The sequence below is a fragment of the Sinocyclocheilus grahami genome, unplaced genomic scaffold (assembly GCF_001515645.1).
Source record: "Sinocyclocheilus grahami isolate Dianchi unplaced genomic scaffold, SAMN03320097.WGS_v1.1 scaffold579.1, whole genome shotgun sequence".
Classification (NCBI taxonomy): Eukaryota; Metazoa; Chordata; class Actinopteri; order Cypriniformes; family Cyprinidae; genus Sinocyclocheilus; species Sinocyclocheilus grahami.
This window is the reverse complement of record NW_015505758.1, coordinates 870,044-983,978: the sequence shown is the minus strand read 5'-3', so window position 1 is coordinate 983,978 and position 113,935 is coordinate 870,044. Positions and strand designations below refer to the sequence as shown.

Genomic DNA, 113,935 nt, shown 5'->3' with positions numbered 1-113,935 from the left:
AATAAAGATAACTATACATGCTATTCTTGTCATGAGCATCAAGGTGTGGGGGCGCTGCGGTGCAAATTCCACTCATGTTTAGTACATGTTGTTAACTCAAAGATTCGTAGAAAAAAATATATAAGCTGGACTCTGTGGTCGATTCTGTGTTAAGGTAAGGCATGTTATTCGCAATTATGTGTTGTGGCTGTGTTGTTATAGGTCTGCGTGACTCTCGATGTCTTGGGCCTAATTGAACAGAGGAATTATGGTATTCTTCTGTAGCCTGACGACGAGTAACTTTAACAGTTGTTCATGTGAACTCAAAGACAGCCTGATGCTTTGTTTATAGACTATTTGTGGGTGGCAGTTTGTTGTTTCACCTATCGATTCGTGTCGATAAAGTATAATAGGGTAAATCCTGTATAGTGACTCATCCTATATAGTGCTTGCATAAAGCAAGTAGTGCATACTCTTGTAGCTGTTATGTATCTTTGTAACCCCCCCCCCCCCCCCCTTTATAAAAAAAAAAAGTGGGCTCCCCCAAAGTCCACGATATAGTTCGAACACTGGATTGGAGGAATAAAAAACTCCTGCTTTAAATCACCCATGCGCAACTACTGGAAAATATTTTTTTTCTACCATGATTTGAGCTAAAGAAGCTAATTTTAGGTGCAGTTATTAGCTAAATATGTTATTGCAACATAAGCTTAGCCTTTGGCTTTGAGGATTTTCTGACTATTAAATATCGGAGATGTCCAGGGGTGTCAACAAAATAGGCACCAATTGACTTGGCATAAAGGGACTTTTATAACATTTTGTTAAACCACATTGTTTGTAACCTATCACTGTCATGTGGTTTTGCCTGAAGAAAGGAGCAGGTTTTTTAAAAGTCATAATTTCTCTGTTTTTGTTTCTTGCTCCAAGTGAGACATGGTAAACCCGTGCAACGACATACAAACCTTGAGGCTTTGGCTTATTTTGGAACTATTTGTGTTGGTGGAGAAAAAATATGCAAATGTTTTCACTAAATTTGATCTGAAACAAAAGGTACTTGATATTAACTTCTTATTTATTGGACTGTTGTATAAAGCTGTGTCAAAAAGTTAGAAGGAAGGCAGCAAGGCACATCCAAATCCAATGATTATTTCACATCCTGTACCCTAAAATACTTTCGGTAACACTTTAGCTTACGGAACACATATTCACAACTAAGAGTTTTCCCTCAATAAACTCCTAATTAGCTGCTCATTAATAGTTAGTAAGGTAGTTGTTAAGTTTCGGTATGGGGTAGGTTTAAGGGATCTAAAATATGGTTAATATGTGCTATATAATAAACAGCCAATATGCTGAAAATATGTAGGCTAATAAGCAACTATAGTGTATAGGGAGAATATGTCCTTAAAGTGTTACCATACTTTCTTCTGATTATTTTTTAAGGCATAGATTGTATCCTATGATATCCACTGTCCTGTGCATGCAATTCAATGACATTTGAGCATAACTCAAACAATGGCATCTGAAAGTTGCCGCTGCCATTCAGTTTGTGTATAAATGTAGGGATTGCCAGTTGTTGCTGTTTTTCTCAACTTCTGTTGTACTACTTACTGCCTGAGAAGTCACTGGCTAAAGGATGTGACACACCAAGCCTACGGTCGGCTATCGGCCAATTCCGGGCTGTTGTTGAGCGTCTGTCAGCTTTGCTTTTGTGGTGAAATGGTTTCAGGCAGTTTGTTGATTGCCTGTTTAGCTTAGCTGATGATTGCATGTGAAGAAAAGTAAAGAAAGCAAGCAAAAAGCAAAGTCAAGAGGTCACATATTGCTCTTCTAATTTTACATCTTCATCTTACCTGAGCATTCTAATATGGAAAAATGTTCTCAACATGGCTGCCTAGAGTGAAGAAAGTGAAGACCAACTGATCAACAAGATCCATATGCAAAATGGTATGCAAGCTTTGCTTACAGTTTGTTTATATGCATTTGGTTTCCCTTTTTGAATGATGAATATTAGACTGCTGCCACCTCCTGATATAGACACTTATTTCATCTCACACAGGTGCAGAGTGTACGTGCTATTTGTAGTCTTCGCAGTGTTCAAGCACAAATGGCTGCTAGTTCTTTGATGTCGGTTTGATCCTATGATATCCACTGTCCTGTGCATGCAATTCAATGACATTTGAGCATAACTCAAACAATGGCATCTGAAAGTTGCCGCTGCCATTCATTTTGTGTATAAATGTAGGGATTGCCAGTTGTTGCTGTTTTTCTCAACTTCTGTTGTACTACTTACTGCCTGAGAAGTCACTGGCTAAAGGATGGGACACACCAAGCCTACGGTCGGCTATCGGCCAATTCCGGGCTGTTGTTGAGCGTCTGTCAGCTTTGCTTTTGTGGTGAAATGGTTTCAGGCAGTTTGTTGATTGCCTGTTTAGCTTAGCTGATGATTGCATGTGAAGTCAAGAGGTCACATATTGCTCTTCTAATTTTACATCTTCATCTTACCTGAGCATTCTAATATGGAAAAATGTTCTCAACATGGCTGCCTAGAATGAAGAAAGTGAAGACCAACTGATCAACAAGATCCATATGCAAAATGGTATGCAAGCTTTGCTTACAGTTTGTTTATATGCATTTGGTTTCCCTTTTTGAATGATGAATATTAGACTGCTGCCACCTCCTGATATAGACACTTATTTCATCTCACACAGGTGCAGAGTGTACGTGCTATTTGTAGTCTTCGCAGTGTTCAAGCACAAATGGCTGCTAGTTCTTTGATGTCGGTTTGGTGTGTCACAGCCTTTAGCTAGTGTCTTCTCCGCAGCAACAAGTAAGCTTTCAGATGCAGCCTAAACCCCTGAAAACACATTTTTCAGCAGCATACAAAAAACCAACGTGCCTTTTTGCACACACTTCTACACTACCACTGGTTCTTGCAGGAATTTTGACATTGTAAAATGACTTTTATTTTGTTACCTCCTTGGTTTATTTCTTTTGCATGCATTTCTGATTTGTTGCTTGCTGTGGATAAAAGCATTTTCTAAATGAATAAATGTAAAACCACATTTGCAAACATATGTGATAATGTGGTTATTATCATTCACTAAAACTAAAACGATAAAACATGCTTGTAACACTCCAAAGAGAAAGGAAAACTTGAAATCGCATCATATGACCCCCTTTAAATGATTCATTATTAAAATATATTAAAATAAACGTTAACTGAAATAAAATTAAAAACCTTTATTTTGTTTCAGCTATTAGTTTAACTTAAGTACTAAAATAACTAAAACTAAAAATACTAAAAGTAATAAAATTATATATTGAAATAAAAGACAAAAACACAACAAAATTACTAAAACTTTAACTAAAATTAAAGTGAAAACTAAAAATAAAATATACTTAAATATTAACAAAAACTACAATAGTATATTAATAATACTAAAATAACACTTAAGTAAAAGGATAACCTTGCTCATATTCAACACGTTTACACATCTTCCAGTTATCCTCTTTCCACGTTCTCTGATGTTTTCATTTCCAACAGATTAAAACTTCATATAAATATTTTTCCCAATAGAGATGTTGAATATCATATAGCTTCCTCTTTCCACTTTTACACCTATTTAACACTAACTCATGTTTTCCTGCTAAAAATACCCTGTATTCACATATGTCTCTTCCCCCAGATTCCTCAGACTTGCCCCAGCATCCCAACGCAGTTTCTGGCCTCTCAGCTTCATGCACACTCACTCACACACACACACACACACACACACACACACTCACCCCTCTCTGCTCTTTATTTTTAACCCAGTCAATCAGACACCACTCACCGATGACGCAGATCCACATGCAGCACTGACACCATCAGCCAGAATGAGAGAAAGAGAGAGGGAGGCTGGCAAAACAGGGACAAGCTGTGGCAAAGAGAGGAGACAGAGGGAGAACAAAGTGCTTGATAATAATGGAAGATGAAAATCCATGAAATTTACAACTGAATGCATCAGATATGTGACAGACAAGTGCATTCTTAAAACGTTTGTCAGGTAACATCTAAATTAATTGGTTTTATTAAAGTATACAATCTAATATCACTGAATCAACCATTCGGTAGACACCAAAAAAGTCCTTTTTAAGAGTCAGATCAGGTAGAAACGGCTCCTCAAGGTAACACCTGCACTTTTTTTTTTTTTTTTTTACAGTGAACAGTATAAGATAAATATACAGCTTTGTATGTGTCTTCACCCTTTGCCTGTTCTCCACTATCTCTCTGTTACTTTCTCTCTAACTCTCTCTATCTTACTGAGTACACCCACTCGTTTGTTAAACACTTAGACAAATAGCTTACATCACTCTCGGCGGAAAGACTTTTTAGGAAGTTCCAGAAAAAGAACAGCTTCTCCCCCGGCTAACTCACAACGGGAAAAACGGCCCCCAAAAGTAACCCCTGCACTTTTTTTTTTTTTTTTTTACAGTGAACAGTATAAGATAAATATACAGCTTTGTATGTGTCTTCACCCTTTGCCTGTTCTCCACTATCTCTCTGTTACTTTCTCTCTAACTCTCTCTATCTTACTGAGTACACCCACTCGTTTGTTAAACACTTAGACAAATAGCTTACATCACTCTCGGCGGAAAGACTTTTTAGGAAGTTCCAGAAAAAGAACAGCTTCTCCCCCGGCTAACTCACAACACAGCCGTGACGCAAGAAAGGGATCTGCTACACACACACACACACACACACACACACACACACAAAGCTCTTGCAGGCTCTGTGTAAGCTTGTGGTCAGAAGCAGAGAGATGAAACGGCAAAGGACATCTCTGTAGATTTTCTGTGTGTCTCTGTGTGTGTGTTTAAATGGAATACAGAAATCCATTAGTGAAAGAGGATATTGTGCTGTAAAAAGGTTTTCTCAGGTAAACTAATGCGCTAATCTAATTGAACTGATCATTAATATGATTCTAAATAACTGAACTATATTAGGTTACACTAATAAAGTATTTTTAAAAGTTAGATCAGGTAGAAAGAGATCCTTAAGGACACAACTGCACTGTATGTGTGTGTAGATGTGAAACCATGGTGTTGTTGACGTCATCATGACGTATTTCTTGAATGTTGTGAATATGAAGCAACTACATTTATTTTCCATAGAAAAGTGCAGAAAATGTGTGAAACAAGCATAAGAATAAGAAAAATAAGTGAGCCGACAAAACACAATTGTTAGTACCTTCTTGTGGAGGTAGTGTGGTACTACAAGAACAAAATTCAATTACTGTAGCTCAGAATCCCGCTGAGCATATCTTCCCTCTAAATCATTCCTGCCTGTGTCCCAAATCATGCTCTGTCTTCTCTTCACTACCTCTCCGAGTGTGAGGATGAAAAGCATGTGAGAGATGGGATGATCACACACTTAGGATGTGGAGTTACTAGATTCCCCAAGGTCTTTGGAGTGTGTGTGTGTAGATGTTTACGTGAATGAGGCCTCGGGGTGACTGACGTCAATGAAAAGGCCGGATTTTGTATGCAGCTGGGTTGAATCTTAAATGCATTTGTGTGAGTTTTGGCCTTATGTGGGACGCATGACATCAATTTCAAATAAATTATTAATTAATTCAGGAAGGTTTAGAAACAGGATAATATAAGGAATATATATATTCATGGATATTAATAGGATAATATATATTCATGTATGTGTATGAAGAAATTGGTCAGGTGTTATATGAACCCACAATCATTCTGTTTATGATGACAGAAGCCTATCTGTCCTATTTAGCATACATTTTTAATGCAATGAAATTCCATAGAACTGACAGACAAAACAAACACTGATTTATATTCAGCACACGGACAGCACATAATCAGCTTGTGTAATTTATGCTATAATTTAGTCTTTTAGTAATTTAGTTAATTTTCTTCATCAAAACAGACACAATTTCCACATTGACCACATTTCCACATTGACCACAATGACCACATTCTCACTGACCCTTTGGCTTAAACAGGCTATTTTCTTTTTATTTTATATATATATTTTTTTTTTCTTTGATGGCTATACCTTTAATACTTACAGCATATGTAACATTTCTCTAAAAATATAAATTATTTTATTTTAAATAATTTAGCTGCACTCTCAGAAATAAAAGTACAAAACATTTATTCTTTAGGTATTAATATGTACTTTTAAAGCATATAATTCTATATTGCAACGTACGACTAAAGATACTCAGTGTGCATTATGTGCCTATTTTTTAATTATTAGTTATTTAAACATTACCACATTTTGTTTGTTTAGTATTGTTTATTATTAAGGTCAGTTATGGGATTGCTTTTATGCCGCATCTAAAAATAATGTAAAAAAAACCCCCCGTCATACAACCCATTTTTCTTCCCCACTGCTAGGAACTACACTAAAATTTGCACAAAAAACTGCGGCTGTGTTTTTTTTTTTTTTTGAGAATGAATTCGCCCAAACTTAATGTTTTAGTCATTTTATTTCAGTTTTTATTTTTAGTTATTTTAGTTCATCAAGTTGCATTAAATGAAAATGAGAAATGTAGCTGAAATGATCTTTTAAAGTTATTTATTTATTTATTTAATTTCAGTTAAAGTTTATTTTTATTTTTATTTTTAAGTAACAATTTTTTGTAATGGTTTTGGTTTTAGTTTTAGTTAATTATAATATTCCTGTAACTTTCATGCTATTATCAGTATATACCAACTTTTGCCGTTTAGTTTCGATAAAGTTTCAGATTTCATAGTATGAAAGCTTTAATTCCAAAAGATTGAGGACTTTTTATTATACTACCCCTTTAGTGATATAATGTGTAATTAATGTTAGCATTTGGTCCATGTCTTTCTCTTAAAGGTATTAGATAGTGGATTGAATTTTTGGAAATGTGGTGATATGTCATACTGATGGTAAAAATAAAAAGCCTGCATGGACACAGATAATCAGCAGTGATAACAAGCAACAATGGTCACAGGTGTCGCTTTTATTACCATTCCAAAAGGATGTGGAGGTTTTACATGGCCTTTAGCCCAAAACACCCCTCCCTCTGCCACCCATTGCCCCCCCCAACCCACCCTTATCGATCATTATCCCTGACCCCCACGAGTCAGGCATCAGTTAAGGCTCTTCGTGATGGACTGATGTCCTCAGGGGAAAAATGAATGGAGGATGAGGAAGAGGATCAAGTGGGAAGAAAGAAGATGGGAGAAGAGGTGAAGAGTAAGAGAGAATAAAGAGGGGTGGGGAAGAAAAAGCCATGCTTTCATCTGATATCAACAGCCACATTTTCTATTGTGACGTTTTGTCTGACTGACCTCCATCCCTCTCTCCTTCTTTCCCTTCCCAGGATGACTCATATGGGTGGTGGTCTCTTCCTCTCCTTCTTGGCCCTCCCCCCACCCCCTCCTTCATCTTCTCCTCCTCCTCTCCTTCTCTCTCCCCTGTTTCCTCTCTTTCTCGTCCTCCCTAGCCCTCACTTGGTGGCCATAGTGTAGCAGCCATCTGGGTGCCACTGCATGTCACGGATGCGCCTGACGGACTGAAACTGGGGATGACGAGCACCATACTCATTAAAGTGACGGTAGTCGCTCTTCTCCAGCAGGTACTGGCTGCCACGGTAACCAGGATACTGGTAGCCTACCCAACTAAAACAAGAAATGAGAGGAAAGACAAACAAACATAGAGAATGAATAAAACTGAAGTACAGAATTGAGAATGAAGAAGAGCCTCTTTTCAGTTCTATTTTATGGAAATTATTTTATTGAAATCTTAGTAGCATTAATGCTGTTAGTTTATCTAGGTTGAGTAATAATGAAAATTAAAACTGAAGTGTGCAATGTAAGACAAAAGTAATGACTGCTTTCAAACAGGTTTCCAGAAAGTCTGCCATTAGTCGGCCAAACACCATCTCATGGTAATTCGTAAGTATTCTACGTTTTGGTAAATTGGTGGCTAATTTGTATGAATTCATTCAATTTCATTTGTATGATCTGTTTACACCACAATGACGGTTATGTTTAGGGGACCCCTTCATTTGCTTTTTTTTTATTTTTTTTTTAAATCATACGTTTGATTCCTATTGTATGAATTCATACGAAATCACCTCCTCATAGAATAGTCAGTGTGGTATAAAATCTGAATTATTCGTATTTTAATGTTTGATATTAGGAGTTTTAATATAATATTGAGGTTAAGTGTGTAATGCAAGATAAAAATAATTATTGTTTTCAAACTGGTTTGCAGAAAGTCTGCCATTAGTCCATCAACACAGTCTCATGTTAATTCATAACTATTTTAAGTTTTGGAGAATTAGTGGCTCATTTGAGGCCCCCCCACCACCACCACCCTTCACCCTCCCAGCCCCACATTTTATAAGCTTTTCAGAACCTACAAGAAACTGTTTTAACACAAAAAACTACAAATATCAGTTTTAAACTCTGAAACAGACTTCAAATTTCTCTCTATCAGATCTATTTTTTATGCTGAGTTATCACTTTTATGTTCAGATATCACAATCTACTCCGATTTCTTTGATGAGAGACCACTTACGTGCCACAGCTGACCATGATGCTTCCGACACGGTCGGTAAAGCCGAAGGTGTACATACTGGGAACATCGTCATCGATAATCTCCATCTTACGACCCTTGAAATCACCAACTTCATACAGACAGATCTTATGCTTTTCTGGGTCCTGTGGGGAGCACAAACAAGAGAAGATCAAGGTATAATTTCATTAATAAATGCATATGATTTCATCTTTAGCCAAGGTAGGGACTGGCTGGGAACAGGAATTAAACTCGCATTCCTGAATCAGCACCATGACTCAATGAATAAGGTTTTAATGATAATGCTGTATGTGTGTAATGAATAGAAGGGATTAATACCATTCTGACAGGTCTGAAGGACAGAAGGTAGTCATTCCTGTGGCAGTTGCTCCAGCAGTCCCAGCGGGGGTACTCACCCTTCTCCAAGATGTACATCTCTCCACAGAAGTTCATCTGCTCCCAACCCACCCAACTAAATAAAAGAAAAAGGATAGAGAAAATGGAGGAAGTATTGAAATACAGAACATTTGGTAAGTCACTCATATGTATCACAGGAAAACTCACGGGCCACACTCCACACGGAGGGAACGCACTCTATCCATGCCCATTTCACACACGTTCATGCACTCATTGGAGATCTCGATCATGCGGCCCTGAAAGTTCTCCTGATCATACACATACATCTGAGAGAGAAAAAAGGAGAAGAAAATCAGGTCAGTTTTGCTTGTTATGCAACTATAAATTAAAGTTGTCCGTTTTTAGTTTAGCTTAGCTTAAAAATAAAGCATATGTACAACTCCCACATCTATTTCTATGGTAACTGAATTGATACTCAGTTTCACACAGCTGTTTGCCATCATGTACCTTTCATCAGTCATCATATGCAACTTTTCTGCATCTGTAAATATGGTACTAGTAAGTACCTTGTAGTTTCCCATGCCCATCTTGGTTTTCTTCTGAATTTGAGCAGCCTTCCCATCAGGCTGGGAGGCAGGCTTGGACTTCTCTCCACCAGTGGACATGATGACTACAACAAGAGAGCATATGTATGAGTGGAGAAACGTGAATAATTAGCAGCCTTCTTGATGGAAATATCTATTGACATGTAGTGATGATGTGAAGTGCTAAATATTGCTCGAAGCAAGTAATGAATCCCATTCCAACAAATCGAGTACATTTATAGCCCTTGAATGAATTCTTCACCCACTTACTTTGAAACACTTACACAATAGTGTTACAGACGTGCAATGCTCATACGTAACAATTTGCCCAGGATGACTAATTTACAAATATATCAAGGGTACATTATAATGTAGTTTAAGCCAAATAATACAATTCTTGCTACTTCTTCCAAATATTTGTGTAAGATATTAAATTAGCCTGGCCCCAGATTCTCACAAGGCTTCAAACGTAACCCTTTTTAATTAAAATAACACTCACCCCAATAAGGAATTAACAGTAATTTAAATTGGATACTGTGTGTTCAATAATAAATAAAAAAAACACATCATTTTGTACTGCATTTTTATATTTTATTTAACACACCTCCTTTAATTCGCCCTATCTCTCTCTGTCTTCATATCCACAGCTTTTTTTTCTTTTCTGTATTCATTTTTCTGTTGTGACAAAAAGGTTACAGTTCACCCAGACAATGAATAAAGTGCTGTGCTCACAAAAGGATTACATTTTAATTGCCTTCTACCGGTGACTAATGTGTCGAAGCTGTTAGAGATATTCTTACACAAGCCCATGCTGGGGTTTCCTTGCTGTAAACTATGCAACCAGATAAAATGTGGGATCAACACTCTCCCAGTTTGTTTTTGCTCACAGACCCCAGTCTCTTACCTGTGTGTTAGTCAGTAGCCGCTCTCTTGTCTCAATCAGCGCGTTAGCGTGTGTATTGAAAGCAAATGTGTGTCCCTTTTATAGGCTGGCGCCCAGCATGGGGGGATTAGGCCCACAGAAACAAACTCGCTGAGCTCACCAACCCACACACAGAAAAGAAATCACCCCATCATCAAACAGAGAGAGAGAGAGAGAGAGAGAGAGAGAGAGAGAGAAGTATACTTATTTCTCAAACCCAAGAAGTCTTTTCATAATTGTGGAAGCTTACCTTTTGTCTGTGTGCTTCTAGTTATGAAGCTGACGACAAAATACAAGCTGTTGAACACCATCACAGCAATACTTCCAGTTCATTTCACTGTAAAATACCATTTGTCAGAGAAGAACAACAAAGATACCAAAGTGAAGGCTTAGACTGGAATATTTTCCACTCTTACATTAGATCTATGATTTTTTACATAAGAGGCTAATTCATCTGGTGGCAGCATTATGGTTTTATCTCATTTAAAAACTACATTAGCCTGCTTCCGCAGCACACTAAAATTGACTAAACAAAATCACATTTGTCAGTGTAATGGAACACCATCAGGCGCCAAATTGAAGACTTGGGGAATTTCCAAACATACACTGAACTTATGATATTTTTCATAAAATGCATGCTAATTTGGTGCCAATAAAAGTTTGTTATCGTCTCATTTACAAAGTACATTAACCTGCTTATGCAGCCAAGATGTTGTGTTAAAACTCTGGCAACCGTGCTGCCAACTGTGAATGTTTTTTTTTTCTTCTTCTTTTTGGAGTAATATATAATTAAAACATAAAAATTCATGATTGAGTGATACTGTTTGCCTAATAATTGTAACTTAAAATCAAGTTACAAAAACATGTTTTCTATGTGAAATACATACTTTTAAACACAGCCAAAAGGCACTCTTTTTTATGCAGCTAGAAGGTGATGTTACTACACTGGCTATGTTCAAAACAGCAATAAATCCCACAATGCAATGAGTTTGACTCTTCCATCTCTAGTGTGATAGATGAACCGAAAGTAATATCAGCCCTAGTTTGCAAACGCTTTCTTTAAAGGGGTCATATGATGTTGCTAAAAATAACATAAAACTTGCGTTTGAATCGTCAGTGGCAAATTCTTTAAATATAAAAAACGTACTTACAGTCTCTGAGTCAGAGAACAGCCGGCATTGTAGTCTACTCTCCCAGGATCAGGAAATGGTCCTCCATAAAATGTGCTGCACACATCTGAATATTTGGGTTGAAGTGTTCTGGAACAGTGTTGTAAATACAGCTTAACCACTGATTTTCTAGTCGTGTCCTCTTTTGGAAGGCCAAACAAAGTTTCGCTTTCACAATGAAACGGCGTCACACGCCTTGAGTGAGCGGAGGCCAGAGGCCTAGAGTGAGCCGCAACCTAGAGTGAGCGGAGGCCGGCTTGAGTGAGCAGAGGCAGGCGGGCTTGAGAATGGCGGCGGCCGGCAGATTTGACGAAGGAGCGCCCGGCGGGCTTGCGGCAACCACATATGACGACCCCGGGCTGGACTCCGCTTCGTCCACGGTGAAAGCCGATCCGGTGATCCACAGCGCGAAGTTGATGTATTTCCTCAGTGACCGGCACGGATCAGCTCTAGGCATGACGAAGCGGATATCGTCCTCTTTTGGAAGACCAAACAAAGTAGTTTCGATTTCACAACGAAACACAGTGTCTCCACGGCATGGCTGCGGCGGCAACAATATACTACAGCGAGAATAAAAGTTAAGCCTTCTTTCTTTGCGTGAATATATGGGCGGCGTTATGCAAATCTTCCCACATCGTGATGTAGACATGTGGGGGCGTGTTAGAACGAGTCGTTTTAGGTAGGCGTGGCTGACTCTTAACTTTTATAAAGAATATCTCTTTGGATTTGAGACTTTAGTCTTTGCAACTTTACAGATCTTCTTTATGCACCAAGAGCTTGTAACACTCCAAAGAGAAAGGAAAAATTGTGAAAATTTGTATGATCATATGACCCCTTTAAAATTTGTCAGTCTGATGACACAATAAGATATTTTAGACAAAATTGTGTGTGTATGAGTGTGTGTGTTGGGGGTGCATGGTGAGATCTTTAATTCCTACCATTTCATTTATTTTTCATGCATTTTAAACGGCATTATTATTCAGTGAACAGTGAGCAAAAGTAATCTATTACAAAACCACATTCCCATCACCTTAACACTTCTAGGTCATGGGTTATGGGCCATGGGTCAATGAGGAGCAGCCAGTATGTAACACATGGTCCTATGGCAACACTACATCCTAAAGTGTGGTTTACTGATTTATGATGAATTTAGTCTAGTATGCTTGATTATAAAGGAAAAAGATCTGGTTGTATTACAGAATCTTCCTCAGTTCTTCATTTAAGATTTGAAAAAGTTCTATTTCCTAAGTGAAATTACCATGGTTATTACACAGCTATAATTCTAAGTTACGATGTTTCTGTAAAACAGAAAAAGAAAGGAGGAAAAAACCCTTGAACTTACAAAAGGACCTACAACAAATTATTTTAAACCTCAAAGTGAATTAAAAAAAAAAAATTAAAATCTCAAAAAAAAAAAAAACTTAATAAATCAATGTTTATATGGCTATTCCCAAATATGAATTTGTGAATTCGCCATGGTTGAGCTTTCTAAAAATTACTAAACTGCTGTGGCTGTCTTCCAAACCTTAAGACAGCAGACAAACTACAGACATGTTCCTGGGAGCTTTGAAAGAGAGGACGTTCACTGTATGCAGTGGGTCAAATCCCTGTATTCTCCACATATAGGCCGCTCATTGTGTAGCATACGATGCACTGTGCTGACCGATAGGAATATAGCCGCTTGCGCTCCATTGTGCGAATCAATGTGTCTGCATTCACACGAACCATGGGAGCGCGCGCACTCACGGCTCCATCAAATCCAATGCGCTGACGGCGCAAAATGCTCCACTACTCTGGACTCCCATTAAAGACAATGATAACACACCCAAACACACACACACACACTCCCTCACAGATTCTTCCATCAATTTCAGCGTCGCGACGTCCACCCAGCTTTGATGGTCGCTATAAAATAGAAGCGTCAAATAATCATAAAAACTCCTCCTCACTGACGAGCATCCCTGTACAACAGGACAGGTGGAGATTTAAGGTAAGATACATTTAGAGTAATAGATTGAATGAGGGTTTTATGGAAATGTACATATGAAGAAAAAAGCTCCAATTAATTTCTAACAGCTAAGGATTACGTTAAATTGCACTTTGTTACCTTGACTGTAGCTTATTAACAAAATATGACCAGCATCAAATGAGCTGTCATGAAAACTTCTTTGCCAGATTTGTGCACAACCTTAATGTTTACATTTTAAATCTCCGCTAGGAAACATAGGCCTAGTAGGCTACACAACAATCAGCCTGACGAACGCCGAGACAATATTACAATATTTGATTTATGTTTTTATTTGCCATATATTATTTAAAAATATTAATCTGCAAATCCAAGTTACATTTTCTGTGGACGAGCTAAACCCAAATTTGTGTCTCTCACTGGTTTCTAAACATTGTCTTTTTCTTATGGGGACCACAAAGAACATTTTTACCACAGCTGTTTTGAGGTACAATGTGTCAGCTATTCTAACTTTTAGCATTATGAAAAAGAGAGCTCGCGGAGTGATATAAAGGACATGAAAGTAGCACCGGTTGAAAGCAATATTTATTATTGGTTACTTTTATGATAGCAATTCCATTAGAAGTAGGATTTCCCAAAACGCCCAAATGTACGTCAAACAATATGTTTGTATGAAACATAACTGTACATCTCCCAAGTTTGTCAAATATGTTTGAAGAAGTTTTCAGCCTTCGCTCTTGTGCAGGAAAGAAGATGAACAGAGTTACTAAGATCCAAACAAACCCATCAACTACTGGGATAGACATGGCTCCTTGCTTTAAGGTAAAAACCTTACCACTCTTTCTCTCAAGTGAGAAGAACAATGAAATAGTGAGAAACAAGGTATTGATTCTCTGTCTGAGAGTGAGAAACAGGCTTTGATGTTAAACTATCAATAATTTAACAAAGGATTCCTCTGCTTAGGTATTGATTTTGAGACTTTATAGACGAATGTTCTGTGGATGGTTGCTGCTGCTGTTTCTTGTCATTATGTGCAAGAGCATGAGAAGAATTCAGTATTATTTAAAGGGATAGTTCAGCCAGAAATGAACAACTTCAAGTTGCTCCATCCTATATGAATTTCTTCCTTCTCTGGAACACAAAAGAAGATGTTTTGAAGAATGTGGGTAACCAAACAGTTTCTGGTCCCCGTTTGCTTCCATAGTATTTTTTTCATACTATGGAAGTCAGTGGGGACTAGCAACTGCTTGGATACCCACATTCTTCAAAACATCTTCCCTTGTGTTCAGGAGAAAAAAAAAGACATTCATACAGGATTGGAACAACTTGAGGGTGTATATGATGACAGAATTTTTGGGAAAACTATCCCTTTAAAATATAGAGGACATAATGAAATGAGAGGAGGCCAGTGGTTGAGTGTGTAGGAGAGAGACATTTCTCCAAATTAGAAAATGAAGCTGTGACATGTGCATGTGTGTGTTTGTTTGTCAGGTGACCGTGTTCGAGCAGGAGCATTTCCAAGGTAAATGTCAAGAGCTCACCTCAGAGTGCCGCAACGTCCAGGAGCGTGGGTTTGACAACATCCGCTCTGTCCGTGTGGAGAGCGGCGCGTGAGTCGCCCACTCTGTGTTAATGATTGCAAAATCTTGCCAGTTAGTAAGGAAATTACAGTTTTTGAAAGCTTTTGAGTGTTTCATCCTGAGATTATTTAAAATGTGTGTTGAGAAGTGTCCTTTCCAATAAATTATGAAAATGACTGAGATGCCTCAAGATTACTTGAGAATTGCTTCCTGCAGGTGACTCAGGCAACAACAAAGGCAAAAAAAATCCCACAATATGGGCACATTGCTTATTATAATCCTTAACACATGCATTTTTTAATGAAAACAAAACATCATATATAACTCAACCCTCTTGTAAATATTTTATAAATGTTAAATTCTCCTTAATTCTGTGCAGCTGGGTGGGATACGAGCACCATGACTTCCAGGGGCAGCAGTTTGTCCTGGAAAAAGGAGAATATCCTCATTGGGACGCCTATAGCGGCAGTCTGGGCTATCATGTGGAGAGGATGATGTCACTGCGCCCCATCTGCAGCGCTGTGAGTGTGTGAGCACATTCTGATGCTTTGAAAGTCTTTTATTCTCTAATTTTTCTAAGGAATTGGACTGATTTTTTCCTGATAGTAAAACAAAGTGAGGACATCTACAATGAAGGAAAGAGCTGAGCCATATCTCAGAAAATCATAGACTATTTTGGTTAAGCCTGTACACACTTAAAAATAAAGGTTCTTTATTGGCATTGATGGTTCCATGAAGAACCTTTAACATCCATGGAACCTTTCCATTGCACAAAAGGTTAATTCAAGTGGAAAAGGGTTCTTCAGATTATTAAAATGTTCTCACACTAAGAAAAATGTGTTCTTTTAAGAACTTGTCAGGCTCTTTGGGGAACCCAGAATATTTCTTCTGTGGCTCCCTGTGAAAACCCCATTTGGAAGCTTTATTTTTGAGTGCAGCAACAGGAAAAACACCTTAGCAACTGCATGTAAATGCACCATAACCTGTTAGAAACCTTATAAAAAAAACTATAAAACACCCTCGCTTAATAACTTCACAGCACTGCAGTTGTAAGAAAAAATACCATGGAGACTGATGGTGAATGTGATGTTTTTGGTGGTTTTGAAGTGCTAAACTTCATTCAAGCAAACAGTATCTCTCATTAAAACCAGGCTGTTTTTTTTCTTCATTCCTCCACTGTTCCTTCCATTTGTAGGACCACAAGAGCAGTCGCATGGTCATCTATGAGAAGGAGAACTTCCTGGGCCGCAATGTAGAGCTGTGTGACGATTACCCATCTCTTCAGGCCATGGGCTGGTGTGACAAGCAAGTGGGCTCCATGCATGTGCAGTGTGGCGCGTGAGTAACGGTCGACAAAACACCATTAGTGCCAAACTACTGTTCTCCTGAACTGCACATTTTTCATGCTCAACAGCTGCGCTGACGATACACTTACCACAGAGTCATCTGCGTCATTGGCTCATAGTATCTAGCCCTTGTGTTTTTGAAGTGTTAATGTTTTTGCTTTCACAATACAGTCCAGTGTAACATACTGTCAGATGAAAGATATTTCTTTGACTGCACATTCCTCACTTGGTGCATCAGACGCACTCACATAACAGCAATACTGTACCTGTGACTACCACATCGGTTATGTAATGACGTTATATCAACATTTCAGTGCATGTCACAGAAACTGATCATTTAACCCAGTGATAATTTACCATACCGTACATGGAAGAAGGGTTTGCAGTTTTCATCTGTTAGGTGATAAAACAGGAGAAAAACATCCCATACTCCCATGGGGCATAGGCAAGCAAAAGTCTAATTATGATTATTTGAAGTATTCCATTTCAGTCACACTTTATTTGATGGTCCAATTCTCACTATTAACTAAGACTTTTGCCTCAGATCTTCTTTAATAATCGCTTATTAATAGTTAGTAAGGTAGTTATTAAGTTTAGGTATTGGGTAGGATTAAGGGATGTAGAATATGGTCATGCAGAATATGTACTTTATAAATACTTATAAACAGTCAATATGCTAGTAAAATGCATGCTATTAAGCAACTAGTTAAAGGCACAAGATGTCATTTTCGCCGCTGGAGGGCACGTATTCAAAATAAACAAAGAGACAAAGGCATAATTTGATGGCGCTGTGACTGAGTGTGGAATCATGGGAGTTGTGGTCTTCATCCCCACAGCCGATGCAATCCGACGGGACTCGGGCAGAAATCATGTTCATGGATGAGCTAATGATTTATTAACGTAGTAGAATGAAGCAGGGTGAGGCTGAAAGCCGTCGAAGCAAAAAGAGGCAGCTGAACGAGCTTGACACACGGCTCGAAAACAGCGGAGCTTTTATTATGCCACAGTTGACACAGTTGCTTCCGCTCCTTCCGGTCGTGTGTATGTGGGGTAAAGCAGCGCTGTTTTATCATACTAGATACATTTGAAAGTTCTGTTATTATGCTACTTTGTGCGGTCGTCACCGGTCTATTAAAACGCACAACATATTAAAGCATCTTTGGTGTTTCCATGTTTTCTACAAAACAAAACCGAGGGGGAAATCGAGGGGTTATGACGTCATTGGCAGGCGACACAATGACACTATGGACATGGTCCGTGTCACTAGTTAAAATAGCTGATTTCTCTGGATTTAAACATTCTTCGAAACATTTGGGATAATGTAAGTACACAAGTCAGCAAAATATAACACTGTTCTAGTGGTTTTTGGATATTTTAATAGATAAATCTTACATATTGTGCCTTTAATAGTGAGAATTGGTCCCTAAACTAAGGTGTTACCTACATTTCTAATGTACATTAGAATCCAGCTGAATTTATGAATTCAAGATTCTTGCCTTCTATTGAAAAACTGATTTTATTCCCTTCCACACAGCTTGTCATATTGTATTCAGTCGCTTTACCTCCTCCTCATTTCCTGTCATGATCTCTTTCCCTGCAGCTTTGCGTGTTACGAGTACCCTGGCTATCGAGGACAGCAGTACGTTATGGAGTGTGACAGGCACAGCGGAGACTACCAGCACTGGAGGGACTGGGGCTCCCACTGCCAGACCCCTCAGATCCAGTCCATCCGCAGAATCCGGCAGTAATGCCTGAGGCGAATGGAAGGAAATGGAAAGCGTGCATAGTTTGGAAGCAGAATAGTCACACCAGTCATTCTAGCAGCAGTCACTTTATGAGGTGCAGTGTGGCAAATTGTAAGACCTTCACTGATTGCACATAGTTTCCACTTATGGCACTCCAGTACTAGACGAATAAAAAAAAATCCACGCATGTACAGATACACATCAATGCTCGTTCAAGAAAATGCACCAGCTCACATTCATAAACGCACATACATCCCCACATGTGATCCAAGGTAAAGTAGTAGCTTGTATGAACAATATTCATAAGATACTAATATTCTATACAACATAAGCACAGTGGGGGACACTGAAGAGTAAAAATCTTTCAATCAAGGCAAGATGTGTATCTGTATATGCAGACATGTCACATCTCTGTGACGTTTGAGTGCCACATGGGGACAGATTAGAGTGTGTGTTAGAGCATTCTGAGGAGAGGAGGACAACGGTTGACTAATAAATACATACTCACCTCAAACTAGCATCTTTGTCCTTTTGCCTGTTCTCAAAAAGATTGTAACAGTACTCATCATTCTTTAATGATTTCAGACTACATATATATAACACATGCTAAAAACCACTATTATAACAGATGTGAAAGACCTGCAAATCACTACAGGTGATTTACATATTCAATATATTATATCTAGTAAATGTTTTATGACAGAAATAAGGCACTAATACACAAAAAGGTGTGTTCTGCTGCGGACAAGGGAAAGCATTTAAAAAATATATTATTAATATTATTGATTTTCCCATTCTGACCACCTTTCCAATGCAGATTAAAGAGAAACACTACAAACTGTACACTAATGTACACTAAATAAATGAACTGCAGTATTCTTGGATCAATCGCATTCACATTCTAGCACATCAAACACTGGTTAAAAACATTCTAAAAGTGGCAAAAGCAGCATTTTTAATCATACATCTTCTATTTTATGTTTATTGCAAATATATGTTTTATAACATCATAAATGTAAACGTAATGTAACACTTTTTTTTAAATGGCGAGAACTTTGGTTCTTCAGTTACAATGAGGAAAAGCGATATGTATTGGATAAATAATTACAGCGCACAGAAAGGAATTAGAATGAAACACACAACTCGAGCACATCACCTTGACCACGTTCGAAATGGAGAATATCCATTTCTATGGCAACAAAACCACCTAACCTTACAAGGTATCTGCGGTTTCCTCTTTTCACTTCCCATTTCGATTAAATGCTTGGGTCACTTCTTTTTTTTCTATTGTGAACTACTTTCTGACCTTCATTTTATCATTGGTGGCCCACACTTTTACTTTCCAAAGGAAAAAAAAGTCTTATTTAATATAAAAGTGAGTAAATGTTTCCTATACCATCGCTTCTCTTTCAAGCTGGCTTTTCAGTATTTTACAACAACATCTCATCTCGTTCCAATCTCCTCACCTTTTCACCTCTCCTTTTCTAGTCCCTTATGTGTTGGACATAGTCCTCTCTCTCTCCTGCCTGTTCGTAGGCAGCGTTGTCGTGTTTCCTCCTGCGGTCCCTAACCCTGCTCCTCTCCGGTCCTGGTGAACCCTGGGAATCGACGTCTGTATTTCTGTCCTCCTCAATTAACCCTCTCTCATCCTCATCTTTCTCATCATCATCAGCATCACTCAGATCTGTGTCGGATTCATCAGAATTTTCTTCCTCAAGGTATCGGTAACCTTTGACCTTTGAGGAAAAGGATAGTAATGTAAGACATTAGCAATGAGAGTGATATGGAAGTATAATAATGACAAATGCAGAAGTCTATCCACCTAGAACAGTAGTCTCAACAATGAAAGGATAGTGTAGAAATTTATAATTTCACTCAACATTTAGACATAGACAATAGACATAGTAAATGCATTTTTGTTTTGGTTTTACAAATTGAGGATGACTCAAAATTATTGTCTGTGGTAATCGACAGGTTCTGCCAATACAGTTGTTTTGAACCTGGAAACTTTCTTTTTTTTATTTTACAGAATACATTAATTCTACTTTTAACACTAACGGGCTGTTTCTTTTAGAAAATCACTTTAAAGCCCCCACAGACTCACACAGACACATTCATAGCTGAATTACCTTGTGTCGTGGACGGGGAATCCGTGGCAACCTGAACGGAATTTTCTTCGCCAGGCGACGCTCCATTTGCACATAGCAGAAACATGCCACTATGAGAGTCAACAACAGGAGTCCAAGCTTAGCCTTAAAAAGAGACCAGAGAGAATGTGCAGCTGACTTAATCACTATTTTTAAACACCGATTAATGTAAACAAAAAAATTTGAATACATCTCCACATATTGAGGTGCGGTCCCGTATACTGTTGATTAGCTGAATTTCGTGAACAAAATCCAGTCGTTTCAATAGGAATCTGTGCTGTCGGTAGTTTTGTGCAAGAGTGAAAAAGCCCCCAACACAGATTTCGCAATGTTTGTTGGTCATGCAAATAGACAACAGAAAGCTGCTTAGTTTGAAGTAACTTCTGCGTGAGCAGTGCTTCATACATTACTTTGTTACTATTTTTTGCTGCAATATCGCGAATGTGACCACCTTTAGACAGAACTCAAGACTAAGACTAAACTGCCCATCAAAATGCCACAAAAAGCATTTGACAATAGTTTAATGTGTTTTCATCAGATATCAGTGTTTTCTGTACTCAATAACAGTGTGATGTCCAATCCACAAACTAAAAACCCTTATGCATCGATTCTTTGTAACAAGTTAAAGTGTGGTCACATTAGTGACATTTTGTGGAAAAAAATGGTAAATTGGCAACTGTCAATAGTATAGTGATATAAAAAGCACAACTCACATAGAGGTCAATTTCGAACCAAACAACTGGCCAATATCGCAAATTCGCATGACCAACTGAACCCGATGTGAAATCTGTAGAGGGGAAATCGTTCGTCCCTATTCAAAATTCCCCGATCGTGTGGGTTCCTATTGAAATGACTGGAAAGCTTTAAACAGGAATCAATCAGTCAAAAAGGTTCACGAAACAGCTTCAAAATCGCTTGTTTGAATCAGTGAATCGTTGCCACCGAGTTGACAACTGACTCCCTTACTAAACTGCTAGTTACTTCATCTGAAATTAACCTTAACATTAAACATTAAATTACTGTATTTACTCAATCATTCTTGTGTGACAACGTCTTATAAAAGGTACATATTCAAAACATAGTTTTATAATATTAATATAAAAAAATACATTGAATTTTGTTACATAAATATTAAAGCTTATGGTTTCTGAGATTTAACTGAAGCAACTGTAAGGAAAAATCAGTTTGGGTGAACCATGATTGACATAACTGAACATTTTGTCAATTAAAAGCAAATTATTTTTTTCTAGTGTCCTGTTACAGTAAATGCAAGGTATGCAATCAAAACCTGCAAAAAATAAAGGCTTTACCCGCATAGGCATTGCAGACCAAAGATAGACGATGAAGATTGCAATGGCCTGCCACCAATGATAGATAGTAAAAACAAAGTCTAGTCGCTCCTTGTCTTCATACAGCATCCCCAGCAGAGCTACACACAACAACGTTATGTCATATCATTGATGTTAGAGTGTGTCTTTCTGAAATGGGTGTAAGCTTAATGTGTAAATGGCATTTGTACTCACTGCTCAGTCCAGTCTTGTTGAGCGCAGTTCCCAGACCCCACAGGGCAGAGAGCACCAACAGATATGGAAGATAGCTAGGCGTTTGTGGTTGGGGCGACCAGCACATAAGGGTTATGATTAGCACAAAGTGCACGAAGGCGCCCACCAGAAGAATAATCGGCCTGGGCAATCGCAGCAGCATCAGGGACAGGCCCGAACAGATGGAGGATGACAAACCATACACCATAACTAACAACCACAGCTTCTCCATCCCTACTGCACACACTCCATATGACTGAGAGAGACAGGCACAGAAAGGGAGAAAATCTGTTTAGGTAATGAGTGATTGTGCGCTGTTCCTTTAATAGCTTAATTAACCTAAATACCAGGCAAATTGGTTTACTTGCAGAATCCTGTTTCTTCCTAGGTGCTTAATATTGTAGAATTGCAACCAAAAATGGTCTTGTTAAGCTAAAACATACTCAGTGCTGAGAGCTGACACTGTGTGACTTTTGGTATTCAAATTTTACCTGTGTATTTCAGCTACACTGTCTATTTTGTCTCACCAGTATGAGTCCCTGGACGGCAAAGAGCATTTCAAAACCAGAGTAGACGAAGAACGGACAGAGCAGACGGAGACGGTAGTCTCGTAAGTGCTTGAAGGGCAGCTGGAAGATGTTCCCCCAGCCAATGCTGCGAAGGTCAATTTCTTCTGTGGGCCGATATGCAGCTCCACACAACACCAGGAACTGTTAGGGAACATTGGCAGCACACTGTTAAAAGCGATAGTTCACTCCAAAATGAAAATTCTTGTTTAACATGGAACACGAAAGGTGAAGTTTGATGAATTACAAGTAGTTCATACCACTCGTGCACTATATTTAAAGCACATGAGTCAACTTTGTGTGAGGAACAGTCCAAAATATATGTTGCTGATATCAAACCAGAGAGCAAGATTTTCAGTCAACTTTTTTTATTATGTAAGTGATGTCAAACGTTATTAATTCAAAACATAATTGACTTTTTATGTATTATTGAGATCTTTTATAATAATTATTTAAATAGTCAGCAATTATTGAACCCTGAGCCACATTTTTTCTTTCCACACACTTATTTGTGTTATGTACTAATATTGTAGACTTTTTGGTTGAAATATTATTGTACATATCTAAAAACTGTACTTTGATAAAACTTTAATGCCAACTTGAAAACTCACAGAGAATGAATAAACAATTGACGTCAAACCTGAAAAATTATCAAATTTCAGTTCGTTTGTCCCATAAATACTTGGAAAATAGTGCATGCGTTGTATGGACCACTTTATGATAATTGTATGGTACTTTGTTTTGTCATTCTGTAGCTTGATAATCATTTATAGTCACTCACTTTCATTATAAGGAAAAACTTTTTTTTTTTTAAGAAAAAGTCGGTCACTCATTATTTTAATGTGTCTGTTACCATGTGATTACACAAATATGAACTGAGCAATATCAATTAACAACATGTACTTACTATACTAATTCTTTGAATAGTAATTACTTGTAATTATGCATAATTTAGTGTTATTTCCATAGTAAATACATGCAATGTATAACAAAGACACATTAAAATAAAGTGTTATCAGAAAATGTAATGGATTCACGGCAAAGGAGAAGTGCTCACTAACACAGATTTAGACAGATTTGTGAACAATATTTGAGAGAAATAGGCCTCTTGTGTACATCTTAGACCTTTGAGTTCAATTCATGAAAAATGGGGGCAAAAACAAAAGTGTTGCGTTTATAATTTTGTTCAGTGTGTGTATGTATATATATATATATATATATATAAAAGATGCTAGAGACATCATAGTGATGATGATGATGACAGTCTTACGATGAGCATGGCGAGGAAGGCTGCTCCCATGAGCACACTCTCGACCTCGATGAGCAACAGAGAGCGAGGCAAGCTGTGCAAAACTGTCTTATTTAAATTCTCTATCACCCCTTTCCCTGAGGCTCCTGAGAGAGAGAGGATGAGAAGAGACAAGAGAAAATAATGCATCAAACAAGACTGTTTTATATTACATTTTAGGTCTGGATGCATACATTTTTTAAAGACTTCAGACTTCAAACTGTTTCTTTCTCTATTCAGTGTTTTTCACTCTACAATATGGCAAGTGGGTGACTTTCCATGTCAAGCAGTGCTGCTGGTGATTTGGTGTTATTGGCTATTTTGCAATTCCAAATACTGGTTTAAAAAAACTCTTATCGTCATCTCTGCTGACAGCTAGGAAGAGCCAGACATAGCAGAGCCCTGGAGAGCAGATGTGCTGCTGCCCCGGTTTACAGGAAGTCAGAAGTGTGAACTTTCTAATTGCCAAATGACTAAATTTTTTCCAACTGTAAATATTCACGACACATTTGATTTAATTTTGCAAGATATCTTCTCATCACATGAAACTAATTTCAAGATGATTTTGATCAAATGTTGTACTTTTTTCTTTGATTGATTAAGGTGCATTTATTTTCGGTGTAATTGAGTAAATGTAGTGTAAGTAATGGGCATTTCACTCACTTAAGTATTTGGACACTTGGGCCATTCTAAGGCATACATATATATACCTATACATTGTATACATCTACATGTACATCTACATAATATATTTAAATTAATTAGATAAAAATAAATAAACAAACCAAGTAGCATCTGGAAATGTATTATTCTAGAGAGCTAAGTGAATTTTGCAATTACTTTTAACCCCTTGGTCCCAAGGTGAATTTTAGTGGACGTATGAAGTCACCACTGGTTTACTGCATTACTTATGAAATAGCATTAAATATGTCTTGTCTTAATTTTGAACCGTACATATATTGTTTTATAAAACCGAAAAACTATCTAAACTTAATTTGTTCAAAAGTTTGGGGTCAGTACTTTTTTTTTTTAAAGAAATGAATACATTTTTTCAGCAAGGATGCATTAAAATCAAAAGTGACAGTAAAGTATTTTACATTGTTACACACACAAAACCGAATTCAAATAAATGCTGTTCTTTTGAACAATCCTGGAAAACATGGCTTCCATAAAAATATTAAGCAGCACCAAATCAGCATAACATAATGATTTCTGAAGGATCATTTGACACTGAAAACTGGAGTAATGACTGCTAAAAACTCAGCTTTGCCATCATTTTAAAATATATTGAAATAGAAAAAATGTTATACTGGTTTTACTGTGTTTTGATCAAATAAATGCAGCCTCGGTGAGAATAAGAAAAATAAACAACAAGGTTTTTCACAAAAATCGTAACGACAAACATATCAATGAATCTCATACTGAGATAGTTCTTTTTCTGCCTTTGGGTTACTAATTTTTCTAGCAAGTCTGGTTGGTATTCAAGCAACAGCTGCTGAGGTGTTATATTGTTTTTCCACAGAGTCAGTTTTTATTTTTATGTCCTGTTGCTCCCTTATAAATATATATACCTATCTATACCTTGTGTTTGATGTGGTAGTTTTATAGATATTTTTTTATAGGTGTTATAACTTCGAGAAATATCCCCCCAAAAAAGTGAATAGCTTTCTCTTTTTAAAAGGCTCTCCAGTGAATGCAGCAGCACTTCAGTTTTTAAAGTTTTAAGTACTTCATGGAGTCATTTTTGACTATTCGTAGTTCAACATTATGCATCAAGCACATGAAAAAAGGATATGAGAACTAATGCAAATGTCATACTGAGCAGCTGCTCGAACTGTGACCGATGCATGAGCCTTTAAAATGTAAGTGTGTAAAGCTAAAAGGGGACAGGATCGAGAGAGAGGACTTTACCACACTGTGTGACTTTGAAGAGAGTGTGTTTGTAATCATTCAGATAGTTATTGAGGAACAGCACCATGGGGAACTCGGCAAACACGAAACTCAGCTGCAGGAGAGAAGAGAGACACAGAGTGAACGCTATAAATAGCTGCATATTAATGCACAAACCCACATATGCAGCCGGCATCGACACACACACACGCAGCTGTGAATACATATAAATGCTTCCGTTATGATGGCTAAGGGGAAAACACAACTAATCACAGGTTAACTAATAGGGAATTATTGCAACTTACAGCGTTTCACACATTTTAAGAGTGCCCGAAAAGGCTCATCTTTACTCACATGGAAAACAATGTAGAAGACGGACTGGAAAATTATGATGTAAGAATGGAAGGCTCCTTTGGGGGGCTTCTTCTGCTCCTGGACATGTTCATCCTTGTAGTTCACATACTCATAATACTGCTGGGCCATTCTGATGACCACACACAAACAAAGAGGTGGGAGTGGGTAGTTAGTTAGCTGCATCTGTATCTGAGAAAGACTCAATAACTGAGTACATCATGCAGTAGTGAGCTTTTGTTTATGTTTGTTTATGCATGAGGAGGTATAACTGAGAACTGCTAGCTGCATAATCTGAAAAATAATGACCAAGCATTTCTAGTGCTGATTGAGTCGATGTTGCAATATTGGAAATCAACCTACAAATGGCTTAGTTATAGTCTCTCAAACAGAACTGGGATAATTTTTTTATGTTTTGAATATATTACACAACAGAGGATTCATTCACGACTTTTGCATCAATTAACTCCTAATTTACTGCATCTGTATCTGAGAAAGACTCAATAACTGAGTGTATAATGCAGTAGTGAGCTTTTGTTTATGTTTGTTTATGCATGAGGAGGTATAACTGAGAACTGCTAGCTGCATAATCTGAAAAATAATGACCAAGCATTTCTAGTGCTGATTGAGTCGATGTTGCAATATTGGAAATCAACCTACAAATGGCTTAGTTATAGTCTCTCAAACAGAACTGGGATAATTTTTTTATGTTTTGAATATATTACACAACAGAGGATTCATTCACGACTTTTGCATCAATTAACTCCTAATTTACTGCTTATTAATAGTTAGTAGTTGTTAAGTTTAGGTATTGGGTAGGATTAAGGATTTAGAATATGGTCATGCTTTATATGTGCTAATACACAGCCAATATGTTAATAATAGGCATGCTAATAAGCAACTAGTTAATAGTGAGAATTGGTCCCTATACTAAAGCGTTACTGGATTCACCACCATTACAATTCTGCTTGAAACCAATTAACCAATACCAGTAATAGTTTTGAGGTTATGGCCAGTAACTGCAAAATATATATCCAATAGTGACTGATACAGATACATTTTAAAAATCTCTAATATCGACCAATAATAAACAGCATCTTCAGTTTGGCTTTATTTTGCAATATTATGCTAAATACATTTTTGGAAAATAAAGAAGTAGAATAAAATATTGTAAACTCCTAACAAAATAGCAATATGCTTAAAATGATTGACACATACACTATTATTCAAAAGTTATGTAAGATTTTTAAATGTTTCTGAAAGAAGTCTCTTATTTAAAACAGCAATATTGTGAAATATGACTACAATTTAAAGTCACTGTTTTGTATTTTAATATATTTTACATGATCCTTCAGAAATCATTATAATATGCTGATTTGGTCCTCACATTTCTTCTTCTTATTATATTATCAATGATGAAACTGATGTGATGCTTATTATACTTTTTTTCAGCCTCCTCCTCCTCATCGTAGTCAGGATGTGGGCCGAGAAACTCCTCCACCTGTCAATGGAAGAAAGATCCAAAAGTCTGAGACCACTCTGAAGATTCAAGATTGTTGTTTTTTATGTTCATTTATACAAAGACATAAAGTTGCAGGGTTTTAAAAAATTAAACAATGAATAGCTATGAGGTAAAATGGAATGTTTAAGATTCTGCCGGTTTTTAGCACATTCGTGACATTGACCATGTGAACTTCAATTTTTTTTTCTAATCAGATTTTACTCAAGTTTTTATGCTGTTAATATAAAATACTTTTAAAAAGTCTGGAGTCAATACAATTTTCTGAGAGAAATTTTAAATCTTTTATGCAGCAAGCATGCACTAAATTGATCAAAGCGACATTTAAAATGTTACAAAAATATGTATTTCAAATAAATGACATTTCTATTCATCAAAGAATCCTGAAAAAACTAAATGTGTCGCAGTTTCCCAAAAAATATAAACTGTTTTCAACATTGATAATAAGACATGTTATTTGAGCAGAAAATCATCATATTAGAATGATTTCTGAAGGATCATGTGACACTGATGACTGCAGTAATGACTGCTGGAAAAATGAAAAGCCATCACAGGAATAAATTACATTTTAAAATATAGAGAAATAGAAAACAGTTATTTTAAAATGTAATACTATTTCACAATATTACTGTTTATACTGTGTTTTTGACCAAATAAATGCAACCTCGGTGAAGCTAAAATACTTCTTTCAAAAACATTAAAAACAGTTATGTAATGTGCAAGGAAAATATTGTAATTAATATAAAATAGTATACAAGTTTCATTTTTATTTATTTTTATTGTACCTCAGTATATCTAATTCACAAATATAAATCCTGAGTATTTAAAGAAAAAAAGTCTGCAAGAAAACTTAAAAGAATTAAACTCAGGACTCAATGAAAAGATGTAAAATTACATCATAAGTACTGTCCCATAAACCACTGTTGTTTTATTGAAGAACAAACTTCTGGAATCACGAAATTAACAGTGGTTAATTATTTAATCTGTAGATTTTTTTTTTTTTAACAAGACGTTTCAAGCTGTTTTGTCGCCATTACAGCAGAAGAAATAGAAGAACCAGAAGAAACATCCTAGCCTACATGATTTAAGACTACGGCTACCTGTCCCTGAATGTTTCCCTCAGGTCCGCGCAGCTGCACTTGATCATCTCCATCAGCAGGGGGCGCGCCGTTCACTTCAGCCTCGCTGTACACGTTATCTTCAGTGATCACTGCTGCCATCTGGCGGCCGCACTGCTCTCTGACCACAACAGTAATGCAGGTAGATCACTGCCAGAGGTAAAAACGACGATATTTTAAAGATTAAATAAAAGGAATAAACATGAGTGACAGCAAAGAAGAGGGAGAATAAGAGAAAACTGTGGTGACTGTAATGTGGAATAAATATTACATAAACTTGTTCCTGGAGTTAATAAAAAACAAGGATTGTGGGCGGAAGCTCTACGACAGGTGTACAAAACGAATTCATTCGATGTCAACACGACATTTGAACACATTTATAGGTAATGTTGCATATGCAATGAAGCCTGACGATCACACAGGGCGAAGTAAACATTAAGCATTAACTAAGAGCAAATATAACTCACCAATGTGGAAACGCTGAACGCTATAACGTTAGTGGCAAATGCTGCAAAGTCTTGAAAGATTAAAACCTCACGTTAAGATTCTAATCGAGCCTCTAATGAAACTTTCGCCTCATGAACAGTTGCGTGTAGGTTTTATTAAGAAAACAAAGAAGGAAATGAAAGTTTTCACCCTAGTTCCCCATTTTCTTAAAGGGATAGTGTCTCGAAATGTGGGCTATGCACATATAACCAATTGACCTATCGGTAAGTATACTTGTCAACCCTCCCGTTTTTCCCGGGATTCTCCCGTATTTTACCATTCAATCCCGCTATCATCCCGTTTAAATATTTTCCCGTATTCCTCCCGTATTTTTAATCTCTCTATTTAAAAAAAATCCCACTCGGCGTATTTTATGTTTGCTACATTCGCTTCCGGTAAAACTCCCGTAATTTTTATGCCCCAAACCTCGATATATGAATAATCACGACAACAAATTCCAAGGCTGTCCAGTTGCGAGATCTTGTATGAAACGCATCTTTCTCACACAATCGACGCATACAAATTTCAACCCATTTGTGCCCTCAACTTTGTCAGCCCAGTGATGCTATTGATATCTGTGCAGGGAGTACCGCGGGAAAGAAACAATGATCACTGGTAGAAATGGGAGGAGAAGACCCAGGTGGTGCTCCAGTGAAAAAAAAATATATATACATGTAAATTGAGATATAGCTTACACTTCAAAAGGCTATTTAATTGATTAAATATGAGCGCTTCAAAGTCAGGTGCTGCGCTGCTTTGTTTACTGTGGTTACGGGGGAAACCAGTTCCTGGAGAAAAGCGCCACCTGCTGGCGGAGAATGAATTTGCATTTTTCAATAAGCCCTTCTGCTCTGTTTAGACCAAAGCCAAAAACGACCCTTATTTTTACGCAGAAAACACGCAGTTGTAAATGTGAACTGGTGGATCGACAAGAAGACAATGAATTATAAAACTCTAAAGATATAGCCTACACTAAGATATATTTATGTTACTAAATGAATATAATTTTTTTATAATAATTGTTTAAATTAACATAAAAATAATATAATATAATGTAATATAAGATACAAATTGTTACTTTTGACTATAACAATTAAATATTCCATAGAGGGAAATATAAAATATTTTAAAGGGGTCATATGACGTTGCTAAAAAGAAATTTATGTTGTGTATTTGGTGTAATGCAATGTGTTTATGCGGTTTAAGGTTAAAAAAACACATTATTTTCCACATACTGTACATTATTGTTTCTCCTCTATGCCCCGCCATTCTGAAACGTGTTGATTTTTACAAAGCTCATCGGTCTGAAAAGAGAGGTGTGCTCTGATTGGCCAGCTATCCAGTGCATTGTGATTGGCCGAATACCTCAAGCGTGTGACAGAAATGTTACGCCCCTACCATACTGTGAATCTGATGCTGTGTACCGGTGCGATGAGACAACACCAATAAAACCCATTATAAACGAGGCATTTGTTGCATCCAGTGGGGACATAATTACTGATTATAATGACTTATACCAGTGGTCGCTAACCCGTCATCGCGATCGACTGGTAGATCTTTATCACTGTCCCAGTAGATCCCGAAAAAAACTGTAAAATAAGTACAAAAATGCATTACATTTATGGGGTTATATTAATGTATCACTGAAGGGAACTATCTTGAGAAAAGTTTAGATGGCAATGACATTTTCTTCTCCGTATAAAGCGCAACTCTGTTTGTTTACAACAGTAACCAAGGAAACGCTATAGTGCGGTCGGTTCAGAAGCAGTGTTGCCAAGTCCGCGGTTTTAACTCTGTTTGTTTACAACAGTAACCAAGGAAACGCTATAGTGCGGTCGTTCAGAAGCAGTGTTGCCAAGTCCGCGGTTTTACCGCGGAATTGGGCTACTTTAACACTGTTGCTGCGGGTTGTTGTTCAGGTCCGCGGGTTGACGCGACCACCAAAAACGTGATATTTAGTCCCTGGAATGTGAATTTTACTGGAAGATCCCCGCCGAAAAACGTGTATTTTACCCCCGGAATGCGATTTTTAAAGGTGACCCCCCTCGAAACGCGATTGGACTAGTTTTATTGCGAAAACCTGGCAACCCTGTTCATAGGCGCCACCTGCTGTCAGAGAGTGCGTCTCAAATCTGTTTTTGTTTCGTGCAGATGTCTTATGTAGCAAATAAATAAATAACACCTAAAATCAGACCATTCTGTTTTTGTTTTAAATCCTGAAATTAATCTAAATGAAATCAAAAACAACGGCCTGTGCAGATCGTGATTAAAATGCAGTGGCTGCCTCTAATTTCTGGCTAGATATTTTTTGTTTAAAGCCAGTTTGTTTGTTATAAAGCAAATAGCCAATAAATAAATTTGCTTAAAAATCAGTATCAGTATCAGAATTCATTTTGCTAGTTAAAAAAAAAAAAGAAAGAAAGAAAATTAAATCTGAGTCAGCTATGATCGGCGCATCACTAATTAAAATACTAAGTAAAAGGCCTCAAATTTGAAGTACAATCTGGGATGTCTTTTTCTATCAATTCTTCAATAGGTAGATCTTGTCTTTCATAAAGGCCGAGGTCAGGGATCTTGGGCCTAAAAAGGTTGGTGACCACTGACTTATATTGTCTTTTTATGCGTTGCGTATCGCGCCGCGTAAACATAAAACCATGTCTGCATTTGTGATCAGAGACACGACAAACAACAAGCGCTACTCTACACTGCTCAAAACTCACGTTTGAATCGTCAGTGGCAAATTCTTGAGTGAGGAACAGCCGGCGGGCTTGAGAACGGCGCGGACGGCGGATTCGACGAAGGAGCGGCAACCACATGTGACGACCCCGGGCTGGACTCCGCTTCGTCCACGGTGAAAACCGATCCGGCGATCCACAGCACTAAGTTTATGTATTTCCTCAGCGACCAGCACGGATCAGCTCTAGGCATGACGAAGCGGATATCGTCCTCTTTTGGAAGTCCAAAGTAGTTTCGCTTTCACAACGAAACACACAGCGTCTTGCACGACATGTTTCTTTGCGTGAACATTTGGGCGGTGTTATGCAAATCTTCCCACACAGTGACGTAGACATGTGGGGGCGTGTTTAAACAAGGCGTTTAGGAGGGCGTGGACAAGTCTTCACTTTTATAAAGAATATCTCTTTGGGTTTGAGACTTTAGTCTTTGCAACTTTAGGGATCTTATCTATGCACGAACAGCTTGTAACACTCCAAAGAGAAAGGAAAATTTGAAATTGCATCATATGACCCCTTTCAAATAAATATGGTGGGTAACTCCAAAGTCCCTTTAAGGTAGGGTATTTTAAAGTTTTTTGGTAACTCGAAGCGAGGGTTTACAGATCACAATGCAAGCGGGAGAAGTCTCATATTACGGTCGATCGCGGATGACAACATCCCAGATCAACACTGTTCATGTACCGCAGGGTACGATTAAATTAATGTACATTTAACCAGTTTAATATGAAGAGGCACTCAAATGTACACCTTCGTTTATGTGTTTTTGACCTACACTGTAACTTACATGACGCGAAAACAGTCCGCTATTTAGCTTTGTACGTTAGCATGGACTAATGAACTTTAACGTTAGCTAGTTTTAGCCAGAGATACCTTGCTGAAACGCAAGATGACATTAACGTTCTGCTTGAGCAGAAGAAATTTGTAACTTAATGAGAGTATGACAACCAGAAAAATGAAAGTTTTTGTCTTCATTGGGATTAGGGTTGAATGCTTAGGAACATTTTGCTCTGTTTTGTTTGGGTTTAGGAAATGTAATAAAATAAATTATATTGCCTATCCTCTCAGGATAACTGGAATCAGTGTTTCAAGTACACCAGGTAAATAGTTTTTCCATTTTTGTAGCATAAACACCAGCAAACCGATGCGCGCTTCGGATCCTCCAATGTTTCTCTATGGCGCTGCCGCTGAAACCTAAAGATGTCCGAGTTCCGCGCCCCGTGCAACTGATACTCGACTGCCATTGGCTCATCTGCGTTCGAGGGGAGGGGCTTACCGATAGGACAATTGAAAGACGGCCTGCTTGGCTTCTCTTGTTTGTGAAAGAACTTGAGGAAAAAAAACTAACATTGCTATCAACACACCAGTTACCAGGCACTGCCTTTTACATGAGTCACAGTCTTAATTTAACATACTTTGAGAAAGCTTGAAATAAATGTCTTAGAAAATACAGAACATTTACCATTACCCAAACCATATGTATATTTAAAAGAACTGTTTGCCAAAAATTAAAACTCTGTCAGCACTTAGCCTCATGCTGCAAACCTGTATGCTCTTGTTTTTCCATAAAGAATCGCCAAGCAACTGCTTTCCATACAGTGTCAGTTTATAGTGGCCTCCAAAACCGATCAGGAAAGTCTCACTGAGAACGGAGGATCTGTTACATAAGTGGTTCTTAAAGATGATGAATTTAGAGACACTTCTCCCTGGAAAGAATTTTAGCATACTGACAGTCCATCAGTTGCTGTTAACATGCTGCCAGCACATTAAAATAGTATTTAAGTAACTGAGACTTTAAATGAATCCTCTTTAAACATAATAAATAAATAAAAACATTCTCAACTGTCAGGTAACCATCCTGCTGACACAATTTTATTTCATAATTTCTAGAGCATGCTGTTTTTGGCTAATTTTAAAGAAAGAGTCGTAAGTGAAACGGAATGGTAAACATTTTAATTCTAGTGAGCAATAAAGGTACATTTTGTAAAATGACTCGGAGAATATCAGAAATTACAATGATCAGTGTCAACATTAAAAAAAAAAAAACTATTTCACAAGGACATCATTTCACAATGCTTCACAAATTTACCTACACAGACAACACTTTATTTCTGTGATGTTAATAATGTTCATGCCAACAAACTATCAACAGCTCGTAGGGTAAAATGTACCCCACCTCCTTCCAAAAGTCTGGATTATTTAGTGGCATGTCTAACAGTGAATCAATATTTGTCGCAATATTGTTCTTATTCATGTTATATTATTTATATCCTTAGCCACGCTGCCTGATTTCCCCGTTTGGATGTCCAAAGTGCCCATTCCTTCCACAAACCCCATTCAAAGGCCTTCAGCCCCCCCTTAGAGTCTGTCTCAGGTCTATCCAGAGCCCACGGCGGCCTTCCTCATCACCTCCTCATCCTGAACAGAGAGCTCAGTGAGTTTCCGACCAAGTCTCTCATGCAAGTCCAAGTATTTGGAAACACAGCGGTCTAGACACACAGCTTCCCCCTTTGAAAGTTCTGCCTCCTTGTAATGAGGCGGAACACATTTCCTGTGACATGCATTGGTCATGCTGCATGAGGGGAAAAAACACAGGACAGATGAGATGGTACACATTTGGTTATGTAATGTATAATCTCAATGAAACAATGTTCACCTGTATGACTGAGTGAAGTACCTATACTTTTCATTAACTCGTCCCATTATTTTGTAGAGACTACAAGGTTTGTAACAATGAATTGATCAAATCGATAATAATCGAGAATGAATATGATTATTGACTAATTGCATTCACGGAAACAGCCAGGCACGTCATTTTACTGTAGCGAATAATAACACATTTGTATGGACAAAACTCAACTGAAATATAGCAGAGGACATAGAATGAGCTCCTATACGTCTGTAATAAATCATATATTTTGCTATATTAAATGTATGTTTAAAATTCTACATATAACACAAGTAATTGTATTTGTTAGAGCAGTAACTGTAAAGGGAATATTGTAATGGGGTATAAATATAATTACAATCAGATGAGTGATTGTACCTCTTACCAGTTAACATGTTTTTTTTTCATTTAGTGCATATAACTTTAAAATAGTACACAAACATTTTTTTCAAAGAATGTAATGTTTCCCTTTTTATATACAAATAATGAATAGTATAAACTACATTTATTCACTACATTTGTTGTCACAGCCTTCAATTTGTAGGATGTGGGATAGCATTTACAGCGAATACGCACAAAATAATCGCAAAATCTGCTAATTACAAAAACTCTCACTCACTATGAAAATGTATGCTTGCTTATCTCAAGGGCACAGGCTAACACTCTGGAGATTTTTATATACTCGTAGGTCTGACATCCTGCCATTTATGTAGGCAAAAATATTGGTCTGTCTGCTCTGACGGGCCAGAAAAAGTAACGACGATTCGAGCTGGTCGATTATTTGTAAACTGTACGAGTGCATACACCTTGAAGTTCATACTAGTAACGTAACCTTACTGATATGCCAGATGATACAAAAATAGTTCATATGAACGGAAGAAGACTGTGAACCTGCTTAATAACTGAATGCATTTAACTGTCGATAGCAGTACTAATGACACTGCTACAGGTTACATAGTATAGGCTAACAGCAAAAAGCAAGTTTTATCGTGTTCTACATTATCTAAGTATGCGATACTGAGCAAGGCCTGGTGTCTAGATCTAATAATACAATTACAGAACGTATAGCCACATTGCATCTACAATATACTATTCAATAGTTGCGTAACCTACTACACAAGTCCATATATTTCGCATGTCATATACCGAGAACGTAACTAATCTGAAATCATGCTGTACACATATAAAAAGACCACCGTAGGCTTCATACCGGTTATACATGTCAGCCATCATTTCAACCTCCAGCTCCGCGGCGAGCTGCTGCGCTTTCATGGGGTCCATTCCTGCAAATAACCTTTCGGGTTACCCTCACTAAAAACCCACCGGGCAGAGCGTGGGTCCCGTTCAACAAAGAGCTCTGACAGCCTGCTTAACCTTCAGAGCGCGCGCTTGACCGGCGTTAATACCCACGTGGATCCTCCTATCCATCCATCCAGCGTTGAAATTGGTACTTCCGCTGACAATAAAGTTTTCTATTCAAAAACACTGCCGTTTGCATCTGATTGTGTTTTGTTTTTATTGATAGTTTTTTCTTTATTTTAATTATATTTTATTTAGCTATTAGCATGATTCTCGCATTCCTATTGTGATTACTGGGGGGAAATTATAAATGTGTATTGAAACCACGCTCTCAAAAAGCAATTTCTAACTGAACGTGTAGTAGCTGTGCTACTAGAAATAAAAAACTATATTTGGTACCACCTTTTTATTTATTTTAAAATGTCTTAATAGTTCTAGGGAATTTAATATTTTGGGAATATAGGTATCCTTGGGAAACATTATTTTATGTTGTACGTTTTATTTTACACATACACTATATAAGATACACAAAGTAAGACCAAAATAATTATACCAAATAGGTATCGTAATGTACACTAAATAAAGCACACATAGAAAAGTGTAATATGAACTTATATCAATGTATTTTAATTTACATAATTTTAATATAGAACTAAGCATGTATGAGACGATCAAAAATAAATTGAATGAATTGACAGGCTAATTCACATAAGTAAGATCAAATTGACAAAAAAAAGAGAGAATTCTTCCCACCATTTGATATATTAAACCTTTGGTTAAGAACTTGGCTCAAACATCTGCTATTGGCTTCAAAATGCTAAACATGTATTCTTAACATAAACATAAAAAATCATTCTGTCTCTTCTCCAGTGACATCTACCTCCTCCTCTTCAGTGGCATCCAACTCATCCTCTTGGTCCATTAGACCCTCAGCAGGCAGTGTGACAACCTGTCTGGCCACCAAAAGCCCTAATGGATCTTCTACGGACTCCTCTACAACATCTACTTCAATATCTTCTTCATCTAAGTGGCAGTCATCTCCTGATTCTGAATTGGACATCACCGTTAAGATATCTTCACTGCACACTTTGGGGCTGTGAAGGGATACTTCAGTCTGGACAGAAGGAGCATCTCTGCCTATTATTTCCTGTGTGTTTCTAAGTTTCAGAGCTATGAGGTCAAAAGAGAAATCAGGAATATGGATTATTAATAACAGAATGTACAAAAATGTTGAATTATAATTCTAAATTTAGCCATTTTACCTCTGTTTGATGCATCATCTGCAGTCTTAGCACTTGCGATGTGTCCTTTACTCAATTCATCTTCTTCCAGAAGGGTCTGTCCATCAATCATCTCAACACTGTATTGGTCCCCCTCCACATCAATTTCATCATCATCCAACCCATTAGTGGTTTCCCCACACCCATCATCTGAAGCAAGCAAAGCATTTTCCTCTACAAATTCATTTGCCCTCCGAAATTCAGTTTCTTCTCCTTCCATAGTTTCTTCAATCATCTGAACCGCTTTGCTCCCACCTGAATCCTCCTCTTTCTCTAAACAGTCGGCCACCCAGCTATCCTCCTGGGTGTTAACACTATTTGCTGCCTGAACGTCTTTGTCCATGTCTGATGTCAACTCAAATGAACACTCATTAGAAACTGTAGCTTCAGAGTTTTGTTCATCTGGTGTACTATCAGGATTCATACGGAAATTCCTTTCTATTCCCTCGATCACTGTCAATTCGTTGGAAGAAACAATGCAGTCTTTCTTTGTAGGTGACATTGCATGATCAGCACCATCAATATCATCAGCCGGCATCATAATTTCCTTCATTATATCCTCCTCAGCTGTGAACGGGACAGAAATCTCAGTCGTTTGGTCCTGAGTGTCTTTTCCCATCTCATTTTGGGAATCACTATTCTGTAACACAGTGGCTGTAACCTCAGTTGCCGTTTCTCCATCTTTAACCGAATATTTTACGTTTTCTGGCATGTCTCCACATGACAACGGTGACCCTACTTGGTTGTCAGATACCTCCATATCTTCCTTCTCGTTTCTCAGCATAGAAGTCTCTGCTTTTTTCTTACCACAAATGCCCTTTTCGATCAGTTCACTGCTATTCACCACTAATTTACTATTCTCATCTTCACTTTTCCCTCCTCGGAATTTTTGAAGGCGAAAAGACGTGTCTCGCAAACTTGATGTTAGCTGCTGATCAATATTCGGAGAACTCCTACAAGCGAGGCTTTCAACAGTTGGAAGAGTCTGATGTAAAATTTGATCAAGGATACTTGGTCCCTTCGCCTGAACAGCATATTTTAAGTGAGAATTTGGGGTTGTCTGTGCCAAATTGCTGTTAACATCTGTTTCTTCCATTTCTGTTGAGTCTTTCTCCTGCTGTGTATTTGGTTCTTGCTTATTAACCTGTTCAATCTCACTGTCCGTCGTAGTTTTTTTCACTTCACAATCATCTTGTCCTGACGTAGGCAATTTCTTTGCATTGTTGCACAAGTATTTTTGGGGATCTACGGAAGTATTTTTGGATCCTGGGGGTCTGCCACGACCACGTTTCACAATACCAGTGTCTTTTGATTTAGGTAAAACATCTTCATATTTTTTATTGGTGGTACGAGGCATTTTCTTACTGAGAGGTGAAGAAATGTCTCTTCTTCTCTTCACACCTGCAGCTACTTTTCTGTTTGCATTGATAATTCGGGTACTCACTCGGCGTGCATTAGAAGTTGATGGCTTAACGTTTTCACTGTGGGGTTGAACTTGATTCTGATTCTCTAGGTTTTGACACTCTGTATCCCCATTCACTTTTGACTTGTGAGTTGCAATCCTCTGTCTTCTCGTCCTTCTCTGCTTTGGGTGCTCACTAGCATCCTTCACATCATACTGAATGGTGTTTGAACTACTCCCACTCATTAAATCATCTTGTGAAAAGGAAGTCTTCAATTCTTGATTTTCTGAAAGGTCAGAGCACGATCGATTTTGGCAGGCGATGAGGTCAGGCTGTGGATGTGGGTAGGAGGAATCAATCATCGAGCTTAGAGGGAAGTCCAATTTCAGTGGTGACTCAGAAAGCCACAAGGGAAGGTTTTGCGTTTCTACGTCCTGCCTGTGTGATATTTCTTGTGTAGGAACATCACTGTCTCCCTTATCTGATTCAAGGGGGGAAAGGCATCGTAGTAGTTTGAAATCTGGCCCGTCATCCAGTATGCTGGTCATACCAAGCCTTGGCATTTGACCTGCTGCAGGAGAAAGGTAAGCTAGGGCGGTTGTGGCTTTTGGGGTTAAAAACAAATCTTCTACCAGTGAAGGAGTGGAGTTTCTTGCCACAGTTGCCAGATTCTTATCATTGTTCAAGTCGTCCTGTCCAGGTGACTGAGTCAGGAGCTCAAATGTATTGGATCTTGACTGATTTTGAAAGCCTGAGTGATCTAAAAGAAAAACAAGGAGTAAAGTGCTCAATGACAAACTATTATTATTATTAAGGAGTAAAGTGCTAATTTCTCTACTAAATCAACCCAGAAACATGCAAATCAAACAAAATAAACAAAAACAATCACTGTAAAACAGTAAATAATATCATAGAGAATATAATATCATATTTATGAATTATAAACCATGATGACAGGTTTTTATAACCTTTTAAAGTATTAAATGTTTATATTTGATAGTTACACCACATGACATTTAATTCAATTTAAACTTTTAACTATAAACCTGACCCAAAGACTAAGACAAGCATATCACATGCTGTTTGGGTTAAGCAAGCATGTGAAGAATAAATTAAATTAAACAATGACAAAGAGCAAAGTAAGAAGAGATGCAATTTGTGGGTCAAAGAGGGAGCTGAGAATGTTGGATGTTTGGTAAATGTACTAAGTGCTATACTAAAAGCATGACAAAGACAGCTGGGAGCACTGCAACATAAAGAATGTACACTTGCATAGTGTAAAGCAGCACCACAAACCCAAAACATGTCAAGATGATGCTTTACCTTCATCTCTTTGTCCTGGTGACCCAACTGGTACTGCAGTTTTGCTAACATCAGATTCCTTCATCTCTGGCTCGCAGCTTTGTACATAAAGACAAGCACCTTGAGCCGATGCCTCAGCAGCCCTCTGCTGACCTTTTGGATCTTGAAGAAGACCTAGCTGGTCTTGCTCATCCAGATTTCTGTCTATTGGCATCAATGGCAGGATGTTTAAACCCATCAACATATCGTCCAACATCTTTGCAATATGTTCATCAGATTCATCTGCTTGGGGAGGGCTTGAAGATAATTTTGGTATATCCAAAGGGGAAGAGACAGAAATGTGGTGTGGGGTATGAAGACATTTATCTGAAGAGGCATGCGTGGAAGAATTAGACGGTGAAATAGTCAGGTCTGTCGGTGGTGTGAGAGTTCCAAGACTTTGACCAGGAAGTACACTAGGTGGGCAGCTCTTTAGTCAGATAAAAAGTAAAAATAAAATTATGAAATGAACACAAATTAAATTTTTCTATAGAAATATATATACCATAACATATTTAGCCAAATTTGTTTGCTCATATAAATGCAGTTACATGTAGTTTGTATTATACATACAGTATAATTACAATCAAAAATATAACTCAGAGACTGTAATTTACAAATGTAAGTTTTTTTTAAATGGCATCTATGACAGTTTAGTGGCATACTAAAAGTGATAATGTCAATATATAATGTAATATTTCTGAGTTATATGATTTTTTTTGTACTAAAGATGTGTCATCTGTGCGAATCGGCATCTCTGTAATTTGGCGGGGTCGTATATAATTTTTTCAAGGTTTTTGTTTCCTGTGTGCCTTTTTATCCATCTTTAGTGAAGAATGGAGGCTGCATTGGAGTGTTTTGATAGTATTTTGGGTGCTGGGTCATATTGCTATACAGGGGTGGTTCTAGGACTTCATCCACAGGAGGGCTGAGCCCTCAGACAGACCACTAGATACAAAGATACAAATTACCTAAATTAATTGAAGTAAATATACACAAATATCCATTAAAGCTACAGAAGTTACTTAATTAAGAGCAGCGAGTGATTCTCTCTTTTTCTTTTATTGTTTGATTAACATTATTAACATAAGAAATGCACGGGTCCGTTATATTAATGCACATCCGATATTTTCTTAACTATTTACGTTCACGTAAGACGTAACCAACTGTTTTTACGTCGATACTCGTCAAGACAGCCATTCAGACATAATTTTGTACGAATTTGCTCAAGACGTGAAAAATAACTCTCTACACCTGAATAACTTTCAGGTGTGTGCGCACACAGAGACGATCTATGACAGTGCGCGAGTACCACATTGAGATCTCTTTCATGCTGTCTTGTGCTTGAATAGCTTAAAATCACTTAAATGTTTAAACTGACAAGCCTTAAAACACTTGAGAATGATAAACTTTCTTGAGAAAGCAGCAGGCCTGATCGTTCAGATAGTTTTAGGGGGGCTGAAGCCCACCTAAAAAAGGTCTAGAACCGCCCCTGTCGCTATACATCATACAACTATACAATTTGCAGAAAGAGAAATCTGAAAACCATCAGAAGAGCGAAAACAAAAAGAATGATTAGATGGAGATAGATGACATAGCAGCATGCAGTGAGAAACATTCATATCTGGGAGTTTAAATTCGAGTGAAATCACAGGCTTCGCTTATCCCATGCGAATGCGCCACACGAAACTCAGATGTGGGGGGTCATTTCTAAATCACGCGAGGTCCCCAGATACTAATCCCGTGCGAATAGAGCTTATGGCTACAAGATTTCCAAGTCACTAAAAGTTCCAAGAGACAGAGCTGGCAACCGTATTCATAAGTTTAAAATGTGTTATATCAGAAAACCTTTGAGGGCGTTGAAGAAAAAGCATTATACCATCAAAGGGAATAAAATACTTGATCAGAGCAACTAAGAAAAACACTTGATTTACTGCCAAAGAATTGCAAGATGATCTGATGAAAGGAGGGAAAAACATTTCAATGCAGAGTATAAGACAGACACCAAACATGCATGACCTTCATGTTGGGACATCTTTCTGAACACCACTCTTGATCAAGAAGAAGAAAAAAGGCTGACTTGAATATGCTAAAAAAATTATTTGGATAAACCTGTGAAGTTTTGGAAGAACTGTAATGAAGTGATGTGACCAAACAGAAAGATTTATGTCTAGTGCAAAAAAGACAAAGCTTATGAGCAGAAGAACACCATCTCCATGATCAAAATTGGAGGTGGACCGGACTTGTTATGGGGGTGATTTGCTGTTAAAGGAAGTGGAAATCTTGACTGTATGAAGGACATCATGGATTCTTTGAAGTATCAGGACATTTTGGCAAAGATTGTGATACCTTCGGGTGCAGAGACTGAAGCTGATGATCATTGGACTTTCCAGCAGGACAATCATTACGAAGTATACATGGCTCAGGGATCAGTGGTAGAATGTTGAGTGGCCTGTTCAGTCTTCAGATTTAAATCTCATTTTGTGGAATTTGAAGAAAGATTATCAGTGATCTGGAAGTTTTTTCAAGCAAGGAATGGGGCACTTAGGGGTAAAAAGTAAAAAGACTTTCTACAAAATTAACTGTTGGGGATTGACTAATTTTGTACATGAATGTTTAGAGCCAATCAATGTGATTTTTTTCATTAAATTTACGTTCTCAATCACTCAAATGTGTATTAATAAATGTTCTTGGACGCCTTGGTTGAACTGTTTTCACAAATATTTGTTCACGGCAGCAGAATGTTTTACAGGTCGTGGTGGTTGAATCATTTTGATTGCAACTGTGTGCGTTTTGTGTGTGTATAAAAATATATATGAAAACATTAGTGCAGCCTAACATTTTTGTGGAAACCATGATGTTTTTTTTTCCAGGATGTGTATATATTTCAAATATATAAACTATGCTTTGTCTAAATTGTGTTATAAAGGTAAAGATAAATCCGTACCTGAGATCGAAGTCCACGCTCTTTCACTTCTTCTAGCTGCTTCTCGCTCTCACCTTGAACGGAAACGAGGAGGTTGCTTTCCCAGCAAGCTCCGCTCCTCCTCAGTTTTATCTTTAATTTAAGCTGGTCCAATTTGGCCTCCTTTTGTTCAGCAGTAGCACATTTTTGCCTGTTGTCTGCCTCTAAAAGTTTCCGGAAGTTTTTGCCTGAAATTTTTATTTGTTGCCGAGTTAATTTTTTTAATTGGCTTTCTCTCTTTGCCATTTCCCACCTCTTCTTATGCTTTGTTTTATGATGATTTGATAGGGATACTTCTGTCACGACAGCGTGGGAAGGAACAGTGGCATTACTGGTGCAATTAAAACCTCTAGTTGGACTAGCTTCATCAAATAACGACAATGATGGCAAATCAGACTCCAACAAGCCACAAGGTTGCACTGAACGTACTGGATGAGCACTGCTCTGTATCTTTAATGGCTCAGACACGGTTTCACCTTCCTGGCTATTCACATCTTCCGTCTGTACACCGATCTCTCTCCAACATCTCCCAACATCCGCAACTCCTCTTTCCACACACACTCTCTTTTTTTCAAAAAGGTTTTTAAGACCAAGTCTGAAGGCAGCAGCCATTACTTCCTCATATTCGCTCTGACTCTTGATCTCCATTTCCCCCGTATACAGGAACTTAACTAGCTTTAGTAAGACACAAGATCCTACAGCCTCAAGGCTCAGAAGCCTGTTCTGCCCTGCATGTGGAGCAGGGGAAGTGGAAAGGACTCTAGAGAGGACAGGGCTTAGAGCAGCTAACACACAACTGTGAGCTGGAACACAGACACCTGAAGAGTTGAAAAGATTTAAATGATAGTAAAAGCATAGGAAAAATGATGTCAATTACCACATTACAGGCAAAGGTTGTCTCAGATGTAAAATAACAGTAAACATAAACCAAATGATTCTTTCCCCCTCACAAAGGGCTCTTTTTTCGATTCTTAAAATGTCAAATTTAAAACCATTTTAAATTACAAAAATGGCCAAGCTAACAAATCAACTGCCAAAAGAGAAAAACACAAATCAAACCAAATTAAGCTAAATATTATTGGAAGTATATATATTTTTTTTATTAATGTTGTATCATGAGCCTTCAAAAACTGCTAAAAAAATAGTTTGAAGGAAAAAAATAAATAAATCAATGGTGTGCTGAATAATAAAAATGAGTTAAAGTCCAGAAAATTAATTTACAGCATTACACATTTTTCATTTCTATGATTTATGTCTATGGTTACCAACTGTTGTACAACTTGGAAATCATAGCAATGACATCAGGGTCTTTCTTTACATGATTTGTTTACAAGGTGCAAGTGATAAAGTTGACAGCTTTTCCCAATGACACAAACCAAGAGCTGGCTCTCTGCAACACAAGATGATCTCTTACCGTCTGTCTGTATTAGTGTGTCGCAGAAGATGCTTCCCTGCTGCTGCTTCTGAAGTTCACCAAGCAGGAATAATGCAAAGTCAGGATGCTGATACTGCAACATGCTGGTAGCAACTTCAGACTAAAACACATTTAGAAACGTAAAACCAAACGTTAAAACTGTTAACGATCCAGAAATAACAGCTTTCTTCAATTTTGCAAGATAAGATTGACTTACTTTGTGTTATTGATTCAGATACAACGGCTGATATGAATAGTTTTGTTTTTGTTTTATTAAATTTACGTAAATATTTAGAGAAGACAGATGAATGTCTGAGGATCAGGCAATTTTGATCTCAATTCAACGTCTTTATGTTGTTCGGTATTAAATGGCAAAGAAACGCAAGTTCAGCCATACTCTCAATCAAGGTCAATTAAGCCTGATATCGCGAGTATTATTATTATTACTGCAAACCCGTCGCGTTTTCAAACGCTAAGTGCACGTGGTTCATCAAAACTTGCTAAAATACCCATATTATAATCCAAAATACACAAATAATTTGACATACTCAACACAGGTGATCTGTAGGACACGTGAGCCACTGCATTACAAATCTCATGTCAACCGAGTCGACTCTCTCTCTAGCTCTACTCATCAGCAGCTTCAGTGAGATTTTCAGTGACACGATTCTTTTGAATCAGTTCACCAAAAAGATTCATTCACTGATTTGTTCGGTGGCCTGTCTGCACGTTACACCAGTAGGTGGCGCCATGTGTGAACATCTTGAAGGAGTCGTATTTGTTCTCGCCTTCTTGTGCTGAAGTCTGGACCATTCATAAAATGTGAATAAAACGTGATAATTATATATATATATATATATGGTCATAATATTATTGTATAACATTAATAAATACACAACTGCATTTGTTTTGAAAAATCTCTGCTAAGTACAGAACCTAGTACTAGTAGCAGTGAACCTAGAGAAACTAGTGCAATGTTTACACTGTAAAAATTAGCGTTGGTTTTAATAGTTCTGAGCAGAGCCTCAAGATGACTTAAAATAATTTTAAATAAGCATTAGAAGTTAAAACAACTAAAACCCAACATATTTTAACCGAACTTTAATTCACCTCCCCAAAAGCGGTTTTTTTTTTGCGTTTTGAAAAAAAATTGAGGTAACGTTAGCCTAATAAAAAAAAAATTTGATCATGTAATTAATAAAAACCTTACAACTATGGTCATTTTTATTATACATTTACATTTTGTCTAGTTACGCCAAACTCACCAAAATATTTAATCAAATAGTAGATTTTTAAAAATAAACTTTTATCCTTTTCGAGTACGTGACTGGAAGACTCATGTAAATGCATTACCTTGAAAAACATTCAGCTCTTAAAACTTGTAGAATCTACAGCATGTTGCAGTTAATTTACAGAATATTTGAATATTGCTGTGGACAGTGGGTGGCCTTAGAGTAGGTTGAGAACCACTGGTTTAGTTGTTCACCAGTAATTTAAGATGACAACTAGCAGTTTATAATTTTTTCATTCAACTTAACATGTTAAGTTTCCACTGCCTCAACTAGTTTTGACAAGTTTTTATTTTATTTTTTAGAAATACTTAAGTTGAATCAATTCAATAATATCATGTGCACCAACTATATTTCCCAGTAAGCAGCTAAACTCCATAAGGTGTTGAAATAGATTTATCAAATTTCTTAATGTCAAACTTTAAAAAAGAAAATTTAAACAAATGTATTCAATGTGCTAAAAACACCATGTGAAATCACACAAAAACTCACTGTCTGAACCTTGGAAAAAAAATCATTCTTTTATTTAAAAAAAAAAACAATAACAGTATTGCTAAGTTACATGTTCAATCCATGAGAGAAAAGGTGCAATGTTTAAGACCAAAGGTAAAGTGTTGAAATACAGGAATTATGAATCAAGATCCACATGTTAGTGTTGCAGAAACATGTCAACTGACAGCACATGACAAAGAATTTTTCCTTTCGTCTTTAATTAAAAGATATAAACCGTAAATGCATTTATTTAAAAAATAAAACTGATTGCATATGCATTCACCCACAACATCCCAGAAAAACAAAATCAGCCCCAATCATAAAATATAGAAAAAAGAGCAACAGGACAAAAACCAAGAAAAAAAATATAATTAAAATTAACAAATATTCTCTGGTATATATAGTTAAATGTGCTTTTATTTTACCTATCTTATTTTCTCATCAAGCAAGAATCAATATCTGGCTAAATCCTGCCTGAAAGAGATGCAATTTTTTGTAATTAAAAGATTCATTTATCTGCCTCCAACATCGAACAATCGATCGATTCCTCGAACTTGTGAACAGCCTCCTGCATCAGGACTCGGACTTCTGGCTCACATCCATTTAGTCAACAGCCAACCTTTCCTTTACGAACTGTAGTGTCGCGAAGGATTAGATTGTGGATTGGCAGACGGAATTAAAAAGGCATTGGGGGAAAAAAATTAATCTTAAAAATAATAAATCCATTGACCCCTAGTGCTAGTTTCCATTCAGTAAATATCTACAACAGACTTACTGTGCATTTTGAATATGCAGTCTAAGAAACAAGCACTGTACTTATGGATCTCAAAGAAAAAAAGGAAAACAATGCATATACATCCTCAAATGTACACTCGTTCACTCTCTAAACAGACAGGCACTGAAACCAAGAGGCAGAAGGGTGGTCGAACGTCCCTGTTCACCGCTTATTATGAACACACACTCACACGACGCGTTGAGCAAGCGAGGCACTCCAAGTATGCAGAGTGGATCTGTGAGACGGTCATATTTACACATTCATTTATATTCAGACAAAAATGAAAATGCACAAACTGGGTCCACCAGCAGGGCAAATTCACAAAGTACTGAAAAGTAGGAGCACTGATCTAAGACCAGAGCTACAATTTGTCTCAAAGTTAATAGGTTTTTTTTTTATCTTCTCTTCTGTGGCTATTTTCTTGTATTTATTAAGAATGAAGGGCAAGTTACTTTTGAGTTTCCACAAAGAAACTAACTGTTGTCAGTGACAATTTCAAAACAAAACACCAAAACAAAGGGAGGAAAGAAAGAAATAAAAAAAATATTCGCAAAACCGCTCAATGGAATGCTTTGCAAATTTCACAACGTAAGGAGTCCCAAAGAACAAAACTATACTCACCTACCACTAGAGAACTTTCTTGAATGCTACTGGTTTAAAAAAAAATAAAAAATTCTCCCAATCAAATATCCCTCTGCCTCTTCTCTAATGCTTCATCAACGCTTTCACAACAAACCCTTCCTAGAGACTGAACACTCCACGAGACCATCCAAAAAACCACAGATGGATAACTAAAGGGGAATTGGTGGTCGTCTAGTGCTTTTAGAAGACAATGACCAAAAAAAAACAAAAAAAAAAAGGCCTCATGCCCATTGCAATGCACCAACGAGACATAAAACTTACTGAGAAAGTCTATATACATTATTTTCTGCAGGCCACATATGACTGATGCAATTTGGCATTACATTTTTTCCAATGTGAACCACAAAGCAGGATGAAGCAAAATAATCAAAACACCAACGCCATACTATACTTGTGTTCTAATAGATGCATAAGCCAAAAAAAAAAAAGAAGAAATTATTTATAAAGCTCGATAAGATGGGGATGTGACTAAATAGAGTTTGTAGTCCCTAGTGTTTCTATTATTTGACATGAAAAACAGTGGCATGGACCAAGATCGAGAAAGGAATTCATTGAGTCCATTTTAAGTAGTGGCTGTTTGCAATCACATTGATCTCAATGAGAGCAGGAGAGTGACAACATGAGAATGTTGAAAACTACTGAAGGGTCGTTGCAATTAGTGGCTATGGTCCCATAAGTGATGAGAACTGATCAGAGGCTCAGCAGGGACAGTAGGCAGGAGGAGGAAACTCACGGCGGGTGATGCACACGATCAGTTTTTCTGTGGACAGAAATAGGATGAGACGTGAAGGTCAAGCGTGGTACTCTCTTACATTAGGTTTACTAATAACAAAGGAAAACGAATCAGTAATGTGTCAGTTGCGATGGGAATTTGTGCGCATTACACAAACATTACATCACCCATTTTATATGGCAAAGTGATGACGGATACAACCGCTAAAACATCAGTCATGTGACCAAAGAGGACACATGAGAGGAAGAGATCAGTGTTGGGGAGAAACTAACTGAAAAGTGGCAGTGCTACTAATGGCACATTGAATGAGCTGTTTTCTGAATATATATATATATATATATATATATATTTTACGTAAACAATGTAATATTAAAATGTACATACTTTTTAAATATTGACTTTTTCAGTCATTTGTTTTTGACTGTTCAATTTAAAGCGGTCATCCTATTTGGCATCCTTTTTTTTGCACAAGATAAAAAGAGCTCAAATGAAAAATCTAATACAAGAATACATTTAAAAATACTAATAATTTGAGTCCATTTTATATGGTATTTTTTGCGGTGAAATATTGACTTTTCAGTTTTGTTTTTTTTTCTCCTTCAGTTGTTCACTGTAAATTTGTTACAAATTAAAGCAGATTAATAGCAAATGAAAAAGCTGAAATTCAGCTTTAAATTCAAACAAATTAAATGTATTTTAATTTTTACAATTAAAGCGGTCATCCTACATGACATCATTGTTTTTGCACCTGATAAATATGGCTCTAATTGTAAAAATTTAAAGAAACGTTGAAAAATAAATTATAATTGGAGTCCATGTTACCTAGACTTTAGTCAATATTTCACTGCAAAACATCAAAAACAAATGACTATATATAAAATTTAAAGTGTATTAGTTGTTTTTATAATATGGCTCCATTTGTAAAATTTCACTATAAAATTATATTTGAATAAATAAATTATTTTAGTAAGCAGCTTGTATATCTAACTACTTTTAAGTAGCTGTAGCTTGACTGTGAAACGGTAGATTCCCAACTACAAGCTCCTCCAAATTTAAAGAAGCTTCCCCAACACTGGACAAGATTTACAAAAATTAGTAAAACCATTTCCACTCAAGTACAGAATAGCAAAATACTGTTAATGAGGGTTAGGACCACAAATACACAGAGGCACACATACACTTAAATATACACATGAAGGCCATGCAGAAGGTGGACACACATACCATGCGTGCTCATGCACTGAGTGGGGGGGAGGGGGAGTGGCCTAACCATCATAAGAGTCCAACAGAGGTAAAGAGCCCCGCCTCTCCCCATACATTCCTCCCTGAGAGTCAAAGAGAAAGAGAGATTGACAGAGGATAAAAGAAAGGGAAAGGCATCCAAGAAGAGGTGAGTGATAATAGAAGGAGAGGGGAATGAGAGAAACCTTCTTAGTATTATTAGTGAAATCACAGAAGGTTAATAAGTTTCAGGTTGTGCAGTGTGTAGGTTTCAGGATGTCTAGTGTGCTGAAATGCTTGTGAAGGAAGTTTAGTGAGAACAAGTTGTTTGTTGTGTGTAACTGCACAGGAGTGGATGTTCCCTTGCAGGTTTGTTTTACCTGAGGTGCCTCTCTGTCAGAGCGATCCAGAGTGTCGTCTAAAGTGTTTCTCCGTCCTCTCTGGTCTAGCGTAGAGTAAGCATCTGCCACCACAGATAAAAAGCATGTGTCACTGATCTCACACACACATAGTTGGGGAAATACTTTTTTGTTTTCCCAAGAAAGTGATACTTTTATTCAGCAAAGATCAAAAGTGACCATTTAAAACTGTCTTTACTTCTTTTACATATAATTTTTGTGCTTTTGAATTTTATACATTCATCCCAAGAAAAAATAAGCCAGCATATTAGAATGAGTTCTGAAGGATCATGTGCCACTGAAGACTGGAGTAATGATGCTGAAAATTCAGCTTTGCCATCACAGGAATAAATTACATTCTAAAATATATTCAAATAGAAAATGGTTATTTTAAATTGTACAATATTTCACGATATTACGTTTTTTACTGCATTTTTGATCAAATAAATGCATTCTTGGTTAGCATAAGAGACTTTAAAGACATAATTTTTTTTACCAACCCCAATGTTGATGCACATGATATTTATTACATTTTACACTTTATATGTAACATTTTATAATCAATTTAATTTTAAAGTGCATACTGAAGCAAAAAGATACAAATGAAAAGAATTGCAAAAACTAAAACCACTGGAAAATGTGGTTGAAAGTTCATTTTAGACCTTGTGTATAAGCATTAAAGTTTGAGAATAAAGTATGTGTTTTATACCTGGTCCCATGTCATTAAGAGGAATCATGTCTCTGTCCTGTTTGCCCCCTAACAAAGAGACCCAAACAAAGTCAGATCACAGAAACACTGAGATGTATGCTGCATGTCCATACAGCCGATAAACACCTGTTTGTTGCGTGAACGCACTAAAGAGCATCCAGCGGGAATGTGTTGTGTTCTTACCCCTGTCTATTAGTGGCAGGGTGCTGTCCTCGTATCCCCCGTTGCTCCGGGTGTTGTTAGGAGGGTTAAGGTTCACCATGAAGTCTGTTTTTTTCCAGCCGTCTTTCTCCAGTGTGCGGCGGAGCTCCTTGAAGCCCCACACGATCTGCAGCACCAGCCCAGCACCACGCGCCTCCCGATCTGAACGGTTGCTATAAGGGGAAAATACAGATGATTGTCATTCACAGTTAAAATACTTTTTCCTCTTCCAGGTTCCTATAATGTGACCAGCTAGTTATTAAAAATCACTTAAACATACCTGTCTTTGTTGATGAGCACCAGTCTCTCGATGCCCTGGGAGCTGCGCAGGGTTTTGGCCGCATCCACGCTGGAGCCGACCACCTCCACCATTGTGCTGAGAACAGACACCACCGTCTCCTCTGAGAGCGTGCGCACAGGCTGACTCTGACCACCGCCGGGCAGATTGGCCACCAAGTTAGGCACTGCATGCTTCCCTACACAGAGAGAGGCAGAGTAAAATACACTGGGATTCATTCATTGGGACTGTACAGATACGGCTAATTTAATGTGAATAACACTGAATGGACATAAATACGAAGGCTGACACAAACAAACATCATTTGCTCACATACCTAGCAGCTCACGGTTACGAGCGTCAATGGCCAGGTTTCTCAGAGCTCCAGACATGGCTCTGACCACACGGTCATTCCCATGAGACAACAGCTCCGTCATCATCGGCAGGCCATGCTCCTGTCTCACCATTGCTCTGATGTACCGCCCATACTGGAAAGATAAGGAGTAAGTAGTACTGATGAAACTGTCAGATTTTACCTCCTGATGAACCTAATCAAACAAATATTAACTAAGGAATACATCATGATAGACTGGAGCTGCTCGATTATTTAATAAAAAAAAATAAAATTACAATAAATCAAGTAATTTGGTCGGTATTGCGATCACAATTATTTAACTCAGTGACTTTGGAAACATCACAAATTTATTCATCTTTTTAACACAGGATTTCTTTTAACTTTAAATACAACTGAACTGAAAAACCCTAAAAAAAACAAAAAAACTAATTACACACACACGCATATATATATATATATATATAATTGTTTTATTTTGATTGACTTGTTTCCATAAATTTTGAAAGCCAAAATTGTTACTGAAACAATTTCAGGTAATTGCCCAGCCCTATGGATCATATAAATTATTCAAACTGATCACCTGGGTGTGTATATTCAAGATTAAATCAATACCCTTGGAATGTGTCAGCCAAACAGAATCAAGAATTAAATATGGCTTATATATTTCAAAAGAGGTTAAATTATACTTTCATTTACTTTTCCCCTGATGTCCACTTATGAAGTTCAAGTTTTTTTTGTGGCAAAATATTTGTTTCATTAAAATGTAAAAAAAAAAAAAAAAAAAAAAGTTAGAGGTTTTGAATGAATAATTTTTGTAGCTCAATTTCCATAAAACCTTGTTTTTTTTGTTTTTGGACTGGAAAATTAATTTTGAGATCTGAGAGTTGGAGTAGGTCACCAGAGTAAATCAAGCTTTTATGTAAATGAACAATATGACCCCTTTAATGTTGAATGAGTCTAATACGCTCTGGACCGCAATAGCAGTATTTTAACTACACACAAAAATGCTGAACGTTTCAGAACGACTGGGTACTCACAGTCCAACGGCCTGCACACAGGTTCTGCACAGCCCCCGCGGCGGCTTCAAGAACCGACAGGTTCTTGCTCTCTTTCAGGAGAGAAGTGTACACACGCACAACCTCTGGCTGGAACAGCAATTCATAACCTACAAAACACAAATCATTACACTGTATTTAATCTAGTATTTAACTACAATACGAGGCAAAGCGAAACTATCAGTGTAAGTATTCAGAGCCATCAAAACCTTTGTACCTTTGGCTGGTGTGCTTCTCTTTGGAATGTCAATCGTATCTGAAGTTCCATCATCCTCTTTTTTTCCTGAACAAAGCAGACGGCATGAGCAACAAGCAAAATAGAGATAAAGTGACACACAGAAATCTTATCCGCTGTTTAATAGTAGTGATGTAATTTGAGACAATTTAGAAGCATAAGTCTGAAGAAAACCTTCTCCAAACACTTAAAATGGGGATTTTCTTTAGACAAAGACTTTTTCTTTCAGACAAAGTTATAACACAGGCTACATTTATTCTCCGAGGAAAACCCCTTAGAGATGTGATTTAATGACGGATGACTTCAAGCCCCAGTTTACATCGAGAGAAATCAAAGAACGAACTTGTGTGATGTAATTTCGAACTAAATCAGGCCAAAACGAACACTTTCGAACTACCACTTGGTGCGTGGCGATTACGCAACAGATAGGTGTGCTCTGGGGCTCCACCTTCTTTAAGTCTTCTTCATGGTCATTTCTTCAAGGTTAGACATGAGTAAAAAAAATTAACACTTAAGAGCTTCTTGTAGTAGAAACTATCATTTTAACTGAAAGAGACACTGACACTGTTTTTTGCTATATAAATAAATGATATGACTGGATTGTCGCATTACAGAGCTGGTGCAAACATTTCCATTTCACTATGATCATATGCTTTTGTCATTTTTTTTTGTGCGTTTTTGTCATTGAGAGGAAACAGTGCAGCATTTATTTACATATTCATCTAAATGTTCACTAACAGTATACCACTTCAAAGGTATTACAAATGGCTTTTTAAGCCGTAAACAACGTAAGTAAACAACAAAAACAAAAAAAAGAACTGACTCAGGTATATTGGAGCCTTTAAAATGGGCTAGTATATGACATTATAGAGTGGTGACAAAGTGCAAGTTTAAAAAAAAAAAAATCAAGAGTAATCTTTTAATAAATCTATATGATTGAAGATTAACAGTGAAGGTTTGTGAAGAATGGATCGATCAGAAATGCTGTGTTGTGGTACCCTCTGGTGGTTACTAGTGAAATGTTTTAAATGCTGAAAGCATTTTTAAAGGCCACAGTGACACAATAATAATACTAAAAAAAATCGTATGTAAAAGACTACTGAAAATATTTTTGGGAGGAATCTCATCCCTCATTTCCCAGTTTTCTAAGAACAGACAGCTCAGTTGTATATTTGTGGTAAAAGCCATTTGACCATGATAGCCTGGATGCTTACTAGGGCAGCTTACTAGGCTTTAAAACTGAGCCATAGAGTTTAGTGTCCAGCGACATAATCGGATACTAGTTAATGATTCCACATCGATTTCCTTCAGATCAATAAAAACCTTATTTGTGTGACTGGTCCCCTTAAAATGCTTTCTTATGTTACAAAAGTAGTGCAGCTCATAAAACGAATGTGAAATAGGATAAGACAGACATTATTTTCCCCTAAAACATTATCCGAGTTTCCCATTTCAGATCCATTTTCTGAACTTTGACCTATAACAGGTTTAATAATGGGTTACAATGAGGTGAAAAAAAATGTAAGTGATTCCCATGAAAGCAAAGCAAAGCCTTTACTTTGTATAAAAAAAAAAAAAGGAAAGAAAAAAAAACAATAAAAAGAGAGAAAAGCTTACCTTTGGAAAACCACTCGTCTGTTACAGGATAAAAAGATGTACGGATTGAAGGAAGAGACAGATACAGAAGAAAATGAGAGGAAAGGACTGTTTTGGCATAAAAAAAAAAAAATTGCAATAGTGCCCCAGCCACCCAACAATTATTCAGGAACAAACCAACGAAGCACACACTCGTATGAAAATCATGCACGTTGCATCTCCTTCTTGTGTAAACAAACTTGATCTGGCACATATCAAACTTACAAGCTTAACAGACTTCGAAGTGTGTACTATGATTAAGACAAGGAATAGACACGGCATCTTAGTGGTTTACACAACACTGAGATTATGCACTGGAATGTAAAGATAAGCAAGTTAACTTATCTTAATTGGTTACGGCCCACAGCCAGTGCCTGTGTTTTTCTTTAAATTAATAAGGCACGCACCTTTGCCCTTTCGGGAGCTGAAGCAGCCGCCCTTTTGGGAAGGGGCGGGGCCCTGATTGACAGGAGTCGTCTCCTGATAGCGCTCACAGCCTGGTATCTCCCGATGGACCTGATAGGACAGATTCCTCAGCAGACACACGCTGTTCTCAATCAGCTGCACACAGACATAATAAACATGATTAAATAATAGACAGTGTACAAGAATGAAAGACAACAACTACCAATGCCAAATACCAATTTTTTTTATCGTTGATAAAAGAGCGGAGGCTGATCCTACTAACTAAAGGGTAAAATCCAGAATTTACAGATTCCATTTGCACTTTATAATTCCTAATCTTTAACGATGCTTTGTCATTTGAGCACAACTAGCAGCACAAATCTTAAAGAATAAGTGCAAACCCTTCAACAGTAATGACACCATTAATGTTAGTTAGTTATTTTTCCTTTCTAAAAAAAAAAAAATAATAAAATTGTCTAACGTCCAAAAAGGGGAACTAGCTCTAAATACCTAATTATAACAGTGCATTCAAATATGACAAAATATTCAATATGCAATAATAAAAATGACCAACAATGCTTTCTTCCCCCTTTGCTCTTCCCTAAAACACTGTACTCCTGTGCTTCCCCTTCATAAAAGAGCAGTGAACGAAAGTGCAGTTTTCAAAACCCCAATGGTCAAAGTTCAGCTGTTACCTTGTTGTCCACATCTTTACAGTTGATCTGTGACTGTACAATGTACATGAGAGAGTCGACCAGTCCAGAGCACTCCCTCAGCTTCCTCCTGGCCTCGCTCCGCTCCGAGCTCACATTCCTGAGAGCGAAACGTCATGCAACTAATTAGGACACAGCCTGTTTAATGTTTAGTAATGTTTGGCATGCACAGAAAGTTATAGCTTCAGGTCATCACCTAAAACATATTTAGCAAGTGTATACAGATGGCATCTGAAAAGCTGTGGATGAGAAAGTAAGGATTAAAAAGACACACCGTTAGCTCTACTTAAATGTAATCACGGTGTAAAACCATTCCTCCGACTGAACCGAGTGCTTTCTAAAAGCCTAATAGGCGAGTGGGAGAAGTGAGGGACACTCTCAAAGAGAAGCACTCAAGGGAAATAAGTGGATTCAAAGATCACATTTCTCTCTTTTGTCCAAACTCTGTCCTGGTTCTTTCACAGCCTCAGAGGTTCTTGCTCGCAAACACAATTCAGAGCATTTCCTTTGCACTTCCTTCCTTTCTTCCATATAAAATGCAGTTTCCTCACACACACACAAACTTTCTTGACCGGAATTCTTTAGCAGCACTGAGGCACACCCCTCCCTTTAATGTCTTTCATTAATCTGAATCATAAAACTGTCCCTTCTCAACACATGCTAATCCGTTCCACCACCCATCTCTCCGTGTTCCTCTGGCTTAACTGCTTTTGATTCTCAGCCTGAAAAATGTATACCTTGAATTCACTGTAAAGCACTTTAGATAAAAGCATCTGCCAAATGCATTAATCTAACGTACCTCAAGCAGCCGGTGGTGTTAGTGAGTGCGGTCTCCCACTCCAAGTGTCTGGGTTTGCAGCTCTCCTCTCCCCCTTCGTTCCCCCGCTCCCAGCCCGAGTGAGGAACCATCACCTCATCAGACAGGGCATGCAGCGCGTGGTCCACGATCTCCATCTTTACAGAGTCATGAGATGAGAGGTTCCACAGCGTGCCTGAGAGAGGATGAGCCATCAGCCAACATTTTTCATGTTTTTGAAATGTCACTTATGCTCAAGTTAGCATTCATTTGATAAAAAAAAAATACTGTAAAAACATTAATATTGTGAATTATTACAAAAAAAAACTGTTTTATTTGAATATATTTTAAAATGTAATTTATTCATGTGATTGCAAAGCTGAATTTTCAGCAGCCATTACTCAAGTCTTCAGTGTCACATGATCCCTCAGAAATCATTCTAATATGCTGAATTGTTGTTCAAGAAATATTTCTTATCAATGTTGAAAACCGTTGTGCTGCTTTAAATTAATTTTTTCAGGATTCAATTACTGGTCTAAAGAACAGCAATTATTTAAAAAATAAACTTTTGTAACCTTTATGTCTTTACTGTCACTTTTGACCAATTTAATGCATCATCGCTCAAGAATTAATTAGTAGTATATATGTACAACATTTATTTGAGTTATTTTCTGACTGGTGGGTGGGCTGATGGAACTAGTCCTGTATAAATAGGCTGGTTTTGCATGCTTAAAAATGTGAACTCAACAAGAGGCATAAACTGTCTATCAGCTAAAAATGGAATCAGTTCTGAAAAACTGTTGCCCAACTGTTTTTACATTCAAATATGCTTGAAAATGTTGAATATACAATATTAAAAATAACCAAGAAAATTGCAAATTCGCCCCATTTTTTAAATGCATATTAATTACCAGTTTATCAATTTCTCTACATTTTGAGCTTGTAATTTTTAAATCAAAAAGGTAAGTGAAACGACAGACTTCTCTCTGGTGACGTATGGCAGATTTTCCAGTCATTTAGTCCGCTTAAACGCTGCCCCTTTCTTACAACTGACCGCAAGATCGCATTCAGATCTGCCTCCATCCAATCAACAACCGATGTATAAAACCAAGTTCCTGCCGTACATTTTTCCTTTTTTGATGATCTGCTTCACTGATGTATGTCACAACATGGAAGAAAAGATCTGCCGCTATTTCTGTTGCACTGTGACTTTAATAGCATAAAAATAACTTTATAATCTTGATTTCTAGCGATAAACACTGCGTACCTGTTATGGAGTCGGTAAGGTCCTGATCTCTCGTCTTCCTCAGTTGCCGCACTAGCGCGGGAATTCCGTCACAGTTCTTGATGGCTATCTTGTTATCTGGATCTCGTCCGTATGAGATGTTCTTGAGCGCTCCGCATGCAGCATAATGAACCTCCTTCTTTGGGTTATCCAGCATGGACACGAGGGCAGGGATCCCCTTCAGTCGTCTTACTTCTGACTTCACCTGCAAAGACAGAGGAAAAACTGAGTGCACAGAATCTGCATATTATACCATGTCATTTGAGTGACTTCTCAATCCTCGCCAAGAGCCGATCCTAAGTGATGAAACCACAGGCAATCAGTTTGGGTTGATTGCATTTTTAAAATAATACTTTTAATCAGCAAAGACACACTACTAAAAAGACAGTAAGACATTTATAATGTTACAAATTTTTTTTTTTTAAATAACTTTGTTTATTAAAGTTTGTTTACAAAAATGTTAAGCAGCACAACCATTTTCAACTTCTTTATCATCATCAAATCAGCATATTAGAACGATTTCTGAAGGATAATGTGACACTGAAAACTGGAGTAATGACTGCTGAAAATACAGCTTCGCTTTTTTTTTATTTTTTATATATATTAAGAGAGAAAACCGTTTTGTAAGATTCCACAATACTACTGTTTTTTTATTAAAAACCTACTGACCCCAAACCTTTGAACAGTATTTTATTTGACGTTTAATATTCTGCTATGTGGGCGGGAATACCCAGCATAATGTGTACGTGCATACTAACCTTATCATTCTTAAAAGTGAGATGTTGCAAGTATGCTGCAGCGTTGCTTTTGACAGGGTCCAGGCGGTAGTTGAGCATAGCGATGACTTCAGGAAGTTCTGGTTGCCTCCATGATGTGGGGGCGGGGCCTTTACGAAGAGTGCTGTCCAATGATGCCATGCTGCCTCTCTCTCCCTGAGCCAGCGGAGCACCTCCTCCCCAATAATACATATCGCCAGCACCACTCATATCACCATCCAGTGCGCCCTCATATGACCTACACAAAACATACAGCAGTTCAAACTGACCGATTTTTTACCGCTGCCTTCTGTGGAAGCAAAAGACTTTATTTTTAAAGAAAGTTGGTAGCCAGACCATACAGTTCCAATTAGCGTTCCATAGCATGGATCAAAAAAGTACTATGGGATCTGAAATTGTTTGTTTACCAACATTTAAAAAAATATGCTTTTTGTTTCACAGAAGACAGACAGACACACAGGTTTGGAACAACATGAGGGTGAGTAAATGTAATTTTTGGGTGGACTATTCCCTTAATACATTTCCCAATCAAAATTATTTTCTTACCGTATAACAGAATACACTTACCCTGTCCGGCGTGGAGGTGGGGCATGGTGTGCATGTGCCAACCGGGGCATTGTGCTGTAATGCATGGGTGGTCCCATGCCATAATCGGGTTCGTCGTATCCCAGGCTCCTCTGATCATCCTCCAAGCCGTATGGCTCTGGTACAAAGCGCTGCATGCCAGAGATCTCCATAGCACTGCCCATACGTCCTACCTGGGGCTGGGCTGCATACGGGTCCAACTGCGGCCGGCTGTGGGTGCGATAGGCGGAGTCCAGCGTGCGATAGCCATCCACAGGCCTAAAGAAAAAGAATCGGGTAAATTAATTAGTACATCTACAATGCTTGATCTCATCCAATGCAAACGCAACAGGCACAGACCTGTAGCGGTCATCCATTCGTGTCCCTCGGTTGAGGCTGGCGTAGACTTCAGAAGGAGGGCCGCTGCGGTAATCATCATAGCCACCTGGTGGTCCATAGTGGTAGTTACGGGGGACAGTAGTGGTGGGGTAGTCCATGGGGCCAGCCGGTGGCCTGTACACACGGTCCATTGGGGTATTATAACTGGGTATCCCAGTGACTGAACCTGTGCCATCCAGGGAAAGTGTGTCGGAGACTGAGGGAATGACTGTTCGTGTGGTGGTCATCTTTGTGACCTTCTTTACCTGATAAGAGGAAGCGCCATCATTTATCTTTCCAAAGACAAGCGGTCATACTTGACAAAATGTGGCAAGTTAAATTAGACGGCATATCTACAGCAAACTTACTGTAGTCTCAGTGCGACGTGTGGTTCCATCATCACTGGTTTCAACTGAAATAATTGGCATCGACTCATGGGGGTCCCCCTCGACTGTGACCGACTCAACAATATGACCAGGGTCCAACATCCTGTACTGTAGCACAGACACATGCATAAAGAACAATAGTGAACATAAGCCAAGAACAGGAAGTGTGTCCACTCACACAAACACACCATCTGGAGCATTCTTAGGTGCACGTTAATGACGACACAATAACAAGCTAGTGCAGAAAGAAAAATATATGCGCAGGAGTATCACACAGGGTTCAACAGTAAGGACAGCCTAAGACCGGTGCTGTCAATGCTCCATCTTTTTCAAAGCATAAAAACAGATGAACAATGAATAAGTATTTGAATTTATACAATGTACATTACACCTTTAATCCTGAATAAAATGTTTACAAAAAAAACGTAAATGTGTTTTCTAAAAAAACAAAAACAACAACAATAATAATAATAATAATAATAATAATAAGAATAATGTGTGGTTCCATCATCACTGGTTTCAACTGAAATAATTGGCATCGACTCATGGGGGTCCCCCTCGACTGTGACCGACTCAACAATATGACCAGGGTCCAACATCCTGTACTGTAGCACAGACACATGCATAAAGAACAATAGTGAACATAAGCCAAGAACAGGAAGTGTGTCCACTCACACAAACACACCATCTGGAGCATTCTTAGGTGCACGTTAATGACGACACAATAACAAGCTAGTGCAGAAAGAAAAATATATGCGCAGGAGTATCACACAGGGTTCAACAGTAAGGACAGCCTAAGACCGGTGCTGTCAATGCTCCATCTTTTTCAAAGCATAAAAACAGATGAACAATGAATAAGTATTTGAATTTATACAATGTACATTACACCTTTAATCCTGAATAAAATGTTTACAAAAAAAACGTAAATGTGTTTTCTAAAAAAACAAAAACAACAACAATAATAATAATAATAATAATAATAATAATAATAATAATAAGACCATGGACCACAAAACCAGTTATAAGGGTCAATTTTTCGAAATTGAGATGTATACATCATCTGAAAGCTGAATAAATAAGCTTTCCATTGATGTATGGTTTGTTAGGATAGGACGATATTTGGCCCAGATACAACTGTTTGACAATCTGGAATCTGACGGTGCAAAAAAAATCAAAATATTGAGAAAAATCGCCTTTAAATTTTTAAATCTTTCAATTTTTCCTTTCTCTTTGGGAGTGTTACAAGCTCTTGGTGCATAAAGAAGATCTGTAAAGTTGCAAAGACTAAAGTCTCAAATCCAAAGAGATAGTCTTTATAAAAGTTAAGAGTCAACCACACCTACCTAAAACGGCTCGTTCTAACACGCCCCCAACATACCTACGTCACTATCTGGGAAAATTTGCATAACGCCGCCCAAATGTTCACACAAAGAAAGGCGGCGTAACTTTTATTCTCGCTGTAGTATTGTTGCCGCCGCCGCAATGTTGTGAAGGCGCTGTGTGCTTCATTTGTGAAAGCGAAACTACTTTGTTTGGCCTTCCAAAAGAGGACGATATCGCTTCGTCATGCCTGGAGCTGATCCGTGCTGGTCGCTGAGGAAATACTTCAACTTCGCGCTGTCGATCGCCGGATCGGCTTTCACTGAGGACGAAGTGGAGTCCAGCACGGGGTCGTCACATGTGGTTGCCGCAGGCATCACAATATGGTAAGGGACATAACATTTCCGTCACACGCTTGAGGAATTCAGCCAAATCACAACGCACTGGATAGCTGGCCAATCAGAGCACACCTCGCTTTTCAGACCGATGAGATTTGTAAAAATCGACGCGTTTCATAAAGGCGGGGCATAGAAGAGAAACAATGTACAGTATGTAGAAATAATGTGTTTTTTTAACCTTAAACCGAATAAACATTTCATTACACCAAATAATGGTCTTTTTAGGAACATCATACGACCCCTTTAAAGTTGTCCAAATGAAGCCCTTAGCAATGTATATTACTAATCAAAAATTAAGTTAATATATTTACAGTAGGAAATTTACAAAATATCTTCATGGAACATGATCTTTACTTAATATACTAATGAGTTTTGGCATAAAAGAAAAATCTATAATTTTGACCCATACACCCTATTTTTGGCTATTGCCACAAATATACCCCAGTGACTTGACTGGTTTTGTGGTCCAGGGTCACATATTTTATAATTATAATGACAATCATCTTAATAATCTTTGTGATATTATTATTATTAGTGTAATATTATCAAAATAATAAAATGTCATTATTATTATTATTCTAGTTGCACAACTGTAACATGTAAAGAAAATTATCCATTGCGAACACACCATACTAACCTGAGTCCCGTTTATGTATCCCTCACGTAATTTGAGCCGTTCTAACTCTGCATCACCAGTGACACGGCCGTTCTAAAGACATGGAGAGAGAAAAAAATTACAACAAATAAAAAATAAAAAAAGAGACTATGAAGCCATCAATGTGGCCAGTGGTCATGTCAATGAACAATGCTAAACATTCAGAAATACCACAAATTGTAGCAGGACCTTGAGTAAATACGGCAATGTATAAACATTATCTTATGATGTTCATGCAAAGGATGCATAGGAATAAAGAACACTTGAAACTAAATAAATGACTTAAGTTAATGAGACCATTGCACAAGACAAACATGACATTATTGCGGAAATGGACAGATAAATGAATGCCAGGAATGAGAGAAGGGGGTTCACCGCTACCAGATAATATTACTCATGCTTTTACATGACAATGGCATGCAGCACCATTCCCACTTAAAGCACAAATCCTCTACACGCAAACCAGGGGATGTGGGCTGCTGTACTATTCCCCGTCCACAGAGGGAGCCGTGAAAGTAGATGGTAATCTTAGCTGACAGGCGGGCCTGTGGGAACCTGTCAGCAGGTAGGAACAGAGCCTGCTCAGCATGTTAATATCTACACAACTATGTCCGACGAGAGCAGATACACATGATGGTGACATTCCAAGCAGACCAGCTTCTTATCTTTACATAAATGTCTGTCTGTGTGTTTAAGTGTGCCTGAGAGAAAATGGGAGAAATAGTTGTTTTCAAAATAGTTCTATTATTTACTCAACGCTTCAAGCCATATGGTAGTTTTGCATTATAAACCGACCGAGCGTTCAATCCTTCTGTCGTAGTTCTCAGTATCATTCGCATTTGTGTGGTGAATTCAAATGTGGAGCATCAAGATGTGTTGTACCGAGTTCGACAAGCACAGATTCTCTTACTCCATATTTAAAAGGTAAACAAGTGCAAATGACATTGGAGCTATGACAGATTGAAAGCTTTTCAATTAAATCAAATTAAATCAATTAATCTGGCGGCTAGCATGTTTGGTCTGCTTTTATGGAACTTTATATTATTTTAGGACAACTAAGTCTCTATTAAATAAAATCAAGTCCCTATTTATTATAATAAACTTAACTAATAAATAAAGTGCAACCTAGCCATCCTGCAAAATATGTTCCATGTAAGGAATTAAGTCACAAGGTTTTGAAACCAGTGTTATTAAACTATTAGAACTATTGTCTTCAGTAATTGAAATAAAGCAGAAATGAAATAAAATATACATATTAGATGAAAATCTTAAACTTAAAAACCTCAGAAATGCTGGCAACTAATTGAAATAAGTTGAAGTACTAAAATGACTAAAACTGACAATTGAAGTTATATAGAAATATATATATAAAAAAAAATTAAATGACAAAAGCACACAAATTACTAAAACTTAAAATGATACAGAAACAAAAGCCAATTAAAAAAAAATAAAAATCTATAAATACTATAATAGTATATGAATACTAAAATAAGTTATTTTAGTATTCCTTCCAACTTTGTGAGATATGATTGTCTAATGTATCCGAGTGCCAAGAGAAACAATTTGTGTATGTGACTGTCTAGCTGTGAATAAAACCTTCAAATCATTTTAACTCACACACACACAGTCGACACCCTTGAAGGAGGGGGCGTGTCTAAGTAGAATCATGCAACCAATCAGAGGAGTTCTCTAGTCTAAACACTGAAGTAAACTGAGAAAGCTGAGATAAAGACGATACTTAACATGTTCGCATTGAGCAATTTCCACCATAAGATAGAGCTTTTTGAAATCCTCTACACACAAGGGAGACTCGTCTTACTAAACCGGTTTGTTATCTCTCCGCTCACAGACATCAGCGGAAGGGGGTTCTGGGGTTGAGAAAGTTTCAGTGATAACTGAGACATTCACCATGAGGACAGTGAGTAAACGGGAAAATTCCTCTTTGATGAAAAACACTCATCATGACAGGTTAATGACACATGTACAGACATGCGTTTGTAAGAACCAAATGGATGACATTCAAAAAAAAAATAATTTTTGGTTATATGGTGACAAACAAACTGGGGACATGATGAAACATGCAAGTGAAAAAAGTGACTTAAAAACGAAGTATTCCAAGTATATGTCACACGCCATAAACTGCGCATTATGATGACAAAGGGTGGGTGGGTGAATTATGAAAAGAGGAAAGGATGCAAAAAGTGGGTTCTGGTGACACTGAACACAACGGTGAAGGATGGGTTAATCGCCATGCTCCTTGAGGTGCCAACTAGGACGCATTGGTGCAGAGTGATGCGGCAAGGGTGAGATATTGCAGGGTGATGATGCGGGGAACCCTGCTGCTGCGTGATTGGCTGAGAGGGTGTTACCTGCAGGGTGGGGAGGGGGCGGGGTAGGGTACCGGAGGGCCCCACGCTCCTCCTCTCCTCCTCCAGAGCTCGAGTCAGACGCTCAAACTGCATCTCCTGCTCTCGCACAGAGGCCAGGAGAGATGCGGCATTCTCACACTGCTCCATACACACTGAGAGAAAGAGGACAGGGTTACACACTCGCACATCATGAGATCGAGCACCTTGCGCACTCCACACGTGCCCTGAAAACACAGAAACATGCGCTCCACGCAGACAACAAATACACAGCTTAAGAAGGTGAGCACCATGTGACCCATGCGGTAAGCTAAATCGAGAAACAGTAACCGAGAGAGACAGAAAAGAAACGTGAGAGAGAGAAAACTGAAAAAACAACGCTAGCGAGTCAGGTGCTAACAAAGCACTTCAGACGCAGGTGTGATCGCGCTGCTACCTCTGAGTGACAACACAGAGGAAACCAGACCTGTTTCGAGCTCGCAGATAGGAGAGTGATTCAGATGCTGTGTGAGAAGAGATCGTGTAGAGGCAGGAACGACGAGTGCAGACACAACAAGGAATGAGCCAAGGTTTATTCAAATCAAAAGTGGCTCCACAAAACCGTACCGCAACTAAAGAAGCTGTCCGTTCTGCTGTGCTGGCCTTTCTGGAGGCCATTTCACTGTCTGACAACTGGAAACAAGCTCAGTGTTTTAATGATTAAGCCATTACTAAATAGCACTGCAGCAGTACCATGGTACATTTAAAAATGGAATCATATTTATAAAGTAGCCTACTTCAATGTTCAAGTTTGAACAGCTTACCATGGTGAATGACCTTGATGAATAGTAATATCATAGCACTTTTAGATAAACCAAAGTACTGAATCATAACATTTAAAATAATATAGCTTCAGAAAATACTGACAGGTCCAAAAGGGAAAAAAAAAAAAAAACTTTGTAGGCAGTATCTGCTCACTGCATCTTCACCCTTAACTGGTTTTAAAATAAGACTATTAATAACCAACATCTACAGTGAATTTTATAAAACAGCTGGAGATGCTACTCTGAAGGCTCAGAGGACAGCTTTTATTATTCGCTGTTAAACATAGAAGCTCCATTGTTAGATGTGGAACTTATCAGGATATCAGTAACGTAGTGTATAAATAACTACTTCTGTGAGTTCACACAGCATTTGCTCATTAGCGCCAGTGATCTGGGTGGGGTGCAAACACTACGTGTGAACAGCAGATGGGGGGGCGGGGGGGAACTCTGGAGCTCTGGAGAGCTGATCTGAGCACTGATCTCAGCAGAGAGATGTATTCTGAAACAAGACTGATGTCATACGGGAAGCGGAATCAATTCGAGCTACAGGTTGAGAGAGGTTTAAAAGGTTCCTTGGAAAAACTACAAAGAAACAGAGGGCATGGTGGCTTTACACAATCTCTATTACCTTACAATAAAGACACGTAAAGGGAAGAAAGTTAGAAATTAACCTAAGAGATATTTTTCCGATCATTTCCAACTAAATTTCCTTTTTTGTTTTTTTATGGTTTATTACGGTTAAGTCAAAGCAGGGGTGTGAAGTAACGAATTACAAATACTCACGTTACAGTAATTAAGTAGTTTTTATCAGTAATTGTACTTTTTTGAGTAATTAAAAAATTGTGTACTTTTACTCGAGTACATTTTAAGTGATGTATCGGTACTTTTACTCCGCTATTTTCCTCCGTTTGTGGTCGTTACATGCTTATTTTAATTGTATTTTTATCCATCAACGTGATTGGATAGAGTAATAGGTCTCGTGACTTTCGTCAAATCAAATTGTGCATGGAAAACTTTAACCGCCAACGAAGTCGTTATTGCTTGTGGAACTTGTTGACTTTTGATGAGTTTGAGCGCGTGATGCGTACTGTGAAAAAGTGTGTTGGAAACACAAATTGAGCACCAATCTGCACCTTATTGATGACCCGTGGCGTTAATATACTGCATCTGTGCCAGCGTGTGATGTAATAAAACTGCAGCTCGTTAATAAACGTTTTTTTTTAAATTCATTTTATACAATCCGCCTTCAATTAGCAAGTGCACTCGCGCATAAACAATTTTAAATTTCAACACTTTTTGTTCCGTTCAGTTGTGGATGCTGCTGATTCACCGTGTGTGTGTGTGTGTGTTTTCCTTTGAAACAGTTTCCCCAGAAATACCTTGCTATTTCATTTTTCCTTACAAATTGTATTATCAGCATAACAATTCGAGTAAATGTGTAAAAGGTATGGCATGAATTTGCCATCCTTCTAGAACAATGTGCATTTATGTTAAAATTGTAACAAATTATCAAGTTGAGTTATTTTTATTTCTTTATTGCAAAACGCTAAAAACTGGCACCGTTTTGGAGAGAAATGGGCTCTCATTTTAACCCATATCATGGTGTGTGATGCTGAACTACGAGTTTCTAATGGTGTTTGTATTTGCACTGTTCTAAACATTAATATTTTATGTGCAACAGCAGCATGCCGTCTCAGTGGCCTTACCCATGATTTTAAATCCATTTTTTCAAACTTTATGATTTAAATGGGGATGATTGTACTGAGAATAACTTTAATCTTTTCTTCGACTGAATACTGTTTCCGTGCTGTTTTGATGTATTTTAAAGAGTTGGCAGTCAAAATTAAAACTGCTGGATGAAAGATACTCTTCATTCTTTATGACAAATAAGATCATGTGAATTACAGAATGTACAACGTTTTTAAAATGTATAAATTGCGGTGTACAGCGTTTATTATGAGGGGGTAGAATCCACAGCTCAGTACTCACTACTCAATACTCATGAGTACTTTTAAATAGGCTACTCTTTTACTCTTAATCAAGTAGTATTTTTGGACAAGTACTTTTACTCTACTCACACTACATTTTTTGGAAGGTAAATGGTACTTTTACTTGAATATATTTTTTCAGTACTCTTTCCACCACCGAGTCAAAGTGAAAGAGAAATAAGCCCTTACCTGTACCTGCCCTTGTCCATGAATCATTATGCTTCACTTCAAAAGATAATCAAAAAATAACTTGTGCATAAGGTTGGGTATCGTTTGGTTTTTTTTTTGATACCGGTGCCAAAACGATAGGCCTACTTTTAAAATGGTTCCGGTGCCTAAACCGTTACTTATTAAAAAATAAATAAAAATTCCCCAAAAAATGATGGATTGGCCATTAGCACTATAAACACATGATGTCCGTTTCATTCATACTGGATGCCAGAGGGCGCCCTAGCACAGAAAATCCACATATCCAGTCACAGAAGTAGCGGAACTCATGACCCTCCAGGAAATCCCTTATATCAAATATGGACAAAGGCATAGCTATTATAGCTGTAACTGAGTAAACAGAACATATAAAAGTTTTCAAATGATAAAACAAAGACAATAAAAACTCTACTGCGACACATAGTTTATCGGTGTTATTCAAGCCATCTCTGGTATTTTCATAATAATTAAAGGCACAATGTAAGATTTTTTTATTAAAATATCCAAAAACCACTAGAAAAGTGTTATATATTTTGCTGACTTGTGTACTTACATTATCCTAAATGTTTCGAAGAATGTTTAAATCTAGAGAAATAAGCGATTTTAACTAGTGACACGGACCGTGTCCATAGTGTCATTGTGTCGCCTGCCAATGACGTCATAACCCCTCGATTTCCGAAAACATGGAAACACCAAAGAAGCTTTAATATGTTGTGTTTTATTAGACTGGTGAGGACCGCACAGAGTAGCATTATAACAGAACTTTCAAATGTATCTAGTGTGAAAAAACAGCACTGCTTTACCCCACATACTCACGACCGGAAGGAGCGGAAGCAGTCAACTGTGGCATAATAAAAGCTCCGCTGCATTCGAGCCATGAGTATGTGTGGTAAAGCAGTGCTGTTCACGCTCTGGTTCATCGGCCTCGCTTCGCTTCGACGGCTTTCAGCCTCACCCGGCTTCATTCTACTACGTTAATAAATCATTAGCTCATCCATGAACATGATTTCTACCCGAGTCCTGTCAGATTGCATCAGCTGTGGGGATGAAGACCACAACTCCCATGATTCCACACTCAGTCACAGCGTCATCAAATTACACCTTTGTTTCTTTCTTTCTTTGTTTTGAATACGCGCCCTCTAGCGGCGAAAACTTACATATTGTGCCTTTAAGTATATTTATAATCCATTGCTAGTCAATGTATTATTTTTAAAGTAGCCTATGGAACATATTTTCTGCCTCATTCCGTGACAAGAAGCCACATCAGATCACAAATGAAAGCATTTGACTGGTGTTGTGGAGTAAAAAGCTTATAATGTTCTCTTTTGTTGGGCAACAGGTTTAGAAAAGTGAATACAAGGGAGGTTTAGCTTTAGGCATTTTAATTTAAGCATGTTTAGCTTAGTTAACGGAAGGCTACCTGCTGCCATCAGAGCAAGTGTAATTACTGCATTCACACGCTCCTGAATTATTACGGGAATTATTTTTCACGTGCGGTGCCGGTGATGATGATGCTTATGTCCGTTTCGGAGAACCAGAGGACAAATATTTCATCGCTCAGGTATGGCAACGAAATGAGGCACCGAAATCTGCGTTCTGATTCGGTTCTAGTACATACCAGTTCCATAGGTACAGGTGCCATATTGGTACCGGGTTTCAGTACCCAACCCTACTCGTGCACAAAGATGAATGGGCCAAATGTAAAAACAAAATTCCAAAACTGCAACAAAACAACTGATAATAAACAGGCAAACTTGATAACCAAAATCCCCCAGAAATCAAAAGCAGCATTATATCTTCAATGGAATGCATATTTTTTTCACAGTGTTTACTAAAAATTTGAAATAATTTGAAAATGAATCAATTTGAACTTGATAAAATAAATTAGTAAAATAAACAGATTTATACTTCAGATAAAACGTTATTGATTCTTTAATTCCAATGTAGTATGTTTCACAAATTAATAAGCCGTTAAATTATGAATAAAGAAATGTAACCAGCAGTGCACTCAGTAATCCGGTAAATTTGTACACACTGGAAATCATTCTCCAAAAAAAAAAAAAAAAAAAAAAAAGGGGCAAAGTGGATATAGTGCAGCATAGCTTGAAATCAAGTATTTCAAGCATCTCCAGTTAGGGCTGGACAATATGGCCAAAATTTATATCACAATATATTTCTTAATTTTGGTCGATACGATATAATTCCGATATCGATACGAACTCTATTTTAAAAAGCCTTGTAAAAACTGCCAAGAACGCCCACAACAGATGTCTGTGCATACAAACTTATGAAAAATGAATTTGCCAAGTCTATGACACCTCACATAAAACTTTGATCACAGGAATAAATTACATTAAAATATATTCAAATAGAAAATATTTCTACATTTTACTATTTTTGCTATACTTTGGATCAAATAAATGCAGACTTTGTGAGCAGAAGAGAAATTCTTAAAAAAAAACAAAAAAAACTTAAAAATCTTACCGTTCAAAAACCTTTGACTGGTAATGTAGGGTGGCTGATTATTGTTATAGATTGAAACAAATGTGCTTCAGCCAGGATAAAGAACATGAAAAGTGCTCCGAGTTGCTGCAGAAAAAAAAAAGAGCAACAACAGAAACATGTTGCTGGAGACGGGCTTATTGAAAATTGAAAAACTGATTGTCCGCCAGCAGGAGGTGCACTGAGAGTGGTAGAACTTGCGGTTTGCCCAGTAATGGCTGTAATCAAAGCAGCTCCACTCATGAATGCTACTTTATCGGATCAAATGAAAATGTCATCGAAACTTATCTGAAGACAGTCGGTTCCCTTCAGAAATACATTCATATAAAACACCCGTGCCACGTTTTGATTTTGAAACGTGCAGTGCTCATGTTTATTCAACAAAGTCAAACGCCACAAATAAATCAATGTATGGGAAACACTGGTAATGTATATCGAAATATCGGAAATGTGTTTAAAAATCATATCACCGTTATTGAAAAGAATTACATCGCGATACATATTGATATTGAATTATTGTCCAGCCCTATCTCCAGTGACAGCCAAACTCTCTTGTCTGCATCCAATTCACACGACTTGCATCCTTCACGTCTCTCATATTAAAAAGTAAAGGCAAACTAAGATTGAATATGTGAAAGTAGGCCTGGGCGATAACACGGTATCGATATTTTTCGACGGTACACCTTCTTCAATAACGATAGAACATTTTTTGATATAGCGCACGATATAGGCACGTGCTATGAGTGACGCAGACAGCACACACAAACACATGCTGAAATGAGTGCTGTGCCTGCCTGTGGTGAGGAGATTGTGAATAAAGAATGAATATTAGTCGAATTTAAAATAAATATTTGCATTTGAATGTAACGTGTGCATCAGGGAGCGTCATCAGTGGCATGCGAGATGCGGTGATAATGATGTAAGTGACATTGTTGCATTTTAATGTTTTGTTAGTCTAGCCCACGAGATGCACCGCTGCTGTGTTATTCATTCAAAATATTCGAGAAATATAGAAGCTCAATGCGGAGAAGATAATTGCTAAAGAAGATAAAGATAAGATTAAAACCGAAACCAAGCCATTCACACAGGACAAATATGACTGCTGAACTCGCGTCTCACAGAAGAGATGTATAGAAAGCCATGCAAAGTTAAAACGGTTTAAACTTTTAGAAAACACGTCACGAATTTGTGGAGGTTTATTCCTTTTCACTGCGTCTCATGTTTTTAAATGCAATCTGTGTGAATGGCGCTTCGGCTCTTTGGATTAAGCAAAGCATAAATACATGATGCTGTTTTGTTCATAATTGTTTATGCAATTTTTAAATGCACATTATTTTGCTCATTGCACCCTTCTGTGGCCTCGGGATGTAAAAAGTTTCCTTGAGACCTATTTAATCTGCATATAAAACCTTAGAAATAAGATATTTGTTTAATTTTTATTTTGTGTGTGATTGTTAAAACAAAAAAATATTTGTTGTTTGTCTCAAATTGGGTTAATTTAAAAATGCAGTGGTTAAATTTAAACATTTTTTATTGTTCTTTGTTTAAAAAAAAAGGTTATAAAAAAATTTCAATAATTATCAATACCGAACGATATGAAATATTATATCGTTGATAATATTTTTAGCTATATCGCCCAGCCCTATGTGAAAGCACAAATGAAAGATAAAAGCTTTGACTAATGGGAAGATTATCCATGAATAATGAACTTAAATTTCAGCTTAAAATGTATGGCTTGAAAAGACTTTGGAGCAACGCAAGTAAATATTGACAGTTGTAACGGCTGCATAAAACGGAACTATAACACATGAGTCATATGGACCATTTTAAGGCAATTTCTTAGTAGAACTTGGTAGTCTTTGATCACTTTAGGCTTTGCTGCAAGGAAAAGAACAGCATGAACATTCTTCAAAATCTCTTAGTGCGTGTTGCATACAATAACATCATATGGGTGAGTGAATAACCAAAATTATTTTATTGATCTATGGCGCATTCATTTTGATTCTTTACATGTGTAATGATGTCCAGTGACTTGTTTGCATTATTTATGCATTATTTTATTTATTTGTAAGACTTTTTTATGACTAAATTTGGTAATGGGAGAGTAAAAATATTTTTAAAACGTACACCGTTCAAACTAGGCTGCTTATGTTGAAGTGTTTGGGATGTGGCTTTTAATGATGAGACCTTTTTTGTAATCAGGCTCTCAAAAAGTATATAACAATTTGGATATAGATTTATCGGCCAACATATCGGTTATCGGCTTTCAAAAATAAAGAGTAATCGGTTATCGGTATCGGCCAAAATTTTCACATCGGTGCATCCCTAATTTTTAGGTAGAATATTCCTTTAAAATAAAGAACACAAGTTTCTTAACAGCTCGTCAAAGCACTCAAAAACAGGGGTCTTTAACTGAATACCGAATCGAAGACCTAATATAAAACCAATCTGTGCCTTGAATCCTAGCTCTGCAGGGATAGAAACTTCCTAACATTCGCAACAATGCCACTGCATAAAGCAAAAACACAACTGAGATTTCTAGACATCCACTAAACACAGAACAACTATTTTAAGGAGACCGCAAAAGCACAATGATCCAAGAGTGAAAAAAGAATCCCGAAAAACAAACAGTGGCTATCATGAGAGCAGGATTGAAATGGAAGCAAGCAGGAGTCAAGGCCAAAATGTACAAAACAGCAGAATAGGAAAAGCTCCCCCCCCCGATGATTCAGGCAGCTAACTCAACCCACAACCAGCTCACAACCGCTCTCTCTCCCTCTGTGTGTATGTGCGAGACCGAGAGAGAGGAAATATTTGCAGCTGTCTGCCTAGTGGTTAACTGAACAATAGGAAATGTGTGTCCACTACACAGAATCAGTTAAGAGAGGGACAACAGCAGCGGGGTGTGCATATGCCGTGGTGATTTTAGTCCGCTGGGGGGAGGGGGGTGTGAGTGGGTGTGATCGCATTGTCCTTGAAAACACAGACGCAGCAGTCAGTTTCAACTAGGACTGAAACTGTTTTCCACCTCTCTTCGACTTCCCTCCCCACAAAGCAAACAGAGTCTCGTAGAAAGCGAGGAATGAACACACACACACACGCACATATTCCAGCTTGTATTGTGGCATGTCAGATCCTGTCTCAGCTCTTCTGGCAGCTTGAAAATAACTGGAAAACACATCCCTTACTTTCTCCTTATATGTCCCTCTTTTTCTGTATTCCCTATGACATATGTCCTCATTCTTTCCCTAACCTTCTGATTGAAGTGTGTGTAACCAATGACTCATTCACATCTCAGATCGTTTCTCACTGACACATGCATCATCAAGACAACAAAGACTTCTGATACACTTTTCACAAGTAAAACACAGAAGGGAGTGTCTAAATGATAGTGTATTATACAGCTCTTGGGAATCCCTAATTCTGATTGGTCGATCGCAATATTCTGTGGTAAAATATTCTTTTATTTGTTGTGTTAAGGGCTTTTCACACTGAACGCGAAAATTCGGGACGAATGTTCGGTGCGATGACGCTTTTGAATCGAAACAATAGATCCCTATGGGGCTATTCACACCAGGCGCGATCATTCGTGGCATGAACAAGCAACAATTTTTTTCTCGTCGCTCCGCGATGAAACGGGATGTCTAATCAGATTTGAGCTTAGATCACATGCTTGGAGCAGCTGCTGTTGCACAGAAAGGCAAAGAGTGGTGGCGCTGTTTCGAAAACCAGTGTAAACAAACACCGAAGAAGAGTATTCCGTTCTGAGCGATTCCGAGAGAAAAGAGAGTGGATGCTGAGTTCTTGTTATCTTTGGTATCTGAGAACAGATTTATTCTCACATGTTCTTAATATAATTTCTATTAATTCTCCACTGGACAGTTGCACATCTCTCATTTCACTCTGTGGTCCCTTCGCCCATTGTAATTTCGGCTTAAACCACTATTTCAAGGCCATATGTTTGTTAATATAATAAGTAGTTTGCATTACGTGAACTCATGTACAGTGAATTAGTCATTAATAAACTGGATAATAGAAGGACAATGGGTGTGCTTTATTTCACGATAATGATCAGCCTAATGTACATTACTAACGTAACTAATTGTTTCGGAGTGTGATTATTAAAAACAAAATATACACGTGTAAAATTTTTAAAAAATTTTTAAAGTTCCAATTAAAACATTATTGGAGTACATTTTACAAGAAAACACATTTTAAATTTGATGTTTAATTCAATGTCTTACTTGCCATTTCTTTGTAATGATTTCTAAAATTATGCTTCTATACCAAATTTTTTTTTCAGTGTACGTGACATTGATTAAAAATCTAAAAAATAGAAAGTTAAATGAAGCTGTAAGGATGAAATGTTCACAATAAGCTCATTAAGGCGCATTTAGAAAACTGATCGGGTGAATTTCCATTTCATGCGGTAACTTCATAGACACACAGAAGTGACACCTTGCAAACAAGACACTATATAACTGGTTCACACAAACAAAAATATATCTTCGACTGTGTCCAAAACAGAAGGAGCTTCCTTGCTGACAAGTCAATGAATTCACAGACTGCAGTTTACATACCAGGAATAAGGAAACAAGTCTTCTAAATCATAGACCAAAGAGACAGACTTCTAACGCAATATAATTCCACACACTTAATGATTTCTCGCTGATGAATTCAAAGCAAAAATTTAAACACATTTTTAAAAAGATATTTTCTTACTTGCCATTTCTTTGTAATGATTTCTAAAATTATGCTTCTATACCAATTTTTTTTTTTCAGTGTACGTGACATTGATTAAAAATCTCAAAAATAGAAAGTTAAATGAAGCTGTAAGGATGAATTGTTCACAATAAGCTCATTAAGGCGCATTTAGAAAACTGATCGGGTGAATTTCCATTTCATGCGGTAACTTCATAGACACACAGACGTGACATCTTGCAAACAAGACACTATATAACTGGTTCACACAAACAAAAATATATCTTCGACTGTGTCCAAAACAGAAGGAGCTTCCTTGCTGACAAGTCAATGAATTCACAGACTGCAGTTTACATACCAGGAATAAGGAAACAAGTCTTCTAAATCATAGACCAAAGAGACAGACTTCTAACGCAATATAATTCCACACACTTAATGATTTCTCGCTGATGAATTCAAAGCAAAAATTAAAATACATTTTTAAAAAGATATTTAAAAAAAAGGTATTAAATATACAAAAAAAGCACTGATTATATTCTCTCTCTAACACAATATATATCAACCAGATGAAGACTTCCAAGCAGACAGGATGTCACACAAACATTTGTGACCCTGGACCACAAAACCAGTCAGAAGGGTACATTTTTCGAAATTGAGATGAATAAATAAGCTTTCCATTGATGTTTGGTTTGTTAGGATAGGACAATATTTGGCCGAGATACAACTATTTGAAAATCTGAATTCTGAGGGTGCAAAAAAACCTAAATATTGAGAAAATCGCCTTTAAAGTTGTCCAAATGAATTCTTAGCATATTACTAATCAAAAATTAAGTATTCATATATTTACAGTAGGAAATTTACAAAATATCTTCATGCAACATGATATTTAGTAACTTCGCAATATGAAGCAAAAAAAGAATGGTCTGACTTTAGTTTTGTGAAACTATACTACATAAAACATATCTGAACGAAACAGCAGACGAGCTGAATGAGACGCAGATTCACTCTCTGACAGCAGGTGGCACTGATGAACAGCAATGATATAGTGTTTCCTGGGTTACCGCTGTAAACAAAGCAGGGCCCTATTCACAAAACATCTTAAGGCTAAAAGTAGCTCATAACTCGCCCATTTAGGAGAAAATCTTAAAAAGAATGGGCGTGTCAGTCCTAAATTTAGAACTCCTACATTTTTGTTCTAAGACTATTTCACAAAGCGTTTTAGCGCTAAAATGAGCTCCTAAATCTGTGAAACGTTAGGAGTAGTGAAGAGGACTCCTAAGTCACTAAGGCCAAATCTGAGCTGTCCTAAAATGGCTGTTGCCAGCAATCTACCTCGGAATATAAACATTTTAGAAACATTTAACGATAATGAGCTTTTAAAAAGGTATCAGCTTTGGTTTGGAGATTATCCCAATTACAATTTTTTTATTATATCCTTAATATATAGCTGTTCTCACGTCCAGTTTGGTTTTCTTTTATGTTTGCATGTCTTACTATTAGTGGTTGACCGATATATTTTTTTTGACAGCCGATGCCGATATCTTGGAAAGCATGGTGGCCAATATAAAGCTGATATAATTTTATTTATTTTAATTAATATTTAAGAAAGTTTAAATAATTTGAAAATGGATTTAAAAATAAATGTGTAAAATAACCATACTTATACTTTAGATGACAATGTATTTTTCACAAATAAATAAATATTAAATAAAACATCAACATTGTAACCAACAGGGCACTAAATAATCTGGGAAGATTGTGTGCATTGGGAATCGTATTTTTTCAAATAAAGCCAAGGTAACAGTCATTTTATATACAGCACACAGTGAAAATAACATGAATACGACAGTGGGCAAACGGATAAAGCACAGCATAATTTGAAATCACGTGTTTAAATTGTCGATCGCGCATCTCCAGTGAAGATGAACTCTCCTCCTGTCCGCATTCAATTCGCACAGACCGACCGTGACGCAGAGCATACGCGATCATGCAGGATACAAATGCACACTTCACAAGATCTCAACTAGATTCGACTAATTTTGCAAGGTTTGGGAAATTAAATGTTCATTAATAGACATTCAAAGATTTGTTCATATGCGTATTTGCTGAATGCTGACGGCAAACGAGACTGTATTATAATGTTTGATTTTCTATTACTAATAACAAAAGCAATCATATAATACTTTTTTGTATACATTTTAATTCCTTTGTTTAACCGTTCTATCTGATTATTAGACAGACTTCTGTCCGTGGACAGAACTGTTAACGATGACAGCGAACAAGAGGGAGAATGTGAGCGCTGTGTGCTCAGACGCTGCCGTTCTCAGCGCAGTCAAAATAAAAGTCCCGCCTCAAACGCATATTTGAAAAATGCCAAATATCGGCCGATATATAGGTTGACCACTACTTACTATCAGCCATGATTATTCTACTCTGCTAATTAAAAGCCTGTTTATATGCACATTACCAAAATTTTATTAGTCGCAGAAAAAAAAAAATTCCACATGAAGTGGCAAAATCACGCAGTCCGTGACGGACAAATCGTTAACGGCTGGTCTATGTGGTAATCTAGTACATCTTGCAGGACATACATTCATCAGCTTCATCTTTCAAAATAAATGTAAAGACAGCCCGAAAGGGGAGTCATGTGACAGACACGGTGATGAAGCTGATATGTGTGCAGTACACAAGCCACGGTTAAGAAAGCTGTCTCCACTGTGATATCTCTCTCTCTCTCTCTCACTCACACACACACACACACACACACACGATGCGCAACAACCCGCTTTTGAACAGTCAAACTCAAATACATAAAAAAAAAATTCCACATGAAGTGACGAAATCAAGCAGTCCGTGACGGACAAATTGTTAACGGCTGGTCTATGTGGTAATATAGTACATCGGGCAGGACATCCATATGCTCTCCTAACATTCATCGCTTCAGCTCTCCTGTTCAAGCTGAACAGTAGCGTGCTTGGCCTATTGCATGACAGATGGAGGCGCCGGTGCGATAATTTGCTCTTAAAATACTTCATCATTTTTGGTCATACAGATAATAGTAATGCATCTTTTGCATCTGTCAAGACTCTACGTTTATTCGTGTGCACTCAGAATAACAACAAAACGTTGCACTTTTGTTAAATAATGAAAGCAAACAGGATGTGCTTTCTGCGGTCTCGGACTCTGTGAACTTGAGCGCGTCACTTCGAAACTCCGTGTATGTTTGCCTTATTACAGACATGAAAAATATCTATAGACAGCGAAACTTTTAAATGAAAAAAATTCAAATAGAAAACAAATATTCTCAGATTATGTAAACCATATAAAGCATGCATACAGGCGCATACTGCGGAGATCTATGCCCCGCCTCTCTCAAACGCTTCGTTTTCTACAAAGTCCCTCCTTCCGACAAGTGCAGTCTGCTCTGATTGGCCAGCTGACCCAGTGCATTGTGATTGGCCGAACATCGCAAGCACTCAAAATGTAACGCCCCTTACCATAATCGCCAGCTTCATCTTTCAAAATAAATGTAAAGACAGCCCGAAAGGGGAGTCGTGTGACAGACACGGTGATGAAGCTGATATGTGTGCAGTACACAAGCCACGGTTAAGAAAGCTGTCTCCACTGTAATCTCTCTCTCTCACTCACACACACACACACACACACACACACACGATGCGCAAAACTCCGCATTTGAACAGTCAATAGCAAATACTTGAACTAATAACAAAACAGTAACTGATTCAGAAGCGCAGATTGTCATAGCAAAGTCAGAATTACCTTCTCTCCTAGGTTCACGAAACGGTCGTTCATAAAATGCATTGCTGTTCTGTTGTAAGTCATCTTAAAGATTCCTAAATGCATCTACTTTCGGAAGGCCAAATAAAGTGCTTTTGCTTTCGCCTAGAAACACACAGCGTCTCCCTGACTATGGCTGCTTCAACACTAACTGCGGTTACTGAAACCACGCCTGCTTTCTTTGCGTGCACATTTGGGCCGCATTATGCTAATATTGCCACATAATGAGGTAGATATGTGGGGGCGTGTTAGAACGAGCCGTTTTAGGGGGGCGTGGCAGAGTCTTAACTTTGATAAAGAATCTCTCTTTGGTTTTGAGACTTTAGTCTTTGCAACTTCAGGGATCTTATCTATGCACAATCAGCTTGTAACACTCCAAAGAGAAAGGAAAACTTGAAATCGCATCATATGACCCCTTTAAATAATGTTATTGTTGTTCAAATAAATGTTCAGTGTTGTGCTGCTGTGACTTCACATGAGCAGGCTCACTATTGGCTGTTTCAGAGGTCGAGGGCAGCCATTTTGGGTTGACATTCTTGTAGTCCTTAGTTTGTGACACTTAAGTGTCACCTCAATCAACACTTAAGAATCAGTCTTAGACTTTACTAAAAGTTGCTTTTAGCTTCTTTATACATGTATCCTACTCTTATGAAAGTCCTACTTGTAACTAAGAATTTTTTGACAATTGAGTCCAAGCTTCAGACTATTCTTAAGAGCATTTCTGAGAAGTTTTATACATATACGGGCCCTGGTCAAATGCCAGTCCATATTAAGAAAGCATGATTCATAATGCAGCAAAACCCCACCGAGACTGCCCTGAGCTCTGGTAGGATTACAGAGACAGTGCCCTGTGTGACATCCACGACGTATCATCGAAACCATTTGATTCTAGAACTCTCATGACTGACGGAGGTAGGAATGACAGTATTAGACATAAGCCTACCAGAGTAATTTAATTTGTCAGGTGCTTAATCTTTTGCATTCTTTAATGGGATAGCAGAGGTATTAGACAGCTAAGACACTAAGCATCCAAACACCTTGGGCCGAGATAACACTTACAGTAAGATACAATATAACAGGACACAGCTTAAACATTAAGGAGAAGTAAATAGATCTTGCTGTATAACAGACTGCAGCTGCAGCAGGCGGTCAAATATGACCATCATATGCACGTGGGAGGCAATTCAGACAACAGCTGCTGACTTCTGTTCCAAATATGTGGATTATGGGAAGAAAAACATTAAGCGGACTATGATGTTCCTTTATATGGAGAGACTTTGAGACAAAGTCAATACAGGTGTCTGAGTAGGAAAACACCTTTATACACATACCAACATGAGAATTCTGATAATAGACCTTCATCAGTGTAGTCATTTAATTTTTGACAGGAATGAGAACAAGGCTGTGAGGGACAGAAGTATGGTGTGTTTAATGGACTGTACTGTTGTTTAACAATAAAACCGATCTTTGGAATGACTAAATGTCTTTCTGAGACAACATTCAGTAGACAAAACGCTATAAAACAGTCTGAAAGTTAAAAGAGAGTTATAAAATTACGTGATCTAGGACTCTTATGCCACTGTAAAAACTAAGTCTATCGCTCACAGCCTTGTTTTCATCCACGTTAATTCAATATGGCGTCTAACCTGACTAAGGTGTATAGCATAGTACTATTTCACCACACATCATGCATGCTTCTGGGTTCCTGCTGACTCAGACAATGCTGAAATGTAAAGAGCAACACCATCAGCACTGGCTTGGCTCCAGTCTAATGCTCAGTGAACTTTGGTACACACGCAGCCAACTGATCTGCAAAAAGCCATGCGTTTTAACCAACTAAAACTCCAACTGCATTCGGTGTGTGTTAAAGCCTCAAAGCATTTGGGAAGTATCTACTAACCTTTTCTGCACAGACACGTCAATTAGCCATTACACATTGACATTATAGCCTTTACTTCTCATTCAAACAGCTTGCAGTCAGAGCGCAGAGACCCGGAAATGGGAGTGCTGGTGACGTAACGCTTTTTAAACATCAACCTGAGGCCGTTACTGCAGGTAAAAGGTAACAAGGAGGGGCAGACTGTCCTCTCTTCCTGTAATGACGTTGCCTGGAATTTGAAAACCTAAAGTGTAGTGTTGTAACCCCTGAGGAAAAGAGAAGGATGTGCTTTTTGTTTTGTTTTTTAAATAATGCTTGGAAGAACTATTACCAGCATGATTTCTCTCCACAAAGTTTTTTCCTTTGGAAGAACTGCAAAAGAACAAGTGGTACTATATTTCTACTTTGGCCAAATTGCTTTAACAGAGACATAATTCATATATTGGACCTTTTTTGATAGAACTGTAAAATTATTCTTATGAACATTTATAAGTGCATAGAATTTCCCTATACATTTGAAATAATAACTCCGTTATTAAGCAAGCAAGTCCCTCAGCTCCTATACAACTTGCATAAAGTCAGCAAAACTATAACTCTTCAGCAGTTATTACTCCCAAACTGGGTTAGATGGGATCAACTTTAATGACAAAAACACATTTTTCAAAACCAAAATAACTTTTTGGAGACTGCTGTTGCCAGTAATATGTTAAAGACTGACTGGTTGGTTCTTCTCAAATATTGTATTAAAATAAGATAAGAGGTCTACAGTAAGATTTTACACACCATCAGTCCTGTCAGTTCTTTCATCGCTATTTAAGCTGCCATTGACAACACAATGTTTAAAGAGATAGTTCATCCAAAATTAAAACTGTCATCAATTACTCTCCCTCATGTTGTTTCAAACCTGCATGACCTTTTCCTCTGTGGAATATAAAAGACAATATTTTGAGATTTTTTTTATTCTCTCTGTACAAGTCAATGGTCACCCAAACTGTCTGGTTACAAACATTCTTCAAAACATTATTTGAGGTCTGCAAAAGAAAGTCATACAGGTTTGGAAGTACATTGGGTGAACCATTGCCATTTAAGAGATAGTTCATCCAAAATTAAAACTGTCATCAATTACTCTCCCTCATGTTGTTTCAAACCTGCATGACCTTTTATTTTGAGATTATTTTTATTCTCTCTGTACAAGTCAATGGTCAAACTGTCTGGTTACAAACATTCTTCAAAACATTATTTGAGGTCTGCAAAAGAAAGTCATACAGGTTTGGAAGTACATTGGGTGAACCATTGCCATTGCTTCAAGCAAAAAAAAGCTGTGGCATATTGTGAATATAGTCACTGTCCCAGCATGCAGTGGAACGCCTCATTGCTTGATTACCAAGATTACTACATATTAAAAATAAGAAAATGTATTAAAAACGCTAGCAACATAAATGAAAGTCTTGAATTTATTCTGTAAGTTCTGTAATTGTTTCATTTTAACTTCATAAGCAAAAACAAATACAAAAATAATAATTAGAAAAGGTCTTGAATTTATTCTGTAAGATCTGTCATTTTTAGCTAAACTTCATAAGCAAAAAAAATATTTTTTAATAATAAGTATTATTATATCTTTGTAATGTACTACACTGATTTATTTTTTACATTGATGCACACTACAATTCAATACTCCATTATGATGTACTGGTATGCTATGTTAACGGTCTTTTGCATGTATGTTAGTACGAAATAATTAAACGGTGTTTTCAAAAACAGCGCCGTGTCCTTCCGCGTTTGAAAGACACACCCAGCTGTTAACAACATTAGAGCCGGTCATTACCGCGGTCAAACTATCTGGTTACCCGTCCTTGAGGAGTCGTCTTCAAAGACACACCTGCCCTCACAGTTTTTGACTCATTCGAGCTTCCTCTATGGGTGGGGGGCGTCTTAAATCGGGCGAGTGTACACACGTATCGGCCTTTTCAGGTCAAGGTAAGCGAGCAGGAAAAATCCCAAACATTCCTGCTCTGAAAGCCTCTCAGTTTCTGCTGAGGGTCTGATAAGCATCATGAGCGGCACTGAATCACGACTCGTGAGGTAAAGCACACACATACAGTGTAACCTGCTGCTTCACGCGGGTTGTGTGTAAATGAGATTCACTGTTAACACACAGACAGACAGACAGAGAGAGAGACAGAGAGAGACAGAGAGACAGACAGAGAGAGGGAGAGAGAGAGAGAGAGAGCCGCGCCTTTCCCTTCCCCCACACACACCCTTGCACTAAAATACTAACTCAACAGGTTCCCAAACTTTTTTCCCGTAATGATTATTGCGTATACCCGATGACTTAACTGACCGAATTTCGCCCTCTTCTGGGAAAAAAAGCCGCAGATAGGAGTCAAAGTCAAGTAAACCTGAGAGAAACAGCGCCGTGGCACCTGTGAGGCTCAGAGCAGATACGCGGACGCGAAACTACATAGGCTACTTGAACTCAAAACATGCGAATCTCGACGCAACACACTGTGCAAAAATCATTTTCAAATCCGATACATTACCTCCCAGTTGGAAATCCTGTTATTTTGATTTCAATTAAATCGACCAATTCGTTAAGAGTCACTTGTATTTATTATATTTAAATAAATAATACACACACCCCACGGGATACTATATTTGGCAACTTTTGGTATTCTCCATAAACTACGCTTTAAATTACTTCCGCAAACTCAGGTGTGTTCATGGGCCTTGACCCGCTTTACTTCAACGCAGTGAACGTTTCAACCCCACTGCCATTTATTCACCCACAGATGCATTACTATCCACATCTAGAAAGAATTTCGATAACACCTATACTTAGTTCTAAATATATTACAGCCCTAAACGTGCAAAACTGAGTAAAAGTGCAGATGATGTCTATAAACCTTTGAAATTGTCACATTATAACGTTAGATATGAGGCACTGACGCTAATCTAAATCAGTTTCTGTATTCATTTGCGGAAATTATGCCTTGAACATGATTATAATTAATACAAGAACGGGGTCATGTTTACTTACGCACATAAAACAAAAGAGTTCTCAAAACCAGTAACTTTATCTGTTCCGTTTATCCTGGATTTCTGCAATTAGGTTGGAAAACCACCGAAATGCTCCGCTCCGGGTTATTCTTCCACAAAGCCTGCGTTACAATAGCAAGAGAAGACTACGCACTCGATCCAGAGGTGAACTTTGAGGAATTTCAAGGAAACAAGCTCCCTCCGTCCCAAAGATCCTCCTCACGCTCGTGCCGTTTCGATTAGCACGGCAGCTAACTCCACTAGCCTGCTAACATGGAGAGCTGGCTAACTTTGTTCTACTCCTCAATTACGAGGCCAAACAGGGAAAACCAGAAGACCACAAAGAAAGCCATCAGAGAGATCAGAACAAACAGAAGAGTTTCCATAGAGTCTACCTTTGTTTTTGGTTTCGTTAAAGTCCCGATGTGAGGTCGTGGCCTATCGAAACGGGCTTCTCTATGGCCAGTTTCAGATTTTCCAAGCGGTAGGAAGTGATTGTAATTCCAAACGTTTGCTGCTCTATATTTGGGCGTTTCAGCCCCACGCTACGCCAGACGCATCTGCCCTATTTTATGAGTTCGCTTTCTATCGAGTGGCCTGTAACGCGTTTCTCCCGATGAAGCAAAACAAAGAAGAAACCTGAGATTCAAATTGAAGCAGTCTTTTTAAAAACCCACCAATCTATCTGGCTCCCCTTGTTCACTCCTCTCTTCGCTCGTCGTCCCACCGTGAAGCGTCTGACCCCTCCCCTGTGGAACAGGAGTTCACCGAGAGCGCTTGGGCGGGGACACGACTGACTTTTCAATGTGCAAGCGAAAATAAAAAGGCGATATTACACTGCAGAATTGTTCTTTAAACGTAAACGCAGTTATTCGTCGTCGTGTGATGACTTAAGCGATCAGACACCGCTGCACTGTAGTTGATATGTCACGAAACAAGGACTTGTCGCTGCACCTGTGAACCTGTGAACCTGCGATATCACGGATTGATTGCAATCGGGAGCTGCGAGAATATTCTACAATATCAACCACAGCGGAATCGTTTATGGGAAACAAATCGGAATATACACGGCAAAGAAATATAGATCATAAAATAAACAACAAAGAAATAAATAACATTGTACACTACACTTTTCACACAATTTAACATGTATTGTTTATTAAATCCTTCCTTTGTTTATTAATTAATTTATCAATACAGCAATCTATGGCAGTTAGCCTACTTCAGTTTTTTATTCATGTATCATTTTCCGATTTTGCATATAGCCTACAGTTACTCATTTCTGTATTTGTTTTATTTCGTCATTTATTTAGTTTTTTGTTTATTTCTTTATCCGGTGATGATATGAAAATCAGATAATACTTGAAGCACCATTTAAGGTTTCTCAGGTTACAGTTCTCCAAAGGGTCCAACCAGTGTAAATCAAGTATCTTTTCATTTATACCCTGCACGTGCAATGGAAAATTACTGTCAAAATTAGAGGGAAGACAATGGCTTAACTATTTAGCCTGATTTTAGATTTTGAATTTCATTATTCTTTTAAGTAAAGCCATCACATGCATTTTTCAATATGCACTATGAGGAATATGAAGTTGGTTAATTTACAATTTTACTTTTAGTGGAAATACATTTTTTTTTGTGTGTTATGCGAATCTTGATGGACTTGTCACCACTACACAGAACTGACATTGCATTCAAAACATATGAATTATTAATGCCTTGGTCCATCTAAGACCATCTCAGTTTGCATGTCTTTTGCTCAGAAGACTTCCTGAGGTTACCAGATGGATGTCACTTGAAGGTTTGGGAAACAGGCCATTTTATAATTACAAGAAGAACTAACCTTAAACAGTGATATTGGGTGTTTGCTTTCAAACAAGCTTTTTAAAGGCTGATGAAAGGTTATCTGTAATTGTTTGCCCTGTCAGACAGAACAATTAAAGCAAAATAAATAGATAATTCTGACAATATCACACAGTTAATTAAAGGGCAATAAAAAGTGTGGTTATAGACATAGGCCTACAATTTATAGATGCACTATTGATGTCAATCTTAGTAATATAAATTTGAATTCAAATGTTCAAATGTTATCTATTACTTCCACAACAGTCAACTCATTTCCTATATTTATCAGTTAGCTCGAATCAGACTCATGATCTGTCACTGGTGGGTCAATGAAGCATCAGTCATATCTAGTCAAAGTCATCTGAACCTTTCAGTTCATCGTGGGATATTACAGTAACACTGAATTCCCCACCAAGGGAATCAAGCTCGGCTGATGTTAAAACTCCATTCAGTTGATGTTGAAACTAACCTCAACACAACCAGATAGGGTGGGAGTTTGTGGATCCAAGCGCTCAGTAGTTGAGTCAGAGTCGCCCTACTAGTAGCAAATACAGGAGCCCACAGTAGCTCCTGATAGGTTCGTAGGTCACTCCCTTGACCCTAGGGCACACAAAAATGTTCAGCAGCCAGAAAATAGAGAATTCCACGTTTGTCCATGTGATGTTGCACATTGGTGTCAGGTCACATGGTGTATTGTTATAGCCACCAGGCAGTTTGTTGCCAGAACTAGTCCCAGCAGGTTAGGGACCAGTTTAAATGTGAATCAGCAGAGGCTTAGGATCAATACTCCATTTCTGCTTAATTGCTATCTTTTGGTATTTTTGTTTCCTTTTAGTTTACCTTATTATGCATCCGAAGGTATTTTTAAATTGTTTATGTAGGAAATGTATTGTTTTACAATATTTCTGGCTACTGTCTTTGTGATCAAATAAATGCAACCTTGGTGAGCATAAAATCTTACCAAATTCAAAGTTTTGAATAGTAGTGTATGCCCACTCGGCTCTATTGTTTATTCTGGGCCTGTTTAACAGTTCCTGATGTTCTCTCCGAATGCCACAATTAAATCTCAGATAAGGTCAGGTTGGAATCCATGACCATTTCAAGGACCGACAAGACAAATAAGCAAGGACCGGGAAAAAACAATATGAGACATTCATAGGACCTTATGCTGGTTTGGAGCTCTCACAGTTTCTTTTAAAATTCAGTGAAGAATCTTCAACAAAAATATGTAAGCAGTTATAAATTCAAGATGTGGCATATTTCACATATAATGCAGTGTTTCTTCGAAAAGGTACCTGAGATTTATCCTCATCAAATAGCAGGCCACCAATGAGGAGCTAGAAACAAATTCACTATTAAGGCATTTTACTTTACATTGTCACTTCTAATAACGCTTTTTTCAGTAAAATGTCTATTTCCTGTTATACTCTAGAATCAGATCTGATTAAAAGTGTTTCATTGAACTGATGAGAAGAGAATGCAGGGAAGTTATGACCAGTTGCAGAATTTGGCAATGTATGAAATAATTGATTAAACTGCATGGGACACAACAGATGACTGATGTTGAGCAGAACAAGTGAGTCATGAGAGGGCTGGTTAGGGTTCTCATGGCTCCATCTAATGTTCACCAGTGGAAACTACAGTGGGGCCCTCTCAGTACTATATTTTGGCCAAAATAAATTTGCTGAAAATATACTCACCCTTAAGCAATCCAAGATACAGATTCGATTTTTTTTCTTCAATATTTGGAGGAATTTAGCATTTCATCAAATGGATCCTCTGCAGTGAATGGGTGCTGTCAGAATAAGAGTTTAAACAGTTGAAAACATCACAATAATCCACAAGTATAGATCTGTTTTGGACTGTTTTTGCTTGTAAACAGTGCTTGATCTGTGCATATTTCGCTCCTTATTCAGATTAGACAACTTTTTCATTGGTGAATGGATTATGGATAGAGGAGTCATATCGTATGGCCATATTTTGACAGATTTGTTTATTACAAACACAGCTTTTCACTTCATAATATGTTAATTGAAGGACTGCAGTAGTGTGGATTATTTGTGGACTATTATGATGTTTTTATCAGCTGCTTGGACTCTCATTTTGATGGCACCGACAACCTTTTACACATATAATAAGTGTATTTTTATGTCCTTTAGCACCTGCATCAGACAAAGACAGTACAAGCTCTCATGATCAAACACACAACGCTTTAACGTCTATCCACAAGAGGGAGCCACATGGCCACAAGATTGAATTATCTGTTCAACCAGGCAGGACAGATGTAGGTCAGGAACTGCAAGTCCATTACATGTTTAACCTTACCTGGTTGCTTCCCTCGCGTTCTCATGCTCTGCATCTCTTTAAGTCTTCCATTGGCGCAGCGGTTACCAAAATGTTCTTGCAATAAACATTAAATAAACATTTTAGAAATATAAAATAAATGTACATAAACATGAATAAACAAAATATACAAACAGACAAAATATAATGGGTATAATATTAGCTAAATGTAGCTTAAAACAATATGTCAGTCACTTTTTTCTTGCAAGAACTTGGAACAGGATTGCAGCGTTGAGCTTAATGAATGCAGTCAATACTACAATTTAGGTAAAAAGTGCCATTGGAAATACTGTAAAATAAATAATGGAAACAGGTGTTTTATTACAGTTTTGAATGTCTTTTTGTCAAAGGTAGCCTATAACATTGCTTCATCTAATCTATAGATTGACAAAAAAGTACTAGATAGATAGATAAATAGATAGATAGTTTTTGGAGAATTTATTTTGTGCTATCTGGATGTACATTTTTCCTGCTTGCCAAATAAACATGGTCATAAAATACTGATTTGAGTTCAAATTACGTATTTCTTTTCTCGTACATTATCTATTACATCATTAATCAATAACAATGGCACTTTTACACTAATAATAATAATAATAATAATGTATTGTTCTCCTCGTTTGTCGTTTTCTTGTTTTGATTGGGAATTCTCATGCCTCTAGCCATCTATCAATATTTTATTCTAGTCATATATGTACATTATCCTTCGAGCTATTTTTTATTATTACTGTCAGTATACCCCGTGATCCTACTTAGCGACTGTAATTTGCGATGCAAGATAAATATCCAGTTTAGGGGTGATTATACAAAAATATTTGGTCGTCGCGCAGTGCTGCGAATGACCAATCAGAATCAAGTATTTTAGAGCGCCGTGTGGTAGGGTGTTGGTAGATACAGAGAAAGATATGCTATTATAGATATATATATTAAATAGAATAGCACCAATTAAACGTGACTTATAAGATGGCTTTGTCTGCCTCTTCTTGCAGTTTTACATAACTGACACATGCACGGTTTTAGAGGGTGAGAATTTTAGGGATAGGCCTAGAAACTAAAAGGATTGTAGCATACAAAGATGCTGACAACAAACATGAATGTGATCACACAAATAGCTCAGAAGTAATACTTTCCATCCTCTAGTGAATTCTTATGCAAACTTCCTAAATGTTCTGTCATGTTGTTTTCAACAGCAGATCTATAGCTCCCTCTCTTGAGAGGAGCATGTAGAACTTAAATTTAGTCCAAATACGTGGAAAGTATAACCAATGTGCATGGTGTCTTTCTGGTGAAATGCGAGCAAGCTTCAACACACAAACAAGAGAAGTGGATCAGCGATTACTTTAAAGAAAAAGGACAATGCATTCTAGAATAAAATAAATTTAAACAGATATAGTGGCAATACAGTGCACTTTCCTACACAAGCGTTCCTGACCCTCTTTTAAACTTTCTATTCATCAAATAATCAAAAAAGCATCATGGTTTCCACAAAAGCATGGACAAACAGGACAACTGTTTTCAACACTGATAATAATAATAAGAAACATTTTATGAGCAGCAAATCAGCATATTAGAATGATTTCTGAAGGATCATGTGACACAAAGTCAGCTTTGCCATCACAGGAATAAATTACATTTTAAAATATAATCAAATAGAAAGGTTATTTAAATACAATATTTCAGAATAATATTTCACAATATTATAATTTTTACAGTAATTTGGTCAAATAAATGCAGCCTCGGGTGAGCATAAGAGACTTCTAAAAAATCTTACCGAACCCCAGACATTTGGACGATAGTGTAAAATAAATAAGTGAAATTCTAATTCAGATATTGTTTATATGATACATTTATGTTTTTTGCAACAAATAAGTTGAATAATTCCATACATTTAAAACAAATGTTATATATTATTGTAGATAAATGAAGCATAGTGTATATACTCTATATTTAGTATGTAGTAAATCTGATATAGCCTTAATTATGTTTAGTACATAATTCATGATCTTATCCATATTAATTCAAATGCAAATCCTTATTTACAGGATGAGCTGTGCTAAATCACATAGCTACAACATTGAACAGTACGAGGCAGAGCGAGACCTGCGTTCAGACAGAGGCAGAGGTGTAGATGATGAGCCACTGGAGACTGACACACTAAAGCTAACAGACAACTCTGAGACAGGTGCTGCTTTGCCAACATAGGTCTTAGTTTGGTAAAACATGACACTGCATGATTACTGAAACCTTTCTTATCAACAAATGGCTTCTTCTTCTTCTGCTATAGACAGTTTTAGGAGCTGTTTTCTGTCCTGGTTCTTCCTGTGGCACCTCATATGGCTGTCAGTCATGCAGCTGCGGCATTATTTCTTCATTGGAACTCTGAATCCAATGCTCAATAGACTGGCCAACCAAGACCCCGACATTGGTAAACACATTTTCTCATTACTATGATGCTTTTCAATGAATTCTGTGAAATCTTTGTTTATGGTAGGAGCCTCTCAGTTCATAAAATGAACTTGAATTTGAATGACAGGAGGAGGAATTTACTGAATTCAAAGACATTTAACACAATCACACATCAGACTTTGAGGTAAATTAAAGAATTCTTAATTGATGTAAATTATTATATTAAATATTTATAAATTATATATTAAAAAATATTAAATCAATTAACATTAAAATAAAAAATAAATTAAAATGTCTGTATTTCTGACATTTCAAACATTGACTATTAATATGATGATATATTTCTGGAAATATCCCATTTGTTGTGTGTAGGATCATTTTTATGGGTAATTTTTACTGAAAGAAAAATATATATTGTTAAAAACTACACATGAATTTCATTCCATTTTAATTCTACTCCCTTAGATACAATTCTGCATCCTCTTTGCTATGCCAGTCAAAATTCAGGAATGGAATTGGATTTTGCCATTCTGATTGGCAACAACCCTAGGATCATTTTCAAATGCCTTACTGCGATAGTAGCAGAGGTTATAGGATTTGACTGAGACTTCTTTATCTCTTTTTCATTCTCAGTGAGTGAGTACACCAATGCGTTTGCTTTCACCCAGTTCTGTGGAGTTCTCTGTGCTCCCTGGAATGGCCTGCTAATGGACCGACACAAAAGAAAACCCTTAGATCCAGGTCAGTTGACAGGGAAATGTGAAGATCTGTCTTCTCACACCTTTACCATTTTTCTTTCTCATTCCCACCCTGGATATTTTTGTAGGTGTGTCAGAACGGGAAGCAGACCTGCACTCGTCCGTTCTATCTCTCCTCCTCACCTCTCTGCAGTGCTTGTTGTTCTCCATCTGTGCAAGCATTCCGATCCTCCCTCTCCAGTACGTCACATTCATCCTTCAGGTCCTTAACCGTTCTTTTCTGTACGGAGGGAATGCTGCATTCATCAGCATAGCGTAAGTAAAATGAGTGATATAAGTATCTTGATTGTCGCTAAATTGAAATCTTTTCTTAAGTGAGTGCAATGAATCTGAATTCCTACAGGTTTCCTGCCCGTCATTTTGGAAAGCTGTATGGTCTAGTGATGTCCCTATCAGCTGTGGTGTCACTGCTGCAGTATCCCTGCTTCGCCCTCAACAAAGTTCTTGGAGGAGACCCCTTCTATGTAAATCTATGTTTCCCATTCCACTGTTTCAACAACAAAGAGCTCATATACATACAATGGCCCCAAAAGTATGTGTACACTTGTTATTGCATGAATGTCATTGAATTGTATCACAACATCAAACCAAGTGGCATTTATTATAAGTATAGCTTTTCACAAAAAGAGGTTTAAAATGATAAAACAATATACTGAGATACTGTTCAGAAAGAAGACAAAACGTATTGTTTTTGTGCAAATGTTAGTGGAATATGTCTATAGTTAATGTGAAGTTAGTTCTGAAAAAATTCTAGCATTATATCTTTGCAGAGAACTTCATTTAATATTTTGTTATCTAATGTAATAAAGTTAATACATTTTAAGTGTGTCCATTTGAGGTTTGAAATACTTTTTGGGGCCGCTAGATGTTGATCCTATGGAAGCCAAAAAATCATGCTTTGGTAAATCATAATTATAATATAAAAAGCCAAAATAATACAAAGTTATAATTATGAGATAAAATGTCAAAACTGACATAAGCTGAAATGATGTGATAAGAATTGTGACATAAAACTTTATTAACTTTATTTTTCTGACATAATTGTTATAAGAATCCTTGACATTTTTATCACCTTTTGTCTCAATTTTGACTCTTATGCCATATTTATGACTTTTATCTCATAATTTCAACTTTTAACTCATAACTTAGTATCTCACAATTTTGACTAATAATGTTATAATTATTGTTTTTATTTCTAAAACATAACATTTTGTTTTAAATACAACATGCTATGGACATAAAAAGTAATAGTTCTGATCAAAAATGATATGTGGCAGAAATGTTCTTCCATACAATACCTACAACTATAAGATTGTATGGTTAAATGCTAAATACTAATATACTAAAACTATATAAATACTAAAAAAGCCTATAAAAGTGAGTTTTTCACATCAAACCTAAAATCCATATGAAAGATTGCTCCATAAACATTTCCAGCAGCATTTGATTAAAGGGGCCCTTGATTATGATTTCACTTTTTAACTTTAGTTAGTGTGTAATGTTGCTGTTTGAGCATAAACAACATCTGTAAAGTTACGACAAATGCAAAGGGAGATATTTTATTTGACAGAATTCACTTTTTAAGGCCTACAACACACGGCTGGTAGGGACTACAAAGAGCTTCTTCCTGGGTTGGTGACATTACAAACCCTAAAATTTACATAAAGCTTTTATTATGCAACAAAGAGTGTGAGGCCATGTTGGGGTGCGAGGAAGAGTTGTTGTAGTAGAGTGTTACTGTTATAAATTTAACAATTACTTAAATAAGGATAAAACCGTATATATCAAAAGATAACATAAACAGCAGTAGCATTTACAAATAACAGCGTATCTAAAAAGTATGAGACAACTACAAACAAAAAACATACCATTCTGAAACGTCCTGTAAGAGCCGTGGTTGCACAGGTTCTGCTCGATCCGCTTCAATAATATTCTCTGGGTCTGATTCGGGCTCAAATTGATAAGGTAATATATTGACTCCATTGTTTACAGTACACCAGAGCACATACAACTGCCGTTAGGGGCATTTTTATTTATTTTTTATTTTTTTAAACAAAGCATGAACACATGTTACAGTGCACCCAATAAACACAGTCAAGCCTTCGAAAATAGCTGATTTACCACCCCTTTAAATATTCAATTAGTTTGAATTCCGTGTGTGTAAATTGACCAAAATCATTAACAATTAAGTTTTCCACAGCTTTTACTGTAATCAGTAAATGTTAGTGTATTTCTGTGTTTCTGTAGGTGAACATCATCTTGACTGTCCTGACTCTACTGGCCTTCATTCATCCTGTCTATGTGTTTCTTCACTGCAGAGAGATGGCAAAACAGTGAGAGAATTCACAGAGCATTTTAGAAGCCTCCATACAGGAAACATCAATGTATTAATTTAAATCACTTCATCTATAGACATACTTGATTAATGCATATGATTATGCAAATCTATCTAGGCCTTAGCTTTTGTAACTGACAAAGGGAAAATTAATAAGCATTGTGATTATTGTGTATTCACGCAACTTAATTATTATTTTTTTACCACCATTGTATTTTAGAGATTTAAATACTCGAAAATAAGAGTTAATAGTCAGCATTTAAATTAATTTAATTTAATTTAATTGGTTATTGAATATTTACAATCTTAATGAGTACAGAAATAACAATAAATATATTGAAGTTTTTATTTATATAGTTCACTATTGACAAGAATAGATATTTAGATAAAAACATTTGTTTAAACATAATGATTAAGGAACAAGGGGAGATCACATGGGTGTCAGGATCTTTACAAGGGATCTCCAGACTCTTCCGGAGTTGTATAATATCCAGTTTTGCATGTTAATATCTTGTTCCCACAGGGAAAGCATTAACAGCCCAAAAAGCATCATACAGGAACTTTAGACCCATTAACCAGTGGTTTACCTTCCAAAACACACATAATACTGATTTATATCTAGCATTGCATTGTCAGTCCACAATGACCATGTACACCTCATATATAATTTCAGTAGTTATTAATTACATTTCCATTCTGGGGTTTATAGCATGCTTTTATAAATAATGTGTGCTACAGCTATGCTTTGTACCATTATAATTCTGAACATATGTGGAAACATGGAAATACCTTAATTAGCTCCTTAATTTTTTAACCAAAATGCTAAAATAAATTAAATAAGAAACACTTTTCCTCTTTGTCATAAAAACAAGCAAATATGTAAAATATCCCTGTATGAAGAAAGAGTATGGTTTAAATAATTTAATAAGGTAGTTAATTAAAGCAGACGCATAGTATTTCACTCTTCACGTTAGGAGTTGGCAAACTGATTGTTCTCTTCCTTTTTCATGAGTCCTCTAAATTAGCGAGACATCATTCGGACAAACTCTGTTGAGCGTAAGGTGAAAAATATGTTAGTTAGAGATGAACAGATAGTTTCCTTTCCAATTTATGGTGCTGTGTGTACATTAATGAGGAAAAAAATTAACTTAAATGATTTTAGCAAATGGCTGCAATATAACAAAGAGTGAAAAATTTAAGGGGGTCTGAATACTTTCCGTACCCACTGTACGTATAGCAGACACTTTTATCAAAAGTGAGTTACAAATGAGGAATATTCATTATAAAGAGGCATATATACATGACATATATATAATTTATTCATTCATTCATTCCATAAGCATCTTTTATATACACTTCCTTGCCTCTTTATTAGGTACCCCCTTTTACCATCAAAAATGCCTTAGTTCTTTGTGGCATAAATTCATTAAAGAGCTGGAAACATTCCACTGGGATTTTAGTCCATATTGACATGATAGCATCATGCAGTTGTTGCAGATTTGTCAGCTGCACATGCATGATGTGAATCTCCCATTGCACCACATCCCATATGTGCTCTATTGGATTGATATCTGGTGACTGTGGAGGCCATTTGAGCATAGGGAACTCATTGAGTTTTATGACCTGGCACATTATACTGCTGGAAGTAGCCATGCTAAGATGGGTACACTATGGTCATAACAGGAAGGACATGGCCAGGAACAATACTGAGGTTGGTTGTGGCAAACGTGTGCCAAGAAAATATCCCCCACACCATTACACCAGCACCACCAGTCTGAATCGTTGATGCAAGGCAAGATGAATCCATGCTTTCATGTTGTTTATGCCAAATTCTGACCCTATCATTTGAATGTTGTAGCAGAAATCGATACTCATCAGACCAGGCAACCTTTTTCCAGTCTGCTATTGTTCAGTCTTGGTGAGCCTGTGCGAACTGTAGCCTAATTTTCCTGTTCATAGCTGACAGGAGTGGTACACAGTGTGGTCTTCTGCAGCTGTAGCCCATTTGCTTCAACATTGAATGTGTTGTGCATTCAGAGATGCTCTTCTCCATACCTCAGTTGTAGCGAATGGTTATGAGTTGCTATTGCTTTTCTATCAGCTCGAACTGGTCTGGCCATTGTCCCCTGACCTCTGGCATCAATATGGCATTTTCGCACACAGAACTGCCACTCGCTGGATATTTTGTCTATTTTGGACCATTCTTTGTAAACACTAGAGATGACTGTGTGTGAAAATCCCAGTAGATCAGTAGATAGTTTCTGAAATACTCAGAACCAGCCCATCTGGCACCAACAACCATGCTACATTCAAAGCCACTTAAATCATCTTTCCTCCCCATTCTGATGCTCAGTTTGAACTTTAGCAGATTGTCTTGACCATGTCTACATCCCTAAATGCACTTAGTTGCTGCCATGTGATTGGCTGATTAGATATTTGTGTTAACAAGCAGATGAACAGATGTACCTAAAAAATTGGCCGGTGTGTGTATATTAGCATGAATAAAGGCTATACATAATGGTTTTCCCAAATGCACATGCAAAAATCAAAATTCAAGAACCTGTGGAACAAAATTATAATTCTAACCTTCAAAGTCAACCTGGCCGTCTCCATTGAGGTCGACATCCCTGAGGATCTCATCAATCTCTCTGTGGTTGAGCTGCTCTCCCATCAGCTTCTTCATGGCTTCCCTCAGTTCAGCCAGACTGATCTGACCATCACCGTCGGAGTCAAACTGAGATTAAAAAGATCAATTAAAAAGGGTGTGACTTCAGAAAACTTGGGAATACAGTACACCTGTCAGTAACATGGAACACCAACCTCTCTAAAAGCATCTCTCAGTTCTTTCACTCCGATCATGTCTGCTGTCTCAGCCAACATCTTTGGGCCCATCAGGTCTACAAAGTCCTAGTCCATATTGACATGATAGCATCATGCAGTTGTTGCAGATTTGTCAGCTGCACATGCATGATGTGAATCTCCCATTGCACCACATCCCATATGTGCTCTATTGGATTGATATCTGGTGACTGTGGAGGCCATTTGAGCATAGGGAACTCATTGAGTTTTATGACCTGGCACATTATACTGCTGGAAGTAGCCATGCTAAGATGGGTACACTATGGTCATAACAGGAAGGACATGGCCAGGAACAATACTGAGGTTGGTTGTGGCAAACGTGTGCCAAGAAAATATCCCCCACACCATTACACCAGCACCACCAGTCTGAATCGTTGATGCAAGGCAAGATGAATCCATGCTTTCATGTTGTTTATGCCAAATTCTGACCCTATCATTTGAATGTTGTAGCAGAAATCGATACTCATCAGACCAGGCAACCTTTTTCCAGTCTGCTATTGTTCAGTCTTGGTGAGCCTGTGCGAACTGTAGCCTAATTTTCCTGTTCATAGCTGACAGGAGTGGTACACAGTGTGGTCTTCTGCAGCTGTAGCCCATTTGCTTCAACATTGAATGTGTTGTGCATTCAGAGATGCTCTTCTCCATACCTCAGTTGTAGCGAATGGTTATGAGTTGCTATTGCTTTTCTATCAGCTCGAACTGGTCTGGCCATTGTCCCCTGACCTCTGGCATCAATATGGCATTTTCGCACACAGAACTGCCACTCGCTGGATATTTTGTCTATTTTGGACCATTCTTTGTAAACACTAGAGATGACTGTGTGTGAAAATCCCAGTAGATCAGTAGATAGTTTCTGAAATACTCAGAACCAGCCCATCTGGCACCAACAACCATGCTACATTCAAAGCCACTTAAATCATCTTTCCTCCCCATTCTGATGCTCAGTTTGAACTTTAGCAGATTGTCTTGACCATGTCTACATCCCTAAATGCACTTAGTTGCTGCCATGTGATTGGCTGATTAGATATTTGTGTTAACAAGCAGATGAACAGATGTACCTAATAAATTGGCCGGTGTGTGTATATTAGCATGAATAAAGGCTATACATAATGGTTTTCCCAAATGCACATGCAAAAATCAAAATTCAAGAACCCGTGGAACAAAATTATAATTCTAACCTTCAAAGTCAACCTGGCCGTCTCCATTGAGGTCGACATCCCTGAGGATCTCATCAATCTCTCTGTGGTTGAGCTGCTCTCCCATCAGCTTCTTCATGGCTTCCCTCAGTTCAGCCAGACTGATCTGACCATCACCGTCGGAGTCAAACTGAGATTAAAAAGATCAATTAAAAAGGGTGTGACTTCAGAAAACTTGGGAATACAGTACACCTGTCAGTAACATGGAACACCAACCTCTCTAAAAGCATCTCTCAGTTCTTTCACTCCGATCATGTCTGCTGTCTCAGCCAACATCTTTGGGCCCATCAGGTCTACAAAGTCCTCGAAGTCCACTCTACCGCCACCTATTGAACAAACATACAATCATGTAAGAAGTATCATAAAAACACCCTAGATGAGTGGTTCAGATATTCATGTTTTACTGAGTCTGTTCTTGAATAAAACTCTCAGTATAACTGAGATAATGACGTATAATGATAATGACAAGGTTGCCACTCACAGATCTGCTGACTGAGTTCAATCAGCTCCATTTCTGTGGGCATGTAGCCCATCGTCCTCATGCACTCGCCCAGATCCTTACAGCTAATGAAGCCGTCCTTGTCTTTGTCAAATTCTCGGAAGGCTTCTTTCAACTCTGAAGGCAGAGAAAGAATGAGAGAGAGAGAGCATCTTCTTCAGTTTGTTGACATTAATGTGCAATCCAATCTGTCTGTGCAGTAAGAGGATTCTGAAGGATAAAGATATGGTGATCACATTTGTCGGAGGAGTAGTTCATCCAAAACTACTCACACTTATGCAATTGCAAAGCAGTAGCCAATGTTTTTTTCCTCCATAGAACACAAAAGGAAACAATGAAATTATAAAGTGAGCAAGGTCTGTCAATCTCAAATGCTGTACAAAACGATCATATTAGTGGTCAATATGTCTTTTGAGGTAATACAATAGCACTGTATGAGGAACAGACTTGAATTCAGTTTAAATCACAGTTGTTTTTGAGACTGATATTATATTATTTTTTTAGATTTTTTTTTTTTTAATTTGGAGAAAGGTGAATGAGAGCTATGGGATATTCTTTGATTTTCTCCTTTTGTGTTGCACAGAAGAAAGAAAATTATATTATCAAGGGATTTAGAGGAGACTGAAGGTAGATTCATATAAATTGAGCGAGATAATGGCAAGTGTACCAGCTAGTATCCATCCAGTCAACATGCTTCAGGTAAGTATAATCCATTTATTTTCATTTAGAGTTTCCACTCTCACAAAGCAACCTACCGCCATGCGATTGGACTATTGTTTGTATTAACTGACAGGCATCTTAGGCTGACTACTACATCCCTTTAAGCAGGACTCTACAGGTATTATTTAGGTGCAGTGACCGCTCTGCAACACTAGAGGTAGGTATTCAGCTCAAGGACAAAAGTGTACCTGTATATGGCAATCACAATCTCAATAAATTTGACATATTCTACTCAATTCAAAAAGACAATTAAGGCAAAATTAAGATGGCTTTAACAGCAAGAATCCATGTTGATGGAGGGAGTGAAGTCAATAAGGAAAGGAATCGTTTCATTTTGGATGGTGGGAGAGTTTAACGCTCTTAATGGTATAAAGCATATCAATGATGTTGGATATCTCTGTACCTTCAATTTCCTCTGGCCGTAGATCTCTGTCCTGCAGTGAGTACAGATTTCAAAGAGACATACAGAGGCAAACTATTAGGACAAACACACAGATACGTTGACAGACACATACATACAAAACATAATAATAAATAATTAAAATAATGATAATATAATTAGAACAACATATAAATAATACAAATAATTGAATTATTTTATCATTTTTTCGTTACAAATGATGTAGAAAAATCATAGAAAATTGGTTAGAAAGTGTGGGAACCCTGTATTATAAGCTCTCCTGTAATCTGCTTTGCATTCCGACTGGGCTTGTTGAACTGTCACTCAAAGTACATTGTACCAGCAAGCCTCAGGCACACCTGTCAGTGTTTCCGGGGGCAACCATCTGCACACCGCTGCATGAACACGCGAGTGGTTGAATGAAACACATGAGGCTCTGATTACTGGTCAGCACAAGTAAAAACAAAAGGAGTGCCTGCATGTAAATGTGCTTCATATCATATCACACAAAACATTAATGCATTCACTCATTAATGCACTCCTTTCCAGAGAAAGATTCAACTGATACAGAATGACCACCATACCCAAAAAAGTTCACAAAATCCTGTACGTAAAAAAGAAAATGTGTGCCTATGAAGTTCATGGTAATATTCAAGAAATAGTTCGCCAAAAATGGAAAATTTGCTGAAAATGTACTTACCCTCAGGCCAACCAAGATGTAGATGAGTTTGTTTTTCATCTCAAGAGATTTGGAGAAAAGTAGCATTACATCACTTGCTCACCATTGGATCCTCTGTAATGAATGGGTGCCATCAGTCCAAACAGCTGATAAAAACATCTCAATAATCCATGTAATCCACACAACTCAGTCCATCAATTAGTCTTGTGAAAAGCTGTGTGTTTGTAAAAAAACAAACAAATTGCTTCTGGCTAAAATATGAGTCCTCTGTCTACGCTTTTTCCAGTGAAAAAGTTGTTTCATCAGGGGAGAAATATAACACTGTTTACAAACTTACAACACATTAATGATGGATTTGTTTTTACAAACACACAGCTTTTCACGTCACAAGACATTAATTGATGGATGGAGTTATGTGGATTACTTGTGGACTATTGGGATGTTTTTATCAGCGGTTTAGACTCCCATTCTGATGGCACCCATTCACTGCAGAGGATCCATTAGTGAGCAATGTAATGTGATGTAATGCTGCATATCTCCAAATCTGTTATGATAAAGAAACAAACTCATCTACATCTTGGATAGTCTGATTATATTTTCAGCAAATGTTTTACAGTTTTTGGTTGAACTATTCCTTTAATGAACTTAGAATATAACTATGGATTTTATGGATTTAATATTTTCCTTACAAAAATAAGGTTGATTTTGTGCAGTTTTTGTAATCGCTCCCTTAATAATATTGAGGTCCTGAAGCAAAACTGACTGAGAACCACAGTGTTATGATATTATGGATGATATTATATTAAGTTATCTAAGGATAGAAAAGCACACACATGGGATTGCGTGTTGTCATGTCATGCGATATTCATGTTCGTGGAAATGGAGAAACTCAGTCATTAAAACATTATCAGCATAACTCCAAATAAAAAAAGAACAAGCTGAGCAATGAAATCTCAACTGAATCAACATTTATACATTACATAAGTAAGATAATAACAAATGGTAGAGTGATTTAGATTTTGATCTGATTGACTGAGCCTGTGTTTGGGCAGTGGCCAGCCAGAACATATTCACACAGCTGGCGACTATTTAGGCTGATTACTATGAATTGGCAAGCATGATGCAAGCAGCAGTAGAATAAGGTCACTATGGTGAACAGATTACAAGGGTCCAGGTTGCCAGGTAACAAATGGAGTCCAATGGAGTTCACATATAATTTTTTGTGAAAATCAGGTACTCACCCATACAATATATAGTTTTTACATAGTCTGTTCAACATGCACCCTAGAGCCTCAATAAGTGCTGCACAACTAAAAAGATGTGATATTACTTGGGGAAAAAGGCTTTAGCTAGTCACAAACAATTTCAGGGAAATTTTACATTGGTTTTGTCTTTTTTTGCTTTTTTTTTTTTTTAGCAATTTCTAGTTTACACCCTACTCTATCCACACAAAAAGGATTCTGGGATTATCAGACAGATGGAGACATTGATATGAAACATTAAGCTACTATAAAACTACACAGTTGAAGGCTCTCTCTCTTTGTATTTTTGACCACTTCCACCAGATTAACATAAGGAACTGATTGTACTGCCAGTGGTAGGTGTAATATCTAAGGTGAAATATCTAAGTTTCACCTCTCTTTGGAGAAACATGCACAATGATTGTCTTTTTTTCCTGCAAAGACATAAGAGGTTTTTCCAAGATTCTCCCATGAGTAAAAAAGAGCATTATACTAATGGTATATATAAATCATAGCCATATGCAACAATTGACAGCAGAAGGATATTACACTGTCTCAGTCCCATCGATCAATACTGGAGGCTTCAGGATCTAAATAACATTTTTAAAAAGTACTAATTTCTTCATTCACCCAAACCCCGTCACTATCAGATAATATTATATTATAGCCTACTACATACATTTCTGATTTGGTGCACACTTGAGAGTAGGTTGTAGAAATGCATTCATGTTAGGTTGTTGAGTGCATTTGTTTCTATTATGGACACTTTAATGTAAACATTTAAGCATCCTTACAAATGCTGCATTAAGGACTTGGCTACATAACAAATGACCTGACATTGACTCACAATGGCGAATAATGTGGCACAGTATCCTCCAATCACAGGAATGGGAGATGATGGGTCATTATCTAAGTAATAGGGGCTCAAGGGAGGTTAATAGGATTTGACTGAAGGTGGATAAGACAGAAAATGATAATCTGATTCCTTGATGGGAATTCTGACACTGATGTTCTATATATCCACACCATGCATTTTCTAAAAAAGGCTAGTTTGTAAGTGTGTGTGTGTGTGTGTGTGTACATACGAGTTGAGCCTGAGCGAAGCTTTGTCGGAGAAAGATGCAGGCTGGGCCCAAGATGTTGTGTAGCATGGTACAGTTCTGAACCAGAGCACATATTGGCTCCTCAAACTGCTGCCCCAGCTCTTCATCATCCTCATCCTCAGCTGCTGCATCACCGCTGCCTCCTAACATGGCGGATGCCAATGGCAGTCCACTGCCTTCCTGGGGCGGGACCCCCTTTGCAAGGAACCATTTCATTATGCACCAGACAAAATCGCAGTCTGACAAGGTCTAATACTGCTGTATGTGGTGAAATTATCTGTCAAATAAATCATCCTGCCGATGTCTATACTATAAATTACATTATTATTTTATAATGAAAGAATCCTGGGAAATGAATCACTTTTTATTGTAATAGAGCAACTTGGACATTCTGCTATAAATATCATGTATCAAATATAATTCATCATTATATATAGTACTGTTCAAAGGTTTGGGGTCAGTAAGGGTTGTTTTGTTAAATTAATTAATAGTTTTCTTCAGAAAGGATGCATTAAATTGATCAAAAAGTACAAGACATTTGTAATGTTACAAAAAAAATTACATTTCAAATAAATGCTGTTCTTTTGAACAGAAAAAATTATCCATGTTCACACAAAAATATTAATCAGCACAACTGTTTATAGCATAATAATAAGAAGCATTCAGCAAATCAGCATTTTAGAATGATTTCTGAAGGATCAAGTGATGCTGAAAACTTTGGTAATGACTGGTGAAAATGCAGCTTTGTCATCACAGAAATAAATTATAATTATTTAAAAATAATGTAAAGTAAAACAGAGTTATTTAAAATTGAAATAATATTTTCCAATAATACTTTCTTGCTGTATTTTTGATCAAATTAATGCAGTTCTCAAATTAAGAGACTTCCTTTTAAAAATGAAACAATATTACCAACCCCAAACTTTTGAAGTTTGGTGAAATGTTCCTTTAAGTTTGTACATTACAATTATTGCAACGTAATTGCAACTTAATCAATAGCTTAACTTATCGCACCATGATACTGTCTGCCAAAGGCCAAGTAATTATGAATAGTTTCAAGTAATTTTCGAAATCAGTCTCACTAATCTACTTCTTATAAAAATAGTCTTTTTTAAAAAACTGATATCTTACCTTCTTCATACTGCTTCTTTTAGATGGCTTCGCTCCCATCATTTGTATTTCTCTAATTCTCACTGCTCCAACTCTTTCTGGTCATCTCTGTCCCTCCCCCTCCCTCTTTATCTCTCACTCTTGGTTGCTGTCCTCAGATTATTACATAAACTTTGCGACACACGATCCCTGTTGTCAGAATATATCAAAAGGGGGGGAGTAGCTTAAACAAGAGGTGATGGGTAGTGATGCTAATATCACTAAAAACGAATGCTTTGGGAGCAGTGAGACCTATTCCTTAAGCCAGAAACGGTATTTCCAGGGTTTTCTGAGCACTCTAATCCTGATGCATCTGTTGTCTGTTTTCGCTCTCTCTGCATGTTCTTTATCCTGCCCCTTCTTTCTTTCTCCATGTAATTTCACATACTCATTTTGACTTGTGATGGACTCTAATCGCACTTCTGCTGCAAGTGACTGTTCTGGCATGGTTCAAAATAGGAAGGGATGGAGAGATGAGGAGAGAAATGTAGAGAGAGAGAGAGAAAGAGAGCAAAGGGGTGGGAAAGGGCTTCATAATCCGCAACATTCCAGATTACATTGTGAGTGCAACGCAGCTGGCAGTGCTGATAAGGGAATGTAGGATTGTAGAAAAATTGTAGAGAGCAGGTAGACAGATGATTTTTAGAAGGGCGATGAGCTGCAGTGTCAGGGGTCAGAGGTCAAAAGGGTCAGAAGAGAGGATAGATGGATCAGTAGATGAAGCCAAATCAATACTTATTGTCAGCGCAGAAAATGGGAAAATATTGAGGAAAACAGGAAAATAACAAGGACATTAAAAAAATATATAATAATAAGTATATAAATGAGGATGGGAGATGGCGACCTCTGGTGGTGAGAGGGAGAACACCAGACGCCAGCCCCTGACAATTGTCAGCGCAGAAAATGGGAAAATATTGAGAAAAACAGGAAAATAACAAGGACATTAAAAAAATATATAATAATAAGTATATAAACAACTAGCCCCAGACCCATCCACGTGGTTTTGTTTTGCTCTAATCTACTCATAAACCCTAAAATATGATATTCTGATACTAATTCTTGGTATTAGAGGGAGAAAAAACATTTACAGTGACTTACAGAATTACTTCACAGTGTTATGATTAGTGAACACTGGTGGAAATGAAATTATGCTTGTCTATGAGATTAGACGGGTTTAAACATGCAGGTGAGCGCAAAACATGTTTTCATTTTTTTCAGAGATCTCTTAGCCTTTTCACCTCTCCTACCCAGAAGTACGATTTGGTCCAGATCAAGGTATTACTGTATTCAATCCCACATTCATGCAATATTACCATGTAATCTCTTTAGATTCCATGCTAGGCTTTCTCTCACATTCTTTTTTATATATACAGTATAACTAAGATATTTTAAGATCAAATTACAGAAAATTGTGCTTAAAAGCTCTCCGGGCGCAAAGACAAAGTAGGCATAAAAAGATAGAGATCTAGGGCTGTTTCATAGTACAACAATATGGCATTTCAATGATATTATATTTGTTAACATGCACCTTACAAAAGCTCCATAGCACAAGAGGGCAACGTCAATTCAGTTAATTCAGTATATGAATGATTTAAATATGAATAATGAATATTTCCTTTATATCTATTTTAAAAAAAGAGGGGTCTTATACACCCAGTAGATAATAAACTAAAGCTAGAGCTATACATTTAGCTTTCTTCAGATTCCTTTGTATCCACCTTCAGCAGCTGCATAATGGAAATATAACCACTAGGGGGCACTAAACAAGCACTTTTGATATTCAAAGTGTCTACAAAGGGATAGACCTGTGTTGAAAAAGCACAATTTCATATTTTTCATAAGGTGATTGTGGGGCGAAATTTCCAGAATTGTGTGGATTCACTAAAACAAAAAAATTAAAAAATTAAAATAAATAATTAAAATTAAATTACCACACAAAACTTTGGACTTTCTGTATTTTGTCATTATCTTAAACGCCTTTTGTTCTAAATGCTTCTGCGTAAATGCTTGAAATTTGTTTTGTATACATACATGTGTAAATTATGTGTATGTACAAAGCAAAAACTATAATTATATTAGCATTTTTTAAATGGATGAGTTGGACTGGAGAGTGAAGGACAAGCAGTCAACAAGTGCACAGAAGGATGATAGTTTATGCTCTCAGTATAAACTAACCAATCACAACAAATATTCAAATGATGTATCGTGTCAAGCCAATCAGCTTCTAGTGTACTTAACCCTCTGGTATTGTTCATTTGGGAGTCACACTTGTGTTGTTCGCGATCAAAAGTGACCGGACACCTGAAATGAAACTTTTTTTTTTAATTTTCAGTGAAATCAAGGTAATATATTTTTGTTCGATAATATTTTTTCTTTATTATTTTGTATTTAGAGTGAATTTCATGGTACTAATTAATATTTATGCAATAATTATGATACATTTTTCCCATAATAAAAAAAAATTAGGGCTGGTAAGCGATTACATTTTTTAATCTAATTAATTACATGATGTGACGATTAATTAATCCAATTTATTATTATTATTGTGGAAATATGAAATATGTATTGAATGAAATGATACTCTAGGCTAACCCTGAATCAAAATAAGGTTTGTTACAAAAGCTTACAGTAATGTTCCAATGCTTTTTTGGAAGTCAGCTGTTAAAAATCTTTACAGTTCTGACTCTAAAAACTGATTAGACAAGCCACATTTGATGGCGTCATAAAATAGCCAGTGACTGCAAATTATTTAAATTATACAAAGGGCTCCGAGAGTCTGAGACCACATTGAAAATGTGGTACTTTTCATTTAAACCTGGAAATAAACAAAGTTTAAAAAGTTTTAGGGTTTTGAAAATAAATAATTATTTAAAAAAATTAATAATAATAATAATTATTATTATTATTATTAGCAGTAGTAGTAGTAGCCTAATTCATAGTAATAATACATGGCTCAAAGCACCTTCTCAAAACAGTTCTGAAGCATGCTTTTTGTTTATGTGTTTCCCACAGACTTGCACATGCAAATTGATTCTCTGCCAGCAGGAGGCGCTGTTGGAGCCGAGATATAGCGGTTTCCCCGGTAACGGCTGTAATCAAATACAAAACGCTAGGAAAGACGAAATGAAAATGACATCAAAGCATTTCTGAAGACGGTCGGTTCTTTTCAATTATACATTCATATAAATACACCCCAGCTGCATTTTAATTTTGAAACGTGCAGTGCTCAGTTTATTCAAGGAAGTAGTTAGAATCCTTTTGGAAAATCTATTTGTGGCGTCAGTTTTGATTTTGTGATGGGCCGCCACAAATAACTCAATGTATGGGAAACACTGGACACTGCTATAAGTCAAATGGCTATAATCTAAATGATAAAAAAAAAAAAACTACTCATATTAGAGGTGAAATGTCGTCCGATTATGTCAAACCTCATTTGCTCACTGGATGTCATGACAACAAATGTCATGAAGGAAAAGTTTCAATATCTCACCTTCGCTTTCATTTTGGACCATCTCTAAAGAGACATAAAAAATTAAACTTATGATTTACAAGTTTAACATGCGTTTATCAAAGTAGGACATGAGTGTTCTTGAAATACGGAGTCGGACCTTGGTGCTTTCACACCTGTAGATCGATTGCTTTGTTCCGAAACAAGGATTCAAATTATTACAATGTTGCTTTTTATTCTTGGTGTGGTTCGCTTTCATATGGCAATGTTTCTAAACGGACCAAATTTGTTAATACAAGTCATGAGCGAGTAAACTGTTCTCTCATTGGTCAAAGTTCCACGGTTTATTTTCCGGCATACACACTTAGCTGTCAGCAGTCAGGATGGAACGACAGCAGCTTCGCTGGCTTATTGTTGTTTTTTTTGTAGATGTCCTTATATTAATTGATCACTTTGAGCAGGAGTCCAGGATTCATCGGGAAAACATTTTAAAAATGCACATACTAGGAAGAAGAGCAATAAGACGGCATTCTAAAATGAAAAAGTGCGCTTTGATTTTGAATGGCGAAGACGTGCTCACCCACAGACATTCACAGGTTCATTTTGAAGTATTAGCAAAACAACAAAGCTAATGCTTTTCACGGAACTTACGTAATTACCCATTATACATTGTGATATAGCCTGGTTCGTTGGTCCGTTAGATCGGATTGCTTTCTCACTACAACCGAACCGCTCCAGAGTTTGTTTCCAATCGAGACGAGACCACCTCGTTCAAGCGATCTCGGACTGATTGCTTTTTGCGCGGATCCGAGCGCGATTGCAGTGTTCACATATGCCCAAACGAACCGAGCTAAGGGGGGAAACGCGCCAGGTTCCGAAACAACAGGCCAGGTGTGAAAGCACCCTGAGAAGCACTGCTCTAAATAATAAACTAAAACTACCAGTAGGTGGGGGTAAATGTCTTAAATGTCATATGATGCGATTTCAAGTTTTCCTTTCTCTTTGCAGTGTTACAAGCTCTTGGTGCATAAAAAAGATCTGTAAAGTTGCAAAGACTAAAGTCTCAAATCCAAAGAGATATTCTTTATAAATTTAAGAGTCAACCACGCCTACCTAAAATGGCTCGTTCTAACACACCCCCACATGTCTACATCACTTTGTGGAAATATTAGCATTATGCGCCCAAATGTGCTCGCAAAGAAAGAAGGCATGGTTTCAGGAACAGCAGTAGTGTTGATGCAGCCATGTCAGGGAGACGCTGTGTGTTTCAGTGCGAAAGCAAAAGCACTTTATTTGGCCTTCCGGAAGTAGATGCAATTAGGAATCATTGGTTAAGATTTTTTTACAACAGAACAGCACAACCCAGATGTTTGAATTTGTGCAACGCATTTTATGGACGAAAGTTTTTTGAACCTAGAAGAGTACAAGGCTGGCTGTGCACAAAGGCTATTTCAAAAAAAAAAAAAGGGTAAATTCCGATTTTGCTATGACAATCTGGCACTTCTGAATCAGCGACTGTAAGTATGTTTTGTTACTAGTTTAAGTACTTGCTATTGACTGTTCAAATGCAGAGTTTCGCCCCTCCTCACCTGTGGTTGGACGGCTGTGTAAAAAGGGACAGTGACAAGCTCTGCGTTTTACCCAAAGTTAAAAAAGTAAAAAGCGAAAAAAAGACAGGGCAAATGAACTCGTTAAAAGGGTCATATGATGCGATTTAAATTTGTCCTTTCTCTTTGAAGTGTTACAAGCTCTTTGCATAACGCCACCCAAATGTTCACGCAAAGAAAGAAGGCGTAACTTTCATTCTCGCTGTAGTATTGTTGCCGCCGCCATACCGTGGAGACACTGTGTTTCGTTGTGAAAGCGAAACTACTTTGTTTGGCCTTCCAAAAGAGGACGATATCCGCTTCGTCATGCCTAGAGTTGATCCGTACTGGTCGCTGAGGAAATACATCAACTTCGCGCGGTGGATCGACGGATCGGCTTTCACCGTGGACGAAGCAGAGTCCAGCCCGGGGTCGTCACATGTGGTTGCCGCAAGCCGTTCCTCACTCTAGCCGCTGGCCTCCGCTCTAGGCCGCCGCCGCGTGTGACGCTGTGTTTCGTTGTGAAAGCGAAATTACTTAGTTTGGCCTTCCAAAAGAGGACACGACTAGAAATCAGTGGTTAAATTGTATTTACAACACTGTTCCAGAACACTTCAACCCAAATATTCAGATGTGTGCAGCACATTTTATGGAGGACTGTTTCCTGATCCTGGTAGAGTAGACTACAATCACAGACTGTTAGTACGTTTTTTATATTGAAAGAATTTGCCACTGATGATTCAAACGCGAGTTTTGGGCAGTGTAGAGTAGCGCTTGTTGTTTGTCATTTCTCCGATCACAAATGCAGACATGGTTTTATGTTACACTCCGGCCTGACAGGGCATCACAATATGGTAGGGGCGTAACATTTCCGTCACATCCTTGAGGTATTCGGCCAATCACACACTGGATAGCTGGCCAATCAGAGCACACCTCGCTTTTCAGACCGATGAGATTTGTAAAAATCGACGCGTTTCAGAAAGGTGGGGCATAGAGGAGAAACAATAATGTACAGTATGTGGAAAATAATGTGTTTTTTGAACCTTAAACCGCATAAACACATTTCATTACACCAAATACACAAAATAATGTTCTTTTTAGCAACATCATATGACCCCTTTAAATATCAATATAATACATAGTGAAAAAATGCAGTGTCATCAGTTTGTCTAAAAGAATACAGAACATTTGAATGTTTTATGCACCATTTACACGTGATAGGGAGCAGGTGTAAATTTCTTTTGAACCAACTAACATTTTCAAAATACAAACATTTTCATTAATCTAAAAATTTACGTCAGAACGACTTTCCGAACGATTTACACAAAAATTAGTTCTGCTCGTGTTTCATGAATGAGGCCCAATGCCTTTAAAATCCAATTTTTTAAAGGCAGATTAGTTCCATCTGGTGGGAGTAAAAAAAGAAAAAAACATCTGAAATTCCGTGGTTTAGCCACTAGATTCCAATAGTGCTCTATATAAAAGGCTTATAAATTCTCTAGTTGTCTTTTAGACATAAATACTTTTTTTTAAGTTGTGAATTTGGATTTATATTTAGACATTCTCAAAGACAACTTTTTATAAAGGTTTAGATTTTTTCTTTTTTTTGAAAAGTTGGTTTGAAATGTCAGTTTTTGTATTAATTTTACTACGGTCAAACCTGAACACAAAGATTTTTTAGGCATTTTATTACACATAACATCAAAGTTTTAAAAAATTTTACAAATATGAACAGGAATGCTTAATCAGAGGTTAATCAATCTGATTTCAACCTCTTATTTGAGTCTTCTGGCTCAATTTTGCCATATTGTTACAGCCACACCAGTTTATTTGTGTGTGTGTGTGTGTGTGTGTCTATGAGTGTGTGTAAGTGAGTGTGTGTGTCTGTTTTGTACTATTGAAGTTTAAGGCTAAGTTTACACGACAATGATGTAGTCAAAAACGTTTAAAAAAAGTTTCACGTATACACGACATCATTTTCAAAACGATTTGCATTTACACATTTCCGAGAAAACGGCCAAAAGCGCTGTATTACGTATGCCAGGCCAGTAGTTGGCGCTGTCACCTTGTTAGTAAACAGTACCTGTAGGGAAGTGACGATTATATGTTGTGTATGATGCGTCTCCGCTGTTGGTTGTAATATTGGTGAAATAAATCCACACTTTGCAGAAGAAGCGTTAGCAAACTCTTGAGCAGCAACAACAGTACCATTTACTCTGCCATTGTTGTGTATGTTTGTTCGCACTTGCCTTTAAAATCGACACGTATTGCACATGTCTACATACCTAACACGTACTACAAATAAAAAAAAAAACTAACACGTACTACGCACGCGCAATCTTTCAAAGATTCCAATATTGGTTGTTTACACGAAAACGATAACGGTGGCGTTTTCAAAAACTTGCACGTTGAAACCCGTTTTCAAAAATATGCGTTTTCAGTCCCGTTGTCGTGTAAATGAACAGGCAAAACGCATAAAAAGTTTCCCGATTTTGGCTTAAAATGTTGTTGGGTAAACGGCCCCTTAGAGTGTCACCCCTTCTTTGGTGTCTGTGTTTTTACTCCATTGTGGCTAAATTATTGATTTTATTTCACGTATTTGTAAAAACACGCTTTGTGTTACAGTCACACTAGTTCATATACAGGCAGGCTGGCGTCAGCGCATCAAGAGCCACTACGCACAGACGAATCCTAGACATGGGCTACAAATGTTGCATACCTCGTGTCAAGCCACTCCTGAACCAGAGACAATGTCAGAAGTGTCTTACCTGGGCTGTGGAGAAAAAGAACTGGACTGTTGCTCAGTGGTCCAAAGTCCTCTTTTTTTAAGAAATTGAAAGCAAGATCCCAGAGTCTGGAGGAAGAGTGGAGAGGCACAGAAACCATGTTGCTTGAAGTCCAGTGTGAAGTTTCCACAGTCAGTGATGATTTGGGCTGCCATGTCATCTGCTGGTGTTGGTCCACTGTGTTTTCTGAAGTCCACAGTCAACGCAGCCATCTACCAGGACATTTTAGAGCACTTCATGCTTCCTTCTGCTGACAAGCTTTATGGAGATGCTGATTTCATTTTCCAGCAGGACTTGGCACCTGCCCACACTGCCAAAGGTACCAAAAGCTGGTTCAATGACCATGGTGTTACTGTGCTTGATTGGCCAGCAAACTCGCCTGACCTGAACCCCATAGAGAATCTATGGGGTATTGTCAAGAGGAAGATGAGAGACACCAGACCCAACAATGCAGATGACCTGAAGGCCGCTATCAAAGCAACCTGGGCTTCCATTACACCTTAGCAGTGCCACAGGCTGATTGCTGCCATGCCACGCCACATTGATGCAGTAATTCATGCAAAAGGAGGCCCAACCAAGTATTGAGTGCATAGAAATGAACATACTTTTCAGAAGCCTGACATTTCGTTTTAAAATATCCTTTTTTAATTGATCTTATGTAATATTTGATAATTTCGTAATATTCGGGCGTGTGGCTGTTTTGCACTCGTTATATTTTAGAGTGTTACTCGTGCTGTGCACTTTTTTCTGCATCGTGAATGATTTGTATTTTCGCATATTTCCCATTCATTTCCAATGGCGGTCATTTTTTACAGCGAACAACACGAGTGTGACTATTTTTTATGACCATTTACCAAGTCCACGATTTTTTATTTTTTTGTCACATAGTGACTACCATAAAATTCAGCGAGTTCCGTACTGTGAATTAGCAATTTTTTAAATTTCAAAACATTTTTCTTTCCGGTCTAAAATGACCGAACAATACCAGAAGGCAGGGACGGACTGGGAGTAAAAAACATCCCTGGATTTTCTCCCAAATAGGCCCACCACAACTGCAATCCTATCACATTTATGGCAAATAACATCACAAAACCCATGGTGTGTCACGACATGGTGTGTGGAGGCAGGCAGGACGACAAGGATTCCAATAATGACTTTTAATGTAGACACAACAAGGCAGATTCAGGTAGGTGAGACACACAGACTCGGGGTAACATTCACAATAACCGACAACTAAAGCTCAGACAGACAGGAACTAATATAGGGTGGATAATTAGTGGCAGACAGGTGAGCACAATGAGGGTAATTAACTAATGATTAGTACGGGCTAAACCAACAAAAGGGGAAGAAACCACAATAAACAGTCCACAGGGGCATTACATTACTCCCCCCTCCCGGAAGGTGCGTCCTCGCACTGTAGAAACAGAGGGAGGGGCGGAGGGGGACTAGGAGGAGGACAAAGCAGTGGATGTGAGATGGTGACAGGGGAAGGCAAAGGGCTGGCTGGCAGGCAGACCAGACAGGTGGAGGTTCCATCGGAGGACGGGGAGGAATGTCCACCAACTCCAGGGGGCCGACCAGCGGTGGTGGAGGAGCCCGAGGCGGAGATGGAGAGCCAACGAGCCAGGGGGATGCCGAGGATCCGGGGGGCCAGGGTGGAGCCGAGGGCTCTGGCGACCAAGGCGGAGGTCTGCGGCGGAGCTGGAGCGACTGAGGACCAAGGTGGAGCTGGCGGGAGGAAGGAGCCCAACGGAGCCGGTGGGACAGAGCGATGAGGTGCAGCCAGAAGAGTGGCGTCCAGAGGCGATGGCGGGTCGACGCCCGACCAAGGTGGAGCCGGAGGGACGAGGGAGCCCGGTGGAGCTGATGGATCGATGGGTGACGGTGGAGGCGAGGGAGCTAGGAGCCGAGGGGGAGCCAATGGGTCTACGGGCCGAGGCGGAGTCCGGGCCGCGGAGGCCGGAGGCAGAGGTGAGGGAGACTCCAACCCCGGCGACGCTGGAGGATGGCAGTCCCGCAGGGCTCGCACAGCAATGATGGTGGGCTGAGGGCAAGCAGAGGGGCTGCCAGACGACAGCGGTGGAGGAGGCTGGAGCGGTTGGGAGGGCGGGCATTTTCGAGGAGCGGCTACTGGAGGGCGCTTTCTAGGAGCGGGCACTGGAGGGCGCTCTGAGCTGGATTCGGGGGCTGGAGCCCTTCCTGGGCTGAACTGGGGATCAGGAGCCCTTCCTGGGCTGAACTGGGGATCCCGAGGTCTCTCCTCCTCGTTTTGACACTGAATTCCCTCCATAGTCTGCTCACCCACAGCCATGATGCAGGAGTCGGAGCTCCCCTCCACACTCTCCTCGTCTACGGCTTGCTCGTCCGTGATGGGCACTGTCGCCGGCTCTCGCACCTGGTCTGACGTGTTGGGCTCAATATCTGAGGCGATCCTCTTCTCAGCCGAGGGGCTTCGCTCCGGCTCGTGGATTGAGGTGGGAAATGGCTCTCCGTCATCGGTGGACTCAGGCTTATGCTCCGTATCGCGGGGTGATGGTGGGCTGGGCTCAGGGTCCTGAGTGGGGCTGGTGTTGTTGTCAGCGATGTCCACGGTCAGATGGGACTTGCAGGACACCAGCATCCACTCGATGAAGGCGGCGAGGCTCTCTCGAGGACCATCCCCGGACAACTGCGCTCGTGTGGTGGCGTTAAGTCCAACTTGATAGAATGAACAGAGGCAGTTGTCCGGGTAGTGCGTGAGGTGAGCCAGGGACAGAAAGTCGTTCGTGTGGTCCTCAAGAGAGCGTTCCCCCTGCTCCAGCAGGAGGATTTGGAAGGTGGGGTAATCCATAACACGGAAATAAAAACTGACAAAAACCGGAAAAACAAACGAGGGGAAAGACGCCGCTATACTTTACTTAGGGTCGGTTATTCTGTCACGACACGGTGTGTGGAGGCAGGCAGGACGACGAGGACGACAATGATTCCAATAATGACTTTTAATGTAGACACAACAAGGCAGATTCAGGTAGGTGAGAGACACACACACACACACACACACACACACACACAGGTTTACTTTTGTGAAAAGTGGGGACATCCCATAGGCGTAATGGTTTTTATACTGTACAGACCGTATATTCTATTGCCCTTTACCAACCCTACCCCTAAACCTACCCCTCACAGGAAACTTTGTGCTATTTCAGATTTTCAATACACTCCATTCTGTGTGATTTATAAGCATTTTGAAAAGTGGGGTAATGTCCTGAAAAGTCACCTTCTCCTTGTAATACCTATGTCATTATACAAATTGATGTCCTCATTTGTCACAAAAACGCGTGTACTCTCTCTCTCTCTCTCTCTCTCTCTCTTCTCTCTTCTCTCTTCTCTCTTCTCTCTTCTCTCTCTCTCTCTCTC

General features: G+C 37.8%; 8 protein-coding genes across 16 annotated transcripts in view; 2 read left to right on the top strand and 6 right to left on the bottom strand.

Moving 5' to 3' along the window:
- Nucleotides 1–6,954: 6,954 nt before the first annotated feature.
- Nucleotides 6,955–10,466, bottom strand: LOC107556820 (beta-crystallin B1-like). Its single transcript, XM_016240050.1, has 6 exons — nt 10,382–10,466; nt 9,460–9,563; nt 9,101–9,219; nt 8,876–9,008; nt 8,540–8,682; nt 6,955–7,635 (listed from the first exon to the last, which is right to left on the bottom strand). The coding sequence occupies exons 2-6, from the start codon at nt 9,556–9,558 to the stop codon at nt 7,464–7,466; spliced, it is 666 nt and encodes a 221-aa protein (XP_016095536.1). The 5' UTR covers nt 9,559–9,563; nt 10,382–10,466; the 3' UTR covers nt 6,955–7,463.
- Nucleotides 10,467–13,399: 2,933 nt separating this feature from the next.
- On the top strand, nt 13,400–18,719 carry LOC107556821 (beta-crystallin A1-like). Its single transcript, XM_016240051.1, has 6 exons — nt 13,400–13,558; nt 14,280–14,356; nt 15,026–15,144; nt 15,494–15,635; nt 16,310–16,452; nt 18,061–18,719. Exons 2-6 carry the CDS (start codon nt 14,288–14,290, stop codon nt 18,206–18,208), a joined length of 621 nt encoding a protein of 206 aa, XP_016095537.1. The 5' UTR covers nt 13,400–13,558; nt 14,280–14,287; the 3' UTR covers nt 18,209–18,719.
- Nucleotides 18,720–18,923: 204 nt separating this feature from the next.
- On the bottom strand, nt 18,924–29,268 carry LOC107556785 (protein unc-93 homolog B1-like). Its single transcript, XM_016239990.1, has 11 exons — nt 29,093–29,268; nt 28,608–28,775; nt 27,431–27,489; nt 25,992–26,121; nt 25,659–25,752; nt 23,730–23,854; nt 22,421–22,603; nt 21,876–22,149; nt 21,663–21,781; nt 20,335–20,457; nt 18,924–19,941 (listed from the first exon to the last, which is right to left on the bottom strand). The coding sequence occupies exons 2-11, from the start codon at nt 28,725–28,727 to the stop codon at nt 19,690–19,692; spliced, it is 1,479 nt and encodes a 492-aa protein (XP_016095476.1). The 5' UTR covers nt 28,728–28,775; nt 29,093–29,268; the 3' UTR covers nt 18,924–19,689.
- A 4,521-nt stretch (nt 29,269–33,789) lies between these two features.
- LOC107556822 (mitochondrial import inner membrane translocase subunit Tim10-like) lies at nt 33,790–35,960 on the bottom strand. Its single transcript, XM_016240053.1, has 2 exons — nt 35,722–35,960; nt 33,790–34,415 (listed from the first exon to the last, which is right to left on the bottom strand). The coding sequence occupies exons 1-2, from the start codon at nt 35,790–35,792 to the stop codon at nt 34,220–34,222; spliced, it is 267 nt and encodes an 88-aa protein (XP_016095539.1). The 5' UTR covers nt 35,793–35,960; the 3' UTR covers nt 33,790–34,219.
- Nucleotides 35,961–36,479: 519 nt separating this feature from the next.
- Nucleotides 36,480–44,807, bottom strand: LOC107556813 (uncharacterized). 2 transcript variants are annotated; one of them, XM_016240033.1, is made up of 6 exons: nt 44,762–44,807; nt 44,214–44,334; nt 42,782–43,617; nt 39,817–40,264; nt 37,073–39,253; nt 36,480–36,980 (listed from the first exon to the last, which is right to left on the bottom strand). In XM_016240033.1, exons 2-6 carry the CDS (start codon nt 44,314–44,316, stop codon nt 36,661–36,663), a joined length of 3,888 nt encoding a protein of 1,295 aa, XP_016095519.1. In that variant the 5' UTR covers nt 44,317–44,334; nt 44,762–44,807; the 3' UTR covers nt 36,480–36,660. The 2 variants fall into 2 exon arrangements, with proteins under 2 accessions (XP_016095519.1, XP_016095520.1); XM_016240034.1 differs by lacking the exon at nt 44,762–44,807 and adding an exon at nt 44,431–44,524.
- Nucleotides 44,808–46,008: 1,201 nt separating this feature from the next.
- LOC107556814 (catenin delta-1) lies at nt 46,009–83,959 on the bottom strand. 6 transcript variants are annotated; one of them, XM_016240036.1, is made up of 22 exons: nt 83,582–83,959; nt 64,276–64,427; nt 61,889–61,960; nt 60,030–60,138; nt 59,516–59,532; nt 59,130–59,413; nt 58,773–59,048; nt 58,188–58,443; nt 57,412–57,634; nt 56,148–56,340; nt 55,331–55,448; nt 54,638–54,791; nt 54,213–54,230; nt 52,578–52,643; nt 52,343–52,470; nt 51,288–51,438; nt 50,954–51,149; nt 50,656–50,846; nt 50,473–50,520; nt 49,746–49,828; nt 49,369–49,469; nt 46,009–48,171 (listed from the first exon to the last, which is right to left on the bottom strand). In XM_016240036.1, the coding sequence occupies exons 2-21, from the start codon at nt 64,420–64,422 to the stop codon at nt 49,410–49,412; spliced, it is 2,790 nt and encodes a 929-aa protein (XP_016095522.1). In that variant the 5' UTR covers nt 64,423–64,427; nt 83,582–83,959; the 3' UTR covers nt 46,009–48,171; nt 49,369–49,409. The 6 variants fall into 6 exon arrangements, with proteins under 6 accessions (XP_016095522.1, XP_016095523.1, XP_016095524.1 ...); XM_016240037.1 differs by having other exon boundaries at nt 83,864–83,959; XM_016240038.1 differs by lacking the exon at nt 54,213–54,230 and having other exon boundaries at nt 83,582–83,958.
- A 5,458-nt stretch (nt 83,960–89,417) lies between these two features.
- Nucleotides 89,418–93,080, top strand: LOC107556819 (solute carrier family 43 member 3-like). The gene is made up of 6 exons (XM_016240049.1): nt 89,418–89,556; nt 89,659–89,799; nt 90,414–90,521; nt 90,607–90,793; nt 90,882–91,002; nt 92,786–93,080. The coding sequence occupies exons 1-6, from the start codon at nt 89,418–89,420 to the stop codon at nt 92,873–92,875; spliced, it is 786 nt and encodes a 261-aa protein (XP_016095535.1). The 3' UTR covers nt 92,876–93,080.
- Nucleotides 93,081–93,214: 134 nt separating this feature from the next.
- LOC107556818 (calcium-binding protein 2-like) overlaps nt 93,215–113,935 on the bottom strand; it is a 30,468-nt gene continuing 9,747 nt past the window's right edge. The window contains exons 1-7 of one of the 3 annotated variants that reach the window (XM_016240047.1): nt 102,702–103,480; nt 101,553–101,765; nt 98,551–98,581; nt 97,410–97,544; nt 97,145–97,254; nt 96,911–97,058; nt 93,895–93,920 (exon numbers count right to left, since the gene is read on the bottom strand). In XM_016240047.1, the coding sequence (XP_016095533.1) occupies nt 93,895–93,920; nt 96,911–97,058; nt 97,145–97,254; nt 97,410–97,544; nt 98,551–98,581; nt 101,553–101,765; nt 102,702–102,743 (705 nt within the window). In that variant the 5' untranslated portion in view covers nt 102,744–103,480. Of the gene's footprint in view, nt 93,921–96,910; nt 97,059–97,144; nt 97,255–97,409; nt 97,545–98,550; nt 98,582–101,552; nt 101,766–102,701; nt 103,481–113,935 lie in introns of those variants that run through there. The other 2 variants (XM_016240046.1, XM_016240048.1) reach the window with 2 other exon arrangements.

Excerpts from the sequence above, each read along its gene's own strand:
- LOC107556819 (XM_016240049.1), top strand. The coding sequence starts at position 89,418 with ATGAGCTGTGCTAAATCACATAGCTACAACATTGAACAGTACGAGGCA. Across the intron at positions 89,557-89,658 it reads AACAGACAACTCTGAGACAG|ACAGTTTTAGGAGCTGTTTT; the intron begins GTGCTGCTTTGC and ends CTTCTGCTATAG. Across the intron at positions 89,800-90,413 it reads CAACCAAGACCCCGACATTG|TGAGTGAGTACACCAATGCG; the intron begins GTAAACACATTT and ends TTTCATTCTCAG.
- LOC107556820 (XM_016240050.1), bottom strand. The coding sequence starts at position 9,558 with ATGTCCACTGGTGGAGAGAAGTCCAAGCCTGCCTCCCAGCCTGATGGG. Across the intron at positions 9,220-9,459 it reads TGGGCATGGGAAACTACAAG|ATGTATGTGTATGATCAGGA; the intron begins GTACTTACTAGT and ends TTTCTCTCTCAG. Across the intron at positions 8,683-8,875 it reads CCTTCAGACCTGTCAGAATG|GACCCAGAAAAGCATAAGAT; the intron begins GTATTAATCCCT and ends TGCTCCCCACAG.
- LOC107556821 (XM_016240051.1), top strand. The coding sequence starts at position 14,288 with ATGAACAGAGTTACTAAGATCCAAACAAACCCATCAACTACTGGGATA. Across the intron at positions 15,636-16,309 it reads TGCGCCCCATCTGCAGCGCT|GACCACAAGAGCAGTCGCAT; the intron begins GTGAGTGTGTGA and ends TTCCATTTGTAG. Across the intron at positions 16,453-18,060 it reads ATGCATGTGCAGTGTGGCGC|CTTTGCGTGTTACGAGTACC; the intron begins GTGAGTAACGGT and ends CTTTCCCTGCAG.
- LOC107556814 (XM_016240036.1), bottom strand. The coding sequence starts at position 64,422 with ATGGAGCAGTGTGAGAATGCCGCATCTCTCCTGGCCTCTGTGCGAGAG. Across the intron at positions 60,139-61,888 it reads GATACATAAACGGGACTCAG|TACAGGATGTTGGACCCTGG; the intron begins GTTAGTATGGTG and ends TCTGTGCTACAG. Across the intron at positions 57,635-58,187 it reads TCACTTTTAAGAATGATAAG|GTGAAGTCAGAAGTAAGACG; the intron begins GTTAGTATGCAC and ends CTGTCTTTGCAG.
- LOC107556822 (XM_016240053.1), bottom strand. The coding sequence starts at position 35,792 with ATGGACCCCATGAAAGCGCAGCAGCTCGCCGCGGAGCTGGAGGTTGAA. Across the intron at positions 34,416-35,721 it reads ATGGCTGACATGTATAACCG|CATGACCAATGCATGTCACA; the intron begins GTATGAAGCCTA and ends CCCCTCATGCAG.
- LOC107556813 (XM_016240033.1), bottom strand. The coding sequence starts at position 44,316 with ATGTTGCAGTATCAGCATCCTGACTTTGCATTATTCCTGCTTGGTGAA. Across the intron at positions 43,618-44,213 it reads CACACTAATACAGACAGACG|GTGTCTGTGTTCCAGCTCAC; the intron begins GTAAGAGATCAT and ends TCAACTCTTCAG. Across the intron at positions 36,981-37,072 it reads AGATGATGCATCAAACAGAG|CTCTGAAACTTAGAAACACA; the intron begins GTAAAATGGCTA and ends TTGACCTCATAG.
- LOC107556785 (XM_016239990.1), bottom strand. The coding sequence starts at position 28,727 with ATGGCAGCAGTGATCACTGAAGATAACGTGTACAGCGAGGCTGAAGTG. Across the intron at positions 27,490-28,607 it reads AGGGAAACATTCAGGGACAG|GTGGAGGAGTTTCTCGGCCC; the intron begins GTAGCCGTAGTC and ends TTCCATTGACAG. Across the intron at positions 22,604-23,729 it reads CCTTCCTCGCCATGCTCATC|TTCCTGGTGTTGTGTGGAGC; the intron begins GTAAGACTGTCA and ends GTTCCCTAACAG.